Below are 144,179 nucleotides of genomic sequence, written 5' to 3'. Positions count from 1 at the left end.
CCGGATCCAGCATTCCGGCACTAGTGAAGGTCACTGACGTACGACGTCCTCTGCCTTGTCCTGAGCCTCTGCCTGGCTGGTACCCCACTCCGAAGCGGTCCTTCTTCGCAGAGACATCCATCATCCTGCCCCAACCAGGAGCCTCTCCATTCTTCACCACCTCGGTGGCCTGTTTATATGAAGATATGGACGGTTTTTCCTCCTCCTTTGCAAACAGAGCATTCTCCACCTTAACGGTTTCAAACGCTTGACTCGGGGTCTCCCAGATTTCGCCGTCCATTTCCACATATTTGAATGAGGACAGGTGGCTGACAAAGATGTCCTCTTCTCCACACACAGTGACGACTTGGCCCTCCCAGATATATTTCAGCTTTTGGTGCAAAGTCGAAGTCACTGCCCCAGCAGCATGAATCCACGGCCTACCCAACAAGCAACTGTATGTCGGCTGAATATCCATGACGTAGAAAGTCGACTTGAACACCTTCGGGCCTATCTTCACTGGCAGCTCAACCTCTCCGAATACGGCCCGCTTCGATCCATCGAATGCCCGCACTATCAAATCAGTCGGAGTCAGGATCAGCCCGTCACAATTCAGCTTTGCCAGAGCCTTCTTCGGCAACACATTCAATGAGGAGCCGGTATCAACCAGCACATGCGAAAGCACGGCCCCTTTGCATTCCATTGCGATGTGTAATGCCCGATTGTGATTCCTCCCATCCACAGTCAGGTCCATGTCCGTAAAACCCAGCCCATGGCTGACATGCACATTAGACACGACAGTCTCCAACTGATTAATCGTAATCTCTTGAGGAACATAGGCTTTCTTCAGAATTTTCAACAAAGCCTCTCTATGCCCCTCAGAGCTTAACAGCAACGATAAAATCGAGATTTTAGAAGGTGTCTGCTGCAGATGGTCTACCAACTTGTACTCAGATTTCTTGATGATCCTCAAGAATTCCTCTGCATCATCATCAAGTTTTTCTTCCGACCCTACCGGCGCCGGTGTCACATCAGGAGTACTATTATCAACCACTGCTTTCCCTTTTGCCCTGGCTAAAGCCTCGGCCTTTTCTTTTTTCTCTTTTTCTCCTTCTCCTCCCCTCAAGGCATCAGGAGCAAATAATCTTCCACTGCGAGTGAAACCGCTAGGACCGGCATTATCCACCTTTGACACGGTGGTTTCACTTGCAGTCTGATCTTCTACTTTCTCACCATTACAGTACACTTCTCCCCCATAATGCCATGGTACGGCATCATCTTTGTCATATGGAATTGGTCCAGGTACCGTGATGGTAACTGGAGCCGCCTCAGCAAGAGTAGACAAATCCACCAGATCAAAATATATTGTTATGGTGGAGACTTCATCTTTTCCCACATCAACCTTCTCTATCAAGATACTTCCCTCGTCCATCAGACTCTGAACAGTCTTCCTCAACAATGAACACCCATTGACAGAAACAGTGCACTCAGCACAATCATCATTACAGCCCGGATAGACCCCATTCAACAACAACTGCCTCTTAACCTCAGCCAGAGGAGTCTTCAACTGATCAACAGTAGACAACCCAACCCTACTCTCTTCAGAAACAGCATTCACCCCCCTTTGACCATGCGCGGGCATGGGATTAGCATTGACGTTGGGAGATGGTGCGAAGTTGATAGCTTTCGAATCCACCAGGTCTTGAACTACGTGCTTAAAAGCTTTGCAGTTCTCTACGTTATGTCCGGGAGCACCCGAATGGAATTCACATTTTGCATTTTCATCATAATTGGCTGGCCTCTGATCAGGTCTCAAAGGGGCCAAAGTTCTGAGTAGTACCAACCCCAGATCCATCAACTTCTTTAGCAGAAAAGAGTAAGTCACCGGTGGCCGGTCAAACTGCCTGTCGTTCATTCGGCCCCTGACCTGGTAACCAACCCTCTGTGGCCTCTGTTGAAACAACTGTCTTTGTTGTTGAGGTTGTTGTTGTTGCTGTTGCGGTTGTTGATTCTCAGCAGGAATAGTTACCGCAGCAGTGTGCTGGAAGTAACGATCCCTACTGGGTCCTCTTTGTGCATAGACCGCACTGGTATCTCCCTCCTTCTTCCTCTGACCATTATTGAAGGGCTTTTTCGACCCTGAAGAAGAAGCATTACCCTAAATCTTTCCAAGCTTTAGCCAGCTCTCGATTCTCTCCCCGGCCACGACTATATCAGAAAAGTTGGTCACCGGACAACCAACCATCCTCTCAGCATATGCCCCCTGCAGGGTACCCATAAAGAGATCAGACATCTCTCTGTCCACAAGTGGAGGTTGCACTCTGGAAGCCAACTCCCTCCACCTTTGGGCATATTCTTTAAACCCCTCGCTGTTCTTCTGAGACATACCCTGCAACTGGGTACGACTCGGGGCCATATCAGCATTGAACTGATACTGTTTAAAGAATGCGTCCCCAAGATCTTGCCAACTCTTAATATCAGAGGACTTGAGCTTGGTATACCACTCCAGTGAGCCTCCAGACAGGCTGTCCTGGAAGAAATACATCCACAGCTTTTGGTCCATGGTGTATGCGGAGATCTTACGAACAAATGCCTGAAGATGTGTCTCGGGGCAGGAACTCCCATTATACCGATCAAACGCGGGCGCTTTAAATTTCTGCGGGATCACAATCCCCTCTACGAGCCCCATGTTCGACATATTGACCACCCCAGGAGTGGCATAACTCTCCAACGCTCTGATCTTTTCAGCCAACAGCTGAATCTCTTTGTTTTGTGGCGGGGCACCATATTGACCGAAAGGTTCGTTGTGCATCGAGAACTGATCCGCTTCTCGGTCTTCCTCTCTGTCGTCATCAACACCGAAGAAAGGAGGGAACAGACTGTCTTTCAAATTCTGCCCAGGTTGACCACCAGCAGGACCAAAACCGGCAGCATTATTCACCATACCCACAGTTGCTCTCTTGCCACCGCCTCGGGAACCACCCAGCCCCTGGTTGGAGACACCATCCAGGTTAACACCGTTGTTTGCCGCGGAAGCCCGCTCGAGCTTCTCAACTTTGTCAGCTAGAGCTTTCTGACCAACTGCAAAACCTTGCATGATGTTGATCAGCTCGCTCATTTTGTCTTTCAGCTCGAGGATATCTGTGTTTGGGAGATCCATCAATCTGGGAGTATTGCGCCTTGTGAAGTATCTGTGAGGACGGGTTGAGTGCAAAGGTACAGCTCTGCGAGCACGAGCAATGATTCCTGCAACAATCAAGCACGTTAGAACTGATACCTGCAAAATAAAGCACAAGTTATTATGATCATGCATGAATGCAGTGTTTATCCACATGAGGAACACTTTGTCTCTCGATCCTGGCTTCATTGAGACAAATAATAATCCGGCATCAATATTTTGACATTCAGCATTTGATTTCATCATACAGATCAGAGATATATGATTTAGCAAAATACCCCCAACCATGTGTGTGCTTGTGTGAGTGCATACGGTAAAGCAAATAAAGCTTGAAGATCAATCGCTGAATGAAAATAACCATCACATAACAAAATGCACAATAAGTGCCATAGTCATACATCAGATCAGATACAAATCTCCAGAATCGGGAAAGAAATACAAGCAAAATGAATTCCGTCAACAAGCCTAACGGTAATCCACACAAATGAAAGATCTAGCCTGATGAGGGTCCCACAGATGGCCCTATCTCAGCTTCCATCTTCGCGAACTCTATGGCGAACCTGAGCTCGGTATTCTCTTGCTGTAATCTCCCCACCTCCTTCTGGTGAATCTTCATCTGCCTGAAGTAATGATCTCTCTCAGCAATGTAATGATCCCTCTCGACGATACAGTGATCTCTCTCGGTGATGATCTTCACATTCTCTGATTCCTTAACCTTCAGCTTTGCCTCCCACTCAGCAATGAGGATTCGGACTCTGTCGTCTCTCTGATCCTTCACGAGAATCTGCCTCCTCTTCTGATCTTCGATGACTTTTGAAGCTCTAGCCAATCTCTCTTTGGTAATGTCGTGCTCCTTTGTTGAAGATGCCAAAGCCTGACTGACCTTCCCATAGTAGGCAGTATCCATCTCAAAGCGCTTCGCTTCTAGGGCATGCCGCTTGTCCTGATCCTCCATCTTCACTCTGATCTCCTGGTTAGCCATCTGAACCCGAGCAACACTCATCTCCAATTCCGCTTTCTCTGTAAGCAACTGATCTCTGGATCTCTTCATCTCAAGGAACTCTTCCATACTAACAGTGGAAGTCGGACCCTCAATCATAGGACACCAAGGATCACCTCCCGGAAATGGTAGATGTGTAATCTCAATTCTCTTCCGCAACCAATCATCAAATAGAGGAAAATACCCACTGTTGACCTTGCCATAAGGGACTTTACCCTTCCTCTGGATATCACGCCATTCATCCAATACTTGCCTTAGCTTGGCCTGATTGCCATCACTCGGGAAGTAAAAAGACTCCTGGATCTCCCGCCCGAGAGGAGGACCCTCTACAGCAAACCCCATCTGTCTCCTGAGAAGCACCGGGTTGTAATTGATGCAACCCTGAACTCCCACAAGAGGCACATTGGGAAGACTCCCACAACTGTATATGAAATTCCGTCCAGCCATACCATTATGAGTCCAAGCGATGTCAGCAGCCCGCAAACCCATCAACCTGAAGGACCACTTAACAGTAGGATCAAGATGAGCAAAAGCACCTCGGGAAGGCAAATACCCCATAAACCACCTGAATAGCAACTGAGCACAACATCTGATCAAACCACCACGTCTCTTCTCGTTCCTGTTATGAACCGAGTAATAGACATCTCCGATCAGAGTAGGAATAGGGTTTCTCTGCATGAACAATCTGATAGCATTATGGTCCACAAAGCTCTTCTGATTAGGAAACAAAATAATCCCATAAATGCTCACAGCAACCAAAGCACAAACAGTCTTCCAATTACCCACTGCAGCATGTTCCTTGGCATTAGCTTCCAAGAAACTCAAATGAAATCCAGGTAATTTTCCTTTCTCTTTCAAACCCTCCTTGACCATCTCCGGACTCAAATAAAGAGCACGGGAAAACCCAAGGACATCGGGCTCCACCCTAGTAACATGGAAAGGAATCTGATCCCGAATCTGCATACCCAGGATGCTGGCATAATCCTCCATCAGAGGCCCCAACAAATAATCTGGAAACACGAAACATCTCAGCCCCGGGTCATAGAACTGGAGAAGTGTATGAATGGCGCCCCTATCACTATCAGTGAGTCTGAAAACCATCTTCAGAATACTACCGTATGCCTCCCTGAACATCCCCACATGGTCGGGTGTAATCAATGCTATCATCTCCTTCAGCACACCAATCTCTGGGTCGAAGAAACTGTAGGCAACATCATGCTTCAAACCGGTCCTCATATCTGAACAGAAAGTCTCTCAACCAGGATCTTGATCAAAAATGTCCCTGCATATGGATAAACATGTGTTAGATGCAGATAAATGCAAGATGTAATGATGCTGATGAATGAATGCAATGCATTGCCATCCTCCAAGCCATCTGATCATCTGCACTCTGAGTTACAGCCCTGATTTCTGAACCGATCACAACCATCTGAAGGAATATGCAATCACAAATCCAACTCAAGGGTTCCGAAATAAACGGAAGACTGATACACCATCATCATCACCAAACAATCTCTGAGCAGATACCCAATAATCTTTGAATCGGCCCGGGGAATCCTGAAATAAACGGATCCCCACTAATAAGTAACACGGACAACACTCCGGCGTCTCGGCAATAAATGACCATAAATCCGACTCATAAATAGGACCCTGATCAACGGAACCAATAGTCACCATCTGAGTCACCAACAGAACATCTGAAAGAATCACCCTCCCCTCACAGGTAAATTCTAATCAGGTCATCCTAAGGCGGATAATAGTCTTGACAATCGGGCAAAGATACTCAATGGGTTTGCCCTTTCGGGTGTGCCATTGTAGCTCTCTTAAGATCGTCTAAACCAAAGATCCGGGAAATGATCGGTCACCAGAGTCAACAGCTCAAATGAAGTAACTCAACCAAAGTGGAGTACCCCACAGAGGAAAGCACTATCAAATGAACCTCGTCCGGCTTGTGGTACATCACGTTGCCAGGCACATGTTGACCTAACATGAAGGAGGCAACATGAGACCACACTAATCCTAGGTGTATACTCGGGCTTGGGTTTTAGTCCCACTCAGAACACCCACCCCAAAACAAAGGAAGCACCTGCACAGAGGACGGCAACATGACAGTATGATGCATGCAAATATTTATGCAAATATATACACAGTCAGAATAATAAATGCAATAAATAAAGCGGCACAAGCAACCTAAACTATCCTAGAACGCTAGGAGAGACTCGCTTAGGGAAGATGGACCAGCACAGGTCAACATCTATATAATCCCCAGCAGAGTCGCCAGCTGTCGCATCCGCGAAAAACAACCGGCGGGCTAAAACAAAAACAACACAGAGCCGCCACCGTGCATTATTTATCCCAAAAGAGGGAAAGGAAACGCTCAGAGTAAACCTGGAAAAAAGCATGGTCTCGCGACCAAAGAGAATGGGATCGGGAGTCGGTTACGCAAGGGGAAGGTATTAGCACCCCTCACGTCCGTCGTACTCGACGGGATCCACGCTCTAAAAGAAAGAAAAGGTTGCTAAAAACACCACACACACACACCGAAGACAACACAGGTGGGGAAAGAGGAAGAGGGCTCGCTAGGACATCGCGTCCTATGCCTACGTATCTCGTCTGGAACGAGAATCAGAGCTGCCGTAGTTCGGCTCACGCACGCCAAACAACACAAACACACAAACAGGCAAACATGGGACCCGAATGCCAATCGTTGGACTTACATCGGCTTCCGAACCAAACAAACACAATCAGGATACGGACAGCCAATCGCTGGGCTTACATCCATATCCTGGCACACAAGAGGGTTAACAAACAAACACACACAAAAAGGAAAAAAAGTGGAGCCCGAACGCCAATCACTAGACTTACATCGGCATCCGAACCAAACACACGCACACTGGAACCCGAATGCCATTTGATGGACTTACATCAGCTTCCAAGCACACAACAACCAAACAAGTTAATAGGGAGTCGGGAATTCGAGCCTATAACTGTCAAGCACACACGCAAAAAGAAAACAAAGTGCCCGGAGAGACCTCGCACAGTCTCCTGCCTACGTACCTCATCTGGTATGAGGATCAGGGCGACGTAGTTCCCCCCAACGGGGGAGAAAGACTAGCCAGACACAAAGGGAAGACACACTACCAGGGAGCTGTACTCGAGCCTAGTGTTATCATGCATCATTGCCCTATGTTATGGTTTCTACCTACTTGCACAACAGCAAGCTAATCCTATCCAGGAAGAAAGCAAGCATGCAATCATAAACAAAGCAAACATTCACATTTCAGATAGCACACACTATATCCGGTCAAGTGAGGCTCAAACAAGGGTGGACTGCCGAGGCAAGTCATCTGTACAGGGTAGTGTTCGCTCTTAACCCTGACATTGAGAGTCAGGGTGAAGCAGATGAAAGGTGAGTGAAGATTAGACTTCACAGCTCTTATCCCTGTCCAGGGAGAGCTTCAGACAAAGGAGTGTGGGTTCAGAAAGAGGGAACCCTTCTACACTCAAGACACTGACACAACTGTACAATGTACAAGATCTTGGGTTTGTGTCCCAATGCATCAACACAGTGGTGTGAGCAGAGGGACGACTCAACAGAATAGTGGGAGATAGACTGCATATCTCTATGATCCACCAATTGCCTTAATCAAGGTCTTTACCTGCTTGGGGACAAAGTTAAACAATCACAAACATCGCCTCTTAAGGAGGACTTCAGACAGTTGCCTGGCCAAGTAACAGGCCAGGTCTTCCAGACTACATGGAGACAAGAGAGTCTACCTCAATTGGTTTAAAAACCAAGCAACAGCAAGCAAGTTCCTAAAGAACTAAAGCGACTATGGTACCTCTTGGAGATGGCAGACGCGAATTCTTGTGTTTCCAAGTGTAAAAACCAAAAACAGATGAAGCTTGAGGCTATGGAAGGTGATTGCAATGCTTAGCTCGATCCAAAACAGCTCCAGATGCAAGAACTAGTAAAATGCCATTGATGAGCAAGCTTAGGACAGTCACGATTTGGCAAGGTTATGGCGCGGATCTTGTGAAACAGTTCCTCAACTCCACTTGTAGAATGCAGATCCAAGAAGAATGATGCAAATTGATGAAGATTTGGATGAGAAATGATCAAAAATGTGTGATGAAGTTTGAGAGAATTTGGAGGTTTTGGAGGGAAATTCTGTTATGATTCTTGGAGAATGAAATGTAATTTGCATTTCTGTTATGATTAACAATATATACCATCTCCTTAATCCATTTCCTTAATCTCAATTACCAAAAATCAAGTGATTAGCACAAATGCACTTTTAAGTGTTATGTCAAAAATGACCTTTGCCAATTAGCAATGCAACAGTAAAATGAATGTTCACACAAGTTCTAAATGATGTATGGAGTGTGTTAGAATGGTTCTCATGTGCAAAAACCAAGTAATTCTCAAAATCACATGTTCACACCAAAAATTCAAAAGAATCCACTTGAAAAATGCCTTTTTGCCATGAGTATTTTTGATGAATTTTGATTATGCACCATGAAAGTACATGTGAAATGGGGTTTGCTCACAAAAAGATCACTCAAATTGGCCATTCCATGTGAAAGTTATGCCACTTTGATTTTAGGCATTTTTGGAAAATGAATGGACCATAACTTGTCAACCATACATGGGAAATTCAAGTTCTTGGACCTTTTGGAAAGGTGAGAGCAAGATCTACAACTTTCATGTTGAACAAATTTTCATTTGAAGCTTTTTTTGGACATGTAATTTTGTGGTGAAAAACTTTCCATTTTTGGAAACTTCCATTACAAGTCACTTTCCATTTTTGGCAACTTTTCTCCTGATTTTATTTTCTTCATTCTTGATGTTTGAAATGTCAGATGAAACTTGTTTCAACATGAATGAAGTGTATCCAACTCTCTCCCACCTCCAAATCCATAAAATCAAGCACAGTTGACCACAGTTGACTTTTCAACTGATAGATGAATTTGGCAATGCACTGATCAAGTTGAGCCCCAATTCTCTGATGAAATGGCTCAAGGATGATACCCTAGCCTCCATAAGCTCAATACAATCACATGATGATCCCCATATCCATAGTAGACCCCATCTCCTTGCCATGCCCTGATTGGCCCAATGCAGATGATTAGGGTTGACCAGTGGTCAAAACCCTAATCTCAAGGTGTATGATCAAACTCTTGAACTTCTTGGATGATATCAGGATCATGATGATGATGATGTACCATTTCAACCAAGATGAATATCAACCTCCTTGAGAATCATGAAACCCTAATTTGAATCACCAACCCTCAGATAGTTAATGATCCAGTCCAATGAAACCCTAGGCTTGCACCTCCACCTCTTATTTCCTGATCAAGACTTGTGAGGATAATTTGCACAATGTAACCACATGATATGCAATATGCAAATGCCTAATGACCTACAAATGATATGCAATAAGTTAAGCTAGTCCCAAGAGAGGAGGGCAAATTTTGAGGTGTTTCAACTCCCTCGTATGTAAAACGAGTTTCTTTTATGTAATGCAATGTTATGAAGAAATAGAAGAATACAATATAAAAGGAGGACAACCTTGAAGATCTTGCTTGGAGAAGCTTAGATCGTTATTAGGTTAGCTTAGGTTCTCTCATTGGCTTGGGAGAACAATTGCGCTAGGGGCCATAACTGTTTCATTTTGTATTTATGTTGATGCATGTGAATATATGTTGATGCATGTGAGAGACGATTTATATGCTAAATAAGCCGGTGAGATCAGAATAATTGCAAATTCCCTTAAATTAAATATTAAGTTTATGTTTTCCAAGTTTTAGCACTCATCAAGGCTAGTATCGAATAATGTAGGTTTCGCCTATGTGAGGTGCATATTCTATATTAGTAAGGTGCGATGGGATAACTGTAATATCCATTTTCTAAAATAATGGGTCAAACTTAACTAAACAAATTATAATAAGACTATATATGTTTAGAAGCAATAGTTGGAAATGATCCATGTGATGGATTGGAATAAGGAGTTATTCACCCAACTAAAATATTCGAGAGTTGTATTAGATATAATTGGAAGGAGTTCCTACCTAAATAACCTAGTTTTGTGTAATCCACCTACGCGGACTTAAAACAAAGTGAAATGTGGATCTCGACCCACTAGAAAATCTTCCAATGGGATTTTCCGAATCAAATGGTGAAGGTCATTTGTTTTGAGTAAAATAGTGGGAGCACATTTAATTAAAGGCCTAATTAAATATGTTATTGATACTTATATTTTCATTATTTTCATGTAGATTACCATGACAACAAAGACCTCTAACAACATTTTGCGATCAATCCTTGATAAGGAAAAATTGTCTGGGACAAATTTTCTGGATTGGCACCAAAATCTGAGGATTGTCCTTAAACATGATAGAAAGCTGTATGTCTTGGAGAAACCTGTTCCTGAAGAGGAACCTCCTAGTTCTGCACCTAAGGCAGAAAGAGATGCTTATAAGAAGTATGTCGATGATGCCAATGAAACTTCTTGCCTCATGCTAGCTACCATGATCTCAGAGTTGAAAAGCAACATGAGAACATGGAAACATTCAATATGATCAAACACCTGAAGATGCTCTATCAAGAGCAGGCAATGCATGAAAGGTTTGAAGTTTCAAAAGCCCTTTTTCAAGGCAAGTTAGCTAAGGGAGCCCCTGTAGGGCCCCATGTGCTCAAGATGATTCAGTATGTGGAGAACCTTGAGAGGTTGGCTTTTCCACTCGAAAAGGAACTTGCGACAGATTTGATCTTGCAATTGTTGCCAGATAGATTCAGTCAATTTGTCCTTAATTTCAATATGAATGATATGGACAATTCTCTTCCTGGACTGCTAGCCATGTTAAGAACTACTTAGCAGAATCTAAAGTCAAAAGGGAAGTCCATTCTGATGATCGGAAATGGAAAAAGACAGAACAAAAGACCCACCAAGCAGGCTGATAAAGGGAAAGGCAAGGAAGTTGCCAAACCCAAATCCACTGCTCCCGCTTTAAAGCCTAGTGGAGGCATATCAAAGGAAGGCACCTGCTTCCATTGCGGTAAGACCAGACACTGGAAGAGAAACTGCCCAAAGTACCTGGAAGATAAGAAGAATGGAGTAGAGACTTTAACTTCAGGTATTTTTCTTATTGAAATTAATCTATCTACTTCTACATCATGGGTATTAGATAATGGATGTGGTTCTCACATTCGTACCAATGTGCATGGGCTAAAAAGGAGTAGAGATTTGGCAAAAGGTGAAGTTGACCTACGAGTTGGTAATGGAGAAAAGGTTGTTTCTTTAGCCGTGGGAACTTATGTATTGACTTTACCTAGTGGTTTAATAATTCAGTTAGAGAACTGTTATTATGTACTTGCAATTAGCGGGATTATTATTTTTGTTTCTTGTTTAGACAATTTTGGTTTTTCATTTATAATAAAGAACAATTGTTGCTCCATTTATTTGAATGATATATTCTATGCTACTGCATAAATGAACAATGGACTATATGTCCTTGATCTTGAAATTCCTATTTATAACATTAATACTAAAAGGATGAAACCTAATGAGTTAAATCCAACTTACCTTTGGCATTGTCGATTAGGCCACATAAATGAGAAATGCATTTCTAAACTCCATAAAGATGGACTCTTGGCCTCTTTTGATTATGAATCATATGAGACATGTAGATCTTGTTTAATTGGAAAGATGACAAAGTCTCCATTCACAGGAAAAGGTGAAAGAGCTAATGATCTTTAGGCCCTCATACATACTGATGTATGTGGACCATTGAACATACCAACCAGAGGAGGTTTTCAGTACTTTATCACATTTACTAATGATTTCAGTAGATATGGTTATGTATATTTAATGAAACCCGAATTAGAGTCCTTTGAAAAGTTCAAGGAATTCAAGAATGAAGTACAAAACCAAATAGGTAAGAATATTAAAACTCTTCGATCATATCGAGATGGTGAGTATTTAAGCCTAGAGTTTGATGTTCATCTAAAAGAGTGTGGGATCATATCCCAACTTACTCCTCCTGGAACACCCCAATGGAACGGTGTATCTGAGAGAAGAAATCGAACCTTGTTAGACATGGTCTGATCCATGATGAGTCACGCCGATCTTCCAAACTCCTTTTGGGGACATGCAATGTTGACAGAAGCTTACACACTTAACCGTGTTCCATCCAAAAAGGTTGAGAAGACACCATATGAGATATGGAGTGGTAAGAAACCACATATGTCTTACATGAAGATTCGGGGCTGCAAAGTTTATGTGAAACAAAAAATTTCAACTAAGCTTGAGCCCAAATCTGACAACTGCTTATTTGTGGGATATCCTAAAGAAACAAGAGGATATTACTTCTACAATCCTTCTGAGGGAAAAGTGTTTGTCGCTCGAACTAGAGTTTTCCTAGAAAAGGATTTTATTTCAAAAAGAATCAGTGGGAGGAAAGTAGAGCTTGAATAAATTCAAGAATCACAAAGCATTGATACACATATGGAGGAATTAGAGCAGGAAACACAAGTAGTTGTGGAAGAGCAACCTGCTCAAGTAGAACAAGACCAGCGTAGGTCAAGCAGGATACGTCACCTACCTGAGAGATATGGATATCTTATAACTGATCAAGGTGATGTATTACTCGTTGATCAAGATGAGCCTGTGACCTACCAAGAGGCCATAACTGGTCCCGAGTCTGAGACGTGGCTATAAGCCATGAAATCTGAAATGGATTCCATGTACACAAACCAGGTTTAGACCTTGGTAGAGCCTCCTGTAGGAGTTAACCCTATAGGATGAAAGTGGGTCTTCAAAAAGAAGACTGACATGGATGGTAAGGTACATACCTATAAGGCAATACTGGTTGCAAAAGGATATAAAAAAATTCATGGGGTTGACTATGATGAAACCTTTTCACCAGTTGCAATGCTTAAATCTGTTCGGATTTTACTGCATATCATGATTATGAAATATAGCAGATGGATGTCAAAATTTCTTTCCTTAATGGGAATCTTCTTGAGGATATGTACATGACATAACCTGAAGGATTTGACATACTAGAAGAAGCCCAAAAGATATGTAAGTTACAAAGATCAATCTATGGATTGAAGCAAGCTTCCAGAAGCTGGAATCTTCATTTTGATGAAACAGTAAATTAAGATGGATTCATCAAGAATGAAGATGAGCCTTGTGTCTACAAGAAGGTTAATGGGAGCATCATCATCTTCCTGGTATTATATGTAGATGACGTATTACTCATTGGAAACGATGTCCCTACCCTACAACAAGTAAAGTCTTGGTTGGGGAAATGCTTTTCTATGAAGGACCTAGGTGAAGCAGCCTATATATTAGGAATCAGGATCTATAGAGATAGATCACAAAAATTGCTTGGCCTAAGTCAGAGTACATACATAGACAAAGTGCTGAGACGCTTTAATATGCATGATTCCAAGAAAGGATGCATACCTATGCAACATGGCATGTGTCTATCAAAAACACAATCCCCTTCAACTAAGGAAGAAAGGGATTTCATGAATAAGATTCCATATGCATCTACAATAGGATTTGTCATGTATGCCATGTTATGTACTCGACCAGATGTCTCGTATGCTTTAAGTGCAACGAGTAGGTACTAATCTGATCCCGGTGATGCTCATTGGGGAGTTGTCAAGAATATCCTTAAGTATTTGAGAAGGACTAAGGACTCATTCTTGATATATGGAGGTCAGGAAGAGCTTGCTATAATTGGGCACACCGACGCTAGCTTCTAGACAAATAAGGATGACTTTAGATCACAATCTGGTTATGTGTTTTGCTTAAACAGTGGGGCTGTGAGCTGGAAAAGTTCAAAGCAAGATACAGTTGCTCATTCTACAACCGAGGCCGAGTATATTGTTGCCTCAAGTGCAGCAAAGGAAGTTGTTTGGATCAAAAAGTTCATTAGTGAACTTGGCATAGTTCCTAGCATTGTGGATCCCATTGTTATCTATTGTGATAACAATGGTGCTACCTCACAAGCTAAGAAGCCTAGATATCACCAACGATCCAAACACATACTTAGGTGTTATCACCTCATCCGAGAGATAATAGATATAGGAGATGTGAAAATATGCAGAGTACCTACACTTGATAATATTGCTGACCCACTGACAAAGCCTCTTGCGCAGCAGAAGCATGATGATCATACTAGATCTATGGGCATTAAGGGTAGGCCTGATTGGCTCTAGTGCTAGTGGGAGATTGTTGGTGTAAGTCCTAGAGGCCAATACTTTTGGTACTTGTATCGAATTATTTATTAATAATAAAAGGCTTTTTCTTTATTATGTTTGTTTAATAAAGTCCCTAGAATAGCTAGTTCGTTTAATGTATCAAGTGTGACTTGATCATGAGATCCCATTAAACATAAGGACATTATTCTTAAAGTATCCGTAGTCGAGCTTTGATATGAAGTGGGATAAAATTAAAGCATTAAGACTATTATGTATATAGACTGATGATCACATCTCATGGATCATGGATAAGGAGTTATCAAGTCTTAAACATAGGTATGAATATTAGGAGTAATATTTATACTGGATTGAATCGCTATGAGAATACCATATAGAATGTTATGTAAAGTGTCATAAGTTATTCTCATGGTGATAGTCGTGTATACCACCATTCGACCTGAAACCACTATGGACCCTAGATGTAGAGTCGAGTGCTTTATTGCTGATCAAACATTGCTTGTAACTGGATAACCATAAAGACAGTTGATGGGTACTCCAAGAAGCATGCTGAGGGACATGAGTGACCTAGATGGAATTTGCCCATCATGCGTAACAAGATAAATGTCTACGGGCCCAATATTGAACTGGACAAGGATGATACGGTCTATGCCTTGTGTTCAACATAGACATTGGGGCAAAAGGCTAATTATACACATAAGTATTATCACAAAAGTATTTGTCATATCACATGACATTTTCGTGTCTTGGGTAGCAGTGATGCATTGCTAGAGACCTCTCACTGTTTATTATGTTAAATACGTGATTTAATATAATTGCCAATACCGTGAAAACCTACAGGGTCACACACAAAAGGACAAATTAATGAGAGATAGAGTAAATAAGGAACACCATAAGGTATGGTGCACTTAAGTGAATTGTAGGACATCGTAAGGTACGATGCACTTAAGTAGAATACGAAATATGGTAAGGTACCACGCGCTTAAGTGATTTTGCTATATCATAAGATATGGGCCACATACACTTAAGTGGGCTTTTTAGCTTACAACCCACACAAGTGGTTCTATAAATAGAACCCTTGTGCAGAAACATTTGGGCAGATGAAAATTTTGTTTCTCTCTCTCTCACACTCAAAGCCTTCATTCATAGCAGCTAGCATCAAGACTGAAGGATTCCGTTCGTGTGGAATGAGTATAGGCGTTGTCATCATTCAACATTCGTGATCACCCCTTCGATTTGCATCAAGGGTTTCAATCGCCACAAGAGGTAACGATTCTATCACTGATCATGCCCATTCGTAAGGATCACTAAAGAAGCTTTTTTTTTTATTTCCGTTGTGTTTTGGATCTCTATTCTCCTTCATGTGTATCATCATAATTCATCTTTAGTGTTTGTGAACCAATTTAGCGTTAACGTGATCAAATTTCAAAAAGTGTAATTTTCATATTTTCGCATCAAACCTTCCACTCACATCTTTTGAAAACTCTATGATAAATAAGAGTTTATTCACCCCACCCCCTCTAGACCATTTTTCTACTTCCATATTCACATCTTATAGAAAGGACCACCACCAATATCTAAAATAAGGCAAACACTCAATCTGATATAGGTGCAAGTAGAGGATAGGATTCTGAAGCTAATTCGTGAATGTGCAAGAGTTCACCTCAGATTTTCCCAAAAATAATTTTCAAGCCAAAAAATACTCTTGTCATCCACCTCTTCCACTGAAATTGTAACTTCCTTAAAGATGACATCATTTCGGCCTTTCCAACTAAACTAGACTACATCATACCAAACCATAATATAGTCACCCGTGTACTTAGCCTTACCCCATAAATAAAGAAAAATACTAAAAAAGGACCTCAGGGTCATGAGAGATCGACCAGGTTAACCACTTAAAAATTATATACCACACTAACAAGGTTATCTTACATGTAACAAAAAGATGAAAGACCCACTCAACCAAGAGACCCACAAAAGGGATATGAAATCCTACTAAGATCACACATCACCCCTCTTTTAGACAAATTAACTATGGACGATAGTCTATCTTGCAAACGTTAACCAATATGTGTTACCTTCAATTTCTACCCCAAGAAGAGACACCTTTTTCTACCAAGAAGAAGAATAGCGCAAACCCTCAGCCTTACCCTTGTTAAGAGAGGAAATAAAGTAGATCTATATCTCTCTATAATAATATCCCTCCAAAGCTTTGTGTACTCTATAAGCAACTTCCATCTCCACTTCGCCAGAAGGGCGAGATCAACCAACTAAGGATTCCTCACTCATAACCCATCTCTGCTCTTAAGTTTTCAAACATCATCCCACTGAACCTATGGAATCTTAAAAACACATTTCACCCTCCCTCCAAAGGAACTTTCTTTTCAACTTAACAATCTTCTTCCAAACCATAACATGCATTTTGAAACAAGGAAACCAAAGGTTCCTAAGTAGTCTCAAGATGAGGGTTATCCTCCACTGGTAAACCAAGATACTTAAAAAGGAAAAGAATTAATCTCACATGAAGGGAACTCCAAAGCTGAGGAAAGAAAGGCAAAATCTATATTAACCCCATTAAGGTTACTCTTGAAGAAGTTCATTCAAAGAACCGAGTACATCTCAAAAACTCTAAGAATACCCTTAATATACCATAATTTCTCCAGAGAGGGTCCGACCACCAAGAGAGTATCATTAACATGCTAAATATGTGACAACACTAACCTAAAAGTACTAACTCCAAACCTATAGTAAAGATTAATCTCATCTTCCCTTGTGACTAGACAACTAAGCCCCTCGTCCACCATAAGAAAAAAGGAAGGTAGCTAGGGAATCTTCTTATTTCAAACCCCTTTGGATGATAACCTCTTAAGTAGGACACCCATTAACCAACACCGCAATATTACCAACAAAAACCAAGCTCTCGTTCAAAACTGTAATTTCTCACTTAACCTAAATCTGATTAGCATATAATCCATGAATTTCTGACTAACCGAATTATATGATTTCTCAAAATCCACCTTAAGAATAAGGCAATATCTTTTAGTTTTTTTAGAAAAATCGACCACCTCATTAATAGCCACCACTATATCAACCAACATTTTTCCCTTAAGGAAAGCCAATTAGTTAGTAAATATGAGCTTCTCCATCACTGACCCAAGTCTAATGGCCAGCATTTTAGCCACATAATTATATAAGGATCTAACAAGATAAATAAGTTAAAAATATCACAAGTGAGAAAGGGATTTAATCTTAATGATCAAAGTCACAAACTAAGATGCAGAGCTACGAGGTAGAGATGCAAAACAATGAAATTGATCAAATATAGTTTTTTATTACCATGACACTTGGACACTACACAATTAAGCTCCTAAAGTATAAAGGGGACTTATTAAAAAAGGGTATCATCATCTGAAAGAGACCGAAAGACTACATCATCCAGACAAGGTCTATCAACATTAGATTCTTTAAAATCTCAATGAAATAATTCACTACCTCTCGTCCAATACCAGACACCCCTGAAAGGACCACATGTTCGTAATCTCTTTGGATCTAGACTCAATCTCTCCAACTGATAAGACTATAAGATCGTTCAAAGAACCTACGTTGTTAACTTCCACTCTCAATCTATTTATCATGAAGTAAAGATCACTAAAAACCCATTTATCCCAAGACTTTAGAACCATTTTGAGTGCTTTAAACTTATTTAATAAAGCAAAAACTTTCCAACAAAGAATCTTAGTATCACGTTAGAAGGAAACCACTAGCTTAGGAAGACTAATATGGGATTATTAGTGATTGTTGAATCTAAAAGGTTTAGGGCCCCACAGTTGACTGTCATACATAACTCTTTTATCTTCCAATTTACACTTGGAGTACACATTTATAACAAAACACATAAAATTAAAAGAACCTCACTCCAAACAAACACTCAGGAACCCTAAACCAAAGAAGGAAAACAAAGATCTTCATTTCAAATTGCACAGATCGAGAGGCGACTAATGCTACTCCCAAAGAGTTTAGTATCTTGAATATATATAAAGTATAAAGAATTATACATAATAAAGATCACTTATTTTACTCTTTTTGATTCTCCCTCCAAACCTCTACAATTAAAAGAACAAACTAACATCGTCGAGAACCCCTAGTCGACCTAACTCGCTATTGTCAACTCATCATTATTCACCAAAGGACACCCTAATTGTTAGGTCAACCTAAGAATTATAGTTTCTAGCATTTTCTCTAAAGCATCATAAACCCCTACTAATGATGGAATCAAAGTCACGGAATAAGGAGGCAGCGGAGAAGAAGTACCTTGAAGGAAAATCGATAAAGAAAAGCCATATGAACTCAAGATACCTCTAGTACAAGCATATAAACACTATCCTGCATACAAAAACCAATACATGTACAAGGTTTGACAATAATTGTTTCAAGAGGAGGTGTGGATAAAGAGGATGTCGTTTAATCCAGAAGAGAATGTGAGGTTGAGTTAGACCCGAACTTCACAGGGAGAATCTAAAGTAATAAGGTTTGAATCCTGATGATCTACAAAAATCTGAGAAGGTTTATCAATGTGCACTTGATCCACGAGATGTGTTTTTGAGACCTCATAAATGAAAGAACTAGTGACAAGCCCTAGTTCTATACAAATTGCTCATGATGTTAAAAGATTTTACTATAAAGTTTGGTTGTTCAAAAGCATGAGGAAGTCAAATGGTACAGTAAGGTTTAAATCTCATTACTTTTGATGAAAGATACATGATATTGAAGGGAAATTGTGATACAATATGCAACATAAAAAAATTCCCTTATGTTGATATTTATGAATGAGTGTGATTAGCGATAAAAACGGTTACCTCTTGTGGTTATTAAAACCTTTGATGCATAATTGGATGAACGATTATGAGCATTGAATAAGGAACAGTTCCTCTACTCAATCCACACGAACATAATGTCTTCAATCTCAATGCTAGATGCTATAAATGAAGATCGATATATATATATATATATATATATATATATATATATATATATATATATATATATATATATATATATATATATATATATATATATATATATATATATATATATATATATATATATATATATATATATATATATATATATATATATATATAAAGAGAGAGAGAGAGAGAGAGAGTTCAAAAATGATTTTCATCAAGTGAGAAAGCTTTTTCACAAGGGTTCTATTTATAGAACCACTTGTGTAGAATACAAGCTAAGAAAGTACACTTAAGTGCATTGTACCTTACGATGTATTATATTTCACTTAAGTGCATGGTACCTTACAATATTCCATATTCCACTTAAGTGCATCATACCTTACATTGGTCTATAATTCACTTAAGTGCATCGAACCTTACAATGTTCCATACTTCTCTTAAGTATATCGTACCTTACGATGTTCCTTATTCATTCTATATCTCATCAATATGTTCTTATGTGTGTGACCCTGTAGGTTCTTGTGACGTTGACAATTATACTAAATTACACATTGAATATAATAAACAGTGAGAGGTGTCTAGCAAAACATCACTACTAGAAAAGTCATGAAAATGTCATGTGATTTGATAAAAACCTTTCAGTGATAATTCTTATGTGTACAATTACCCTTTGGCACTCATGTATATATCGAACACAAGGCATATATTGTGTCACCCTTGTCAATTTCAATATTGGGCCCTTAGACATTTATCCTGTTATACAAGATGGGTAAAATCCACCTAGTTCACTCATGTCCCTCAGCATGATTTGTGTAGTACCCATCAACTATCTTTATGGTCATCCAGTTATGAAAAAATGTTTGATCAACAATAAAGCACTTAACTTCACATCTAGGGTCCGTAGTGGTTTTAGGTAGAAGGATGGTAAATGTAACACCCCTTTTTCTACCCCAAAATACTTAACATATAATCAGAGTAAATAAGCACGCATATAAACAAAAGGACGTCACATCGACGTTTTCAAAACTAAAAGCTTTCAAAAACCAACATCATTCCTCATAAATACACAATACACCTGGTCATTTAAAATAACACCTTTCAATTATCATGAATATTCAAGAATATGCGTTCGTAGCGGAAAATAATGAATATTCATGATAATTGAAAGGTGTTATTTTAAATGACCAGGTGTATTGTGTATTGATGAGGAATGATGTTGGTTTTTGAAAGCTTTTAGTTTTGAAAACGTCGATGTGACGCCCTTTTGTTTATATGCGTGCTTATTTACTCTGATTATATGTTAAGTATTTTGGGGTAGAAAAAGGGGTGTTACATTAGTGGTATCAGAGCAGGTCGGTCCGTCCGGCCAGGTTGTTTAATTATGTTTGTTCCCTAGTATGCGACATGTGTGTAAGAACATTGTCGATGCTTCTTTTATTCTCCATTGCAGGTTGGGAATGAAATAAGTGGGGGGGAAGCGTCTGCTTATCTTGGATGTTCCAATTGTATCGATCTTGGATATTATGTTGTTGCATGCAAGAGTGCAGTGTTGGCTAGTTAACTGTTTTGAGAAGACGGTTATTTTTCCTGAAGTTGGTGCTAAGGAAGATTGGTTTGTGTCTGCTAAGCAAGTTGATGAATCGGTGCAAGATGGTGCCGAGTTGTTTATGTTGTTGGCAACTTTGGATATTCGTGAGAAGAGGACGATTGAAGAATTGCCAATAGTTTATGAGTTTGCAGAGGTATTTCCGGAAGATATAAGTGAATTACCGTCAGAATGTGAGGTCGAGTTTTCGATTGATTTAGTTCCTGGAACTAGTCCTGTATCGATGACTCCCTATAGGATGTCTGCTTCTGAGTTGAAAGAGTTGAAGAGTCAACTTGAAGACTTACTTGAGAAGAAGTTTATTCGTCCTAGTGTGTCGCCGTGGGGTGCACATGTTCTTGTAATAACAAAAATTATTCTACAACAGATTCCAAGATTTTGATGATAACAAAGGATGAAACCAAAAATGGCACTCTAACAAAAAGCTTCTAAGTGTGCAGGACCCTAAACAAAAGAAAGGAATCTGATTGCGTTATCAGATACAGAATCATATCAGATACAAATTACCAGAAGATCAGAAGCATCTGGAGCAGAAACACGCTCAAGAAGTTCTAACTCTGATCAAAACAGCAGAATATCAGAAGCATCTGAAGAAGGAGTACACTCTAGAAGTTCTGATCTGAACAACGGTATATCATTTCCAGAAGCTCTCAGCGTCATCTGAAGACATCATCAGAACTCTAAAAGATCAACATCAGAAGCTCCGAATCAACATAGCAAGATTCCAAGATTCCCAGAGTCACGTAGTCTGATAATGGATTTCCTAATTCAGAAAGAGTAACGTCTACTTTTAATTATATGGAAAGAATCTATTCGTGGAAAGAAGTTATTCAGGGAGACAAAGTTGTTTTGGCAAGAAACAACAGAAATTATGGCATTAATTCCTATTCAAGACAAATTATCTGCCATCAGTTTCAACGGTCCTTTCACTCCTATAAAAAGGACAGCAAACAACATTGAGAGGTGCGCAAGTACACACGGAAACATTCTCTTTCTCTCTCTCAATCTTTCACGAGTTTTTGCTCATACGTGAAACATTCTATTTGCTATCATCATTGTAATATTTGCTTTATCCTAGAAGCACTCTAGATTACAAACTTTGTTTTATCTAAGTTGTTTTATTTCCTCAAGTGACTCTGCGCAGTCTGTATACTTGAGAGGACTAAGAGATTACTCTCTTAGACGTTGGTTGTAAACTATCTTTCAAAATTAGTAGATTAAGTCCTTGTTGAAGGCGAAATCACCTTGGCCGGGTGGACTGGAGTAGCTTTGTGTTATAAGCGAACCAGTATAAATTCCTTGTGTGGTCTTTATTTTGAAAAAGCGCTTATTTTCCAAAACAATTCAAACCCCCCTTTCTTGTTTTTCTCACCTTCAATTGGTATCAGAGCTTCGGCTCTGTTATTGATTTTCTAATCAAACACTTAACAGTGTAGAGAGATCCAGAACGAGAAAAACTATGGCCCACACAAATGAAAGAGACAGTTACAATGCTAAGCCTCCTGTCTTTGATGGAGAGAAATTCGACTACTGGAAAGATAGAATTGAAAGTTTCTTTCTGGGTTATGATGCTGACCTCTGGGACATTGTCACAGATGGATACACACCTCCCGTCTTAGAAAATGGAGTTGAAGTTCCCAGAAGTAAGATGTCAGATGATCAGAAGCGAGTTTCCAAAAATCATCACAAGGCCAGAACCATACTTCTCAATGTTATATCTTACAACGAGTATGAAAAGATCACCAACAGAGAAACAGCAAAAGACATCCTTGACTCTCTGAGGATGACTCATGAAGGAAACTCTCAGGTCAAAGAGACAAAGGCTCTGGCGCTTATCCAGAAATATGAAGCTTTCAAAATGGAAGATGACGAAGCCATAGAGGTAATGTTCTCTAGATTCCAAACTCTAATTGCAGGTCTCAAAGTTCTAGACAAAGGATACACAACTGCAGACCACGTCAAAAAGATAGTCAGAAGTTTGCCAAAGAAGTGGAGACCCATGGTTACTGCCCTGAAGCTGTCAAAGGATCTGAACAATATCAGTCTTGAAGAACTTGTCAGTTCCCTCAGAAGCCATGAGATAGAACTAGAGGAAGATGAGCCTCAGAAAAAGAACAAGTCTGTAGCATTAAAGTCCAGATCTGAAAGACGCAAATCTGACAGAACCAAAGCTTTCCAGGCAGAAACCGAAGATGCTGATGACTCTGAACCAGAAGATTCTGATGATGAAGAAGAATTGTCCCTCCTGACCAGAAGAGTTAAACAACTCTGGAAAAAGAGGAACAACAACTTCAAAAGACCAAGACCCAGAGGGGATCGATCAGAATCAACCTCAAAAGGTAAAACTAACAAAGACATTACTTGTTATGAATGTAAAGAAACAGGTCACTACAGGAATGAATGCCCCAAGCTAAAGAAAGACAATCCCAGAAAAGAAAGTTTCAAGAAAAATACCTTCAGGACAAAGAAAGGACTAATGGCTACCTGGGATGATAGTGAATCTGGCTCATCAGAATCTGACTCTGATGAATAGGCCAATGTGGCATTTATGGCTACCACATCCAGGAGCAGCTCAGATGAAGAATCTGAAGAGGTATTTTCTGAACTCTCTCGATCTGATCTAGAATCATGCTTGTCAGAAACTCTTAGCTCATATCAGAAATTAAAACAAAAGTTTAAAAGTATAAAAGGCTGTCTTGAAGCAAAATTTGAAGAATGTGGCAAACTTGAGATGACAATTCTAAAACGAGAGGATGAAATCAGATCCTTAACATTACAAAGAGATGCAGCGAATAAAGATCGTTTAGAACTGGAAGAAGTGTTATCTCAAGCTCCACAGACTTCAAATACAATAATTTATAAATACGAAGAAGCCTTTCAAGAATTTCTGAAAAATGGGATAGGAAGGAGTGTCATGGCATCCATGATTTATGGAGTCAGTCAGAACAATAAAAAGGGAATTGGGTATGATCCTAAGGAAGATAAAACTTCTACTGGTGACCAACTTAAATCTCCGTTTTCATATCACTATACGCACACACAAGAACAAAAATTTGAAAATGCTAGAAAACCCAAAGTTATAAGAAACTCTGGGAAAACTAATCAGAAAGGACCCAAGAGACTCTGGGTACCAAAAGATAAGATTGTTTATGTTGCAGATATCCTATGCAGCAAAGTTCAGACACCAGTCATGGTACCTGGACTCTGGATGCTCGCGACACATGACGGGAAGAAAGTCTATGTTCCAAAGCCTGGAACTTAAAGACGCTGGATTCGTAGGCTTCGGAGGAGATCAGAAAGGAAGGATCAGAGGCTCCGGAACTATTGGTAATGGTACTCTTCCCTCTATATCTGATGTTCTTTACGTAGAAGGATTAATGCATAATTTGTTATCCATAAGTCAATTAAGTGATAACGGTTATGACGTGATCTTTAATCAAAAAACATGTAAAGCCATAAATCAAAACAATGGTTCAGTCCTATTCACAGGCAAGAGGAAAAACAATATTTATAAAATTAAGCGTTCTGATTTAAAAGAACAAAATGTTAAATGTCTGATGTCTGTTCACGAAGAGCAATGGGTATGGCATAGACGCTTGGGCCACATTAGCATGAGAAAAGTATCTCAGCTAAATAAACTCGAGTTAGTCAGAGGCCTACCTAAACTAAAGTTTTCTTCAGATGCTCTATGTGAAGCATGTCAGAAAGGCAAATTTTCAAAAACATCTTTCAAAAAGAAAACTATTGTTACTACCTCTAAGCCTCTGGAACTTCTCCATATTGACTTATTTGGTCCTGTGAAAACAGCATCAGTCAATGGAAAGAAGTATGGACTAGTCATTGTTGATGATTACAGTCGCTGGACATGGGTGAAATTCCTAAAGCACAAGAGTGAGTCTCACTCTGTATTCACTAGTTTCTACTCCAAAGTGCAAAAAGAATTTGACTCTAAGATTATTAGAGTCAGAAGTGATCATGGTGGGGAATTTGAAAATAAATCCTTTGAGGAATTATTTGACTCTAATGGAATATCCCATGATTTCTCCTGCCCTAGAACTCCACAACAAAATGGAGTTGTAGAGAGGAAGAATAGGACACTCCAAGAGATGGCCAGAACTATGATCAATGAAACTAATGTGGCAAAGCACTTTTGGGCAGAAGCTGTAAATACAGTGTGTTACATTCAGAATAGAATCTCCATAAGACCTATCCTGGATAAGACTCCCTATGAACTGTGTAAAGGAAGGAAACCAAACATTTCATATTTTCATCCATTTGGATGTTCTTGCTTTATTTTAAACACTAAAGAACATCTGAACAAGTTTGATTCCAAAGCACAGAAAGGTATTATGTTAGGATACTCAGAACGCTCTAAAGGCTACAGAGTATACAACACAGAAACCAAAATTGTGGAAGAATCAATTCATGTCAGATTTGACGATAAGCTTGACCCTGAGAAGTCAAAGCTAGTTGAAAATTTTGCAGATTTAGAAATCACTCTTGCAGGATCTGATAAAGCTCCAGAAGCAACTGCCACTCAGAACTCTGAGGAAATTATTTCCCCAGTAATCCCAAAGAAAGTTAAAAGTCGTATCAACGTATCTGAAGATTTGATTCTGGGCAACAAGGACGAACCTGTCAGAACCAGATCTACCTTCAGGACCTCTGAAGATACTCCTCTGGGACTAGTGTCTCTGATCGAGCCTACGTCCTGTGATGAAGCACTTCAAGATAACGACTGGGTGTCAGCCATGCAAGAAGAATTAGATCAAATTTCAAAGAATGATGTCTGGGATCTTGTTCCCAAGCCCAAAGGCACTCACGTTATTGGAACCAGATGGGTATTCAGAAACAAGCTGAATGAGAAAGGAGAAGTCGTCAGAAACAAAGCTCGACTGGTAGCTCAAGGTTACAGTCAACAAGAAGGTATTGACTACAATGAAACCTTTGCTCCAGTCGCAAGGTTAGAATCTATTCGTCTTCTTGTATCTTTTGCTATTAACCACTCTATCAAATTATATCAAATGGATGTCAAGAGCGCATTCCTTAATGGTTATATATCAGAAGAAGTGTATGTCAACCAACCTCCAGGTTTTGAAAATCCAAAATTTCCAGAACATGTCTTTAAACTTAAAAAATCTTTATATGGACTTAAACAAGCTCCCAGAGCTTGGTATGAACGGTTAAGTAATTTTCTTCTGGAACACAATTTTATCAGAGGGAAAGTTGACTCCACACTCTTCTGTAAGAACCTTAACAATGATCTCATGATATGCCAGATATACGTGGATGATATCATTTTTGGTTCAGCTAACGCCTCTGTTTGTCAAGAATTTTCTGAGTTAATGCAGGCAGAATTTGAAATGAGCTTAATGCAAGAACTAAAGTTCTTCTTAGGAATTCAAATTAATCAAACTTCAGAAGTCACGTACATTCATCAAAGCAAATACATAAAAGATGTTCTGAAGAAATTTGACATGGCTGAATGCAACTCTGCAAAAACTCCCATGCATCCAACATGCATTCTTGAAAAGGAAGAAGTAAGCAAAAAGGTTTGTCAGAAGCTCTATCGAGGTATGATAGGCTCTCTTCTCTATCTGACTGCTACTCGACCTGATATTCTCTTTAGTGTCTGTCTCTGTGCCAGATTCCAATCAGATCCTAGAGAAACTCACTTAACAGTAGTTAAGAGAATTCTCAAATATCTGAAAGGAACTCCTAACCTGGGCCTGATGTATGAGAAAACATCAGAGTATAGACTTTCGGGTTACTGTGATGCAGATTATGCAGGAGATAGACTGGAACGAAAAAGAACGTCTGGAAACTGCCAGCTCCTAGGAAATAATCTGATATCCTGGGCCAGCAAAAGACAGTCAACTATCGCTCTATCAACTGCAGAAGCAGAATACATCTCAGCATCACTGTGCACAACTCAGATGCTCTGGATGAAGAATCAGTTAGAAGATCTGCAAATCTTCGAGAGTAACATTCCTATCTTCTGTGATAATACTGCTGCCATTTGTCTAAGTAAGAATCCCATTCTACACTCCAGAGCTAAGCACATTGAAATAAAACATCATTTTATCAGAGACTATGTTCAGAAAGGGATAGTAACATTGAAGTTCATTGATACAGATCATCAATGGGCAGATATATTTACTAAATCTTTAGCTGAAGATAGATTTCTTTTTATCTTAGAAAATATGAACATTCAAAATTGCCCTGAATAAATTGTGCCTCTGAAGATGTAAAATGAGACTCTGACATAAACAAATGAGCTTCTGTCTCTGACTCTGATACTTCTACCAAGTTAAGAAGATATCTGAGTTAGAAATCTCCAGGAACCAATCCTTTGGTATTCCTGAAGATCAGATACATCAAACCACGTGGAGCACTTAGCGTCTAACCTTGGAACTTCTAGACAGCTGTCCAGAAGAAATTCAAAGGGCAGACGTTTGAGATCTCCTCGAGCAGTGTGCATACTGTTGGGATTAGACATTCATTTATGAGCCTTAATCATTTCTCCCTCTAAACGTGCTAACTTGGTTTTTGTGCTAACGCTGAATTGTGTGTCGTTTTGCATGCGTTTTGTTTAGGGTATTTAAACACTCTTCTCACACTCCACACACACTTCACTCTCACTCACTTTCTCAACCAGTTCTCTGAAGCATTTCTGCAAGCAGTTCATCTTCATCTCATTCTTCATCAACAATGGATGTTCAACAACAATCAGTTTTCAACTATTCTCAACAAATGGAATCCAGCAACACAGTCCAAAGCACAAGCATTCCCACTCCAACAGTTACAGGCGTATCTATTACACTAGTTTACAAGGAACCCCATGTTCTTGATCGTGAGCCTCACATAAATCTTGCAACTCCTTTTGATAAACTGGAAGTTTTGTGTGAATCTCTGGTGGATTTCAACAACATGAAGAGGAATGGAGTTGATCTTACTGAAGAACTTCGTCAACAAGGTTGGGAAAACTACTTTCAACGGCTCTATGGCCCTATTTACCCAAACCTCATCAAAGAATTCTGGAGATTTGCTGACGCTGACGACCATTTCATAGTCTCCTATGTATTGGGAGTCAAGATAGTGATTACTGAGAAGTCAATTGCCTCACTGCTGAACATGGAGAAAGCTGGAGGAAGAAGGATTTACAACATCAATCCTAGGGCAAAATACATTACTCAGGGAATCAATCCCACCATCTTCAAACTCAACACTGAAGGCAATCCATCAAAGAACAAAGAACTTCATCAGAACCTCAGGGTATGGCTCAAGATCATTCTGGGAACCATTCATCACCGCCCAGCATCCAACTCCTCAGATTACATCAATACAGATCAGAAATGCATTATGTACTGTATTCACAAGGGGTTGAAGCTCTGCCTCCCAGCACTACTATTCAAATACCTCAGAGACTCCATACGGGAGACCAGAAACAACATGAAACCCAGAACCTACATCCCTCTGGGGAGACTTCTCTCTGACGTACTAATAGAAAATGGTCTCGTGGACCATCTGGAGAAGAACAAACTCATGGAAGATTTGGCCATAGATACTGGAAAGCCTCTGAACTCCAGAAATCTGAAGAGCATGGGAATTCTGAAGAAGATTCAAGTCAAACCTACGCTGGACACCTCCTGGGACGCTTTAAAAGATCAGAGGAAGCTACCACATGGTCTTGCAAGGTTTTACAAGAATGAACCCAGAGAAGCAATCCTCCACTATATGCAGCGTCTGAAGGATGAAGGAGTAAACATCTCTGAATTCAGACTCGACGATATGCTAGATTCAGAATCAGACTTCGTCAAGTTCAAGAGAGGTCTCTCTGAAAAGAAGTCTTCAAAAGCAAAGAAAGCAAGGCTAGGAGAAACATCTGAATCAAGACCTTTAGCGCCTCTGCAAGAAACTTCTGGTATGTCTGCCCCTACTATTCCCTCTGAACCTCCTTTGGTTTCCTCTATTCCTCTCCAAACACCTATCTACACCTCCTCTGAAACCCCACCTTCCACAACCAGAACCTCACAACCTCGACCTAAATTTAATCTTGCCCACACATCCCTACCTCTATCCGAAGCTGAAGAACTCAATCAAACCACATCTTCATCTTCAGCCCCAGAATCACCTCCCTACCTTATCCTGTCTTCTGACCCAGAACCTTCTGACCCCGCTTCTCCCACTCTAGCCCACCTTTATTCTCTAAACCAAAACTCACAACAACCAACACAACCTCCACCTGAAGTAACTTCACCATCCACAGAACAACCAACCCTCATTCCATCTGAACTCCAACCCTCTGTCATTCATACCTCTGAAACTATCCCTCCAAACACTTTCGCTGAACCTGAACCTGAACCTGAACCTGAGCCTCAAACACTAAACTTAAGCCCTCCAAACTCTCCACCCCAAACATCTGAACCTGAACATTCCCTGCCTACCCTTGAGGAAGCCATAATGTTGTTCGCAGGGGCTTCAGTACAAAAGGTCAAGTCTCTGACCATTAACTCTGGCATCAGTGATGACCCTGACTCTGTAAGGACACACTGGAACAGAGTCATTGGCTGGATGACTTCTGAGGCCTTCAAGCTGAAGCACATCTCTGAGCAAGTCAGAAACGACTTCATCAGAGATGCTGAGGCAAGACTACATGAGAGACTTGCCAGAGAAGCTGAAGAAGAATCCAGGAGGCAAGAAGAAGAAAGAGCTAGATAAGCAGAAATCCAAAGGGCCAAGGAAGCTAAGGCTAAAGCTCTAGCTGATGCTGCTGCTGCTGCTGCTGAAGCTGAAGCAAAGGCAACTGCAGAAGCTGAAGCCAGAGCTGCTGAAGAACTTAGTGCACTGACTCAGGGGGAGTCCTCTTCTGTCATTCCCATGGTTCTCAAGACACTTGAAGAACTTCAGAAAGACCAGAAGGAACTCAGAGCCAGAATGGACAAACAGGACACCGTCAACGACAACATTCAGAACATGCTAGTTCAACTGCTTCAGAGAATGCCTCCTCCTCCCAACCCTTAGGCACTTAGGATCTTTTGTTTGTTGCTGTGTTTTCTTTGTTTCTGATGTTTGCCTGTTCTCTGGCAATTGTCTCTGGTGTTCTATTATCTGAATATACTGTTTTTTTGTTACTTCTTTAAGTCTTTTTGATTCTGACAAAAAGGGGGAGAAATCAAACATAGCTCTGATGAAATATTGCCTAATACCTTAAGCACTTTGCAACATTTTTTTCTTAAAAATAAATTCATCTAACACTGGACTTAAGAAATTGCAGAAGGTATCGAGAAACTTCATTGCTTGGAAGCTCTAGTAAGAACTTCTGAACTCCCTAACCTATCTCAGGGGGAGCCCTCTTCTATCTGATCTGATCTGATATTTTTTATGTTTCATCTGCTATTTGAGTTTATTTTGTCATCATCAAAAAGGGGGAGATTGTAAGAACAAAAATTGTTCTACAACAGATTCCAAGATTTTGATGATAACAAAGGATGAAACCAAAAATGGCACTCTAACAAAAAGCTTCTAAGTGTGCAGGACCCTAAACAAAAGAAAGGAATCTGATTGCGTTATCAAATACAGAATCATATTAGATACAAATTACCAGAAGATCAGAAGCATCTGGAGCAGAAACACGCTCAAGAAGTTCTAACTCTGATCAAAACAGCAGAATATCAGAAGCATCTGAAGAAGGAGTACACTCTAGAAGTTCTGACTCTGAACAACGGTATATCATTTCCAGAAGCTCTCAGCGTCATCTGAAGACATCATCAGAACTCTAAAAGATCAACATCAGAAGCTCCGAATCAACATAGCAAGATTCCAAGATTCCCAGAGTCACGTAGTCTGATAATGGATTTCCTAATTCAGAAAGAGTAATGTATACTTTTAATTATATGGAAAGAATCTATTCGTGGAAAGAAGTTATTCAGGGAGACAAAGTTGTTTTGGCAAGAAACAACAGAAATTATGGCATTAATTCCTATTCAAGACAAATTATCTGCCATCAGTTTCAACGGTCCTTTCACTCCTATAAAAAGGACAGCAAACAACATTGAGAGGTGCGCAAGTACACACGGAAACATTCTCTCTCTCTCTCTCTCTCTCAATCTTTCACGAGTTTTTGCTCATACGTGAAACATTCTATTTGCTATCATCATTGTAATATTTGCTTTATCCTAGAAGCACTCTAAATTACAAACTTTGTTTTATCTAAGTTGTTTTATTTCCTCAAGTGACTCTGCGCAGTCTGTATACTTGAGAGGACTAAGAGATTACTCTCTTAGACGTTGGTTGTAAACTATCTTTCAAGATTAGTGGATTAAGTCCTTGTTGAAGGCGAAATCACCTTGGCCGGGTGGACTGGAGTAGCTTTGTGTTATAAGCGAACCAATATAAATTCCTTGTGTGGTCTTTATTTTGAAAAAGCGCTTATTTTCCAAAACAATTCAAACCCCCCTTTCTTGTTTTTCTCACCTTCAGTTCTGTTGGTCAAGAAGAAAGAAGGTTCTATGAGATTATGTGTTGATTATAGACAACTGAATAAAGCGACGATTAAGAACAAGTATCCACTTCCGAGGATTGACGATCTGATGGATCAGCTGGTTGGAGCTTGTGTGTTTAGCAAGATTGATTTGAGGTCTGGGTATCATCAGATTCGTGTAAAGGCTGAGGATATTCAAAAGACTGCTTTTCGGACAATGTACGGTCATTACGAGTACTCTGTGATGCCTTTTGGTGTGACTAATACACCTGGTGTATTTATGGAGTATATGAATAGAATTTTTCATGATTATCTGGATAAGTTTGTTATTGTGTTCATCGACGATATATTGATTTATTCCAAGAGTAAAGAAGATCATGCCGAGCATTTAAAGGTTGTGTTATCGGTGTTGAAAGAGAGGAAGTTGTTTGCTAAACTCTCCAAATGTGAGTTTTGGTTGAGTGAAGTAAGTTTTCTTGGACATGTGATTTCGAGTGGTGGTATTTCTGTGGATCCTACGAAGATTGAAGTTGTATCTCAATGGGAAGCTCCTAAGTCTGTTGCTGAGATTCGAAGTTTCCTTGGTTTGGCTGGTTATTATAGGAAGTTCATTGAAGGATTTTCTAAGTTGTCATTACCATTGACGCAGTTGACTAGGAAAGGTCAAGCTTTCATTTGGACTTCGCAGTGTGAAGAGAATTTTTAAGAGCTTAAGAGAAGATTGACTACGGCTCCTATTTTGATTTTACCGGATCTGTTAGAACCTTTCGTTGTGTATTATGATGCTTCTTTGTTGGGTTTGGGAGGTGTTCTGATGCAAAAAAGGCAAGTGGTAGCTTATGCTTCAAGGCAACTTAAAGTTCATGATAGGAATTATCCGACGCATGATTTAGAGTTGGTCGCCGTTGTGTTTGTGTTAAAGCTTTGGAGACATTACTTGTTTGGATCGCAATTTGATGTGTTTAGTGATCACAAGAGTTTGAAGTACTTGTTCGATCAGAAGGAATTGAATATGAGGCAAAGGAGATGGTTGGAATTCTTGAAAGATTATGATTTTGGTTTGAATTATCATCCTGGAAAGGCGAATGTTGTAGCCGATGCATTGAGTAGGAAGTCATTACACATGTCTATGTTGATGATTCGAGAGTTTGAATTGTTGGAGCAATTTAGAGATTTGAGTTTGGTTTGTGAAGCGACGTCTTCGTGTGTTAAGCTTGGTATGTTAAAGCTTACGTGTGGCATTCTTGATGAGATTAGAGAAGGTCAGAAGTCAGATTTGAAATTCGTCGATGTTATGACATTGATTAGTCAAGGCAAAGGTGGTGACTTTCGGATTGATGGGAATGGTATCATGAGGTGTCGTGATCGAGTTTGTGTTCCGGACGTTGCGGATTTGAGAAAGAGGATTCTTGAGGAAGGGCATAGAAGTGGTCTGAGTATTCATCCTGGTGCTACTAAAATGTATCAAGACTTGAGAAAGATGTTTTGGTGGCAAGGTATGAAGAAGGATATAGCGGAATTTGTGTATTCATGTTTGACTTGTCAAAAGTCAAAGATTGAACATCAAAAGCCGTCTGGTTTGATGCAACCGTTATCTATTCCCGAGTGGAAGTGGGATAGTATCTCTATGGATTTTGTTTCGGGCTTGCCGAGAACATTGAGTAATTGTGAGGCGATTTGGGTCATTGTGGACAGGTTGACGAAATGTGCTCATTTTATTCCGATGAGGATGGACTATTCGATGGAGAGACTTGCTAAGTTGTACATCGAGAGGATTGTGTGTTTACATGGTATTCCGTCGAGCATTATTTCGGATAGAGATCTGAGGTTCACTTCGAGATTTTGGGAAGTTTGCAAGGTGCTTTGGGTACGAAGTTGCGTTTGAGTTCGGCATATCATCCGCAAACTGATGGTTAAACGAAGAGGACTATTCAGTCACTTGAAGATCTTTTGAGGTCTTGTGTTTTGGAATAAGGAGGAAATTGGGATAGTTTCTTGCCTTTGATCGAGTTTACGTATAACAACAGTTTCCATTCGAGTATTGGAATGGCACCTTTTGAGGCTCTTTATGGTAGAAGGTGTAGAACTCCTTTGTGTTGGTACGAATCGGGAGAGAGTGTTGTGGTTGGACCCGAGTTGATTCAAGAGACTACAGATAAGATTAAGATGATTCAAGAGAAGATGAAGGCTTCTCAAAGTCGTCAAAAGAGTTATCATGATAAGAGGAGGAAAGCTCTTGAGTTTGAGAAAGATGAGCATGTGTTTCTTCGAGTTACGCCAATAACGGGTGTTGGTAGAGCTTTGAAGTCGCGTAAGTTGACGCCGCGTTTCATTAGTCCTTATCAGATTTCCGAGAGGGTAGGTGAAGTAGCATATCGGATTGCATTACCACCGTCACTTTCTAATCTTCATGATATGTTCCATGTGTCTCAACTGAGGAGGTACATTGCGGATCCATCGCATGTTGTTCCATTAGATGATGTTCAAGTACGTGATAATTTAACGATTGATACATCACCTATGCGAATTGAAGATCGAGAAGTGAAGAAGCTTCGTGGTAAGGAGGTTGCTTTGGTGAAAGTGATATGGGTCGGAGCCGCCAATGGCAATATTACTTGGGAACTCGAGGATAAGATGAAGGAATCGTATCCGGAGTTGTTCGTTTGAGGTATTTTCGAGGCCGAAAATCTTTTAAGTGAGGGAGAGTTGTAACAACCCAGTTTTAGTAATTATTTCTTATATTATTATTATTATATTTTATTTTATTTTATTGGAGTGTTAATTAATTAATTGGTTGTTAGGTGGTGTAATAATTGATTATATTAATTAATTGGTGTGTTAACTAATTATTTAGTTAATATGAGATATAATTAAATAATTATATTAATTAACTTAGTGTGTATGTTGTGTTGGTTTAATTTATTGAATTAAATAGAGGTATTATAATACTAAGTCTTATTGGGCCTATTAATTAAATTAGAGGTATCACTCTTTAAGCCCCAATATAATACTAGTATATAAGAGGTAGGAGAGTGAGAAGTAGGATTCATTTGATTATTTGACGGCAATAGAGAAGGATAAGAGGGGAAGAACAAGAGAGAAGCTAGGGTTTCCAGAAAATTGAAGAGGTAAGGGGGGAATCCTTATTATTATGGGTTAGTATGATTGGGTCAATGGGTAGAAATATGTTTAGGTTAAAACCCTAATTTTCATAGTTTTGGAATTGTTAGGTTTTGATGAGTATTCTTGAATTGTGGTGATTGATTGTATTAAAACTGCAAATTAACGTTATATACTTAGAGTATTGTATGAGTTATAATTTTCTGAATGTTTGGCTGGTTACGGAATCGAAATCGGAGGTCCGGAAGTCCTCCAACGATGAAAAACGCAGAAAATTCTGCATTCTGTTTTGTGTTAACCGGTTACCCACCGAGCGTTAACCGGTTACTTGCTAAAAATCTGCGTAGAAATTGCAATTCTGTTTTGCGTTAACCGATTAACCAAGAGCGTTAACCGGTTAACACTGTTGAAAACCTGTTAGAAATTGTGTTCTGTTTTGCGTTAACCGATTAACCAAAAGCGTTAACCGGTTAACACTGTTGAAAATTGCCAGGAAATTACATTCTGTTTTGTGTTAACCGGTTACCCACCGAGCGTTAACCGGTTACTTGCTGTGAAAAATGAAAAATTGAGATTTTAAAAGTTGTATTCAATTTGGAATGAAATCTAGGTGTGCGTATTTGATAATTAGCATATATTTGTGAATGATATATTGTTATGAATGTGTATGTGTGCTATTGGTGGATAATTCATAGAGTTGAATTATGGTGATATGTGGAATGTAAGATAGTAGAGATGATCTTAATTGCATAATTGTGAATGATATATTGTTATGAATGTGTATGTGTACCATTGGTGGATAATTCATAGAGTTGAGTTATGGTGATATATGGAATGTTAAGATGGTAGAGATGATCTTAATTGCATATGTATTGGTATTTGTACATTCATTCATGGCATGGCCGGCTTCATAGTGGAAGCGGTGAAACTGTGGGTTCACATGGTATTAGACGTTGATCCTTGAATGGAAATAGGCGTAGCAGACGTTGATCCTTAATTGGAAATAGGCGTAGAGGCTTTGATCTTGTCCGGATCGGAAGCGTGGCTTGGATTCTAGATATTGAATCGAAAAGCGGTGAAACGTTGGGTTCACATTGAGGTACCACATGCATAGAGTCACATGTCTTGCATTGAGTCACATTAGAGTCATGTGATAATTGAGTGTATGCAGTGTTGTGATTGTGATGTGTGTACGAGATATGGTAATTGAATTTGGTGATGTTTGGATACATAACTTGACAAAGTATGTGATTATGTGATAATTGTAGTTATGTGTATAATTAGAAATATAGTATGGGATCTTAATATTATACTCCTTGAGTTTTGATGGATGTTGAAACATGTGAAATAAATGTTAGTTAATATTATTGACATGGTTATACAAGGTGTGATGAATTCCGTTAATTGTTGATTTAATCATTGTGCCTTATTATACTTCTTCATAATGATTTGAATTCTCACCCTTTCTGTTTGAATGTTGCCTTTACATGGGCATCGTGCAGATACTCCAGAGTAGTATTGCTGAAGTAAGTGGACGATAGCTCACTCGAGATTTAGCTGGAGAGTTTCCTTGTTTCAGTTTAGAGACTAAGTAGTGAGTCAATGCTCTGGTCATGTAACATTGGGTAGATTAGTAGTATTGAACTCATATCTTATTTGGATATGCATTATGCTATCACTTGTTTTATTTTATCTTGAAGAGATTATTGAGAGATGATCATGGTATGGGACATGGATCATTTTATGAAATGCATGAATATTCATTATTTTCCGCTACGAACGCATATTCTTGAATATTCAGGATAATTGAAATGTGTTATATTTTGAATGACCAGGTGTACTGTATATTGATGATGAATGATGTTTGGTTTTTTGAAAGCTTTTAGTTTTTGAAAACGTCGATGTGACGCCCTTTTGTTTATAGGCGTGCTTATTTACTCTGATTATATGTTAAGTATTTTGGGGTAGAAAAATGGGTGTTACAGTAAACACAACTGTGACCATGAGAATAACTTATGACACTTTGTATAACATTATATGTAGTATTCTCATTGTGGGTCAACCTAGTATAAATATTACTCCTAATATTTATACTTATGTGAAGACTTGATAACTCTTTATCCATGATTTATGGATGTGATCGTCAGTCTATCCATATAATAGTCTTAGTGCTTTAATGTTATCCCACTTCACAATAAAGCTCGACTACGGATACTTTAAGAATAATGTCCTTATATTTAACAAGATCTCGTGGTAAAGTCACACTTAGTATTCTATTAAATGGACTAGCTATTCTAGGGACTTTATTATTTTGGAAAAACAAATATAACAAAGAAATGCCTTTTACTATTAATAAATAATTCAACACATGTTTCAAAACTATTGGCCTCTAGAGCTTACACCAATAATCTCCCATTAAAACTAGAGCCAAACATGCATACACCTAATACCCATATATCTAGTATGGCCATCATGCTTTTGCTGCACAAGAGTCTTTGTTAGTGGGTTGATGATATTGTCAAGGGTTGTTACTCTGGATATCTTTGCATCTCCTCTATATATTATCTATAGAATGAGGTTATATCACTTAAGTATGGTTTGAATTGTTGGTGAGATTTAGGCTCCTTAGCTTGTGCAGCAGCACCATTGTTATCACAAGAGAGACCAATGGGATCCACAATGCTAGGGACTATGCCAAGTTCACTAATTAACTTTTTGATCCAAATAAATTCCTTTGCTGCATTTGAGGAAACAATATACTCAATCTCAATTGTAGGATCAACAATTGTATCCTACTTTGAACTTTTCCACCATACATTGCCATCAATTAAGCAAAACACATAACCAAGTTGCAATCTAAAGTCATCCTTATTTGTCTGGAAGCTAGCATCAGTGTATCCAGTTACCGTGAGGTCTTCCTGACATTCATATAACAAGAATGAGTATTAATTCTTAAGTACTTAAGGATATTCTTGACAATAATCCAATGAGCGTAACCGAGATCAGATTGGTATCTACTTGTTGCACTTAAAGCATACGAGACATCTCTTCGAGTACATGACATGGCATACAAGATAGATCCTATTGTAGATGCATATGGAATCTTATTCATGTGTGTCATACCCCAATTTTTGCCCCTCATTTAATAAATCAATACATTCATTATGGTTGTCGCATCACCTGCATAGTATAACATGCATTTCATCTTGCATAATGCTTAAATTGTCGGCCAGAATAAATTTTTGGATTTACAGACAGACTGATCAAACTGATCCTCTATTGTACATAAAATTAGCGGGAAAAAGATTTCAAAATCGAGCTTGCAAACGTCAATTTTATTAATCTATGGTTCGCGTAGTTTAATCTGGCGTGCTTATTTTAATTTTTCGACTACTTTTTCGACCGCATTTTGATCAGTTTGAGCATTTTAACCGATCATTTTTTATTTCAAAATTTGATCAAAACTTGTACATTTTCGAGAAGTTTATTTCGTGCTGGTCATTTTGGCGCATTCGATTTAATTTTGCGAGCATTTTTTTTATCCATTTTGAGTCCTTTTATTTTTATTTCTTTGTCAAAATGTATGAGATATTTAAATAGAATCATTGGTGTTTTTATTTCAATTTTATTTTAATTATTTTTAAGTGTGTGATTTTATTTTAGTTTTAGTTAGTTTATTTAATTTTATCTCTAAAAATCTCATTGAGTGTATTATTGGCAAGACAGTAATTTAGGTAACTCTAGTTATTCCATTATAGACCATCCGATCACTATTAGAAGTAAATTTGACTTTCTTGGTACATTTGACTGTCAATATATCTATATGGACTAGATACATTGACAATCAAATGTATCAAAAAAAGTCAAATTTGCTTATAATAATGATCAGAAGGTGTATATAATTTCATTAGATCATAAAAAAAAACAATCAATGACCAGAATTGCCTCAATAGATCCATTCGTCTCTCTCAATTTCAAACAACCTAGACCAATCACTAACACACATAGCCGCCCCCATTGCCTACTCTCAGATCCATAAAAGTCAAAAATGAAAAAAATGGAAGGAACAACTTTCATCTTCATCTTGGATTCTCACGAAACCCCACCTGTAACATTAACACATTTTTCTCTCTCATTTTGAAATTCATAAAGAAACAAAAGACAAAAAAAAAATTGGAAAGAAAAAGGAAGTTTTTTACATATAGTTGTAGAGTCACATGTCTACATATACACCACACAATATTTCTATCTTCTTTTTTTCATATAACCTGCATTAATCCACTTTTCATTTGGAAGATCTATAAAAAATAAATATGAAATGAAAAGAAATAAGGAGGAGGAGATTTTGCTTCTTTCTTCATCATCTCATATGTTCACATTTTTTTGCATGCCATTCTGTCGGGATCCGACGAAATCCCCCACTACAACGTGCTCCACGCAAATCTCTGTCACCGATGTTTATGATCATGATTGGTATTACCAATCTTTTGGTTTGTTTGTTGTTTTTCAATGGTGTTTGAGTTTTAATGTCATGAGGTTTGTCTTTTACTGAAAATGGTGATGAAAAAACTCTGTTTTCACATGAAATAAGGAAATGCTACATTTTTTTTATTATTAACTTCCATGCCACATGTCATTGCTTTAGTGGTTATGTTTGAATTTATAAAAAAAAAAAGAGGGAGCCATGATCAGTATCAGCGCCAAACTCCCCCACTTAAATTTTATTTCCTATTTTATTTTATTTTATTATTTACTTATTTATCATTATTATGGTAATTAGGTTTTTAGTGTCTTTTGGGTTAGGCCCAAGACAACTTCATATTTGCACCCTAACTCAATCATTTTTACACTCCCTTTTTATTTATTTATTTATTTTTATTCTATTTCTCTTTATTAATTCATTTTATCTAGATTATAATTATTTGATTTTTTAAAATAATAATTTGTTTAGTTGACTAGTTATCTTTTAATTGTTAAGTGTATTGTTTGATTATTTATTCGTTTACAATGTGTTTCATCGATTAATTAGAAAATTTTGTGATCCATGTTTATACCATTTCACATGTAAATAAGTCATATTGTCATTCTCGCACTACTCTCACTAACATTTCACTATTGACCACCAATTCAAATTCTTTTCGTAATCAGTTTGAGACACTTGATCAACATCAAGTTACATTTCAAAATCTCACCATTATCAAATCATTTTCACTAATGTATTAAACTTTTTTCTTAAACAAATACGAAGGAAGATGACTGTTGGGATCTAGCATTTCAGTAGAACCCTCGAATGGTCGGTCTCAAGGCACACTTTTTGGGGTAGCCGCTTATTCTTTCTTCCGCATCCAAAACACCTAATAAACTTGGACTAAAAAGGACCGTTGGAATCTAGCATTTTGATGTAACCCTTGAACAATCCATTCCGAGGCATTAGATCTTGTTCGTATTGAGTGTTCATTGTCCATCAAACAATTTTCTTAAATACCTTGAATGAAAAAGGACCGTTGGAATCTAGCATTTTGGTGGAACCCCGAATGTTTGATCCCGAGGCTTATGTCTCGTTCTCATCAAGGATATGTCATTCACATATAAAACACTCAACCAATCAAACTTCTTTTTCTTGCTGTCATGCGATCTTCAAACATTTTTTCAAAATGAAAGATATTTTGTCTCGAGACTATGCCAGACAATACTTCATCCACAATCGTGTGAGTTGAGATAAGTGGCATTTCCCCATGAATGTTGATTTGTAAATTCATTCAATGTGATGCAAATGTCCGCTCCTCACCTGTTTTGGGTAAGTAATGTTTTTCTTCGATTGACACAAAATAGCTTTCTCTAAAATCGACCAACAAATAAACATTTTCTACCCAGAACTACGTTTGCCTTGAGTTCTCTATCACACCCGGAGATACGTAGGAGCAAGACCCACAATCTTGTCAGGCACATTAATAAAAAACTTTTTGCAACCCCCTTTCTTTTTCTCTTTACACTTTTAATAATTCGAAGAAAACAAATAACATAAGTTGACATTATAAATCACAAATTAACTAAAAGGTTCTCGTTGAGTACAACGGACGTTAGATGTGCTAATACCTTCCCCTTGCTTAATCGACTCCCGAACCCAAACATGTTTGCGAAGACCATGTTCTTTTAAAAGGTTTTATCTATATTCTTTTATTCCTTCATTGGAATAAATAAAGTTCGGTGGCGATTATGTTCAAACATTTTTTCTGCGAGCGTGCGAAGCGCTTCACGAAGGATCATATTTTTTAAGGTACGATAATGTGATCCCTTTCTTCCTTAGTTGAAGGGGATTGTGTTTTTTATAGACACAATCCATATTGCATATGTATGAATCCTTTACCGGAATCATGCATATTAAAGTGTCTCAACACTTTGTCTATGTATGTATTATGTCTCAGGCCAAGCAGTTTTGTCATTTATCTCTATAGATCCTGATTCCTAATTATAGGTTGCTTCACCCAGGTCCTTCATAGAAAAGCATTTCCCTAGCCAAGTGTTCACTTGCTGCAAGGTAGGGACATCGTTTCCAATAAGTAATATTCCATCTACATATAATATCAGGAAAAATAATGCTCATACTAACCTTATTGTAGATACAAGGCTTGTCTTTATTTTTGACGAATCCATATTATTTTATACTTTCATCAAAACAAAGAATCTAGCTTTCGGAAGCTTATTTAAATCCATAAATTGATTGTTGTAACTTGCATATCTTTTGGGCTTCTTCTAGTATGTCAGGTCCTTTATGTTGTGTTATGTATACATCCTCAAGAAGATTTCCATTAAGGAAAACAATCTTGACATCCATCTACCATATTTCATAATCATGATATGCAATGATAGCAACTAAAATCCTAACAGATTTGAGCATTTCAACTGGTGAAAATGTTCATCATAGTCTACACCATGAATTTTCTTATAGCCCTTAGCACCCGGTCTTGCCTTATTGTTATGCACCTTACCATCCATGTCAATCTTCTTTTTTAAGACCCATTTTCATCCTATAGGATTGACTCCTACAGGAGGCTTAACCAAGGTTCAAACTTGGTTTGTGCACATGGAATCCATTTTAGATTTCATTTCCTCGAGCCACTTCTTATACCCATGACTAGTGATGGACTCTTGATAGGCCACATGGCCATCTTGATCTATGATTAATACATCGCCTTGATCAGTTATGAGATAACCATATCTCTCAGGTTAGTGACGTCTCATGTTTGACCTATGCTAGTCTTGTTCTACTTGAGCAGTTACTCTTCCATAACTACTTATGTTTCCCGCTCTAGTTCCTCCATAGGTGTATCAATTCTTTATGATTCTTTAATTTCTTCAAGCTTTACTTTCCTCCCACCGATTCCTATGGAAATAAAGTCCTTTTCCAAAAATACTCCAGTTCGAGCGACAAACACTTTGCCCTTAGAAGGATTGTAGAAGTAATACCCTTTTGTTTCTTTAGGATACCCCAGAACTAAGAATTTGTTAGATATGGGCTCAAGCTTACTTGAAACTTATTGTTTCACATAAACTTCACAACGCTGAATCTTCATGTAAGACATATGTGGTTTCTTACCACTCCATATCTCATATGGTGTTTTCTCAACCTTCTTGGATGGAACACGATTAAGATTGTAAGTTGTTGTCAATAGAGCATGTCCTCAAAAGAAGTTTAGAAGATCAGTGTGAGTTATCATGGATATAACCATGTCTAACAAGGTTCAGTTTCTTCTCTCGAATACACCATTCATCATGGTGTTCTATAAGAAGTTAGCTGAGATAGAATCTCACACTATTTCAGATTGTCATCAAACTCTAATCTTAAATATTCACCACCTCAATCTAATCAAAAGGTTTTAATATTCTTACCTAGTTGGTTTTGTACTTAATTTTTGAAATCCTCTAACTTTTCAAAGGATTCAGATTTGTGTTTCATTAAATACACATAACCATATATACACTAATCATTAGTAAATGTGATGAAGTATTGAAAACCGCATATAGATGGTGTGTTTAATTATCCACATGCATCAGTATGTATGAGGTCCAAAAGATCATTAACCTCCTCATCACGTTTCATATGATTCATAATCTAAGTATTCCAATAGTCCATCTTTATGGAGTTTGGAAATGTGTTTCTCATTTATGTGGCCTAAGCGACATTGCCAATGGTAAGTTAGATTTAACTCGCTATTGTTTCATCCTTTTAGTATTAATATTATAAATTGGCATTTCAAGATCGAGTACATACAATACATTGTTCATTTGTGTAGTAGCATATAATACATCATTCAAATAAATAGACCAATAATTGTTCTTTATTATGAATGAAAAACCAAACATTTCCAAATAAGAGAACATAAATAATATTCTTTCTAATTGTAGCTACATAATAGTAGTTCTCTAACTAAATTATCAAACCGCTAGGTTAAGTCAAGACATAAGTTCCTACAACTAAATCAACAACATTTGCTCCATTGCTAACTCGTAGATCAACCTTGCCTTTTGCCAGTTCTCTACTTCTTTTTAGTCCTTGCACATTAGTACATATGTGGAACTACATCCAGTATCCAATGCCCATGAAGCAGGAATAGATAAATTTATTTATATAACAAAAATACCTAAAGTTGAAGTCTTTACTTCATTCTTGTTATCTTTTAGGTATTTTAGGCAATTTCTCTTTCAGTGTCCGGTCTTACCGCAATAGAAGCAATTATCCTCCATTATTATACCTCCAATAGGCTTCAAAGCATTAGTAGTAGGTTTGAGTCTGGAAACTTCCTTACCTTTCCCCTTACTACCCTACTCATTGGGCCTTTTGTTCTGATTCTTTCCATTATTGACCATCAAAATGACCTTCCCTTTTGATTTCAGATTCTGTCCAACTGCTCCTAACATGGCTAGCAGCTCTGCAAGAGTTGTGCTGATATTATTCATATTAAGGACATACTAACTAAAGCTCGCTGACAGTGATTGCAGGATCAAATCAGTCACAAGCTCCTTTCTGAGGGGAAAACCCAACCTCTCAAGGTTCTCACATGCAAGTATACATGTATGCTTACAAGTAACAAGTGATAAAAGTAAGGATATCGTACCCACTAGGAGTGACTGTTACTCAAATTGATTTTGTAAGAAAATATCTTTTGAACTTAAGCATGAGCAAGGATAAAGATAATATATAAATGTCACAAATTTGATTTTTCTTCTTTAAACCATATCTAAACAGTGCACGATGAGATTGAAATGATATCAAGATAGTGCATGTTAAGCCAAGGTTCATTAATGTTAGTGAAGTAACTATGTGTTCATGATATGTAGTGTCGTGCCATGAAAGGTCAGAATGATCTATAGGTGTATTTCTATAATATCAAAGCATGCATTACTAGGGCAAGGGAACAAATCTCTAAGCCACACTTATAACCCTAGAATATGTCTATTAGTATTCTAAGGCCCTTTATAATTGTAGTTCCTTATATCTAAGTGAACTAATCAAGTGAATATCTTTATCCTACTCTTTTCAACTACTTTTATTATGAAATCCATTTGTTGTTGTAGCTCTCACAACAACAAGCTATTATCCTTTTCTAAGTTGATCACTCAAAGAATCAGATTTGTAAGCAAGTTAACACATAATAAAACAAGGCACTAAATAGAACATCACTTAACATAAAAATAACATAACATTAACCTCCCATTGCTCAACATACAAAAGGTTTAACTCATGATAAGTTGAGTACAAACTACATACATGGTTCTCAAAAGATGCATTCTTAAGCAAATACTAAAGAATAAATGTAAGCATAAGACTAACTTAAAGACTCCTTGAGATGGATAATTAACAAGAGAAGAAGAAAATTTATATTTTCTCTCCACTAGCCTCACACTATTATATTATGTATTGTATTGTTGTAATAATTGTTAAACTCCTTATCAATCTCCATCTGAGTCTATTCATAAGCCTTCACTAGGGTTTCTTTTGATGTCTTGGATCATGGGCCAAAAATGAGGAATAAAAATCAAGCCCATTACATGAATCAGTGCCTTCACATCATTCCTTCTACTTAGTGTGCAAGGAATCAGGTAAAAGGGAACAATTGTAGGAGACAGGGTGTCTTGTGATAGACTGGCACAATAAGGTGCAAGAGACGTTGTTCTTTTCTTGTAGAACATGCAAAGTAGTGGTTGTACTATTGTACCATCTTTTTTTTTCTAGCGCCCCTTGGTCTTATCCACTTGATTTAAATGAATTTCCTTCCATACAAAGCAAATATTCTCTCTAATACACCAACCCTTCCACAAAACTAAGCGATGTGGAACTTTAAAGAACTTATATCAGACAAAATTGCAACCATAGAGCATACTAAGAACACTTATCCATGGATCGAACCAAAAGATCTGATACCAATTTTTGGGGAAAAACAAATAAAGCATAGAGAAAAAGAGGAACACAATTACAACACCAGAACATAACGTAGAAACTCTAAAACTGGAGAAAAACCACGACCGTTGTCAATAGACAACTAGAGAATAACTGTAGCGGTAAATTCATGACCATCAAGCTATGGATAATCCTAGTGTCAATAAAACCAGAGTCGCCACCGCGCTTTTATTGTTTCCAAAGGAAAAGGGAAAAGTATGAACAAAACCCGGAGATCAGAAGTTTTCAAATCAAAACTAATAAAATGCCAGAGATTATAGGTAAAGAGGTTGGTTACACAGGGGGGTGTTAGCACCCAAAGTGTCATAGGTACTCCTAGGGAGCCCTTTATATGTGTGCATGTGTTTTTGGTATAAATGATGTTTGATGAAATAGAGTGTGGGGATGAGGAAAGAATTCATTGATTATATTTTTGTGTTTGACAAGACCTTCGGTTTTGTGCCTACATACCAACATAAAAATGAGGGATCAAAACCTCGTAGTTCGTGGTAAAAATTTCAAAGAAGTTGGTGAATTAATTTTAACAAAGGTTTAAATGAAAAGGCACAAAAAGGCCAAAGATTTGAATGGGGTTGTTAGTGATTTTTGTCTTTTGAAATTTAAGTCAATATGGTTAAGTTTATTTACAAATTTGATTTAAGAAAAGAAGTTTTAAAAATTCAATGGCATAAGGCCAAAGTTTCTAATCATTAAAACATGTTTTAGTTTGAAATCACAAGTAAAGAATGTTTTTGAAAAAGAGGGAGAGATTTTGAAATTAAAGAAGTGGGAGGAGATGAATAGTCTAACCTAAGCAAAAATTAAAAGTTAAGAGTTGAAAAGATCTGACCAATGGGACGCAATCCAACAGACAAGAATGTCATTTAGAAACCCATTTTCCTTTGGACTTTAATCAAACAATAATCAACAAGCAATGAGCAATATCCAGACATCATGAAGATCAAGGCATCAAATAAAGATAGCCACATCCAAGCAATCACTCCAATAGCTAACAGTCTTTATTGTCTTCCAATGTATCAGATGAAATATTCCTTGATCAATTCGGAACAAAACATCATACATAAGATCAGAATAACAATTAAGCACAAAGACAGAGTAGCAGATGAATCTAAATCACTCAAAGGTCTTGCATCATATGAAGGTAATGATTAAATATAGCTCAGTCTCAAAATGTTGGCATTGACCAAATCCTTTAGCATAGGGAATGTTGCTTAATCCTAACTCCAAAAGTTCAGATCAAGTTCAACAGTCCACCAAATGTTTTTTAGGGTTTTTTGTTATTATTAGGTGTTTTAAGGTCCTAAGACCACAAACAAAATCAAAAGCAAACAAATAATTTATACAATCACAAGATATGGCTCAAATGAGCAAAATGAAAATGGATTTAAACATAAACAAGTTATATGAAATGTAAATGGCAATGGATGATAAATGACTGGAATTTAAATTGCATAAAGTAAATGACTTGAAAGCAAAAGCATAATGAATAAGAGTTAGTCAATGGTTAGCCAAATGTTAGTATTGAGTTTTAACTGATTAAGTCATTCTTTGGAGAACACTCAACCATTCATTCACAAGTATGGATCCTTAAACCAATACACCTTCCATGAGAAGGGCTCCAACTTGGATAATTCAACAAGTATGCCACTAGCTCCTATGGAAGGAAAAAAGGTCAAGTTTCCATATAATGCCATGAAGAATGGGAGACTTACAATCTCATTTACTAGAATGTTATGCCTTGAGGGTCAAATTTAGCTTTATGTTAAGCAATTGTAATTGGACTTATGTAGAAGTCACAACTATCTGAGGTCGGGAAATATAAATATAGGTGTTAATGCATGTTAGAGATTTAGTACAAAGAACCAAACTCCTAAAACATACCACACACTAAAATAAAATGGGAGGGACGTATCTCAGTCATACTTGTATTGATTCATCTGACACAAGGTCATTGATGAATCAATTAGCCTTTTAACATTAGAGATTTCATTGTTAAAATGAGGGAATGGAGGAAGAATATGGATGAAGATGAAGAGGGGGAGGGGAGATGGAAACACAAATTGATCATGAGAGAAATTTCATCTGATCAAAATCATCCATTCATTTTGGGAGATGAAATGTATATTTCATCAATCCCCTAAATCTAATGGTTTTAATCTAACAAATGTCAAATCAACCATGACAAGGTCCAAACAAAAAGTCAAACATCACAAGACCATAAAAATTGCTCAACATAATTTTTAAATATTTAATCAATTAAAAATCAATTTAAAAATGAATTAAAATGCATTTTAATTTGCTTAAAACGTCAAATCCCTTCAAAACACCAAATAAATTGCCAAGGGATTTATCCTAGGTCATAGGACCTTAGACACAAAATTTCACAAATTTTAAAAAGTCAGAAGTATTTTTAAACAATTAAAAATATGCACAAAAACATTTAATTCATGAAAAATAACAAAATTAATCCAAAAAATTATTTTAATTCAGAATATGGAAGAGAATAATATTTAATTTTTTTTGGTGAAAGTCCCATATTTTTTGGATTAAAAATGGATTTATTATGAATTAAACAAAATAGCACAATTAAATGGAAAATCAGAAAATATGGAAAATCAGGGGCCATCATAACTCCCTCATTAATTGAGGTGGCAGATCTGATGACCAAGCGCGTGTGTTCCACAAACACCTCAGTCAACTGCGCTGCAAGAGTGGTAATCAAAAGCAATGGACGAGATTAAAACCTGGAGAGATGATCTGATGGATAGGACCTTGCCACCACACCACCGGAGTCAGGGCTCCGGTCATCTTCTCCGGTGGACCTCACCGGACTGGTCCACCACTAACTTTCACCAAAATGAAAAACAAGGACATGATTTTAAAGAAAAATGCTCAGGAGCTTGAATTTGGCATCAATTTTCTCAAATTCCAAGTATATTGAAAGATATATGGATTTGAATTTTGAGAATCATGAACTGAGTTGCTTCGATTTGACCTCAAAGCAACTCAACCTTGTTGCCTACATTGGTAGGACTTTATCAAAATAACAATCAATCAAAATGGGTGAGAAATGAGGGAGAATCGAAGAAGAAAAGTTTCTGAAATGTCACCTTCGGGGAGCTTCAAATCAACTTGATCTTGCTTTCAATTTGGATTGGCTTGACTCTAGAAGCTTGCAGGAAATGATATTTATGATTAAAAAGCTTGGACTCTTGGAGTTTCAATTTCAATACAGAATGAGAATTGAAACTCGATTTTTCAAGAAATCTTCAAAATAATCCTTTCAATAAGGTTTGGGGAAGAAGGGTGTCGAAGCTTGGGCAAGAGGATCCTTTTTCTGATCACCAAGGTCATGTATTTATAGTCATGTTCATTGCTTTTAACACACTTCCAAACTTTGGCCAAAAATAGAAATGTGAAGTGCATGCTTGCATGGGCGTATGATAGGCCCATGATATGATGTAATCAGGTCCAAAAATGATCATGAATGAAACTGAAAGTCTAACATGAGGCCATGCATTTGTAATTGAGAAATGATCATGTGATTCATCCAAATGGAACCATGAATAGTAACCATGTGAAAGTCATTCAAATCTTGTCCAAATCAGGTGATCTTGGACTTTTTGGAAAGGTGACATCAAGGGGAACAAATTTCATGTTGAACACTTTCCCATTTGAAGCTTGGATCATGATGAATTTCGAGGTGGCAGTTTGAGAAATCAAACATAATTGAAATTTTTATAAGTACCAAGTCAAATATCCACTTCTTCCACCTTGAATAACTTTTAATATGAGCTTCAAATGGAAATAATTCCTTCATCAAAGTTGTATCTATTTCAATCCTATTAAATTTGGTCACAAACTTGACCTCATTTGGATTTGTCATGAAGGAGTTATGCATTTTAGAAGTTGAGGAAAATTGCTTGTCCAATGGTAATGGCCCAAAATGACCTATAATGTTTCCTCTTGGAACATGCCCTAGCAAGTTGAATTTGAAGTTTCTAAAAGCATAAAAGTTGGAGAGTATATCTTTAAATGGATCATGAAACTTGGATGGCCTTAATCTCCTAAAAATTGAGCAAGTTATGGTCCTTAGAAGTTGACCTCCTAACTAGGGCACAGACAAAATGACCTATAATGTTTCACTATAAAAATTGAATTTCAAAGAAAAACTAGCTCTTGATGTCAACATGAAAGTTGTTTGGAATGTAAAAAACAGTAACATTTCTCTTGGAATCATTTTCATATGACAAAAATTGTAGGAGATAGGGTCTAGGGAACCCCAGTTTTGGCGAGTTGACTTTCTCTGGTCAACCACCTTGAACCTACTTGCAAACTTGAAGTTCTCTTGATCTTTGGGACTCATGTAGGATCATATATGTATAAGATGATGTAATATGAAGTATCCCTTGAAATATTTGATCAAATGATGAATAAACTTGCTGAGGAAGTCACACAAGATACCTAGATGAATTAGGGCTTCCAAGGCAAACAAACTTCAAACTCTTGATGATTTATAGATCAAAATGATAAGTGAATAGAATTGAGATCCATATATGATGTATAGACCCAATTTGAACCATATCTTGATTGATCGTCTTGCATTGAGGGTTTCAAACCCTAGATGTGAGTTTGATGAGGCATGGGTGGAAGCACACACTACCTACAAAAGAAACAAGACTATACATAGACATATTTTTGGTATTTTGGTTAGTAAACAAAGAAAACCAAAGTATGATACAATCAAAATGTGCTTGGTGATCTCTCCCAATGCAAAACCAATGAATGAGGGGTAAGGAGGATGCCAATGTGTGATCCCAAATCCAATGCATATGATGAGATATCGTGAGGGATCTTAGGGTCAAAATTGGGGTCTTACAGCTTCCCCTATTTAAGGACATTCTGGCTGAGGATGTGAAGGTTAAAATCTTTGTATCAACTCAGTAGATTAGACTTAAATAACAATATCTAAAAATAAATTTTGGTCCCTAAGAGGCCTCGTGATGCATATGATATGAATGTTAAAAGTAATCTTTATGGGGAATATATTACCGTAAAGGAAAATAATTTGGAGAGACTGAAAGTCCACAGGAGCTTAATGCATTCCATAAGGAAAACTTCCTGAGGAGATAAAGACTCTAGGGGGTAAAATTTGTGTGTAGGCCAGGCCACGACTTAAAAACTGTTGGAGACACGAGGGGGGATTTCCATGAAAATAAATAAATGGAAAGACTCGGTCGAGGAAGCAGGAAAAAAATTGCAGGGGGAAATGGGTAGATCAGAAAAAATCTGAAATACTCAATCCAAACAAGGGATGGCGATCTTATTGAGGAAATACTCACTCGAACTCAACTGGGGAAGAATGAACTTCATCATAGAAGTAAAATAGATATATCATTTATTACCGGTTACTAGGTAGGAAGATAATACACTCTGACAGAGGGACATCCGTTACCGGTTAGGGTAAACATATCAAGGATGACTCACTTAGGAGAAAGAGATGTATCCATTGCCAGATACTGGATAAGGATAACCTACTGGGGAGAAAAGATCAAATGAGATTTACAACTACCTGTTACTGGACAGAAGACCAAAAAGAGGGTATCCATCACTGGTTAAAGTGAACATATCAAGGATAAACTCAAAGGAAGAATATTCGTCATCGGTTAGGATAAACATATCAAGGATAGACTACCTGGGGAATGAGGAATAATATTTGTTACCGGTTAGGGTAAACATATCATGTATAAACTGCCTCGGAAAAATAGGAATTATATCTACCAGTTACTGGGTAGAATACCAAAGAGAGAATATTCATCACCGGATAAGATGAATATATCAAGGATAGACTCAGCAGGGGAAATGAGATTTATAACTACAGGTTAATGGGTAAAATACCACAAAGAAGAGAAAATCTGTCACCGGTTAAAGTGAACATATCAAGGATAGACTCTCTGGGGAATAAAATAGGGATTACAATTACCTTTTTACTGGGTAGAAAACCAAAAAGGAAGAATATCCGTCATCGGTTAGGATAAACATATCAAGGATAAACTTATCGAGGAAATGTGAAAACGAAACCGCTGGGGAAAACAAAGGAAGTGGATTACCTTTTACTGGGTATTGGCCAAAAGTAATGTACTCAACATGAAGACAAATATTACCAATTACTGGGTAACAGACTCTCGGAGACCAAAAGATCTATCCAGGTAAAAACTAGAAAGAAACGGTCAAACAAGGACTCGACACAATGTGGATACACTCAAGGGGAGTGGTTCCGTCCAGATAATTAACTGGGGAGGAAACTGAAATAAAAATCATCCACGAGGAAATAACTCAATGGGGAACGAGAAAAGTTAAACTTTTTCTGCTTAAGGGGATGACACTCTACAATTGAAGGAGGACAGACACACCAAATTTGCATGGGAAAATAATATCACCAAAGCAGGGGAACAGAAGAAAAATCAATGCGATAGAATGCATAATGAAACATCTGATGCTGAGTTTTATGCATGAATATGCATGTGTATGATTATGATCATGTTGACAAAACAACACAAAGGATACAAATAATAAAGATTTGAATCATCGCTACAACACTCGGTTAATCTCAACAAGATGGAAACACCAATTGGAGAAAATGCTAGGGATGAAAATAAATCATCTAGCTCTGAATAAATCAATTATGGTTGGGGAAAGACATGGAGAACATGCTTCCAATCAATCACGGCAAACTCTGAGGGCAGAAAGCGCTGCTGAAGGATAATCGACCAATCATGTCGAGGATAGGGAAGGCTTTGCTGAGGATCCAAACAAATTAACGCTGCGGGGAATTTCAAGTCAACACCATGTTGAATGGGAGACAACCTTGCAGGGGACAAAATCAAAATACCGCTCAGAATCAAACATTGTCGGGAAAGAGGGAATTTCTATCTGAAGATGAACTTCGCTGGGGAATAAGAGATAAAACCCTGAATGAGGAAATAAGCCAATTGTTGGTGATGATGTGACAAAGACCGTCACATTCCTCAAAAATCATCAAATTATTCTTAGAAATTACGAAATAAACCAATTCCATGGCAAAGATAACCGGATCTAACTCACACAAAGGAGAAACTGTCGAAGTTATGCAACACAATAAGATGCAATTGGGGATTTGAAAACCAAATAAAGGTTCCTGAGTACCCAGGGTACGGTCATACAAATCACAAACTGGGGGGATACAAAGCATGAGCGCCTCAATTGGGGAAGATGAATTTGCAAAGGGGACCAATCATCAGCTCAACTGGAGATGAGACCCATCAACTCTACTGGGGATGATGAAATATTCGGGGAGAAACCCATCAACCAAGCTGGGGATAAATGACGAACTGTTGGAGAAGAAAACTTTTTGAATCGACTGCTTAAGGAAAACCAACAATGCTTCACAACTCAAGACTTATCTGTTCTCAGATTGTTGTTGACATTCTTTATTAAAATCGGTTATTCTTCAAGTGACTGCTTTTATTATTTTAAGAAAAATAATTATTCATTAATTTATTTCAAAATTATCATCATAAAAATTCAATTTTACTTAACAGAAGTAAATAATAATAGAAATAATTGGATGAAAAGCTCAACTTTGTTTAATAGAATGGTAGTCCGTGAATGACGGGACTCCATGGATCTTTACAAAGTTTGAAAATGGTAATTTACATGGAAAATGGTTACATTAAGTACAATGATAATTACTCTCTCTACCAACTTTTGAAATCCATTGTGCTCTTGTCTTTGGTTGAGAATGCTGAACCATAACCAAATGACTTGCTCCAAACTGTTTCAAAGATCAGGACCAGTCAGATGTAGTTACTTGCCATAATCCCTAATTTTTGCCTAGATTTCCCCAAGGTGGAGTACTCAATCTACCAGGGTAAATTTCTGTTTTATGTCTCTAATTTTTTCCTGGATCGACCTTTCGGGTTTTTAATCCACCGAGACGCTCATTTTTGCCAAAGCCGCCCTTTCGGGTTTTTGACTTAGCGAGCTGTTCTTTTCTTTTTAGGCGGAGTATTTCTTGACTTCATTGGCATTCACAGGACGTGTGAAATCTTCACCATCCATAGTTGTAAGAATCAAAGCACCGCCTGAGAAGGCTCTCTTAACAACATATGGGCCTTCATAGTTAGGAGTCAATTTGCCCGTAGCATCAGGTTTGAAAGATAGAATCTTCTTAAGCACGAGGTCACCTTCTCTGAACACACAAGGCTTGACCTTCTTATCAAAAGCTTTCTTCATTCTTTATTGATATAATTGACCATGACACATGGAAGTCAATCTCTTCTCTTTAATTAAATTCAACTGATCATACTTGGTCTAACACCATTCAGCTTATGTCAACTTAGCTTCCATCAAAATATGCAATGATGGGATCTCAACCTCCACGGAGAGCATAACTTCCATGCCATAAACAAGAGAGAATGGGGTTGCCCCTATTGAAGTGAGGATGGACGTACGATACCCATGCAAAACAAATGGGAGCATCTCATGCCAATGTTTGTACGTCACAACCATCTTCTGAATGATCTTCTTAATGTTTTTATCTATAGCTTCAACGTCCCCATTCATCGTGGGTCTGTAGGGAGAAGAATTATGGTGTGCAATCTTGAAGTCTTTGCAAAGAGCTTCCACCATATTATTGTTCAAGTTAGATCCATTATCAGTAATGATCTTACTCGACACACCATAACGACATATAATCTGATTCTTGATAAACCTTATAACAACTTTCTTGGTTACATTTTCATATGATTCAGCTTCAACCCACTTTGTGAAGTAATCAATAGCCACCAGAATAAAACAATATACGTTCGAAGCTTGGGGCTCAATCATTCCAATTATATAAATTCCCCACATGGAGAAGGGCCATGGAAAGGAAATGACATTCAACAATGTCGGAGGAACATGAATCTTATCTGCATAAATTTCACACTTGTAGCATTTATTCACAAACTTGTAACAGTCAGATTCCATTGTCAGTCAATAGTAACCTGCTCTCAACATCTTCTTTGCCATAACATGTCCATTAGAATGAGTACCAAAGAAACCTTCATGGACTTCAGTCATCAACAGGTATGCTTCGTGTCTATCCATGCATCTGAGCAGAACCATATTGAAGTTTCTCTTGTAAAGCACATCACCATTCAGGTAGAAGTTGCAAGCTAATCTTCTCAAAGTTTTCTTATCTTTCAAAGATGCCCTAGATGGGTAAATTTGACTTTTGAGGGAACATTTGATATCATAATACCATGGCTTTTCATCTTTGGCTTCTTCAACAGCAAATACATGAGTTGGCCTATCAAGACACATCACAGTCAAATTGGGAACTTCATTCCAAAATTTCACCACAATTATTAAAGCCAATGTTGCAAGAGCATCTGCCATCCGGTTTTCATCTCGAGGGATATGATGAAACTCAACCTTTGTAAAGAAATTTGAAATCCTCCTCGCATAGTCTCTATATGGTATTAAACCGGGTTGATTTGTCTCCCAGTCACCTTTGATCTGATTCACAACCAAAGTTGAACCTCCATAGACATCGAGATATTTAATTCTGAGATCAATGGCCTCTTCAAGCCCCATAATGCAAGCTTCATACTCAGCCATATTGTTTGTACACTTGAAGGTCAATCTAGCCGTAAGTGGAAAATGAGTTCCTTTAGGAGTAATAATCACGGGCCCAATGCCATTACCATACGAATTAACAGCTCCATCTAATACCATGCCCCAACGGGAACCATGTTCTGGCCCTTCTTCAAGCAATGGTTCATCATAATCTTTCATCTTCAAGTACAAAATCTCTTCATCATGAAAATCATACTACACTGACTGATAATCTTCAATTGGTTGGTGAGCCAAATGGTCAGCCAAGACACTACCTTTAATAGCCTTATGAGAATGGTATTCAATATCATACTCAGATAACAACATCTGTCAACGGGCAATCCTCCCAGTTAGAGCAGGCTTCTAAAAAACGTACTTGATTTGATCCATTTTGTATATCAACCAAGTAGTATGATTCAACATATACTGACGCAGACGCTTAGCAGCCTAAGTCAATGCATAACATGTCTTTTCAAGCATAGAATATCGAGTCTCATAGTCGGTGAACTTCTTACTGAGGTAGTAAATTGCACACTCTTTATTTCCAGATTCATCTTGCTAACCAAGAACACAACCCATACTTTCTTCAAGCACAATCAAATACATGATCAAAGGTCTTCCTTCAACAGGAGGAGACATAATCGGAGGTTCAAGTAGATATTCTTTTATACTATCAAAAGCCTTCTGGAAATCTTTAATCCAATCACAAGACTGATCTTTCCGAAGGAGCTTGAATATAGGCGCATATGTGGCAGTCATATGCGAAATAAATCTTGAGATATAGTTCAATCGACCGAGAAAACCTCTGACTTACTTCTCAGTTTTGGGCACATGCATCTCTTGTATTGCTTTTACCTTGGCAGGATCAACTTCAATACCCTTCTTGCTGACAATGAAGCCCAACAACTTACCAGAACGAACACCAAAAGTACACTTATTAGGATTCAAGTGGGGTTTATACTTTCTCAAATGCTGGAATAACTTCAACAAATGCTTAAGATGTTCTTCTTCATCACTTGATTTGGCAATCATGTCATCAATATAAACGTCAATCTCTTTATGCATCATATCATGAAAAAGAGTGGTCATAGCTCTCTGGTACGTTGCACCAGCATTCTTTAAAGTGAAAGGCATCACTCTATAACAGAATGTTCACCGGGGTGTAAAGAATGTGGTCTTCTCCATATCTTCAGGTGCCATCTTGATTTGATTATAACCGGAAAATCCGTCCTTAAACGAAAAGATTTTGAATTTAGATGTATTATCTACCAACCTATCAATATGTGGCCAAGGAAAATCGTCTTTAAGACCGGCTTTATTCAAACCTCTATAATCAACACACATATGGACTTTTCCATCTTTCTTTGGAACAGGCACAATATTGGCCACCCACTGCAGATACTCGGTGTAACACCTCAAAATTTGCCCTCCTCTCTTGGGACTAGCTTAACATATGGCATATCATTTTTAGGTCATTAGGCATTGCATATTGCATATCATGTGGTTACATTGTGCAAGTCATCCTCACCAGTCTTGATCAGAAGATGGAGAGGTTATGTGCAAGCTAGGGTTTCATTGGACTGGATCATTAATCATCTGAGGATGGAAGTCCAAATTAGGGTTTTGGGGTCTCAAGGAGATGGAGCTTGGTCTTGGTTGCAATGATACATCATCATCATCATGGTCTTGATATCATCCAAGAGGTTCAAGTGATTGATCATATTCCTTGGGATTAGGGTTTTGACCATTGGTCAACCCTAATTAGTCTAATCATCTGCATTGGGCCAATCAGGGCATAGCAAGGAGATGGGGTCTACAGTGAATATGGGGATCATTTCATGATTGTATTGATCTTATGGAGGCTAGGGTTTCATCTTTGAGCCATTTCATCAGAAGATTGGGGCTCAGATTGATCAGTGCATTGCCAAATTCATCTATCAGTTGAAAAAAGTCAACTGTGGTCAACTGTGCTTGATTTTATGGATTTGGAGGTGGGAGAGAGTTGGATACACTTCATTCATGTTGAAACAAGTTTCATTTGACATGTCAAAGCTCAAGAATGAAGAAAATAAGATCAGACAAAAAGTTGCCAAAAATGGAAAGTGACTTGTAATGGAAGTTTCCCAAAATGGAAAGTTTTTCACCATAAAATTACATGTCCAAAAAAGCTTCAAATGGAAATTTGTTCAACATGAAAGTTGTAGATCTTGGTCTCACCTTTCCAAAAAGTCCAAGAACTTGAAATTCCCATGTATGATTGACAAGTTATGGTCCATTCATTTTCAAAAAAGGCCTATAATCAAGGTGGCATAACTTTCACATGGAATGTCCAAAATGGATGATCTTTTTATGAGCAAACCCCATTTCACATGTGCTTTCATGGTGTATGGTCCAAATTCATCAAAATTGGTCAATGCAAAAAGTCAAATTTCAAGTGGACTTAAGTGTATTTTTGGTGTGAACATGTGATTTTGAGATTTACAAGGCCAATTGACATGAGACCAATGCCAACACACTCCAAATTCCATTTAGAAGTTGTTTGAGCTGTCATCTTGCTGTCACATAGCCAATTTGGAAAGGTCACTTTTGCCCTTGCATTAAGAAATCACATTATGCTAATCTTCCAAGTTTTTGCTAATTGAGATTAAGAAGTGATTAAAGCATCGGTATAAATGGCTAATTGTAACAGAAATGTTAATCACAATTGCACATTCCAAGAAATCTAACAAACTTTCCCTCCATTTTCTCACAATTCTCTCAAGAACTTCATCAACATTTTTCATCAAAACTTCACCAATTCTTCATCAAATTGCATAATTCTTTTTGATTCGTTCTTCACAAGCCTTGATCTCCATCTGTTTTGGCAAGCTCGTGGCAATAGCATCAAGAATCTCAACTGTTGTAAGCAAGCTCAACAATGGCATTTTGATAATTCTTCCAATTGAAGCAACCTCGAGCCAAGGATCTTTCTCCATTCACCTTCCTATACCTTGATGTACATCTGTTTTTGGTTTTGGCTCGAAGATACATCAAGATTCATCACTGCCATTGACATAAGGTGCAAAATTCGAATCTCACCATTGCTTAAATTATTACATGCGTTTTGTAGTTCATTCATCATAGATCAACATGCAACTCGTAGTTTTGGATTTGGTTAATTATTGAGAGAGATATCATGCTTTGAATGTTTGGATGTGAAACTTTAATCGCTCGATCCCGAGGCTGTGTTAGGAATTAGGAGAAAATAGTTACGTATCTTTGATCCTTGATGAAGGACGGTTCTTTTGGTTATAAATTTGTTGATTTTGATTAAGGTTCGTGAATTATGATTTCTGGAAATTCTTGAGGTGTTCTCGTGAAGAACACGATGAAATATGTTGTTTGATCTTCAAATGCCTTTGCCTAAGTTTGAAATGGTGTTTGGCGCCAGCTCTGGCCAATCAGAGCGCGCCTCGTAATCTAATCCAAACGGCGTCGTTTTGGATTGTGGCATTAGTATTACAAAATTGCCACTGGCTCATTTAATTAATTATATTATTTCATTTCTTTTTTCATTTTTATTTTCATTTGATGCCATGAACTTAGAAAAATCATAGAGACTTCATTTCTTGTCCAAAATTGGTGAGGTTTTTTTCATGATGATCATTGAGATGTGTAGAATTTAATGGTTATTTTTGTGGATTTTTTGCATGTGTAGAAAAATAATTGGCCTAGGGTTTGTTTCAATGTATGCATTTTGTACATGTTTTGCCAAAACCTTCATGAAATGATGATGCTTGCAAATAAATTCATGAAAATTTTTGTGCTTATTCTGGACATCTTGATGGTGATTTTCATGTAGAGTTTGTGATTTTTGAGTACTTGGTGAATGAGTTATGAATTTTTGAATTAAGGTGTGACAATTTGTGTCACACCAAGCTAGGTCAACTTCTTGATTTTATTTAAAATGCTTAGGGATGTTGATTTGAGCTGAAATTTTGTGTGGATGAGCTTATATATGTTGAGATCACATGTGATTTTTGCTGGAATTTTTGATGGAGTTTTCTATTTGATTGATAATTTTCTTCTCTGTTGGCTCATTTGGTGACATTGTGTGACACATGTTGGTAATTCGTTTGTGAAATTCTCATAGTGTATTGGATGAAGATGAAATTTAACATGTGCATTCTAGACACATTATAGGACATAATGGTTTTGATCCCATTCATTTCTTAAATGTTGTCACTGTTTTATGATTTATTGAAGTGAATGCTTGTGTTGATGCCTTGAATTGGCTTGTATAATTTTGTCTGGACTTCTTGATTTTCATTGACCTACTTTATTTTGTCCAATTGAGCTGAAAATTGACATGCTAGGCCTTGAATATGTCCTGTTTAGGTGTGAATTTTTGTGGAATTAATTGAAATGTTTTGGTATGCTTTTGATTGAGATAGTTCTGTTTGGTCATTTGAAGTTGCAAATTGCATGATTGATGTTAAATTGTGCATGAAATGATAATGGTGAATGATATGAGCATGGGACCAATTGCATTTGCTTTTAATTTGGTTGAATGTGATTTTGGATAATTTTCACTTGCTGTTTAGAATTTTTTTATCTCCTTTGGACCCTAGGCTTGGCCTAGTGGTCTAGTTTCTCATGTTTGGTGTGGATTTTCAGGATGAAATGCACAATGCTTAAGGAGATTGCTTCAAGTCAATTTAAGTTGACTTATGAATTGTTTTTGACTAATATTGACTTTGTGTTGTAGGGTTTGGTGCTTGAGTTTGAGCTCATGGCTTGCATTTATGTGCACTAACTTGTGTTGCTTGTACAGATTAACTGATTAACATTTGTTGTTTACTGTTGGTTTGTCTGAGTACTGATGATACTTGATTGATTTCAGGTACATTTAGTTGCTTACAGTTCCTTGAGAACTTGCTTGCTGGTGCTTGGTTTTTAAACCAATTGAGGTAGAATTTCTATTCTCCATGTAGTCTGGAAGACCTGGCCTGTTACTTGGCCAGGCAACTGTCTGAAGTCCTCCTTAAGAGGCGATGTTTGTGATTGTTTAACTTTGTCCCCAAGCAGGTAAAGACCTTGATTAAGGCAATTGGTGGATCATAGAGATATGCAGTCTATCTCCCACTATTCTGTTGAGTCGTCCCTCTGCTCACACCACTGTGTTGATGCATTGGGACACAAACCCAAGATCTTGTACATTGTACAGTTGTGTCTGAGTCTTGAGTGTAGAAGGGTTCCTCCTTTCTGAACCCACACTCCTTTGTCTGAAGCTCTCCCTGGACAGGGATAAGAGCTGTGAAGTCTAATCTTCACTCACCTTTCATCTGGCTTCACCTTAGCCCCTCAATGGCAAGGTTAAGAGCTAACACTACCTTGGTACAGATGACTTGCCTCGGCAGTCAAACCCATTGTTTGAGCCTCACTTGACTGGGTATAGTGTGTGCTTTGTGAATATTTGCTTGAAATGCTTGTTTTGTTTATTGATGCTTGCATGCTTGCTTTCTTCCTGGATAGGATTAGCTTACTGTTGTGCAAGTAGGTAGAAACCATAACATAGGGCAATGATGCATGATAACACTAGGCTCGAGTACAACTCCCTGGTAGTGTGTCTTCCCTTTGTGTCTGGCTAGTCTTTCTCCCCCGTTGGGGGGAACTACATCGCCCTGATCCTTGTTCCAGACGAGGTATGTAGGCAGGAGACCGTGCGAGGTCTCTCCGGGCACTTTTTTTTCCTTTTTGTGTGTGTTTGTCTGACAATTGCTAGGCTCGAGTTCCCGACTCCTTAGTAACTTGTTGTTTGTTTGTACTCGTTGTGTGCTTAGAAGTCGGTGTAAGTCCATCAAGTGGCATCTGGGTTCCAGTGTGCGTGTGTTTGGTTCGGATGCTGATGTAAGCCCAATGATTGGCATTCAGGCTCCACGTTTGCCTGTTTGTGTGCGTGTGTTGTTTGGCGTGCGTGAGCCGAACTACAATAGCTCTGATTCTCGTTCCAGACGAGATATGTAGGCATAGGATGCGATGTCCTAGCGAGCTCCCTTCCTCTTAACCCACCTGCGTTCCTTGTGTGTGTGTGTGATGTTTTAGCAACCTTTTCTTTCTTTTAGAACGTGGATCCCGTCGAGTACGACGGACGTGAGGGGTGCTAATACCTTCCCCTTGCGTAACCGACTCCCTTACCCTTTCTCTTTGGTCGCGAGACCATGCTTTCTCCAGGTTTTTCTGAGCGTTTCCTTTCCCTATTTTGGGATAAATAACGCGCAGTGGCGACTCTGTTTGTTTTTTTGTTTTAGCCCGCCGGTTGTTTTTCGCGGATGCGACACTCGGAGGTAACAAGAAAACCATCATCAATCTGCTTGTGTATTTCCTCTTTGAACTTTACTTCCATATCAGGATGAGTTCTTCTTAATTTCTGCTTGACCGACGGGCATTCTGGCTTCAACGACAATCCATGCTCCACAATCTCTGAATCTAAACCAGGCATACCTTGATAGGACCAGGAAAACACATCAGAATAATCTCGAAGAAGATAAATCAACCCCTTCTTAGCTTCTGGAACAATTGAAACCCAATCTTGACTTCCTTCACATCATCCTCGGAACCCAAGTTGACTAATTCAATCTGCTCCTCAAATGGCTGAATGGATTTTTTCCTGTGCTCAAGTAAACGGAATAACTCATCAAATACTTCTTCATCATCATTCTCTTCCTCAGCTTCACACACAGGGAAATCAAAGTATGGAGAGAGAGTATGATCATTGTATTCAATGGGTTTGAAAACCAACCTGCATAATGATTTGATATTTTGATTTTAGAGAAGTGGAGTGCAAACAAATATTATGCAGATGGAAAGATTATTATTTATTTATGTTTTTTGTGATTACCATTTTCAGAAAAAGTAAAAATTAAAAATAAAACATCATAGATGTGAATGAATAAAATTGTATTTCATTGATGATAATAAAGAAAATGCCCAACAATGTTCATTTCTCCCTTACGCATAAGAGAATGATTTTTCTTTAAAAATAATAAAAACAAATTACTTAGAATGGTGAATGACAATAGGAACATCAACAGCAACCCAATTGTTGTAAATCTGGCCATGTGTCACAAAGTTGGCGTAAGCTTCGTCTTCATCACCGTTGTCTTGAATAATGGCAGCTGAGTGTTGATCATTCCCATGAATGAACCCTCCACTGCGGAAAATTGGTTGCATAACTTTGGCTTTGGCCCTGGTTGAAATCCTAGTCCGACTCTATTCTTGTTCTCGACAATCTCCATAACACGACCCCACTTGTCAATACTGCCAGCCTGAATAGCCTCGTGTGCATCTTTCAGAGAAGACATGTGTACCTTAGTTTTCTTTAATTCATCAGTAATAGATAAGGTTTGGAACAACGTTCCAACCTCTTCCTCAGCATCAACATACGTGAAAGATGACAAATGGCTCACCAATAATGCCTTCTCTCCACCAACAACGACAAGCTTTATGTTCTTCACAAATTTCAGTTTCTGGTGTAGAGTATGCGTCACAACTCCAGCGTCATAAATCCATGGCCTTCCCAACAAGCATCTATAGGTGGGGTGGATATCCATCACTTGGAAAGTAATTTGGAAATCACTCGGACCTATCTTCACTGAAAGGTCCATTTCACTAATGATGGTGTTACGAGAATCGTCGAACCCTTTGACAATTATGCCGATATACCTCATTGGGGCGCCTTAGTAAGAGAGTCTTGACATAGTTGATTTTGGTAACATATTCAACGATGCACCAGTGTCAACTAACACATTGGACAAAGCGTCCTCCTTGCAATCCATTGAAATATGCAACTCCAATTTGTGATTTCTGCCTTTCTCGAGAAGCTCTTCATCACAGAAACTCAGATTGTTACAAGAAGTGATGTTGGTGACAATATGGTCAAACTGATCCACCGTAACATCATGCTTAACATAAGCTTGTTCCAACACTTTCTGTAATGCTTCTTTGTGCGCTTCAGAATTCATTAGCAACGATAGCACAAATATTTTTTACGGAGTCTGAAGTAGCTGCTCTACAACATTGAATTCACTTCTCTTGATTAACCTTAACACCTCATCATCATCGTTAGTCTTCAATTTGCTGGATTCACCAGACTGACACATTGGAGCACTAACCAGATTCGCTACGGGAATCTCTTCCTTCTTACTTACTGAAAAATCTTCTACCACTTTAGGGAAAACTGGACTGAAAACATGACCGCTACGGGTCACCTTCGTGATATCTGCAATATTCACCACTGAATATACAACTGGTAGAGAAACCTCTTGACCATTTTCAATCATAGTGGCATTATATTGGTATGGCATAACTTTATCGGATGCATAAGGGACAGGGCCCGCTAACCGTATAACCAACGACAATACCGATCTATTGACATTATTATTGCTGCTACCATCAAATTGAATGACTACTCGCTCAGAGGTATTGAACACCGGTACAATAACATTCACATCATCTCCCATATCCCTAGATTATTGAATATGGATTACATTCTCATCCATCAACTTCTGGATATCTCTCTTGACAACCATACACCCACGGGGGTTCACACTGCAAATGACACAACCATCATGGTCATGTTCACAATCACTGATTAAACATATAGTTCTATGCATTTCCACCAAAGATCTTCGGATACGTCGTACATCAAAAACTCTAAAATTCCCTGGACAATCGTCCACCATATTGACAGAAGCGTTACCATGAGCAGGCAACAGATTGACTTTTACATTAGGCGCTATATCTTCAAAGGACACCATACAACTTTTCACGAGCTTTTGAACTTCATATTTCAAAGGATAACAGTTTTCTATATCATGACCAGGGGCTCCCTGGTGAAAAGCACAATGAAGATCAGGTTTGAACTACCAAGGTAGTGGCTCAGGAATTTGCGGAGGGTTTCTTGGCTGAATGAGATTCTTGAGGACCAATGACGAGTACAATTTTGTGTATGTCATATGAATAGGTTCAAAGGAGACCTTCTTCCTCTCAAAATTTTGTTGGTGATTATTGTTGTTGTTGTAGTTGGTTCTTTATTGCGGTTGTTGTTGATATTGTTATTGTTGAATTGGAACTGATTGATTGTTAGGGTTGTTGGAAAAAACCGGAAATACTGAAGAAACTTGGTGTTGATGTTGACGGGGTTGAGAACTCTTTCTGACATGAGGCCTCCTCTGCCTCCCCACTGATACTGAGTTAGCTTCTCTTTATTTCCTCTTAGAGAAAGTGCCACTGTATTTCTTGCTAGCCGACGCCTCTTCTTTGGACAAACGTCCTTCGCAGACTTCTTCTTCTAGCGTCATCCCCATGTTTACCATTTCGGTAAAATCATTGGGGGCACTTGCAATCATACGTTCGTAGTAAAATGAACTCAGTGTTTTCAAGAAGATCTTAGTCATCTCCTTCTCTACAAGAGGCGGACTTATCTGAGCAGCTAATTCCCTCCCTCTATGGGCATATTCTTTAAATGTCTCTTTGTCCTTCTGAGACATAGACCTCAATTGGTCTCTATCATGCGCCATATCCACGTTGTACTTATACTGCTTGACAAAAGCTTCACCTAAATCATTGAAAGTACAGATGCTTGCACTGTCTAGACCCATGTACCATCTCAGGGTTGCTCCAGTTAAACTATATTATAAATAGTGAATCAATAGCTGATCGTTATCAATTTAAGTAGACATTTTCCTGGCATACATAACAAGATGGCTCAATGGACAGGTATTCCCTTTGTACTTTTCAAAGTCTGTGACCTTGAATTTCACCGGAATCTTGACATTAGGGACTAAGCAGAGTTCAACAACACTCTTCCCAAACAAATCTTTCCCTCTCAGAGTCTTCAACTCTTTGTGCAACTCGAGGAATTGATCTTTCATTTCATCCATCTTTTTATACACATCCAGACCTTCATACGGCTCAGAGTGGTAGATAGTGTCTTTAACACGAGGAAGAGTGTGAACAACAGGAGGTGGCACTGACATGATCGGGCTAAATGCTAGAAGAGAAACAAATGTAGGTGCATACCCTTCAGGCATAAAATTTGGTGGCATTCCCCAAGGGAATCCAGCAGGCATAGCAGGAATGGGTTGACTGGTAGCAACAACAAGAACGGTTGAGGAAGCGATCTCAAAAATGGTGGTCCTCTGAGGAGGAGGAAGAGTTGCAGGAGATGGTGATGACTGATTCTGGGCAGCAATGACAGACTCCATTAGCGCCATAAGTCTGGTGATATCATCCTTCAGCTCTTTATTCTCTTTCTCTAGATGATCCATTCTCTTAGGTTGATTAGAGCGGGTATTATAGCGGTGAGTCAGCTTGGCTTATGCACAGAAGAAGAACCGATAAGACATCTGGAAGAAGAAACCTGTTATGCAAATGATGCATGAAATGCAATGTTTTAATTGTTTTCAATTTCAAGGAATATATGAAGTCTCATTTGCAAATATATATACATTCAATCAATAATTAACAATTCGTTTGACCATAAAATTTCTTTTTATATAAAAAAATTGGAAGGATTACACTGAGTACAATTTCAGAAACCAAAATACAAATACAAGAGAAAAGGAAACTATCATCCTAAGGATCCTTAGCAATTGCATTAGAAGATCTGGCTATGGGTGCATACTTCCTTCGGATGCGTCGAATCTCAGACTCAAAGGATGTCTTCATCTGAGTCTTCTCAAGAACTATCTGATCAACAATCTTCTTCCAAGAACCGGAAGGTTGAGGCATACTAGAGGAAGATAAACCCTCTGGCTCTCTCTGTCTCTTCATTGCACGGTCTTCAAGAATCTCAATAAGTGCATCCTTGTCCTTAGACTCAAGTTGTAACTCTTTATGCTTTCGGCTCAAATCATGGAACCGCTCTTCCCACATATCTCTCTCTTGCTTCATCTTGGCAAGTGCATCTTCCAACTCCTCTACATCTTGGTTAGGGAGAGTTGATGGCTCAGCCACAACCACAAACATAAGTCTCTCACAAGCGTACAGTATCTTGAACTCTAAAGCTCTCTTCTTCACCCAAATGGTGTAAGCTTCCAAAGCTACACAGTTGCATGGACCAAGCTCGGATCTTCCTTTCCTATGCATATTATGCCAAGCATGTATCATCCTTTTCTTCAAATGTTGGGGATCTTTACCCTCTTTATAGAATAGACCCTCTAGCTTAATATTATTAGGCTTATATCTCAAGGGGAACCCAAGTTGACGATGAGCCAAAGCAGGGTTGTAGTTTATTCCTCCTTGCATACCAATGAGAGGCACATTAGAGAACTCACCACAACTATCAATAATATCCACACTACTTAATGCAAAATCATACTAAATGATATCATCATTAATGAGAGACATAAGTCTATGGGACCACCGTAGACATTGTCGGTTCTTCACGAAAGCTGGCATCTGACACAAGTGCGAAATAAACCACTTGTACAGAAGAGGAACACAACACACAATATTCCCACCACCTTTAGAGTTCCTCAAATGCAAAGAGAAATACATGTCACCCAACAGAGTCGGAACATGATTTCCAATCATGAAGATTCTAATGGAGTTAACATCAATAAAACCGTCAATGTTAGGGAACAAAGCTAAACCATAGATGAGCAATACAAAAATGGCTTCAAAATCATCCAAGAATGAGGAACTCAGAAGTCAATCCAAGAATACCTCCTTTCTTCACCAGATGAGCATCAATCTCAAATTTCTTCAGATGAAGAGCTTCAGCTATGACATGAGATCTGGGAATCTCTTCTAATCCACTAAAAGGTACCTTGTTAGATATGGGAATACCCGAGAGATAGGCATACTCCTCTAACGTAGGCACGGGCTGTTAATCAGGAAAAGTGAAGCTTAGGTAGGGAGGATCATAGAACTGAACAAAAACACCCAGAAGTCCTTCAACCACATCAGCATATAATGCAGACAAGAGCTTCCCATGACATTGCTTGAAGTCCAAAGGATCTGATACAAAGGATGACAACTTCCTTAGCTCTTTCAAATCAGGACATCTGAAAATGTACTTCTTAGTATTCCTTCGTCCATAATCCATGGTCTGAAAATATTTGCAAATAAGACCTTAGTTTCCTTGAAATTTATTTTTCTGTGATGAATGTTATGATGTGTATGTATGCATGAATGCAACAATCACAAACAAGGGATCACACACAAGACAAACACAAACAAAGGTCAAGGGATGGATCAAGTCATCATCAAGATCAATCATCCATTTTAGTAGATTATGTTTTTCACCTTATCAACACCCAAGTTCCATTGATATTGATGAGACTTGATCGAATCAACCAAGAATCAAAGGGTTTGTTACGAGTCACAAGCATGAAGTCAGTTTAAGAACCATCCCAAAGGAGTGTACTAAGGATAAAAACCTGCATATCATGTTCTAAAAAGTTCTCAGAGTCTTGATCCCATCTATCGGATATTATAGGTTAGGATGATTGACTCATCAACCCATAATATTCTTAAGAGAAACTCGTCTGAGTGTAGTATCGTGTAATAACTGTTATCAAGTCTACACCTGAACAGTCTCTGCATTACGTCCTAAATAAGCCAAGTTAGGTTAAATGTTCTACGGTCTTCAGCTTCTCAGACCCCAAGTCAGAGAGAGTAATTGATATCCACAAATAACTTGTGTGATATCAGTAATTCTAAAGAGGTCTCCACTGAGTAGATGGGTCTCAAGCCAACTTATTAAGTATTATTCCACACAAGTTGAACATGACTATACCATCCTCCTATATTAATTGCACTCAAGTTCGGGTTAGAACTTATCTCACCACACATAGATCACCAAGCACAACAGACAGATTATATCACACAAACAAATATATACAAATATCAAATATACAAATATATACACACATAAAAAGGTAGGCTAAACCCACTGAGGACTACTCCCCAACAGAGTCACCACTTAATTTCTGTAGCGTTAATTCATGACCATCAAGCTATGGATAAACTTAGCGTCAATAAAACCGGAGTCACCGCCGCGCTTTTATTGTTTCCAAAGGAAAAGGGAAAAGTACGAACAAAACCCAAAGATAAGTAGTTTTCAAATCAAAACTAATAAAATGCCAGAGATTACAGGTAAGGGGGTTGGTTACACAGAGGGAAGGTGCTAGCACCCAAAGTGTCCTAGGTACTCCTAGGGAGCTCTTTTTTATGTGTGCATGTGTTTTTGGTATAAATGATGTTCGATGAAATAGAGTGTGGGGATGATAAAAGAATTCATTGATTATATTTTTGTGTTTGACAAGACCTTCGGTCTTGTGCCTACATACCAACATAAAAATGAGGGATCAAAACCTCGTAGTTCGGGGTAAAAATTTCAAAGAAGTTAGTGATTTAATTTTAACAAAGGTTTAAATGAAAAGGCACAAAAAGGCCAAAGATTTGAATGTGGTTATTAGTTCTTTTTGTCTTTTTAAATTTAAGTCAATATGGTTAAGTTTATTTACAAATTTGATTTAAGAAAAGAATTTTTAAAAATTCAATGGCATAAGGCCAAAGTTTCTAATCATTAAAACATGTTTTAGTTTGAAATCACAAGCAAAGAAAGTTTTTGAAAAAGAGGGAGATATTTTGAAATTAAAGAAGTGGGAGAAGATGAAGAGGCTAACCTAAGCAAAAATTAAAAGTTAAGAGTTGAAAAGATCTGACCAATGGGATGCAATCCAACAGACAAGAATGTCATTTAGAAACCCATTTTCTTTTGTACTTTAATCAAACAATAATCAACAAGCAATGAGCAATATCCAGACGTCATGAAGATCAAGGCATCAAATAAAGATAGCCACATACAAGCAAGCACTCCAATAGCTAGTAGTTTTCATTGTCTTCTAATGTATCCGATGAAATATTCCTTAATCAACTCAAAACAAAACATCAGACATAAGATCAAAATAACAATTAAGCACAAAGACAGAGTAGCAGATGAATCCAAAGCATTCAAAGGTCTTGCATCAGATGAAGCCAATGGTCAAAGATAGCTCAGCCTCAAAATGTTGGCATTGGCCAAGTCCTTTAGCATATAGAATGTTGCCTAATCCTAAGTCCAAAAGTTCAGATCAAGTTTAATAGTTCATCAAATGTTTTTTAGGGTTTTGTTGTTATTAGGTGTTTTAAGGTCCTAAGACCACAAATAAAACCAAAAGCAAACAAACAATATATACAATCATAAGATATGGCTCAAATGAGCAAAATGAAAATGGACTTAAACATAAACAAGTTATATGAAATGTAAATGGCAATGGATGATAAATGACTGAAATTTAAATTGCATAAAGTAAATGACTTGAAAGTAAAAGCATAATGAATAAGAGTTAGTCAATGGTTAGTCAAATGTTAGTATTGAGTTTTAATTGATTAAGTCGTTCTTTGGAGAACACTCAACCATTCATTCAAAAGTATGGATCCTCAAACTAAGACATCTTCCATGAGAAGGGCTCCAACTTGGATAATTCAACAAGTATGCCACTAGCTCCCATGAAAGGAAAAAAGGTCAACTTTCCATACAATTCCATGAAGAATGGGAGACTTACAATCTCACTTACTAGAATGTTATTCCTTGAGGGTCAAATTTAGCTCTAAGTTAAGCATTCGTAATTGGACTTATGTAGAAGTCACAACTATCTAAGGACGAGAAATAAAAATATAGGTGTTAATGCATGTTAGAGATTTGGTACAAAGATCCAAACTCCTAAAATATACCACACACTAAAATAAAATGGGAGGGACTTATCCCAGTCATACTTGTATTGATTCATCTGACACAAGGTCATCGATGAATCAATTAGCCTTTTGACATTAAAGATTTCATTGGTCAAATGAGGGAATGAGGGAAGAATAGGGATGAATGTGAAGAGGGAAGGGGGAGATAGAAATACAAATTGATCATGAGAAGAATTTCATCTGATCAAAATCATTCATTCATTTTGGGAGATGAAATGTACATTTCATCAATCCCCTAAATTCAATTGTTTTGATCCAACAAAAGTCTAATCAACCATGACAAGGCCCAAACAGAGAGTCAAACATCACAAGACCATAAAAATGGCTCAACATAATTTTCAAACATTTAATCAATTTAAAAATGAATAAAAATGCATTTTAATTTGCTCAAAACCTCAAATCCCTTCAAAACACCAAATAAATGGCCAAGGAATTTATCCTAGGTCAAACAAGGTCAAAGGACCTTAGACAAAATTGTTCACAATTTTTAAGAAGTCAGAAGTATTTTTAAACAATTAAAAATATGCACAAAAACATTTAATTCATGAAAAATAACAAAATTAATCCAAAAAATAATTTTAATTTTGAATATCAAAGATAAAAATATTTGATTTTTTTGGTGAAAGTCTCATATTTTTTGGATTAAAAATGGATTTATCATGAATTAAACAAAATAACACAATTAAATGGAAAATAAGAAAATATGAAAAATCAGGGGCCATCAGATCTCCCTCATTAATTGAGGTGGCAGATCTGATGGCCAAGTGCGCGCGTTCCACAAACACCTCAGTAAACTGCGTTGCAGGAGTGGTAATCAAAAGCAAGGGACGAGATTAAAATGTGGAGAGATGATCTGATGGATAGGACCTTGTCACCACACCACCGGAGCCAGGGCTCCGGTCATCTTCTCCGGTGGACCTCACCTAACTGGTCCACCACTAACTTTCACCAAAATGAAAAACAAAGACATGATTTTAAAGAAAAAATGCTCAGGAGCTCGAATCTGGCCCCAATTTTTTCCAATTCCAAGTATATTAAAAGAAACAGGGATTTGAATTTTGAGGATCATGAACTGAGTTATTTCGATTTGACCTCAAAGCAACTCAATCTTGTTGCCTACATTGGTAGGACTTCAGCAAACCAACAATCAATCAAAATGGATGAGAAATGAGGGAGAATCGAAGAAGAGAAGTTTCTGAATTCTCACGTTTGGGGAGCTTCAAATCAATTTGATCTTGCTTCCAATTTGGCTTGGCTTGACTCTAGAAGCTTGCAGGATATGATATTGATTATTAAAAAGCTTGGACTCTTGGAGTTTCAATTCCAACACAGAATGAGAATTGAAACTCGATTTCTCAAAAAAAAATAAAGATTATCCTTTCAATGAGTTTTTGGGAAGAAGGGGGTCGAAGCTTGGGCAAGAGGATCCTTTTTTTGATCACCAAGGTCATGTATTTATAGTCATGTTCATTGCTTTTAACACACTTCCAAACTTTGGCCAAAAATAGAAATGTGAAGTGCATGCTTGCATGGGCGTGTAATAGGCCCATGAGATGATGTAATCAGGTCCAAAAATGATCATGAATGAAGCTGAAAGTCTAACATGAGGCCATGCATTTGTAATTGAGAAAGGATCATGTGATTCATCCAAATGGAACCATGAAGAGTAACCATGTGCAAGTCATTCAAATATTGTCTAAATTAGGTGATCTTGGACTTTTTGGAAAGGTGACATCAAGGGGAACAACTTTCATGTTGAACCCGTTTCCATTTGAAGCTTGAATCATGATGAATTTTGAGGTGTAAGTTTGAGAAATCAAACATAATTGAAATTTTTCTAAGTACCAAGTCAAATATCCACTTCTTCCACCTTGAATAACTTTTGTTATGAGCTTCAAATGGAAATAGTTCCTTCATAAAAAGTGTAGCTCTTTCAACCCTATTAAATTTGGTCATAAATTTGACCTCATTTGGATTTTTCATAAAGGATTTATTCATTCTAGAAGTTGAAGAAAATTGGTTGTTAAATGGTAATGGCCCAAAATGACCTATAATGTTTCTTCTTGGCACATGCCCTTGCAAGTTGAATTTGAAGTTTCTCAAAGAATAAAAGTTGGAGAGGACATATTTAAATGGATCATGAAACTTGGATGGTCTTCATCTCATAAAAATTGAGCAAGTTATGGTCCTTGGAAGTTGACCTCCTAACTAGGACACAAACAAAATAACCTATAATGTTTCACCATAAAAAATTACTTTCAAAGAAAAACTAGCTCTTGATGTCAACATGAAAGTTGTTTTGAATGTAAAAAACGTTTCTCTTGGAATCATTTTCATTTGACAAAATTATAGGAGATAGGGTCTAGGGAACCCCAGTTTTGACCAATTGACTTTCTCTGGCCAACCACCTTGAACCTACTTGCAAACTTGAAGTTCTCTTGATCTTTGGGACTCATGGAAGATCATATATGTATAATATGATATAATATGAAGTATCCCTTGAAATATTTGATCAAATGATGAAGAAACTTGTTGAGAAAGTTGTAAGACCCCAATTTTGACCCTAAGATCCCTCGTGCAATTTCATCATATGCATTAGCATTGGGATCATACCTCGGCATCCTCCTTACCCCTCTTTCATAGGGTTTGTTTTGGGAGAGATCACCAAGCACCATGTGATTGTATCATACTTGTATATTATCATTTTTTTTACTAACCAAAATACCAAAAATATGTCTTTGTATTTGCCTAACTCTTTTGTAGGTAGGGCATGATCACCATTGATCTATCATGTTCACATCTAGGGTTTGAGACCATCATTGCTAAGAGAACAACCAAGGAATTATCCATATTGTCTCTAAGCATAATGTGTGAGTCTCAATGATATTTACATGTTATCTTGATCAAGATTTCTTCAAGAGTTTGGAGTTGGTTTGCCTTGGAAACCCTAGTTTGTTTGGGTATTTTGAGTAACTTCTTCAACAAGATTCCTCACCAATTAATCAAATTTCTCAAGGTAAACTTCAAAACTCATCATATTATACATATATTATCTACCATGATCCTAAGAAGTCAAGAGATTTGCAAGTTAGCAAGTTGGTTGATGGTGGTTGGCCAGATGAATTCATCTGATCAAAACTGGGTCTCCCTAGACCCTATCTCTTACACTTTTCATCATATGAAAATTATTCCAAGAGAAAAGTTACTCAAAATGACATTCCAAACAACTTTTATGTTGAGGTCTAGAGCTAATTTTTCTTGGAAATCCATTTCCTATGTTGAAACATTATAGGTCATTTTGTCTAAACCCTAACTTGAAAGTCAACTTCCCAAAGCCATAAATTGCTCATTTTTTATGATATGAAAGATTTACAAGATGCAAAATAATATTCAAGGTGTATACTTCAACTTTTATGTTTGGAGTGAAAGCTAATTCAACTTTTATGAGCATGTGATATGAGGATACAATATAGGTCATTTTGGACCAATACCATTGAACAAGTGATTTTCTTGAACTTCAAAAATGCATAACTCACTCATTCTAAATCTAAATTATGTCAAATTTGTGACCATTCTTAAGGTCTTTGAAAGAGATACAACTTTAATGAATACATTTTTTTCATTTGGAGCTCACATAAAAAGTTAAGCAAGGTGGAATAATGAAGTATGTGACTTGACACTTAGAAAAATTTTCAACATGTTGAAATTACCAAAATTCCACCTCAAAATTCACCATGATACAAGTTCCAAATGGAAAGTGTTCAACATAAGAGTTGTTACTCTTGATCTAAGCTTTCCAAAGAGTCCTAATTCATTCATTTTGGATGAAGTTTGAGGGGTCCGCGCATGGTGTAAACAGGGTTGTATCAGTTGGCAAGATTTAAGCTTCAAATGATCAAATAACTTTGCCTTGCCATTCAAGCTTCATTCAGACTTCATTTGATTGGATTTTGGATCTAATTGAGATGCTTCATGGGCATGTACATTCCCATACAGTGTTCCATTCACATTGCCAAATTTGGACAAAATTTCAAGTGTGCAAATAACACTTCATTTTGCTATAAATAGAGACCCTATGTGCTCATTTCAAAGGACCCTTGCGCGCCAGCTTTTCCTCCATACTTGAAACCCTCACATTTGAAAGGAAAACATGATAATTTTAATTTGAAAATTCAGTTTGAATCTCACTGTTTGGAGATTCAAAAACTCCAGGATCCAAAGCTTTGTTCCAATCCTAAGCCACTTCTACGAGCTACCTGAGCAAGATCAAACACGAATTGAAGCAAGAGAGATCAAGTTTTGCACAACATTGAAGGTATTTTCCAGATTTTTTTCTTCTTTTCAATTCTCACCCAATTCTCTTAGATCTTTGGTTGTCTTAAGTCCTACCAATGTAGGCAAGAAGATTGAGTTGCTTTGAGGTTAAATCGAAGCAACTCAGTTGACACACCTCAAAATTCAACTCCACGTATCTCTCTATATATTTGGAGTTAGTTAAAATTGAGGTGATATTCGTGATCTACGCCATTTTATCTTTCAGATCATGTCCTCCTTTTTCATTTACATTATGGTGATGATTGAACCAGTCCAACCAGGGTCATCGGAGAAGATGATCGGCCTTTGGCTCCGGCAAAGATGTGGCACAGTTCAGAACCATTGATTCATTTTAAAATGTTTTAATCTGAGGCGTCCAAAGTAATTACCAGGCGTGTGGAATATTTGACTTGGTGTATGATGGAACGCGCGCTCAGATCCACTTGATCCGCGACCTCAATTAATGAGGGAGATCAAGTGGTCCACGTTTTTTTGATTTTTTGATTTTAATTTTTATTTCTTTGATTTTCATTAATTCATATTAATTTTATTATTGATCCAAAAAATATGAGAGTTTCACCAAAAAGTTTAAAATAAAATCCTCTTTCATATTTTGAATTAAAATTATTTTTTGGATCATTATTAATACTTTTCATGATTTAATTGATTTTATGAATATTTTTAATTGTTTAAAAATACTTTTAAGTTTCCAAAAATTCTGAAATTTTTTCTCCAAGGTCCTTTCACCTTGTTTGACCCATGATAAATTTCATGACCATTTATTTGGTGTCTTGATGAGGTCTTAGGAAATTGACCAACCATATTTCATTTAATGTATTATTTTTAGTATTTTTAATTGAATAAATGCCAAATAAATTATGTAGAGCCATTTTGATTGACTTTAGAAGTTTGACTTGTGTTGTTGGGCCTTGGTCAAGGTTGATTGAATTTTGTTAAGTTAAGATCATTGAATTTAGGGGATTGATGGAATGTACATTTCATCTCCCAAAATGAATGAATGATCTTAATTTGGTAAAAGTCCTCCTTTGTCCAATTTGAGTTTGATCCATTTCCCCTCCCTCTTCATCTCATTCCTCTTCTTTATGCATTCATGTCATGGACCTATGATATCTCTATATCCTAAGGCTAGTTGATTGCAAAATCAACATAAGTATGGATGAGATTAGGCCCCCACTTTTGCATATTCTTTTTGTGTGTGGTATGTTTCATGAGCATAGTTCATTATACTATGTATGTAACATACATTAACACCAAAATTCTATTGCCCGATCTCAAATAGTTCTGACTTCTACATAAGTTCAATTACAATTGCTTAACATAGCGCTAAATTTTTGACACAAAAGGCATAGCATTCTAGTTAGTGATATTGTAAGTATCCCCTCTTTCATGGTATTATATGGAAACTTGGCTTTTTTTCCTTCCTTTGGAAGATGTCTTGGTTCAAGGATCCATGCTTGTGATAAGTGGGTTGAGTGTTCTCCAAAGAATGACTTAAAGCAAAAGCAAAAGCAAAAGAAATACTAACTTCTAACTCATTAACAACTAACATTTAATTCCAAGTCATTTACTTTTTATGCACTTTATTTTTTAAGCCTTATTCATTTGCCATTATTCATACCATTCTAATTGTTTATGTTAATATCATTTTCACTTTGTCCACTTGGACCATATTTTGAGATATATTTTGTTTGTGAATATTGTGTTTGTTTGTGTGGTCTTTTACCATTAATGTACATAATAAGAACAAAAAACCTAAAAAATATCTTGTGTGGACTGTTGGTTTGATCTGAGACTATTGGACTTAGAATTTAGGCAACACTCCCTATGCAAAGGACTTGGCCAGTGCCAACTTTCATGTAACCAAGTGCTTGTAGCTTAAAACTTCATATGATACATCATTGAAGATCCCATTGAGTTCATCTACAACATGATCATTGTGAAGCTGTTACTTTGAACCTGTGACTTATGGCATCTTGAAATTCATCTGCTACTTGGGCAAATTTGAAGAAGATCATGGAATTGCTAAGCTTGGATGTGGATATCTTTATTTGATGCCTTGCTCTTCAAGTTTATATATTATGCATTGTTTGTTGCTTGATTCTAATGTCCAAGGGAATTTGGGTTTCTATATGACATTCTTTTCTATTGGATTGCAACCCATTGGTCAGATCTTTTCAACTCTTAACTTTTAAATTTATGCTTAGGATTAGTCTCTTCATCTCTTCCCCATTTCTTTAATTTCAAAATCTCTCCCTCCTTTTAAAAACTTCTTTGCTTGTGCTTGCTTTTTTCTAAATTTAGACCATATTGCAAACTAGAAACTTTGGCCTTATACCATTGCACTTTCAAACTTCTTTTCTTAATCAAACATGTAAATATACTTAACTATACTTGACTTAAAATTTTCAAAAGCCAAAAAGAATTAACTCATTCAAACCATTTTTAGGACTTTGTGCCTTTCAAACCTAACCTTTGTTAAAAAGCAATACATCCACTTTGAAATTTATACCACGAACTATGAGGTTTTGATCCCTCATTTTTATGTTGGTACGTAGGCACAAGTCCGAAGGTCTTGTCAAACACAAAAATATAATTAATGAATTCTTTTCTCATCCCCCTATTCTATTTGCTTGCAAACATCATTTGTACAAAAATATATATGCACACAAGAAAGGGCTCCCTAGGAGTACCTAGGACACTTTGAGTGCTAACACCTTCCCTCTGTGTAACCAACCCCCTTACCTGTAATCTCTGGCATTTTATTAGTTTTGATTTGAAAACTTCTTATTTGTGGATTTTTTTCGTACTTTACCCTTTTCCCTTGGAAACAATAAAAGTGCGGTGGCGACTCTTGTTATTTGATGTATAGCTTATCCATAGCTTGATTATCACGAATTTACCGCTACAGAAATTAAGTGGCGACTCTGCTGGGGAGTAGTCTCCAGTGGGTTTAGCCTTCTTTTTTTGTGTGTATATAATTGTATATTTGATGTATGTATATTTGTTTGTATGATATAATATGCTTGTTATGCTTGGTGATCTCTGAGTGGTGAGATAAGTTCTAACCCAAACTTGAGTGCAATTAAGATAGGAGGATGGCATAGTCATGTTCGACTTGTGTGGAGTAGTCCTTAACAAGTTGGCTTGAGATCCATCTACTCAGTGGAGACCCTTTTGGATTTGGAAATGTCACATAAGTATTTATGGTTAGGCGTTACTATCTCTAATTTGGGGTCCGAGAAGCTGAGGACCGTAGAACATTTAACCCCTCTTGGCCTATTTAGGACATAGTGCGGAGACTGTCCAAGTGTAGACTTGATCACAGTTGTTACACGATACTACACTCAGACGAGTTTCTCTTGAGAATATTATGGGTTGATGAGTCAGTCATCCTAACCTTTAATATCCGATAAATGGAATTAAGACTCTGGGAACTTTTTAGAACATGATCTACAGGTTAATATCCTTAGTTCACTCCTTTGGGATGGTTCTTACCCAGACTCCATGCTCGTGACTCACAACAAACCCTTGATTCTTGGTTGATCCAATCAAGTCTTGTCAATATCAATGGAACTTGGATGTTGATAAGGTGAAAACCATTATCCACCAAAATAGATGATTGATTTTGACAATGACTTGATTCATCCCTTGACCTTTGTTTGTTTTCCTTGTGTGTGATCCCTTATTTGTGATTGTTGCATCCATGCACTCATGCGCATCATAACATTCATCACACAAAAATTTCAAGGAGCTGAGGTATTATTTACAAATAGTTTCAGACCATGGATTGTGGACGAAGGAACACTAAGAAGTACAGTTTCAGATGCCCAGATTTGAAAGAGTTAACGAAGTTATCATCTTTTGTATTAGATCTCTTGGACTTCAAGCAACATCATGAGAAGCTTCTATCTATCTTATATGTTGATATGGTTGAAGGACTCTTGAGTGTGTTGGTTCAGTTTTATGATCCTCTCTATCGTTGCTTCACTTTTCCTGATTATCAGCTTGTGCCTATGTTGGAGGAGTATGCCCATCTCTTGGGAATACCCGTTTCTGACAAAATTTCGTTTAGTGGATTGGAAGAGGTTCCCATATCTCATCTTATTGTTGAATCTCTTCACTTGAAGAAGTCTGAGATAGAGGCTCATTGGGTGAAGAAAGGAGGATTGTTTGGGTTTCCATCTAATTTCCTCATAAAGGAAGCTACTACCTTTGCTCAAGCCGGTAGTGTGGACGCTTTTGAAGCTATCTTTGTGTTGCTCATCTATGGTTTAGCTTTGTTCCCTAATATTGACGGTTTTGTTGATGTTAACGCCATTAGAGTTTTCTTGATTGGGAATCTTGTGCCTACGTTGTTGGGTGATATGTACTTCTCTTTGCATCTAAGGAATTCTAAGGGTGGTGGAACTATTGTTTGTTGCATTCCTCTTCTGTACAAGTGGTTTATTTCGCACTTGCCTCAGACACCTTCTTTTGTGGAGAACAAACAATGTCTACGGTGGTCTCAGAGACTTATGTCTCTCACTAATGATGATATAGTTTGGTATGATCCTTCTTTGAGCAGTTTGGAGATTATTGACTGTTGTGGTGAATTCTCTAATGTGCCTCTCATTAGTACACAAGGAGGAATTAACTACAACCCTGCTTTGGCTCGTCGTCAACTTGGGTTCCCCTTGAGAGACAAACCTAATAACACTTTGTTAGAAGGTCTTTTCTATCAAGAGGGTAAAGATCCCCAACATTTGAAGCAGAAGATTGTGCATGCTTGGCATAATGTGCATAGGAAAGGAAGATCTGAGCTTGGTCCGTGCAATTGTGTAGCTTTGGAAGCTTACACTCTTTGGGTGAAGAAGAGAGCTTTTGAGTTGAAGATGCCTTATCCTTGTGAGAGACATATGTCTATGGTTGTGGCTGAGCCATTAACTCTCCCTAACCAAGATGTAGAGGAGTTAGAAGACGTGCTCACCAAGATGAAACGAGAGAAGGATATGTGGGAAAAGCGTTTCCATGCTTTGAGTAAAAAGCATGAGGAGTTGCAGCTTGAGTCTAAGGACAAAGATGCACTTATTGAGCTACTTGAAGATCGAGTGACAAAGAGACAGAGAGAGTCAGAGGTTTCATCTTCCTCTAGCATGCCTCAGCCTTCCGTTTCTTGGAAAAAGATTGTTGACCAGCTTGTCCTCGAGAAGACTCAGATGAATGCTTCTTTTGAGACCGAGATCCGACGCATTCGAAGGAAGTATGCGCCTACAACCAGATCTTTTAACGTTGTTGTTAGGGGTCCTTAGGATGACTAGTCTCCTTTTCTCTTGTATTTTTCATTTTGTTTCTGAAATTGTAGTGCAATCCTTCCAATTATATAAATAAAAGAGATTTTTATAGTCATATCAAAGTATTACAATTATTGTTAAATATAAATTTGCAAATAACATAGGAAGTTCCTTGAAAATAAAAATAATCAAGCATTGCATTTCATGCATCATTTGCATAAGCAGGTTTCTCTTTCGCCAGATGTCTCATTGGTGTTTCTTCTGTGCTTCAGCCAAGATGACTCATCAGTACAATACTCGCGCCAATCACTCCAGAATTATTTAACATCTTGAGCAAGAGAATAGAGACTTGAAAGAGGAGATCGCCCGCCCGACTACCATGATGGAGTTGGTTTTAGTTGCACAGAGCTAGTCTTCTCCAATGCCTGCAACTCCTCCTCCTTAAAGGACTGTTATTTCAGAGGTGGCTACCTCTACTGTTCCTATAACTGCTGCTCATTTTGCACCCAACATGCCTGCCAGATTCCCGTGGGGAATGCCGCCAAATTTCGTGCCTGAAATCTTTGCGCCTACATTTGCTTCTATGTTGGCATCTAGCCTAGTCATGTTAGTGCCACCTCCTGTTGTGCATACCTTGCCTCGTATGGAAGACAACATCTATCATTCTGAGCCATCTGAATGCCCAGATGTGTATGAGAAGATGGATGAAATGAAAGATCAATTTCTTGAGCTGCGCAAGGAGTTGAAAACTTTGAGAGGTAAGGACCTATTTGGGAAGAGTGTTGCTGAGTTGTGTCTAGTGCCGGATGTTAAGATTCCAGTGAAGTTCAAAGTGCCTGACTTTGTAAAATACAAAGGGAACACATGTCCACTCAGGCATTTGGTGATGTAAGCCCGCAAAATGTCTATGCAAACAGATAATAATCAGCTGTTGATCCACTACTTTCAAGACAGTCTGATTGGCGCTGCATTGAGATGGTATATGGGGTTGGATAGTGCGAGCATCCGCACTTTCAATGATTTGGGTGAAGCATTTGTAAAGCAGTACAAGTATAATGTCAATATGGCTCCCGACCGAGATCAGTTGAGATCACTATCTCAGAAAGACAAAGAGACGTTTAAGGAGTATGCTCAGAGGTGGAGAGAACTCACTGCTCAAATTACCCCTCCTTTAGAGGAAAAGGAGATGACCAAGATTTTTCTGAAGACCCTGAGCTCATTTTATTATGAGAGGATGATTGCCAGTGCCCCTAGTGATTTTACCGATATGGTAAACATGGGGATGAGGCTAGAAGAAGGTGTCCGAGAAGGACGGTTATATAGAGAGGAGGTGTCGTCCAACAAGAGGTACGGCAACAGTTTTGGTAAGAAGAAGGACAGTGAAGCTAATGCAATTTCAAGTGGGAGGCAAAAGAGGCCTCAGATCAGAAGAAGTCAACCACCCCGTCAACATCATCATCAAGTATCTTCCGTAATTCCTGTATTTTCAGCAAGTCAAACAACACCAATTCGACAATAACAACGTCAACAACAACAACCACCGCAACGTACTAACACCTACAACAACAACAATACCAACAATCATCAGCAACAAAATTTTGAGAGGAAGAAGGTCTCTTTCGACCCTATTCCTATGACATATGCAGAACTATATCCATCATTGGTTCTCAAGAACCTGCTACAACCAATAAATCCTCCACAAATCCCCAAACCACTTCCATGGTGGTACAAACCGGAACTCCATTGTGCTTTTCATCAAGGATCCCCGGGACACGACATCGAGAAATGCTACCCTCTCAAATATGAAGTTCAGAAGCTAGTAAAAAGTGGAATGGTGTCCTTTGAGGACCGTGCACCCAACGTGAAAGCTAACCCACTACCTGTCCGTGGAAATTCATCTATTAATATGGAGGACGGTTATCCAGGGGAGTTCAAGGTATTCGATGTACTCTTCATTAGAAGGTCCTTGGTGACGATGCACAAGAATATTTGCTTGGTTAGTGATTATGAGCATGACCATGATGGTTGTGTTATCTGCAATGTTAACCCTAGAGGTTGTATGATTGTGAAGAGGGACATCCAGCGGTTGATGGATGAAGGCTTGATACAGATTGTTCAATCCGTCACATAGATAATGATGTTAATGTAATAGTTCCAGTATTCAAGACACCAGAGAGGGTGGTGATTCAGTTTGATAACAGTAGTAGTAACAATATCAGCAAGATATCGGTATCACTGTTGGTTATACGGTTGGCGGGTCCAGTCCCGTACGCATCCGATAAAGTGGTTCCGCATCAGTACAATGCAACTATGTTGAAAGATGGTCAAGAGGTTCCATTACCTACGACCAGTTCTATCGTAAGCATTGCTGATGTTACTAAGGTGACCCACAATGGTCGAGTGTTTGGACCGGTGTTCCCAAAGGATGTAGAAGATTGTTCAGTTGGTAAGAAAGTGGAAGTGCATGCAGTAGATCTAGTTAGTGCTCCAAAGCGTCAGTCTGGTGAATCCAGCAATTTGAAGACTAACGATGATGAGGTACTTCGGTTGATAAAGAAGAGTGAATTCAACTGGTGGAGCAGTTGCTCCAAACCCCCTCAAAGATTTCAGTACTGTCTCTGCTTATGAATTCCGGAGCACACAGAGAAGCACTGCAAAGAGTTCTTGAGCAAGCTTTTGTGGAACATGATGTTACGGTGGATCAGTTTGATCATATTGTGGCTAACATCACTTCCTGTAATAATCTCAGTTTTTGTGATGAGGAACTCCCTGAGGAGGGTAGGAATCATAACTTGGCTTTTCATATCTCCATGAACTGCAAAGATGACGCTTTATCCAATGTGTTAGTTGACACCGGATCTTCGTTGAATGTGTTGCCGAAGTCAACATTGTCAAAGTTGTCATACCAAGGAGCGCCTATGAGATATAGTGGTGTAATCGTCAAAGCTTTTGACAATTCGCGCATGACGGTGATTGGTGAAGTGGACCTTCTAGTGAAGATAGGTCCGAGTGAATTCCAGATTACTTTTCAAGTAATGGATATCCACCCGGCCTACAGTTGTCTGTTGGGAAGGCCATGGATCCACGAGGAAGGAGTTGTTACCTCCACATTGCATCAGAAGCTCAAATTTGTCAAGAACGGGAAGTTAGTCATTGTTGGCGGAGAGAAGGCACTGTTGGTTAGCCACCTGTCATCTTTCTCTTATGTTGAAGCTGAGGATAAGGTTGGAACTCCGTTCCAAGCCTTGTCTATTGCTGCTGAAAAGAGAGTTGAGGCACTTATGTCCTCGTTGAAAGATGCAAGGAAGATTGTTGAAGAAGGAATTGTTGATCAATGGGGACGAGTGGTAGAGGTCTCCAATAACAAGAATAGAACAGGTATGGGTTTTCAGCATGGTTCGTCAGCTGCTAGATCAGAGGATATGCAACTCAGCTTCTGTAGCGGAGGGTTCATTCATGGCAAGAAACAACACTTAGTTGTTGTGCTAGAGGATGATGAAGAGGAAGACTGTACCAATTTTGTGACGCATGGAAAGGCTTGCAACAATTGGATTGACGTTAATATTCCTATTATTATGCATCGATCTAAGTAATTGCTTTTATGTGTTTTAAAAAATCCTTCTCATATGCCTAAGGGAGAAGTGAACATTGTTTGGGCATTTCAAATTGATCATTAATAAAATATAAATCTATTCATCCACATCTATGATGTTTTGTTTTTACTTTTTGCTTTATTCTGAAAATGGTAATCACAAAAAACATAAATAAATAATATAATTCTACATCTGCATAATATTTGGTCACAAATTCACTTCTCTAAAATCAAAATATCAAATTATTATGCAGGTTGGTTTCTAACCCCATTGAATACAATGATCCTTCTCCTTCTCCAAATTTTGAATTCCTTGTGTTTGAGGCTGAGGAGGAAGGTGATGAAGAAGTGAGTGGTGAATTGTCCCGTCTTCTTGAGCATGAAGGAAAAACCATTCAGTCATTCGAAGAGCAGATTGAGGTAGTCAACTTGGGTTCCGAGGATGATGTGAAGGAAGTCAAGATTGGGTCTCAATTGTGTCCAGATGTAAAGAAGGGGTTGATTGATCTTCCTCGAGAGTATTCAGATGTGTTTGCTTGGTCCTATCAAGACATGCCTGGTTTGGATTCTGAGATAATGGAGCATAGATTATTGTTGAAGACAGAATGCCCGCCAGACAAGCAGAAGTTAAGGAGAACGCATCCTGATATGGCCGTAAAGATCAAAGAAGAAGTGCATAAGTAGATTGACGCTAGTTTCCTCGTGACTGCTGAGTATCCGCAATAGGTGACCAATATTGTACTTGTTCCGAAGAAGGATGGAAAAGTCTGTATGTGCGTTGATTATAGAGAATTGAATAAAGCTAGTCCGAAAGATGATTTCCCTCTGCCACACATTGATATGTTGATAGACAATACAGCTAAATTCAAAGTCTTTTCATTTACGGACGCATTTTCCGGTTATAATCAGATTAAGGTGGCACCCAAAGATATGGAGAAGACCATATTCATTACACCTTGGGGAACATTCTGTTATAGAGTGATGCCTTTCGTTTAAAGAATGTTGGTGCAACTTACCAAAGAGCAATGACTACTCTTTTTCATGATATGATGCATAAAGAGATTGAAGTCTATGTCGATGACATGATTGCTAAATCTATTAATGAAGAGGAATATGTTGAGCACTTGTTGAAGCTATTCCAGCGTTTAAGGAAGTATAAACTCCGCTTGAATCCCAATAAGTGTACTTTTGGTGTCCGTTCTGGTAAGTTGTTGGGCTTTATTGTCAGCGAGAAGGGTATTGAGGTTAATCCTGACAAGGTCAAAGTAATACAAGAGATGCATGCGCCCAAAACTGAGAAGCAAGTCAGAGGTTTTCTCGGCCGCTTGAATTATATCTCAAGATTCATTTCACACATGACTGCCACATGTGTGCCTATATTCAATCTTCTTCGAAAAGATCAATCTTGTGATTGGACCGAAGATTGCCAGAAAGCTTTTGACAGTATCAAAGAGTATTTGCTTGAGCCTCCGATTTTGTCTTCACCTGTTGAAGGAAGACCGTTGATCATGTATTTGATTGTGCTTGAAGATAGTATGGGTTGTGTTCTTGGTCAGCAAGATGAGACTGGAAAGAAAGAATTTGCAATTTACTACCTCAATAAGAAGTTCACCGACTGTGAGACTCGGTATTCTATGCTAGAGAAGACTTGTTACGCATTGGCTTGGGCTGCTAAGCGTCTGCGTCAATACATGTTGAATCATACCACTTGGTTGATATCCAAAATGGATCCAATCAAGTATATATTTGAGAAGCCTACTTTAACTGGGAGGATTTCCCATTGGCAGATGTTATTATCAGAGTATGATATCGAATATCGATCTCAGAAGGCAATTAAAGGTAGTGTCTTGGCTGACCATTTGGCTCACCAACCGATTGAAGATTACCAGTCAGTGCAGTATGACTTTCCTGACGAATAGATCTTGTACTTGAAAATGAAAGATTGTGATGAACCATTACTTGAAGAAGGGCCAGAACCTGGTTCCCGTTGGGGCATGGTATTTGGTGGAGTTGTTAATCAATATGGTAATGGCATTGGGGAAGTAATCATTACTCCTCAAGGCACACATTTTCCATTTACAACTAGATTGACTTTCAAGTGTACAAACAATATGGTAGAATATGAAGCTTGCATTATGGGGCTTGAAGAGGCCATTGATCTCAGAATCAAGCATTTAGACGTCTATGGAGATTCAACTTTGGTTGTGAATCAAATCAAAGGTGAATGGGAGATGAATCAACCCGGTTTGATACCATATAGAGATTATGCGAGGAGGATTTCAACTTTCTTTACGAAGGTTGAGTTTCATCATATCCCTCGAGATGAAAACCGGATGGCAGATGCTCTTGAAACGTTGGCATCAATGATAGTTATGAAATATTGGAATGAGGTTCCCAATTTGACTGTGATGCGTCTTGATAGGCCAGCTCATGTGTTTGATGTTGAAGAGATCAAATACGAGAAGCCATGGTATTATGATATCAAGTGTTTCCTCCAAAGTCAGATTTACCCGTATGGGGCATCTTTGAAAGATAAGAAGACTTTGAGAAGGTTAGCTGGCAATTTCTACCTGAATGGTGATGTATTGTATAAGAGAAATTTCGATATGGTTTTGCTCAGATGCGTGGATAGACATGAAGCAGACCTGTTGATGACTGAAGTCCATGAAGGTTCCTTTGGTACTCATTCCAATAGACATGCAATGGAAAAGAAGATGTTGTGAGCAGGTTACTATTGGCTGACAATGGAATTTGACTGTTGCAATTTTGTGAAGCAATGCCACAAGTTCAAATATATGCAGATAAGATTCATGTTCCTCCAACACTGTTGAATGTCATTTCCTCCCCATGGCCCTTCTCCATGTGAGGAATCAATATGATTGGCATGATTGAGCCTAAAGCCTCGAACAGACATTGTTTCATTTTGGTGGAGATTGACTACTTCACGAAATGGATTGAAGTGGCATCGTATGCGAATGTAACCAAGCAAGTTGTTGTAAGGTTTACCAAGAATCAAATTATATGCCATTATGGTGTGCCAAGCAAGATCATTACTGATAATGGATCGAACTTGAATAATAATATGGTTGAAGCTCTTTGCAGAGACTTTAAGATTGCACATCATAATTCTGTTGGTGTAAGCCCTAGAGGCCAATACTATTTGGTACTTGTATCGAATTATTTATTAATAATAAAAGGCATTTTCTTTATTATGGTTGATTAATAAAGTCCCTGGAATAGATAGTCCGTTTAATGTATTAAGTGTGACTTAATCATGAGAGCACATTAAACATAAGGACAGTATTTTTAAAGTATCCGTAGTCGAGCTTTAGTGTGAAGTGGGATAACATTAAAGCATTAAGACTATTATGTTTGTAGACTGATGATCACATCTCATGGATCATGGATAAAGAGTTATCAAGTCTTAAACATAGGTATGAATATTAGGAGTAATATTTATACCGGATTGACCCGCTATGAGAATACTATATAGAAAGTTATGCAAAGTGTCATAAGTTATTCTCATGGTGATAATGGTGTATACCACTCTTCGACCTGAAACCACTATGGACCCTAGATGTAGAGTCGAGTGCTTTATTGCTGATCCAACGTTATCCGTAACTGGATAACCATAAAGACAGTTGATGGGTACTCCACGAAGCATGTTGAGGGACATGAGTGACCTAGATGGAATTTTCCCATCCTGCATAACAGGATAAATGTCTATGGGCCCAATATTGAACTGGACAAGGATGACACGGTCTATGCCTTGTGTTCAATATAGACATAAGGGCAAAAGGGTAATTATACACATAAGTATTATCACAGAAGGAATTGTCAGATCACATGACATTTTCGTGTCTTGGGTAGCAGTGATGTGTTGCTAGATACCGCTCACTGTTTATTATGTTAAATGCGTGATTTAATATAATTGCCAACGTCACGAAAACCTACAGGGTCACACACAAAGGACGGATTGATGAGAGATAGAGTAACTAAGGAACACCGTAAGATACGGTGCCCTTAAGTGAATTGTAGAACATCGTAAGGTACGGTGTACTTGAGTAGAATACGAAATATGGTAAGGTACCATGAGCTTAAGTGATTTTGGGAATATTATAAGATATGGGCCAAAATACACTTAAGTGGGCTTTTTAGCTTGAAGCCCACACAAGTGGTTCTATAAATAGAACCTTTGTGCAGAAGCATTTTTATTGCGGTTGCATTATTTCCGTTTTCTCTCTCTCTCTCACACACTCAAAGCCTTCATTCGTACCAGCTAGCACTGAGATTGAAGGAATCTGTTCGTGTGGACTGAGTAGAGACGTTGTCATCGTTCAACGTTCGTGATCACTCCGTGGATCTGCATCAAAGGTTTTGATCGTCACAAGAGATCTGCACCAAAGGTTTCAATCGTCACAAGAGGTAAATATTCTATCACTGATCATGACCATTCGTAAGGATCTCTAAAGGAGAAAATTTTAATTTCTGCTGCGTTTTGGATCGCAATTCTCCTTCAAATTCTTCTCCCTACAGACCTAAGATGAATGGGGTTGTTGAAGCTGCAAACAAGAACATCAAGAAAATTATTCAGAAGATGGTTGTGACGTATAAGGATTGGCATGAGATGCTCCCATTTGCTTTGCATGGGTAGCGTACATCCATCCGCACTTCAACATAGGCAACCCCTTTCTCTCTTGTTTACGGCATGGAAGCAGTGCTCCCCGTAGAGGTTGAGGTTCCTTCATTGTGTATGCTGATGGAAGCCAAGTTGACTGAGGCTGAATGGTGTCAGACTAGGTTTGATCAGCTAAATTTAATTGAAGAGAAGATGTTGATTGCCATGTGTTATGATCAGTTATATCAGCAAAGGATGAATAAAGCTTTTGATAAGAAGTTCAGACCTCGCATGTTCAGAGAAGGTGACCTTGTGCTCAAGAAGATTTTGTCTTTTAAACCAGATTCTATGGGCAAATGGACTCCTAATTATGAAGGCCCATATGTTGTTAAGAGAGCCTTTTCAGGCGGTGCATTGATTCTTACAACTATGGATGGTGAAGAGTTCACTCGTCCTGTGAACGCAGATGCAATCAAGAAATACTTCGCCTAAAGAAAAGAACAGCTCGCTAAGTTGAAAACCCGAAAGGGCGGCTTAGGAAAAAATGAGTGTATCGGTGGATTGAAAACCTGAAACGGCGATCCAGGCAAAAGTTAGAGACATAAAATAGAAAAGAATTATCCCGATAAATTGAATACCCCACCTTGGGTCAATTTATGCAAAAATTGGGGATTGTGGCAAGTAACTGCATCCTGCTGATCTTCAGTGTTGAAGACGTTTTTGAGCATAACGGTCAATGTTGATTCATGATGCCCAGCAGCAGCCAAGAGCACAGTGGATATCAAGAGTTGGTAGAAGGATTAGTGATCATTGTATTCAATGTAACCATTTTCCATGTAAGTTACCATTTTCAACTTTGTAAAGATCTATGGAGTCTTGTCATTTACAGACTACCATTCTATTAAATAAAGTTGAACTTTTATCCAATTGTTTCTACTCTTATTTATTTTCAGCCAAATAGATTTAAATTTTATTATGATCATTTTTTAAATTAAAGTTTTTTAATCAAAATCATTTTTTTTCTTAAACATATAAAAGCATGAATCTTAAGCAACCAATTTCATTTAAAAGGAATATCAACAGTGGTCTGAAAGCAGTAAGCCCTAAGTGTGGAACATTATTGGTTTTCCCCAAGCAGTAGGCGCATTTCTCTTTCATCCCTGATAGTGTTGATTCAACGCTCGGTAGTTGTTAATCTCTCCGAATGATTTTTGCTCGTCGTTTCCCTAGTAAAGTAGCCAGCTGAGTCGGTTGATCAGCTCCCTGCAGAGTGTAGTGTTTATTCCCCATCCGATTTTGGTCTCTAGCAGAGTAAGAACAGGTTTCCTCAGCAGTTCGCGTAGGTGTGGCAGAACTTCAGTTTCCTCACCAATCGCCATCAGATTCGCTCTTAGTCAGAGTTTCCTCCAGGTTTCTGAGCAGCTATTTATGTTTATCCACTGCATGATTGTCTCCCATTTGATATGTTGTTGACCTAAAATTCCCCGTAGACGCGATAAAGTTTTTCTCAGCAAATCTCCTCTTTCCCTAGCTAGGGTTGAGCCTTTGAGATGCTGATCTCTTTTCTCCAGCAGTTGTCTCCTTCTTTGCGACGCCTTTGTATCCTTTACGATCGTTTTGTCAGCATAATCATCATATATACATATGCATATACATATATACACTCATATAATTTCATTATTGCATCATCACACTTGTTGATTTATTCCTGTAATCTTAATTCGCTGTTATGGTGGTACTTTATCCCTATACAAGCTGGTTGTCTGTCCTCCCTCAATTGTATAGTGTCATCCCCTTAAGCAGAAAGACTTTAACCTTTCTTCCTTCCCCACTGAGTTATTTCCTCGTGGATGATTATTATTTCAGTTTCCTTCCCAGTTGTTTATCTGGATGGAACCACTCCCCTTGAGTTATACCCTTATTGGGTGGAGTCTTGATTGACCATTTCTTTCTAGATCTTACCTAGATAGATGCTTTGTGTCCCCTAAGAGTCTATTACCCAGTAACTGGTAATATTCTTCTTAGTTTGCAGTTTGTTACTTCTTGCCCAATACCCGACAAAAGTAACCATTTTCTCCCCAGCGGATTCATTTGTATGTTTCCCTAGGAAGTATATCCTTGATATGTTCATCCTAACCGATGACAGATATTTTCTTCCCCTGTTTGAGTTTATCCTTGATATGTTCATCCTAACCGATGACGGATACTCTCATCTTTGGTATTCTACCCAGTAAAAAGGTGGTTGTAATCCCTATTTTGCTGCCCAGAGAATTAATCCTTGATATGTTCATCCTAACCGATGACGGGTCTTCTTCTCTTCACGGTCTTCTGTCCAGTAGCCGGTAGTAGTAAATCCTGCTTTTCTCCCTAGAGTCTATCTTTGATATGTTCATCCTAACCAATGACGGATATTCTCTTTGATGGTATTCTATCTAGCATTCGATAGATGTTATTCCTATTTTTTTGTTCAGGTGGTTTATCCTTAATATGTTCATCTTAACCGATGACGGGTATCCTCCTTAACATCCCCAGGCAAGTCTATCCTTGATATGTTCATCTTAACTGATGACAGGTTTTCTTTCCTTTGAGTCTATCCTTGATATGTTCACCTTAACCGGTGACGGATATTCTCATCTTTGGTCTTCTGCCCAGTAACCGGTAGTTATAAATCCTATTTATGCAGTTTTCCCCAGCAAGGTTATTCTTACCCAGTAATTGGTAATGAATACACCTTCATGGCGGTTCTCAGTAAGTCATCCTTGATATGTTCATCTTAACCGATGACGGGTGTCTTCTCTGTCAGATCTTTATTATTTCTGTACCCAGTAACTGGTAGTGGATAATAGATTTCTGCTCCTCCTGTGTTGAGGTTCATTTCTTCTCCAGTTAAGTTGAGTGTGTATTTCCTTAGTGAAATCACTTTTCCTGCATGATCCAAGTATGCCAGTTTTATCCTGATCTACTTGTTTCCTCTGCAGATGTTTTTATTTCCCCCGCTGAATCTTTCCATTTTTTATGGAATTCCTCTAGTCTCCCAGCAGTTTTTTAGTCGTAGCCTGGCCTACGCAGAACCTCTTTTATCCTCTCAGAGTCTCTGTCTCCCTAGTGAGTTTTCCTTACGGAATGCATTATACTCCTGCGGACCTCCGGTCTCTCTTATTCATTTTCCTTTGTGGCAATATCTCCCCACAAAGAGTTTATTTTACATTCATATCATATACATCATGAGGTCTCTTAGGGACCAAAATTTGTTTATATATGTTGTTATTTAAGCCCATTCTACTGAGTCGATATGAAGATTTTAACCTTCACCTCCTCAGTTAGAATGTCCTTAAATAGGGGCAGCTGTAAGACCCCAATTTTGACCCTAAGATCCCTCATGCAATTTTATCATATGCATTAGCATTGGGATCATACCTTGGCATCCTCCTTACCCATCTTTCATAGGGTTTGTTTTGGGAGAGATCACCAAGCACCATATGATTGTATCATACGTGTATATTATCATTTTTTACTAACCAAAATACCAAAAATATGTCTTTGTATTTTCCTAACTCTTTTGTAGGTAGGGCATGATCACCATTGATCTATCATGTTCACATCTAGGGTTTGAGACCCTCATTGCTAAGAGCACAACCAAGGAATGATACACAATGTCTCTAAGCATCATGTGTGAGTCCCAATGATCTTTACATGTTATCTTGATCAAGATTTCTTCAAGAGTTTGGAGTTGGTTTGCCTTGGAAACCCTAGTTTATCTGGGTATTTTGAGTAACTTCTTCAACAAGATTCCTCACCAATTGATCAAATTTCTCAAGGGACACTTCAAAACTAATCATCTTATACATACATGATCTACCATGAGCCTAAGAAGTCAAAAGATTTGCAAGTTAGCAAGTTGGTTGATGGTGGTTGGCCAGATGAATTCATCTTATCAAAACTGGGTCTACCTAGACCCTATCTCCTACAATTTTCATCATATGAAAAATATTCCAAGATCAAAGTTACTATAAATGATATTCCAAACAACTTTCATGTTGAGGTCTAGATCTAATTTTGCTTGGAAATCCATTTCCTATGTTGAAACATTATAGGTCATTTTGTCTAAACCCTAATTTGAAAGTCAACTTCCCAAAGCCATAACATGCTCATTTTTTATGAGATGAAATATCTACAAGTTTCACAATCAAATTCAATGTGTCTACTTCAAATTTGATGTTTTGAGTTAAAGCTAATTCAACTTTTATGAGCATGTGGTATGAGGATACATTATAGGTCATTTTAGACCAATACCATTGAACAAGTGATTATCCTCAACTTCAAAAATGCATAACTCACTCATTATAAATCCAAATGATGTCAAATTGGCGACTATTTTGAAGGTCTTTGAAATAAATACAACTTTGATAAATACATTTTTCTCATTTGGAGCTCACATAAAAAGTTAAGCAAGGTGGAATAATGAAGTATGTGACTTGAAGACATTTCCAAAGTGTCCTAATTCATTCATTTTGGATTAAGTTTGAGGGGTCTGTGCATGGTGTAAACAGGGTTGTATCAGTTGGCAAGATTCAAGCTTCAAATGATCAAATAACTTTGCCTTGCCATTCAAGCTTCATTCAGACTTCATTTCATTGGATTTTGGATCCAATTGAGATGCTTCATGGGCATGTACATGCCCATGCACGCGTGCCATTCACATTGCCAAATTTGGACAAAATTTCAAGTGTGCAAATAACACTTCATTTTGCTATAAATAGAGACCCTATGTGCTCATTTCAAAGGAACCTTGCGCGCCAACTTTGCCTCCATACTTGAAACCCTCACATTTGAAAGGAAAACCTAATAATTTTCATTTGAAAATTGAGTTTGAATCTCACTGTTTGGAGATTCAAAAACTCTAGGATCCAAAGTTTTGTACCAATCCTAAGCCACTTCTGCAAGCTACCTGAGCAAGATCAAACACGAATTGAAGCAAGAGAGATCAAGTTCTGAAAAGCATTGAAGGTATTTTCCAGGTTTTTTTCTTCTTTTCGATTCTCACTCAATTATCGTCAATTCTCTTGGATCTTTGGTTGTCTGAAGTCCTACCAATGTAGGCAATAAGATTGAGTTGCTTTTAGGTCAAATCGAAGCAACTCAATTGACACACCTCAAAATTCAACTCCACATATCTCTCTATATATTTGGAGTTAGTTAAAATTGAGGTGATATTTGTGATCTAAGCCATTTTATCTTTCAGATCATGTCCTCCTTTTTCATTTACGTTATGGTGATGATTGAACCAGTCCGGCCAGGGTCATCGGAGAAGATGACCGGCCTTTGGCTCCGGCAGTGATGTGGTACGGTTCAGAACCATTGATTCATTTTAAAATGTTTTAATCTGATGCGTCCAAAGTGATTACCATGCGTGTGGAACATTTGACTGGGTGTATGATTGAACGCACGCTCAGATCCACTTGATTTGCCACCTCAATTAATGAGGGAGATCAAGTGGTCCACGTTTTTTTGATTTATTGATTTTAATTTTTATTTCTTTGATTTTCATTAATTCATATTAATTTTAATATTGATTCAAAAAATATGGGAGTTTCACCAAAAAAATTTAAATAAAATGCTCTTTCATATTTTGAATTAAAATTATTTTTTATATCATTATTAATATTTTTCATAATTTAATTGATTTTGTGAATATTTTTAATTGTTTAAAAATACTTTTAAGTTTCCAAAAATTCTGATTTTTTTTCTCCAAGGTTCTTTGACCTTGTTTGACCTATGATAAATCTCATGGCCATTTCTTTGGTGTCTTGATGAGGTTTTAGGAAATTGACCAACCATATTTAATTTAATGTATTATTTTTAGTATTTTTAATTGAATAAATGCCAAATAAATCGTGTAGAGCCATTTTGATTGGCTTTGGAAGTTTGACTTGTGTTGTTGGGCCTTGATCAAGGTTGATTGGACTTTGTTAAGTTAAGATCATTAGATTTAGGGGATTGATGGAATGTACATTCCATCTCCCAAAATGAATGAATGATCTTAATTTGGTAAAAGTTCTCCTTTGTCCAATTTGAGTTTGATCCATTCCCCACCCTCTTCATCTCATTCCCCTTCTTTATGCATTCATGTCATGGACCTATGATATCTCTATATCCTAAGGCTAGTTGATTGCAAAATCAACATAAGTATGGATGAGATTAGGCCCCCACTTTTGCATATTCTTTTTGTGTGTGGTATGTTTCATGAGCATAGTTCATTATACTATGTCTCTAACATGCATTAACACCAAAATTCTATTGCCCGACCTCAAATAGTTGTGACTTCTACATAAGTCCAATTACAATTGCTTAACATAGCGCTAAATGTTTGACACAAACGGCATAGCATTCTAGTTAGTGAGATTGTAAGTCTCCCCTCTTTTATGGTATTGTGTGGAAACTTAGCCTTTTTTCCTTCCTTTGGAAGATGTCTTGGTTCAAGGATCCATGCTTGTGATAAGTGGGTTGAGTGTTCTCCAAAGAATGACTTAAAGCAAAAGCAAAAGCAAAAGCAATACTAACTTCTAACTCATTAACAACTAATATTTAATTCCAAGTCATTTACTTTTAATTCACTTTATTTTTTAAGCATTATTCATTTGCCTTTATTCATACCATTCTAATTGTTTATGTTAATGTCATTTTCACTTTGTCCACTTGGACCATATTTTGTGATATATTTTGTTTGTGAATATTGTGTTTGTTTGTGTGGTCTTTGACCATTAATGTACATGATAAAAACAAAAACCCTATAAAACATCTTGTGTGGACTGTTGGTTTGATCTGAGACTATTGGACTTAGAATTTAGGTAACACTCCCTATGCAAAGGACTTGGTCAATGCCAACTTTCATGTAACCAAGTGCTTGTAGCTTGAAAATTCATTTGATACATCATTGAAGATCCCTTTGCGTTCATCTATAATATGATCATTGTGAAGTTGTTACTTTGAACCTGTGACTTATGGCAACTTGAAATTCATCTGTTACTTGGGCAAATTTGAAGAAGATCATGGAATTGCTAAGCTTGGATGTGGCTATCTTTATTTGATGCCTTGCTCTTCAAGTTGATATATTGTGAATTGTTTGTTGCTTGATTCTAATGTCTAAGGGAATTTGGGTTTCTATGTGACATTCTTGTCTATTGGATTGCAGCCCATTGGTCAGATCTTTTCAACTCTTAACTTTTAAATTTATGCTTAGGATTAATCTCTTCATATCTTCCCCATTTATTTAATTTTAAAATCTCTCCTTCCTTTTAAAAACTTCTTTGCTTGTGCTTGTTTTTTTCTAAACTTAGACCATATTGCAAACTAGAAACTTTGGCCTTATGCCATTGCACTTTCAAACTTCTTTTCTTAATCAAACCTATAAATATACTTAACTATACTTGACTTAAAATTTTCAAAAGCCAAAAAGAATTAACTCATTCAAACCATTTTTAGGCCTTTGTGCCTTTCAAACCTAACCTTTTTTAAAAAGCAATGCATCCACTTTGAAATTTATACCACGAACTATGAGGTTTTGATCCCTCATTTTTATATTGGTACGTAGGCACAAGTTTGAAGGTCTTGTCAAACCCAAAAATATAATTAATTAATTCTTTTCTCATCCCCCCATTCTATTTGCTTGCAAACATCATTTGTACAAAAGCACATATGCACACAAGAAAGGTCTCCCTAGGAGTACCTAGGATACTTTGGGTGCTAACACCTTCCTTCTGTGTAACCAACCCCCTTACCTGTAATCTTTGGCATTTTATTAGTTTTGATTTGAAAACTTCTTATCTGTGGGCTTTGTTCATACTTTTCCCTTTTCCCTTGGAAAGAATAAAGGCATGATGGCGACTCTTGTTATTTGATGTCTAGCTTATCCATAACTTGATGATCATGAATTTACCGCTACAGAAGTCACACAAGATACCTAGATGAAATAGGGCTTCCAAGGCAAACAAGCTTCAAACTCTTGATAATTTCTTGATCAAAATGATAAGTGAAGAGAATTGAGATCCATATATGATGTCTATACCTAATGTGAACCATCTCTTGATTGATCTTCTTGCATTAAGGGTCTCAAATCCTAGATGTGAGTTTGATGAGGCATGGGTGGAAGAACACACTACCTACAAAAGAAACAAGACTATACATAGACATATTTTTGTTATTTTGGTTAGTAAAAAAAGAAAAACACAAAGTATGATACAATCAAAATGTGCTTGGTGATCTCTCCCAATGCAAATCGAATGAATGAGGGGTAAGGAGGATGCCAAGGTGTGATCCCAAAGCAAATGCATATATGAGATAACATGAGGGATCTTAGGGTCAAAATTGGGGTCTTACAATAACACTATGTGAAAAAATTTACAATACATAATATACCCTTAACTAACCCATGCCCTCAGTACACCCACACCCTCCAAAATAAATAGTTAACTACATCTCACAACACTCTAATAGAAATGTATAACAGAACAACGAAAGTTAAATACAAGCTTAAAGTGTTTTTTGATTGGTGCATCTTTGAAGAAGAACTTGAATCCTTTATATAGCCTTGGACTCCATCTTCCTTCACAAAACTAAGCGATGTGGGACTTCAAAGAACTTGTATTCTATATATGTTTCCATGAACTCTCTTTTCATTCATAAAACTAAGTGATGTGGGACTTCTTCAACATGTATATTTTTAATCAACCCCAACAATGTTTTTCTATATGACCCCTTATGGTTCAAAGTGCATATTTTTAATAATGACAAAGGAGGAGAATATATATGTTATATGTATTTTTCTATGTCTCTAGTATTTTGCATAAAAAGTTAAGTCTCCAAAATTGCCATATCCATCAATCAATGGGCAGATAACTTAGATATGGGGAGAAAATTGATCAAGCATCAAAGAAATTTCGACATGTATTCTATATATAGCCTTGGACTCCCTCTTCCTTCACAAAACTAAGCGATGTGGGACTTCAAAGAACTTGTATTCTATATATATTACCTTGGACTTTCTCTTCATTCACAAAACTAAGCGATGTGGGACTTATTCAACATGTATATTTTTAATCAACCCCAATAATGTTTTTCTATATGACCCCTTTATGGTTCAAAGTGCATATTCATCTCTTTACCTTTTTTCTTCTTTTTGATAATGACAAAGGGGGGAGTATATATGTTGTATGTATTTTGCTATGTATATAATATTTTTTAGAAAAAGTTAAGTCTCCAAAATTGCCCTGTGCATCAATCAATGGGGAGATAACTTAGATAGGGGGAGAAAATTGATCAAGCATCAAAGAAATTTCAACATATCAAGTAGCATTAGTTGTTATCATAAAAATAGGGAGATTGTGAACATAATTTTCTACAATATTGTTTTGTGTTTTGATGAAGACAATGCCTCAAGATCAGTTGAATTATCAAGAAGGAAAAAGATAGATCATCAGATTTCAAGTATGTTTCAAGTTTCTCTTGATACATGCCTTGGAATTCAAGTTATCAACAAGAGACAAATGTACCTTGGAGGATTTGGTCGAGCATAAAGTATATGTTATAATAATGCATAGAATAATACATTAACTGCTATTTTTTTTTATTACATATTTTATCTCTAAACATTCTAAAGTGTTTTTGAACCTTAATCAAATTATTAACATTGGTTACAAACTAATTTTCACAATTTCTATCAGTTGTAACTAGATACACATATGTGTTAACCGATTACACACAAGAGAATTTAAAATTTTGGAAAATTTGTTCAGCTGTAACCGGTTAACCAAACCCTATAACCGATTACAAGCATAAAAAAATTCAAAATTTGATTTGGCTTCAGCTATAACCGGTTACTACAATCTGTTAACCGGTTACCACTGAAGGAGTGGCATTTTTTCATGAAAAAATACATTCTAAAGTTTTTCATACTTGGTCATTGAATCATGGCAATAGTTGATGATTTTATACTGATTCAAAAGAGTGTTTCCCACAATATAAATAGCCAATGTTTATGGACTTCAATTTTCACTCCTTCAAATTATTTCAAATTTCACTCATTCATTTCTGATCGCTTAAGTATTAATCTTGTATATTATATACATTTAAGGAAAGATTAATTCTCAAGAATTTATACATATTCAAATCTTCATCTTTACAACATTTCTGTTTTTGTGGATCACTAAGTGTTAAGTGATATTGGTTTATGATAAAAACTGATGTGTTTTTTATTTAAAGTGTAAGAGAAAATGTTGTGCTTTCTAGTATGTTAGACAAGTGTATGAGTGACCTTGGTGTGAGTATTGTACAAGTTCTAACATAGTGAAATATCTCATAGGGTGTGATGGGACTAGATATACCATTGTTTGGAAAGGGGAACTAGTATACATCGTGGTGTCTTTTATTTTTCCAACACTTACTTTCTGCATTTTTATCATTCTTTTCGTTTCTGGAAAAATTAAGAACACTTGCCATCGTTCTAAAACAGAAAATTTTCAGAAAGTCTAATAAATCTAATTTACCCCCCCCCCCCCCCCTCTTAGGCTACTTTCAATACTTACATCCTTTCGATTTGGTTAAATCCTTTGGATACAAGGTGATATTTGTAGTGCTCAATGTTATCATTACATAGAATTTGAGCTTAAAAACCCAATTAAAACTTATAGATTTATTATTTGGTAAGGTAAGTTAAAGTTCATTTATTGGTTTTAATTAGAGAGTGGACTTTGTTAGAAACTGCTTGATGCCAGTTAGGGTCAGAAATGGCAGCAGTGTAAGAGCTGGGTTCAACTATAGAAGGGACTTTTAAGTTACAAAAATTATGATAGTGGGATGAATTAGTATAAGATATATAGAGTTAGATAGAGGATAAAGTAATATACCTGAATTGGCTGAGAAATGATGATGATTACCTTGTATTAGGGAACAATGATAGTCTTGAAGATATATGGGTGGCCGATGAATTATGTTGGATTTTCTAATAATATGAATGGTATTAGGTATGGATGGAATGGTGGAGGTATGTATTATGTTATGGGGAGGGGTTATGGGGATGTTTGTTGAGTTGGGTGAGTCGGTGGAACAGTTGGAGGTAGGGTCTTTAGTGTGATAAGTAATGGTGTTTGGGGTAGAGTTGTTGTTGGGATTGTGGTTTTTCGGTTGGTATATGATATGTTGGGTAGGAATAGTGGTATAGGTGGTGTTAGGAGTATGAAGGTAATTTTAAAAAAATATCAGTGTAAACAGGTTGGGGGAAATTGGATGTATGGGTATTTGAGGTTTGAATAGTGTGGTAAGGGTGTATATTCTCAAAGAAAATAGTGTCCCTAGAAATAAATATTTGTTTATTTTGAATATCATATAGAATATGAACTTTAACACCAGAATAAAGGCCTAGGTAAACGCATTTCTAGACCTAGAATCAAATTTGGATCTATTTCTTTTAGGGTTACAAGTAAAAACAAAACAACTGAAAGCTTTCATCATAGTGTAATCGGGTTGTTTATTGTGAAGCAAGTAAAATGGAGAATGGAAATGTAATAATTTAAACGGTAAACTATTTATAATAAAAACAATATGGGAAGGAACATGGCTCCAAAAGAATTGGGGAAGTTTCGATTGAAAGAGAAGAGCACGGGTCGCACCTAAGAGATGTTGGTGTTTTATATCAACCAACCCATTTTGTTGAGGGCTATTAGTACATGAGGTTTGATGATAGATCCCATTAATCATGTAAAATATGTAAGGGTGAATTCAGGTCCATTATCAGATCTGATGCAATTGATAGTCTTTTGAAATTCAGTTTGTATGTAAGAAATGAATGTTTTAATAAAAAAAGAGGTTTCAGATTTAAGTTTTATTAGGAATATCCAATAAAACCTACTAAAATCATCTACAACAGTCAGAAAATATTTATGCCCTTTCATAGAGGGAATAAGGAAAGGTCCCAAAATATCCATATGGATTAAATCAAAAGGGGAAAGGGATTTAGAAGTGTTGTTAGGAAATGGTAAACATTTATGCTTAGCAAAAAGACAAGTATCATAAGGTAATTTTGATTTATTAGAATCGCATAAAGGAAAGATTTTGTTAACAAAAATAATAGTATCATGTGAAGGGTGGCCTAATAGACTATGCCACAAGTTACAAATGTTAAATATTAGTTTACAATCAAGAGGGTTACAAGCATGTGAATATGGTAGAGTAACAATAAGGAAGGTTGGGAAATGTAATCCATGGAACAACTTAGTTGCACCAATTATCATATGGGTATGGCCCCCCTATATTATACAACCAGAGGAAGTAAATGTTATAGTGCATTCGAGGCTAGTGGTAAGTATAGGAATAGATATTAAGTGAGTTGAAAAACTAGGTATATAAAACACATTGTAAAGATAATAAACAAAATTAAAGTGAATGGTTTCAGAATATTTGGAAATGATGGGGGATCCATTGGGGAGTCGGATATTAGTAGGTTTCATTTTAAGAATGTTGGAAAAGAGGGACAGGATGGGGCACACATGGTCTGTGGATCCGATGTTTAATGTCTAAGTATGGGGATGGGAAATACATAATGAATGGATAGAAACAGAAGTACTTGGTGTGTTGTCATGGGCACAATGAAGATGATGATGAATGGTGAATGTAAAGGCTTATTGATTTTGTTGAAGCGGGTCTAAGAAAGCCTTTTGTTGACCCGAGGTGAAGCCAATATTCTCTTATAATGATGTGTTATCCTCAGTGTTAGATTGATGTGTGTCAGTTTGATCATTATCAATGTTTGCGACGTGGGCTACAACTTGTTTCTTCAGGTACAGAGGTAGTTCATGCTTTTTGAAGCAAACTTCTTTAGTATGACCAATTTTATTGCAATATGAGAAGAATTTGTGACCTCTGCCATGATCTGTGGAGATGTATTTGGGAGTTTGATTAGAAAAATTGTCACATAAGAGTTATGTGTGGAAGTTAGCAACGAGTTCGGTGTCTTCGTTGTTGAGTTATTGTTGTCGTTCTTGTTGGATAAGTAACAAGAAGACTTTGTTGATGGAAGGTAAAGGGTGCATTAGCATTATCTTAGATCTTACTGGGGAATATGTTTCATTAAAACCTTTGAGGAAATGTATGACGTAGTCACCTTCTCTGTAAGCTTTAATTGTAGGAAGGAGTTGGCAATTGTAAGGTGTAGAACATGTTCATTGGGGACGAGGGCGGAAATTATCGTATTCTTGCCACAATTTTTTCAGTGTAATAAAGTATTGAGTAATGGTGGTTTCACCTTGTCCGAGGGAGTAAATTTCCTCCTGAATGTCCGATATGCGAAAGACGCCCTTCTGATGGTACCTTTCATGAAGGTCTTCCCATATTTCCAATGTCATATTCATCCAAAGAACAATTTTGGAGATTTCTCTAGATAAATATGACATTGGAAATATGGGAGATTTGATTGGTGATGGAGTTTTTTCCTTGGTTTAATTGGCACCCATGAGTGAAGAACGTGGAAGATGGATGAAGAAACAGAAAGAGGATTGGAATTTTGGGTTTGTTTTTGAAAGGGAAAAGATGAATATTGTTGGTTGTTAATGAAAGATTTGGGTAAATAGTTAGGGTTTTGAAGTTATGATGAATAATTTCTGGAAAATCGATGAAGGTCGTTGAAGATTGTTGAATCGGTTGCAGATATTTCTAGAGAGATTTGGAAGGTTTATGAGGGTGGATGAACATTTTCGTGTTTAGGAATGAAATGTGGGAGAAACTGTGTAATAATCGTTGAATATGGTGAAGGAAAGTGAGGTTGTTCTGGATAACGTTTAAAGATTTATAAAGGTCATTGAATGTGTTCTTGGTTTTCTGGAAAAATGTATGGAGGAGGTTGAAGATGAAGGAGTTTTTGTATGAAGTTGGTGGCGATTTCAAAATTTGATGAGGTTTTTCTTGAGAAAAAATAGAATATTGATGGTGATTTGTATGAATCTTTGAGTGATATGAGGATTGATCGTTGGAGATTTGGAAGAAACGTGAGGAGGTGAAGAGAGGGATATAGGGAAGATGAGAGAGGAAGAACATGAAAAAATCGATAGTTTTTCTGAATGTATGGTAGATAAGATTGAAAGGGATAAGGATAATATTGATATAGTAATATGATGGAGACACAAGGAAGGGAAATAGTACTTGATCTTGGGATGAACAAAAATACCGAGATAAAATCTTGATGAAAATTTGGATGAAGATCTTACAATGAGACACGTGCAAAATAAGAGAGATAATGATGTTGATAGTCCAATGAGGGACGAGATAAGGGGGAAACATATGGAAAATCAGAGTAATTTCTTCTTATATCATTTTAATATCACACAATGAAAGTGTGTATTTCCCATAAAGAAAAAAAAATTGGAAAAATTATATTATTTTGAATCAATCCTACAAGTATCTTGGGATTCTCAACATATAACCCAACCATTAAAAGTTAGTTAGAGAAATGTGGGATTTAACCTCTTGAATCAAAAATAGAAAAATAAAGTACTAAAGAGTCCCCAAAAAATTTACATTATAGTTTAACAATCTCCTCTTCTTCATCACACGATCTAAAAAGGGTACAAAGAGAAGGAGGAGAAGAAAGAAAAGAACCCACGTCAGATTTACTAGAGGAATGAGCATAAATTGAACCAAGAAATTATGGGGTTCTTTTCCTTACTAAGAAAAGTTCTAAAAGAGTCATTTTTTCTTCATGTGTTATTGGATCTTGTAGCTTTGTGGGTGAAGGGTGATGATTATCGTCGTTTTTGTGTGAAAGGTGGTGGATGAGAAATGATGTAGATTTTGAATTGTGTTTTCTACGAATGGGTTGATTTTGTTCGTTTGGGTTTTAGCAATTGACGATAATGTTAGGTTTTGAGTTCTTTAAGGAATGAATAGAGGAACGAGGAATGTAAAGAGTATGATTTTGACATGAAAGAGGCATTTTTTAAAGTGAAAATAGTGATAGGTATTAATAATGGATAAGAGTTAACACTTTTGGTTACGTTTAAGAAGAAGAGGAACTCGAATATCTCCGAGGAGAAACATATTTTCAAAGATAAATACTAGTTTGTTTAAATAAATTAATGTTAAAATATAAACAATAACAAGGTTCCATGGTCTAGTGGTTAGGACATTAGACTCTAAATCTAGTAAACTGAGTTCAATTCTCAGCAGGACCTTTCACAATTTATTTTTTGAACACCATAAATACAATGTTATAGATGTAAGATAAATAAGCATGTCTCTGAACTTTGAAATATTCTCTTTTATTTAAGTTTAAAATATCTTTTTTGTACAATTAATTTTGTACACAATCGAGAGATATAGAGAAACAAAGTTTATTTTAAGAATATCATATTCCACATTAACCTTAGTAGTTTCATTTTCAACTTAATATTTTACTTTATTTAAAACATGATTTTAAAATTTTATTTTAACAAATAATTTACTTTCTTTTACAAATAGTATATCAAAAAATTATACACGGGTCAACTTATAGAGTGAAATAGTTTGTGAAAAGAGAGGTGTTTCAACCTATAGAGAGGAATAATATTGTGTGTGAGAGAAATTATAATCAATTGTGCATAATTGTTTAATAGTTTCTTATAAAAATATTTTGTCCTTTTTATTAAATGAAATCAAAATTAAAAAAAAAATACTTCTTAACAAGTTTCCTATTACAACCACCTTTTTGTTTGATTTTATGGATTGTTACAATGACTTGGATAAAAACTATAGATGCCATATACATGAGATTATTAGAGGATATCATCTCACTATTTGTTCATTTTTTAAGCTCGTTTAATTTTTTAAAAAGTGGAAAACAATTGATATTCTTTAGGTTGATATCATTTGTTTTTTCAAGAAGCGAAAGACCATGATGTGGAATTTGGATTTTCTGTTGTAGTAAAGACTTCATCATCACTTTTATTCATAGAATGTATCAACATATCACATCAAATGATGTGGCTTATTGATAATGTTGTGCTATTTATGCTTCTTTTACTTATATGATTAGGCTTTGACTTTAAGAGCATTTGATACAATTATGTAAGTCAATCACTGGTCTTTGAATTATGATTTATGACTTAAATGAGGTCAATAGTTGTAAAGAGGTTTTAGGAAGATATTACATTGTATCATAATATAATTTGTTGTTTTATATGGTGGATGTGTGCAGTATCATGGACATTGACATAATTGAAAGGATTTTTACTTGGAGGATAAGTGTCTATTATGACAGACATGTTTGTAAAAATTTGGATATATGTCTATCTAATATGCATTTAAGGATAGATTTTCTTTGTTCTCTAGTTGAGATTTTACCTATGTGTGACTCACATCACAATCCCATTTTTTGTAATGGAAAATAGAATATATTACCAAGGGAGATAAACTCCAAAATATATGATAAAAATCCATAAAGCACTAGAAGTGTTTGAAGACATCTAAAGATAAACAAGATACAACAAATAATTGTAAATAAGACAATCGTCCAAATAACTCTATTGCGAAGGGGACCACAAAAAATGACCACACCTAGCTATCATACCATCAAATTTCCCCCACCCCATATCACTTTCTTAAACCATAAACCTTAAGCATGCATCCCACACATGTCATCTCATATGCATCAATCCACAATAATCCACAAGTTCAAGGCATGGGATTCATCTATGAAAAATCAAGTTCCTTAGGCCATGTTGAGGTGTGACCAAACCATCTTAACCCTAATCTCATCATCAAGCACCCCATAAAGCTTATGGGATCACTCAATGCATCTCACTCACTCCCCAAACCCAATTTGGGTGGTGAGTCCCTTTTGAAGAAGCTTAAAGATTCATCTGGTCACCCAAGGACCAAACCTCAGTTCTTGACCCTCTTTTGGCTTGTAAAAGTCATGATTTACCATGGATCTTGACCATGCCATTGAGAACCCCTCAAATCCAAAGTTTGTTCATGCCCATACATTTTAAACATCTCAACTTGACCCTTGCATATCAAACCCTAATTCATTTGGCTTTGGTTCTTGATGAAACTTGTAGCTCAAGAAACCCTAATATGAGGATCCCTTGATCATTGACCTTGCTCATTTTTTATCATCCATTCACCCTACCATTCATTCAAAATCATTTTATGTCCATTACAACCAAAATTCACCATTTAAACATCTATTCAATCCATGTTACAAGTAGTTGGTTTTTTCATGATTTTTCAACTTTCGATGTTTTGATCCATCCATCAACTTGACCTAAAATCATCCCACAAAGGTCCAAATCTTATTTCCCATCATTGTATGATCATATGAACTCAAAACATTCACCATTGTGCCTTGGAAATCAAGAAATCACAAAATCCCATGTTTAGGTCATGTTGGTTGGTCACATTTTGGCAAGAATGGCCTATGGGAAGTTCCAAAGACCATAACTTTCTCATTTTTCAAGATTTTTAAATTCCAATTCAATCCAAATGTCTTAAATAACTTCCTCTCCAACTTTGTTTCAAGGTCTAAGACCTGATTCATTGAGGAAGAGGTTCACGTTTGCTATTGGCCAAGTTGGTCCAACATATCCACCATGCCCTAAAATCATATCACGACCACTACTTTGACACATTTCCATTTCCAAACCACAAACCCTTTTGACCTAGTTCTTTTTTCATTCAATAAAGATCATGTCAAGTAACAAATGGCACAAAATTGAGACAAAATGCATGAGCCAATTTCATTTGGCCTTGATTCAAAGTTGTTGACTTGCCATGATGCATAAACCAGACACACCTCGGCCAAATTTTGCAAATTGGTTCACCAAGGTTTTAATCCACTTAAATATGATTCCTTTTGACTTGTAACATGTTATCTAACATACCAAGGCCCAAATGGAAGTCAACTTTGGTGTGGAAACCTCCCAAATCATGAAACTCGATGCCATGTGATTTTTCAGAAATTTCCCAAATTGGATAAACTCCAAAATGCTTAGCAGAACATTTCAATGCCTTTGGTTGTTCCTGTTTGGTGCTAAGGTTCAAAAATAAGCAGTTGGTGAAGGAAACAAACTCAGAATGTACCATTCCATGTCTCCTCAAAGCCGGTTTCGAGCATGTTGCAAGTCACATGTGCTTTCTGAGGAAACCACCTTTTTTATCCCTCCAAACCACTCCATCACCTTCCCTATAAATAAGGGAAGGTTATCCATTTCAGAACCAAGCTTGAAAGCCCCTCAAACATCTGCTTAACATACGAGTTGAACCATCCAAAATAGAGATCGTGTTTTTGAGTTTCAAAGTATTTTAACTTTAAACAATCATCCAGAAACTTTCACTAACCTCCATTCAAACTTTTCAAACTCCTAACCCACCTTCCCCGAGCTTTATATGAGATAAGCCAAGTCATCAAAAAACCTCCTTGAGTTGTTTTTGATCAGGTAGTTCCCTTCACCCCCACCATCCAAACAAGTTATCATTCCCCTCGAAATGATCTTCTGAACATTTCCCCTAAGTTTCCAACTTTGATTACTAGATGTTTAGGATTTAATTTTTAGATTAGGTCAAGTTATTTCTTCTAGTTCATGGTAGAATACTCCACACTCAGATCCAATCAATGGCTTATGAGTGTGTAGGACAGTTTGTTTTTTATCATACAATGTGATTCCACACAAAAATCTGGTTGAAAGTGTGTATTTCCAAGTTTCGATTTTCAAGAATTCCAAGGTTGAAGACAACATCGAGTTCGTTGCTTCGCGTGAGATTTGAATTTAAAACCAAGATGTGTCGTATTCTTGGACATTCGGCGCACACATCCCATTTCCACTTTGTTTTTATTATTTATTCACTTTGGTATGTTTATTGACACTACCAAGCTATTGGCCCAGTGGGAGAGGGGGTTGGTTCCCCAATTACCCCAAGGTCAGGGGTTCAACCCCCGCCGTGTACAAACCTTTTGTTTTTTTATCACTTGTTTATTTTATTTCACCATTTATATCCATTTTATTTTTATTTTTTATGTCACTTATTTTATTTATTCTGAAAGTATGTCCAACATAGACCCCCATTATTTTTGCCTCTAGTATTTAATTTTGTTTTATTTCAAGTCATTTGGATATTTTTTGAGGGACTTATGGAGTCTTAAACTTATGGACTAATGAAATCCACCTAGGTCATGATTTGTTTGGTTTAGGGTTGGTTAAAACCTTCCATACTTTAAACCTGCCATTGGATGATCAAGGGTTCATCCATGGTACTTTGGAGCATGGATAGGTTTCCCCTATTTCAAATAACCTGGGTCATTTGACTTGTGGATGAAGTCTTACTTGTTAACTTGTGGATTCATCTGATACATTGTTGTTTCTCTTGATTATACTAACCCACTAACATTATACTCACTTCTTTATACCATACACTAACTCTTATTACCCTTGTTAATATTATACCTTGATCTTACAACTTGCTAACTTAATAAATTAATCAATCATTAAGCTTTCAACCTTGAGTTTTGCATAGTCTTCCTTTTGTCAATCTATTGATAGATGGACTTGGGGTTGAATAACTTTCATTGTTACAAAACTATGGTAAGTTGATCCATTGATCATCTTCCGTACTTTGCATCAGTGATAAGTTATCCCCTGATACGTCATATTTTGAATCTATTGACCTAAGGATATATAATCCTCAAGTGTTGGTTCATTGTTCATAATCCTAACTTAACCTAACTCTACTAACTTTTGATTACAACTAACCTTTTATTATTGTTATTATCATTGTTATATTCATTGATATTTACTTTTATGTTATTTACATTCAAGTACCCATCATTACCATATTCATTGTATAAACTTCGTCGTGCATGTTTATTTATTTGTCTTTACTTTATTATTATCATTACATTTGAAAACAACAAAAACATGATAAAATTATAGGACCAAAAATAATCCATTTCGCTTAATCCGCTTGGACTTAGAGGATCTCATTCCTAGAACCTTTGCTTGGAGTATTTTTTCATTACCTTTGTGACACTTTGTAAACTTTGGGTTTCATCTGTACTTATATACCTGTTGTAAGAATGGAATCATGGCACCACCTTAAGGGGACATGTTTGTAAGACCATTATTCTTTTTTTAGCTTAGGTCACTTTTTGCACACACAAGGCTTTCTTTTGGGATACCTTACAATGATACCCTTTATTTTCTTGTTGGTTACTTTGCATTCATGTTTCATAAGCCAAATTTCTTAATCAAATAAACAAACCATTGATTCAACGTCAAGCGGCTTTTTCATAATCAAATGCAATACACTTAATGACTACGATTAGTATTGTACGCCATGAGCCTGAAGTGGTGGAGAATAAGTGAGAATGGAGCATTCCTACCCTCACTCTGATTATTTTGGTTGCAAGACGCTTGGCTTGTTGTCTAGAATATTCACCTCTGCCCCTAGACTTTAGTTCAATCTAATCACAAAAATTCTTTTCATAAATTATTGTTCAAGGTAAAATCAACACAACCCATCAAACCTAATTTTGTGTGCCTTAGGGCACCTATCCCGAAAACCCTTTTCTCAAAGGTAAAATCAATCAACACATAAACATTTTCTACTCTAAACTACGGAGCTCTGATTCCTCATCCCCGATGAGTCATACGTATGCACAAAGGCCACAATCCTTGGAGGGCACAATAATAAAAAACCCAAAACCCCTCTCTTTCACACACATTCTTTTGAAAATAAAATAATAATGAGATCAATCCCCGCATACGTAAAATAACCCAAATGGCTCCCATGGAGTACCATGGATGTGAGGGGTGTTACTACCTTCCCCATGTGTAACCGGATTCCGAATCCAAATCTCGGTTGTGAGACCGATTCCTTATCCCTTCTAGCGCTTCCCGTGTGCGTATCTTTTCTGAAGGTTTTATCGACTATTTCCCCTCGCCTCTCTAATAGAGACACACAAATAAAATTCGGTGGCGACTCTTCTGTTTTTCCTTCTCCCATCGAGGGGGCATCCTTTAGTTAATATTTTGGTTCCTTGTTATTCGCGTTTGACCCCGGTAGCAACACTAATAAAAATACACCTCACTACTCATAGGCTAGATCTCAAACCAACCAGATCCATCATTAACATATCACATTACATCAACATATAACCAAAATGTAGTTGTATGTATTGGAACAAAATTGTTTGTATCCCTATGGTTTTTATGATAACACAGTACTTAAAGAACCATTGGATATACTAACATATGTTCACGTGTGCAGGATCATAAGCCTAATATCTAACTCATAATTAACCCTGATGAGAGCATATGTAGAGAAACTGAATGTTTCAAGTTCAGATGGATCAAAATCGGATGACTCTGATAGTGGTGTTTCAACTTCTAAAGGATCGGACTCTGAATGTGGTGTTTTAGCTTCTAAAGGTTCAGACTCTGAAGACCTTAGCTTAAGGTTCTCAACTTCTGGTATATACTATGTCTCTATAGCATACCTATCTTGTCAACTCCCCCTTCTTATGTATTTTTCTCAACTTCAGTTGGCATCAGAGCATGGTCTGTCCGAAACACTTTACAATGGTACAATAAAAGATCCTGAGAAAAATACTCGTTCCTTCATGTGAGGTGCATCTGGAACGGCCGATAATGGTGGTATATTTTATGACTATAATACTGCAGAGAAAATTCATTACTTAGCTAAACCACCTACATTCAGTGGTGACTCCGCATAGTTTGAATGGTGGAAAAGTAAAATGTATACTTATATCATTGGTATTGATGATGAATTATGGGATATCCTTGAAGAAGGCATTAACATTGAAGTTAATGATGTTGGAATGGTAAAGGATAGGAAAACTCCCACGCCTATTCAAAAGAAAATTTACAGAAAAAATCACAAAGTTATAAGCATTCTGATAAAAGCTCTACCTCATTCTAAATATATCAAGATCATTGATAAATCAACCACTAAGACTATCTTTAAGTCTTTGTTTTCCATTTATGAAGGGAACCAACAAGTCAAAGAGACTAAGGCCAACCTTCTCGTACAACATTATGAGTTATTTAGAATGAAGGATGGTGAAGATATTGAATCCATGTTTTCTAGGTTTCAAGTTCTTGTATCAGGCCTTTAGGTTCTGAGTAAAAGTTACACTACATCTGACCATGTAAATAAGATTTTGAGAAGTCTTCCTGCTAGATACAGACCCAAGGTCACAACTATTCAGGAGGCTAAAGATCTGAATACGTCGAGCCTTGAAAGTATGATTAGCAACCTTTAGAGACATGAGATGGAATTGAATGGTAATGAGCATGTGACAAAATCTAAAACATTGGAATTGAAGTAAGTTTCAGAAAAAAATGGTGGTAAAACCGTCAAATCCTTAAAAGTATGGAAATCAAGAGAAGCTTCTGATGAAGAACTTTTTGACCATTACTATGATAATGAGGAGATGGCCTTTATCATCAGGAGGTTTTAACAATTCACAAAAAGGAACAAAGTATTCTATGGTAAAAGCAGTGGCTTCAGAGGATCTAGTTCCAAATACAAAGTAGATAATTAGAAGAATTGCTTCAATTGCAAGAAGCCTGGTCATTTCAAAGTTGACTGCCCTGATATGCAGAATGACAAACCAAATAAAGGAAGCTTCCAAAAGGATAGATTCAGAAGTAAATACAAGAAGAGTCCCATGGCAACATGGGATGAACTTGATAATGAAGACATTTCATACAAAGATGAAGGAGAAGAAAATCTAGCACTGATGGCTCTCATATCCTCTGACACAGAATTTGAATCAACTTCTGATTTAGAGGCTGATGAAAAAGATTAGGTATTTTCTAATATATCTCGTTCTGATCTAATATCTTTTATTCAAGACCTCATGAGTTGTTTCCAAGACAAGGCAAAAGAAATGAAAACTTTAAGAAATAAAAATGATCTTATGAAATAAGAACTAAACTCTTCTCAAGATAAAATTGAATCTTTAGAAAAAGATCATATTTCTCAAATGAAGGAAATGTCTGATAAATCTCTAAGTGAGCATGAAATGGCTCTTCAAGATTTTATCATAATAGGTCTTAAGAGAACAAAACTTGCTTCCATAATATATGAAGTGAGTAAGAGCAAAGGAGATGGTATGGGTTACAGTGAAAGATGTTCTAATCAAGAAGCTCAACTCTTAAAAAAACCTCAGACCCTTCTTCTCCAAGCAGTGCTCAAACAAAGTTGAAAATGTATTTTATGTTTGCTTCTGATAAAGGCAAAACTTTGATCCCATAAGAACCTGAGACAACAGAATCAAAGGTCCTGAACAAATCAGTACTGAGACTTCAAAGTCAAAGGTCACAAAGAAATTAGAACCTAACATTTATAAGTCAAAGGTTCTAAAGATATCAGAACCCAAGACTTGTGAATCAAAGGTTTTAAAGGGGTTAGAAGCCAAAGTCAACACTTATCATAGACAAAAATTTAATAAGCAAAAAGTATGGAAAAAACCTAGACCTTTCTATCAAGAAAAGGCTCAAAATAAAAGGAAGCATGTTATAACTAACAATAGAGGACCCATAAGATTATGGGTACCTAAATCTGAAATTGTGTTTGTTGTAGGTATGCCTAAAGGGAGAAACAAAATAATAAGCATGGTACCTAGACAGTGGCTGCTCACTTCATATGATGAGAGAAAAGCATATATTCCAAACCCTGACTCTGAAAGAGGAAGGAAGTGTGGGGTTTTAGGGAGGAAGGAAAGGGAAAATCATTGGTAGGGTACTATTGGTAATTCCTTAATCTCTGTCAATAATGTTTGGTTAGTAAGTATACTCAAACATAACCTATTGAGCGTTAGTCAATTTTGTGACAATGCTTATAAAGTCTTGTTTAATAAGAACTTATGTTCAGTTATCAATGAGTCTAACAAATCCATCTTATTCAAAGGTAGGATGAAGGGAAATTTTTATAAAATTAATCTTTCTAGATTGATTGATTAGAAGGTAGTTTGAGTCCACTTCATATTGATTAGTCATTGTTCAGACTACTTCATATTGATTTATTTGGTCTTGTTCAGACTACTTCAATCAATGGGAAGTATCGATTAGTCATTGCTGATGACTATACCAGATGGACTTGGGTGGAATTCCTAAGATCTAAAGATGAATTATATAAGGTATTTAGCATATCCTTCACACAAGTTCAATCTAAAAAGGAATCAAATATTTTGAAAGTCAAAAGTGACCATAGTGGTGAGTTTGAAAATGAGCCATTTGAGAATTTATTTAAAAAATATGGAATCATCCATGAGTTATCTTCTTCTAGAACTCCTCAGCAAAATGGAGTTGTAGAAAGAAAAAATGGGTCCTTACAATAGATGGCCAAAACAATTATCCATGAAAATCATCTTCCAAAATACTTGTGGGAAGAAGTTGGTAATACATCTTGTTATGTTTAGAGCAAGATCTATATCAGACCAATTCTGAACAAAACATCGTATGAATTGTTTGCAGGAAGAAAGCCAAGCATATCTTATTTTCATCAGTTTGGTTGTACATGTTACATTCTGAACAACAAAGTCTACTAAAGAAATTTGATGCTAAAGCTCAAAAAGGTATTTGTTTAGGATACCCTGAATGCTCTAAAGCATGAAAGGTGTATAACTCTAAAACCAAAATGGTTGAAGAGTCTATACATGTCAAATTTAATGACAAAGAGCCTGACTATCATATGTCATAGCATGTTGAAAGTTTTGCAAATATTCAGGTTTCTGAAGATCATAGAGCCCGAACCTTCAGAAATCAGGAGCTTAAAAGATGGTGGCTCAGATGATGGTTTACCAGAATTTGGCCCTATTTCTGTAGCTCACCCAGAAGCTGAAGATTATGAAGAAACTCCAGATGCTTCATAAATATGAACCCAACTTAAGAAGTCTTTCAAGTATAAAGCTTCTCATATAAAAGAGCTAATCATTGGGAATAAAGATGATCCCTTAAGAACTAGATCAACATTCAGAGAAGATAATACATTACGATTAATTTCCTTGATATAGCCAACTTCTGTTGGAGAAGATTTATCAGATGATGGATGGACTATTGCTATGCAAGAAGAGCTGAACCAGTTCCAGAGAAATAATTTTTGGGATCTGGTTCCCAGACCAAGTCAGAAGAACATTATTGGAACAAAATGGGTGTACAAAAACAAACTGAATGAGCGAGGAGAAGTGGTAAGAAATAAGGCTAGACTTGTAGCTCAAGGTTACAGTCAGCAGGAAGGTGTATATTCCTCTGAAACCTTTGCTCACATGGCAAGGTTAAAGGCAATCAAACTTCTTCTCTCCTATGCTATTAATCGTGATATTGTTTTATATCAAATGGATGTCAAGATTGCTTTCTTAAATGGAGTCATTTCTGAAGAGGTGTATGTCAAACAACCTTCCTGGTTTGAGGACTCTATCCACCCGAATTTTATTTTTAAACTCAATAAATCACTTAATGGACTCAAACAAGCTCCAAGAGCTTGGTATGAGAGACTAAGCAATTTCTTTCTAGAAAAAGGTTTTCAAAAATGTCAGGTTGACACTACACTGCTCAGAAAGACTCTAAATAAGAAAATCTAGATTGTCCAAGTTTATGTTAATGACATAATTTTTTATTCTACTGATGCCTCTATTTGCAAATAATTTTCTGAGACTATGCAGACTGAGTTTGAGATGAGCATGACAGGAGAGTTTAAGTTCTTCTTAGGAATTCAAATCAAGCAAAGTAAAAATAGAACTCATGTTCACCAGCCAAAGTACACAAAGGAGCTTCTGAAGAAGTTTTATCTTGAAGATTGCAAGATTATGTCAACTCATATGCATCCAACCTATTGTCTAAACAAAGAAGAAAGTAACACAAAGGTGGATCAGAAGCTACACAGAGGTATGATCAGTTCTTTGCTTTACCTCACAGCATCTAGGACTGATATGTTGTTTAGTTTTTGTATGTGTTCAAGGTTTCAATATGATCCCAGAGAATCCCATTTAACTTATGTTAAGAGAATATTTAGGTATCTGAAAGGAACAACAAATCTAGGACTTCTATATAAAAAATCCCTAGATTATAAGCTAGTTGGATTATATGATGCTGACTATGCTAGGGATAAAATTGAAAGAAAATCCACTAGTGGAAATTGTCAATTCATAGGTGAAAACCTAATATCTTGGCCTACTAAGAGGAAAGCAACTATTGCTCTATCTACAGTAGAAGCAGAATACATCTCAACTGCAAAATGTTGTACACAGCTACTCTAGATGAAATATTAGCTAGAGGATTATCATATTTGTGGAAACAATATCCCTATCTTTTATGATAATATTGTTGTTATTTATCTAACAAAGAATCCAATTCAACATTCTAGAACCAAGCATATTGAAATAAGACATCACTTTGTAAGAGATTATGTTTAGAAGGGTGTAATATATATTCAATTCATTAATAGTGATCATCAACGGGTTGACATATTTACAAAATCTTTAGCTATTGAAAGATTTGATTTTATTAAAAAGAATTTGAACATGGTCTTTATTGAAGAATAATGTTTTCTTTTGGATAAAGTATCAAAGTCTGAAGTTGATCAAAAGTAGATTCAATCAGAGTTTTGGAAACAATCTCTAATCAAGAGTGGCTTATGAAAAACCTCAGACTCTGAGACTCTGGAGTGGATTATTTGCTTTAGATGACATTTACATATCTGACAATTATCATGCATAGTGGATGTATGGGTAAAGACTGATGAGTAATGATGTGAAACCTCTTTGATTTATGTGAATATTCACCTTTGTCATCTCTTTAAGTTTTCCTATTTGTTTATTGTTTATTTTGTTTTACTGTTTTGTTTCTCATAAATATCATCTTTGAATGGTCTTAAAGCAAAGACGGTTGTCTTGCATCTTTCTAAAAATTCATTATCTATATCTTTGAAAACGTCTTTAAGTTTATTTTATTATGTTTTTATGTTCTCTCTTTTGAGTTATTTCTTTTATGATATGGCATCCATATCTAATCTTGATATGGAAAACTAGTTGGTAGTTATCATTGAAGGACTTGTTGATTTTTAAGAAATTATGGCTCATGGCTTTGATCTTTAAGGTATTGTCTCCTAAAATGGTTTGGATGATTTCTTTGATGTGTTATATCGTCCTAACTACCCTAATATGATCAAGGAATTATGTGTGAATGCATTTGTCCAAGAACTTAATCTAGAGTATGCCATTCTTTATGTTGTATCTGGTGTTCCTATCACCATCACCCCCCGTCTCTATTGCTAATGCAATAAAAAGTAAGGATGAAGGTGTTATTCCAGATACTCTTTTGGGAATATTCTCTTCCTACTCACCTTATCTTTGATAATTTGTTTGTCTTATCTAAGGTCTCTAATCTTAATTCCATGGCATCAGTCTGGTATCAAATTTTGATCTCAAACTTTGTGCCAAATAACAAAGATCTAGACTCTTTAGATATTGATAAAAAGGCTTCTGTGTTTTTTCTCAACTCAGGTATGAAGATTAACCTTCCTCATGCTATGTTTGAATATCTAAATATAACTCTCATATCCTTTCACAAGGGAAAGTAAATGTTTCATTTCTTATGGGCAAGTTCTTTCTGAACTCTTCATTCATCAAGAAGTAGAGAAAACTATGAGTGAGATTACTTCGCAAATCTGGGGTGATAAGTTGAAGATTCCGTAAGCTTTGAAAGTTGTTGATCCTTTTGTGGTCAAGGTGGTCTTTTTGGATGGATCGTCCTCTTATGTTTAAATTTCTCTTGTTGTTTTCTTTTGTTACTTTTGTTGTTTATGTACTTTATCTTTCTCTTTTAATGAAATGTTTTCTATATTTTCTTTTTGGTTTGTTACTTCTTATTTATTTCTCTCTAGTCTTTCTTAATGATTGATTGATAAGCATTTATATAAACTTTATATATATGGCAAAGAAAGTTTCTTGGCTAAAATAGTTGCAGAATTTCATTAATGTTTAAAGGAGACATTACATAATCTGGACCTAAAGACTATTACATTCATTTTACTTCAAAGACATTTGAAATTCACATACTTGATCATTTCTACTTCCTTGTGCCTCTAAATAATCCTTTTAGTCATCGTCCCACTCCTTCTTCTTGTAAGTTATCAGATATGTTTCTGAAGTCTTTCCCTCTTTGGAGACTTCAATAGATTAGCCTTCATCTACTACAACCCTAGATCTTTGAGCCACTACTAGTTCCTTAGATTTCTGTTTTTCCTTCCATGCCTGCTTATTTATCAGGTTGCATATCTCCTTTGCAAAATCTCTCTTTTTCATCCTTGCATGATTTTGTTTTGCTTATTCTTTTGCTGCATAGAAAACCTCCAGAGAAATGTGATCAAGGTCTTATATTCAACATCTGCTTTTATAGATGTGTTTCTGAGTCAAACGCTTTCTTGAGTCTTGCTTCATATACTATGCTGTTAGAACCTAGCTTTAACCATCTTAGAACTTGTGGAATCAATGCTTATTTATCAACAATTTTTTCAGGTTTTCTCTTTTTATTTTTTATTTAGTATCTTTGCTCTATCTATGTTGGCTTGTTTACTTAATAAGTTTTTGTTTATGGCAAAAGGGGGAGAAATTTGTGGGAGTATTTAAGAGGATAAAATTATTTTTGAAATGATTTTATTTACCTGAACCCTCATCAGAACTCATTTTAAGCTTAAATCTGAACATTATTTTCTTTTGTTATCAAGATAAGTTTAATTAACTTGGATAGGACTTATAGGGGCTTACAAAACTCAACTTTTGAACTATTAAACTTTGGGGGGGGGGGGGGGGGGGGGGCTTACAAACCTCAAACTCTGATGTTGTCAAGTTATTTTCTTATGATATGAGGATTGATCGTTGGAGCTTTAGAAGAAACGTGAGGAGGTGAAGAGAGGGATATAAGGAAGATGAGAGAGGAATAAGGTGAAAAGTGGATACTTTTTCTGAATGTAGGGCAGATGATATTGAAGGATATAAGGAGAGTATTGATAGGCTAATATAGCGGACACACGGGGAAGGGAAATAGTACGTGATCTTGGGATGAAGAAATATACCAAGATAAAATCTTGTTGAAAATCTAGATGAAGATCTTGCAGCGAGACACATACAAGATGAGAGAGATAATGATGTTGGCAATCCAAGGAGGGAAAAGATAAGTGGAAAACATATGAAAATGAGAGTAATTTTTCTGATACCATATTAACATCACACAATGGAAGCATGTATTTCCCTTAAAGAAAAAAGAAAAAGTGGAAAACTTATACTATTTTGAGTAAATCCTACAAGTAACTTGGGTTTCTCAATATATAACCCAACCAGAGTTATTTAGAGATTTATGGGCTTTAACTTCTTGGATCAAAAATATAAAAAAATAAAAGGATAGAAGACGCCCGAAATAAATTTACATTATACTTTAATAACATCGTCTTGATCACACGATCTAAAAAGGGTAGAAGAGGAGAAAGAGAAGAACCCACATCAGAGTCACAACAAGATTGAGCATAAATTGAACCACAAAATTAAAGAGTTCTTTTCCTTACTAAGAAAGTTCTAAAAGTGTCATTTTTTTTCATGCGGTGTTGGGCGTTGTAGCTCGGTGGGTTAAGGGTGATGATCGTCGCCATTTTTATGTGAAAGATGGTGGATGAGAAATGATGTAGATTTTGAATTGTGTCTTCTATGAATGGGTTGATTTTTTTCGTTTGGGTTTTGGCAATTGATGATAATGTTGGGTTTTGAGTTCTTTGAGGAATGAGTATAAGAACAAGGAAGGTAAATAGTATGATTTTGACATCAAAGAATCATTTTTTTAAAGTGAAAATGGTGATAGGTATTAAAATGGATAGGAGTTAACACTTTTGGTTACATTTAAGAAGAGAAAATCGAATATCTTCGGGGAGAAACATACTTTTAAAGATAAATATTAGTTTGTTTAAATACATTAATTTCTAGTAACTTGAGTTCAATTCTCGGTGGGACCTTTCCTAATTTCTTTTTCTTTTTCATTCTCAATAAAATGATTTGGTCTTTTGTTCTATGAATTAGGTTTTTCCTTTCTCTATAAAATAATTTTGTCTTTTATTCTATACAAATATATTAGCACTCTACAATATCTAACTAATCTATAATTATTTATAAAGGGGATACAAGTTTTTGGGCTGCCTTATTTTTAAGACTAATTTACCTTCTAACTCCTTTTTTTTTGTTTTAGAAGTTTATGATAAAAAAATTAATACTCCTAATTTCTCACCCCCTACTGCATGATAAAAATTGAGTTTGCTTTCAATTTTGTTTAAATTACGACGAAAACTTCTTTCAATTATGATGAATTAATCGATGCAAAAGTTGTTCTTCATCTTGCTCGATCCCTCAAAAAAATTATTTTCAATCATTCATTCACATACTTAGATTCAATCATTCACCACTTAGACTCTCTCTCAATAGCTTGGTGACATGAAAATCCGAGAAAAATTTAAAACTTGAAAATCATTTAGTTTATTATCTTTATATGAGTAAATATGGATCAATTTTTTTCCGCTTTCAGCCGTTGATTTTGCAAACATAAGATGTTTGGAGAAAGACACACTGTAACATAAAAAAATGTTTTATCTCTCTATTTTCTACTTTCTCCCTTTTTGAACTTTTATTTTTTTCTCATTTGGAAAATACAAGGTCAAGTAATAACATTTATGTTTTATTTTTGTTTCACGCTGATTTACTTTGGAGAAGATAGAAGTGATGCTACATGTGGATATCAAAATTAAATACTATAATTTTCTCTCATTTTCCACTCTTTTCATATCTATGTATTTAACTATTTTTATTGTCTCATATTTCACCATCATGGAAGTTAATTCATACACAATTAAGTTTATGATCTTTTGATACATAAAATAAAAGTGGAAAAATAAAATACAAAAAAATAAATTTACAAATTAACATTGAAATATGAGACATGAGGGTTGGAGGCGTGAGCCTTAACCACTCCCCCATGGTTCTCTACATGTCATCAATGGACATTGAAATATATATAATAAAATAAAAATGCACAAAAAGACAAAACGAAAATAAGTATAAACTCAAACCACTATTCATCTTCTTCTACCTTTTGAAAACAAAAATCAAGATCTAAACCAACACAAATAATTCGAGTTATAAACATAAAACTCAAAATAATGAAGCAATCTCGATAATATCATTACCGAGCTGTGGATTTGCGGTGAGAGTTGTTGTTGTTGTTTAGCTTGGAGAGTTGTTGTTGTTGCTTAGAGGGTGATCGGAGCTTGTCAGAGGAGGAGGAAACACACGGTGGTTTGATGGTGGAATACAAGGTTGTTGAAGGGTTTCATTTCAGTGGCTTGAGTGGTCATGGCTGTTTCGCATGAGATTATTAACGTGAAGGAGAAATCAGGAGGTATGGAAGTCGAGCTTAAAGAAGATGGTGGAGGAAGGTGTTTTGAATGAGAGGTTTTGCTATGGCGGTGTGGAGCTTAAGGGTGATATAAGAGTGGTTTGAAAGGGTGAAGGTGGGGAAGTGACACACGATGGAGGTATGAATGGGTAGTGAGTGGGCTGTCAAAGGGAGTGAAGTTGCGGTTTTGCGGTGTTCGAAGGAAATGGTTGGAGCCGAAGGGAGCGGTGTTTTTTTTCTATTTGGTTTAGTTTCGATGACCAACATAGAAGAACAAAATCGAATCACCCTTCCTCCGTTCTTCCAAGTCTGGTCTTTCTTTTGTGTTTGTGAAAAACAAAATAAAAAACCTCTAGCCTAGCACCGCGTGGAAGGTCATTGAAAATGGTTCTTTCTTTCCGCAATCCTCCTCATATGTATAGTAAACTAGGGGTTGCTTTATTATTTATTTTTTAAAGAATTCCACAAATACCCATTTTTTAAGATTTTAGTGAAAATTTAATTTAAAATAAATAATCTAAATAAAAATCAAACTTTTACATGAGCATAATAAAATTGAAACGAAAACATCACCAATCCTATTTAATTATTCTAGACATTTTGACAAAAGAATAAAAATAAAATGACTGAAAACGAATAAAAATCGGATATGAAAGTGCCCAAAAAATTAAAATTGATGCACCATAATGATCAATGTTTAATAAACTTCTCGAAAACATACAATTTTTTGTCAAATTTTGAAATAGAAAACGTCCGGTTAAAATGCTCAGACGGATCAAAATGTGACCGAAAAAGTAGCTGAAAAATAAATAGAACACACCAAGTTAAACTACGCAAAACGTATATTTATAAAACTGATATCTCGAAGCTTGATTTGGAAATTTTTTGCCTGTTGATTTGACGCACATTTTAAAATTGATTCAATCGAGTTTCCCGTGGATCCAAAAATTTATTTCGATTAACATTCTAGACATTATGCAATATGGAATGCATGTTATGCTATGCAGAGATGCAAAAGCTATGATGTATGTATTTATTCGGCGATTCAGGGTCAAAATTGGAATATGACAATATTCCCATTATTTTACTTAAACCAAATGATCCTCACCATTTGATTCAAAAAAAATTGTTAGAAGATTTTCTAGTGAATCGAGATCCATATTTCACTTTTCTTTAAGTCAACATTAGACTAATTACACAAAACTCGATTATTTAGGTAGGATTGTCTTCCAATTGTATCTAATACAATTCTCCAATATTATCAGTTGGGCGAATAACCCCTTATTCTAATCCATCATATGAATTATTCACAACTCTTGCTTCTAAGCGTGTATAATCTTATTATAATTAGTTTAGTTAAGTTTGAACCAATATTTTAGCAATTGGATATTACATTTATCCTATCGCACCTTACTAATATAACATGAACATCGCGTTAGGTAAAACCTACATTATTCGACACTAGTCTTGATGAGTGTTAAATTTTGGAAATCTTAAATTAAATATTTATTTTGAGGAAATTTAAAATTAGTTTGATTTCACCGACTTATTTATCATATAAATCGTCTCTCACATGCATCAACTTACATTCATATGCATCAAATACATATAAAAGGATACAACTATGACCTCTAGCCCAATTGTTTCCTTAAACCAATGAGAGAACTTAAACTAAACAATAACGAGGGAGTTAATGTTGGTTTGGGTATATTGTGGTAAGTTGGTGTGATATGAAACATTGGACTGGCGTTAGACCCAAAATTTCGAGTTTTATTAAAAATTGTTGGGTTGTTAGTGGTATTTTCTCCCGTTGATAGAACATTTTGTTAATAAAGTTGATTATACATTTCTCAAATGCAAGGTCTTATGGTCTAACGGTTAGGACATTAGAGTTTGAATCTAATAATAATTTGAGTTTGATTCTTGGTGGGACCTCTATGTGCTTTTTTTACTTCACTTTTCGATTGATTATGACACTAAATCAGAAAAGTTAGTTGCATTTCATCTTCTTCTTTTTTATAATTATTTTTAAGAATAAAGAAATATTTGGATCCAATAATTGCTCTAAAATAATTATACACAAAATATATTTTAACGATTATTATTTGAAGAAAAAAATTCAATTACTTAAAATAAAAATAATATATAATTATAGAGATTATAAACTTATTTTTATAAAGCATTTCAATCTTTAGTTTAGTTTTGTGAAAGAGGGATATTTATACTAATTTTCAACGAATTATCAATTTTGCAATAAATTTTAATTCAACTTTTAGTCAAACTAAAAGAGAAGATATTAAGTGGAAGTCTTGATCTCATTTTTTTCCCACTCTATTTCACGCACATTCAATAAATTTGAGGATTGTTTGAAAAGAATGAAGTCAACATTAAAAAAAAGACTCTCGTTAATTATTTTTACTCTATGACTTGTTACAAAAAACTATGAGATTCATTAGGTTATCATCCTTTGTTTATCCTTATTTATTCAATAGTTCGATCATTTTCAATCTTCTGATCTTATTAGTATTGAGAGACATAAGAAAATTGAGTACAATAAGGTTCTAGTTGAAGAGAATATATTATTGTATTAAAAAATTGAGAGAAAATTAGGTGAAACACGAAAAGAAATACACTAAGTTCTTTTATGTCCACATTATAATTTCACAAAAGAGAAACAAGATTGTTGGGTTGAATATTAATGGTATTTGATTCTTAAATGAATAGTCTTTAAGGAAGGCAACAAAATTTGGTTTCAAAAATTGCAATGTGAAATTGATGATTTCTTCATAATTTTTCTTTTCTTCAATTTTTGTGTGTGCAAGTCTTGCACCATTTTTGTCACTATAACTTCCACCATATTAACATCTTAGAATTTATCTAGTTAGAGTTATTTTAAATCAAATTGAATTTTTTCATAATGTCTTGAATTTTGTCATGCTTTTCTCTGTTTCATGTACTATTAACTAAAAATGTAATTAAAATAGTAGGAAAATTTCTATAAAACAATATATGTTATGTGACTAGATGTCATCAACTATAGAAGAATATGTGCATGTTACTGTCGCATTACGCAAAAAACCAGCGGGAAAACAAGAACAACAGAGCTGCCACCGTGCGTTATTTATCCCAAAAGAGGGAAAGGAAACGCTCAGAGTAAACCTGGAAAAAACATGGTCTCGCGACCAAAGAGAATGGGATCGGGAGTCGGTTATGCGAAGGGAAGGTATTAGCACCCCTACGCATCCGTCGTACTCGACGGGATCCACGCACAAAAGGAAGGAAAATGGTTGCTAAAATCACTGCTCAAACACACACACACACTGGCTGAAAGAGACACAAGAAAACAAACAAGACTGAACTCGGCAGGATATCGCATCCTGGGCCTACTTAGTCTATTAGGCATAGACATCAGAGTCAAAGTAGTTCGGACTGGGGAAACGACACATGCTCGCTAGGATATCGCATCCTATGCATACGTATCTCCTTTGGACGAAGGAGAATCAGAGCATCCATAGCTCGGCTAACACGCACACAAACAAACACAGGCAAAGGCAAACATGGAGCCCGAATGTCAATCACTGGACTTACATCAGCATCCGAACCAACAAAACCCACACTAGAACCCGAATGCCACTCGATGGACTTACATCAGCTTCCAAGCACACAACAACACAAAACAAAGACACAGGCGCCCGGAGAGATCTGCTCATCTCCTGCCTACGTACCTCATCTGGTATGAGGATCAGGGCGACGTAGTTCTCCTACGGAGGGACACAGGACTAGCCTAACCAGATAACAGAGGGAGACACAACTAGGGAGACTACGACTCGAGCCTAGATGTTATCATGCAAATTCATCCCTAAGTTACGGTTTCTAGCTAACTTGCACAGGAAGCAAGCCTATCCTAAACATGACTTGCACAGGAAGCAAGCCAAACTAAACCTAACTTGCGCAGGAAGCAAGCTAAAGCAAACACACAAGCACAAATAGCACACACTATATGCAATCAATGGGCTCAATCAAGATTAGGTTTTAGTCGAGGGGTCGTATCAACCTCAACAAACAAACCACTGTAACAGGGTAATGTTAGCTCTTAACCCTAACATTGAGAGTTAGGGTGAAGCTGATGAAAGGTGAGTGAAGATGAGACTTCACAGCTCTTATCCCTGGCCTGGGAGAGCTTAAGACAAGAATGTGTGGGTTCAGGAAGTGGGAACCCTTCTACACATTTGACACTGACTCAACTGTACAACTGTACAAGATCTTGGGTTAGTATCTGCAATGCATCAACACAGTGGTGTGAGCAAAGCAGATGACACACAGAATAGCAGAGGATGGATTGCACATCCCTTATATCTGCCAATGCCTCTTCACTCAGAAGGTCTTTGAATATGTACAAGGACAAAATGTAAACAAACACAAACATTGCCTCTTAAGGAGGACTTCAGACAGGTGCCTGGCCAAGTAACAGGCCAGGTCTTCCAGACTACATGGAGTAAGGAAATTATACCTCAATGCAAATTGCTATCAAGCAAAGCAAAGCAAAGTTCACAAAGAACTACTAGCAACTAATGTACCTGAAATCAGTCAAACACAATTAGTATACCAGACACAAAGTTAAAACAAACAGCATAAGCCAACAGACAACACAGTCAAGCATATGTGCAAAGCACAAGCTCATAAAAAGTGAGCTAAGCAACCTACAAAACAAACAAGTTAGTTCATGATAAACAATCAAACTCATTCAACTTGCATTGATCTCTTTGAAGCATTTGTTGCTTAACCTGAAAAACCAAGCTTAAACATGAGCAACAAGACCACTAGGACAAGCCTAGGGTCAAAAGGGGATAAAAAATTCAAAACAGCAAGTGACAAGTGTCCAAAGTCAGGACAAATCAATCAAGAAGCAAACTCAAGTGGTTTCACGTTCATATCATTCACCATTATCATTTCACAAACAAATTAGGTCAAAACATGTCATATAGAACCTCAAAGAAGTCAACAGAATGACTCAACTCAAATCCAATTACAAACATTTCAAAAAATCTTCAAATAATTCATGATCAATCATCATCCATAACATGATAAGCATATCAAATTTCAGCTCATTTGGATCAAAGGAAGTAAGTCAATGAAAATCAGAAAGGCAAGGCATGCAAATACAAGTTCAAACTAGGTCATAAATGCTGCATCAACTTCAACCAATCATAAAACAGTGATAAAGCATGATAAATGAATGGGACTAAAACCATGACAAACTTTAAGATGTCTACAATTCACATATCAAATTTCAAGTCCATCCAATTAAGCATTAGAATTTCACAAATCATATGGCATCATGTGTCACAAAAGTCAACAATTTGGTCAAACAGGGGAGAAATTTTCAATCAAATAGGAAATGCATTCAAAAATTCACACACATTCTCAACATGCACAAATGTATTAATGCAAAAATCTAGACCATTTGGAGTTCAATAAGCATGGTAATTAAAATCATGAAGTTGGACATGCATGGTGTGACACAAATTGTCACACCCCTATTCAAAAAATCATATCTCCACAACCAGCAATGATAAAATTACAAACTCTATACCAAAATCACCATGAACATGTCTAGTTTGAGCACAAAAAATTTGAGAGGCATTGGATCATGTATCATCATTTCACAAGCAAATTGGTAAAGCATACACAAAATGGACACACATGAACAAACCCTAGGCATTTTTAAAATCTACACGTGCAAAAAATCTGGAAAAAACACCATAATAAACTAGAGGTCAAGAGAAGCATTTCACAAAAAATCCCATCAAATTTGGATTAAAAATGAGTGACTTATGAATTTTCTAAGTTGCCATGCCAAAATGAAATAAATAATGAAATAAGAAAATGATTTAATTAAAAATTAAAACCGACAATGGCAAACTTGTAATATTGGGACTCACTAAGTGAAACGCCGCGTTTCACTTAGTGAGGTGGCGTCCAGGGATTGGTTTCATGGCCAGGCAAACGCGTAAACACATGCAGACGCGGGTTCAACGGATCAAATGGAATTCTGGGTTCACATTTTTAGGGTTTATGAGCAACAGTTCATCTTGTTCACTATCGAATTTTCCAGCAAAAGCATTTCGCAACCAAAATCAATAAGCAACATACCAATCAACTCATCTTGCAGTGTACATTACAAATCCAACTTTGATTTTCGCTAATTCAAGCTAACAAGAAAGAAATAAGCAAGAACACATTTGACAACCAAACTTTAAATCGATGTTTCTCTCTCAATAATCAACCATTTCTCACGATTTAAAGCTCATTGTATTCAGCATTGCAAGATCTTTAATAAGCATAGCACGATTTCAACAATGGTGTGATTCGAATTTTACCTGATTTTGAAGAGCAGTGATGATTTGTGGTTATTTGGTCGTGTTTAGTTGAAACAGCAATGCCTTGATACTCCAGGAGGTGAATGGATGAGTATTGAAAGCTCACTCTTGCTCAATCATGCTCAAAAATCCGACTGCCATGGAAATGATTCAATGCAACAGTGCTGGAAAATGGTGCAACAGCTGCGAAATGATGTTTGCAAAGGCTTCAAGGATGATGGTGAGTGAGGAATCAATGCACAAGAGCAAGGGTTCTTTGAAGATTTTTCCAGAAAAATGAAGAATAATGTTGAGAGAACTTTTTTCTTTTAGATCTAGATCTGGATGGAAATGAATGCTAATCCGTTTTTCTGTTAGAATTACCTACTTATATCATCTGTTAATGCAATTTGTTAATTGAACTTAAGCCAAACTTTGCCAATTAGTGGAAATGCATTTTTGGACAATTTGCTAAAAACCAATCATTATGCATGGGGGTGCATGCTAATGCACGAAAATGGGCTTAGGCATACCCCAAATGCAGTTTCTGAACATTGTCAATTGATAGAATGTATTGGAAATGATTAAATTGAAAGTTCATTTTTCACCTCTCCTTTTTTAATTCAATGCACTTGAAAAAAGGCCATTTTGATTGGATGATTTTTGGTGAATTGTGATGAAGGATTTGGATAGAGCATATCAAATGTGACTTGTAGCAAAAAACCTCACTCAATTTGGCCAAATGGTTTGGAAGATATGCCACTTTGAAGTTCAAAAATTTCTGAAAATGATTTGATAATAACTTGCCAACCACAAATGAGAAATGAGTGTTCTTGGACTTTTTGGAAAGGTGAGAACAAGATCTTAAACTTTCATGTTGGACAAAATTTCATTTGAAGCTTGTATGATGATGTAAATTTGAGGAGAAAAACTTTCTATTTTTGGCAGTTTCCAATTACAGGTCACCTGCCATTTTTGGAAACTTTTTGTCTGACCTCAAATTCTTCAATCTTGATCTTTGAAATGTCAAATGAGACTTGTATGGACATGAATGAAGCCTTTCAAACCATCTCCCACCTTGAAATCCTTGAATTCAAGCACAGTTGACCACAGTTGACCATAACTGACTTTCTAGGGTTTCTGATGGACTGAACAATGACTGATGACTTCTGAGCACCCAATCCTTGACCAAAACACTTCAAAAGGACCCCTAGGTCATGTGAACATGTTGGACCAACCCTAAGGCCTTGTCTCAATGGAAATTGCACTTGCTTGATTGATTGACTGATCTCCTGACCAGTTTGACCTAATTTTGTCTGATGGACCTGCACTTGGGCAAAGGACAATGCAATGCTATGCAGTGGACTATGTTATGTTAATGACCTAATATGAGAATGTATGTACAAAGGGTAGGTGCAAATTTGAGGTGCTACAGCTGCCCCTATTCAATCAGCTGGGAACCTGAACGGATGAGAGCAACGGCTGTCAGACTTTTAGGGTAAACAGGGATTGAATACCAAAGAACCGTAGAATTTGCACACTGCCGGGAATAATACAAGAAAAGCCAAGTCATTTACCGATGACGGCTGCACGACAACTTCAGAAAAGCGAAACCATTTACCGATGGCTAGATACTGGAAACTTGATATTTACCGATATCAAGTTCAGCAAAAACATTTACCGATGGCTGCTGGGAAACAACTTGAGGTTAAAAGGAAGCAAGACCATTTATCGATGGTGGCTTCAAAGCAACTTGACATTTACCGATATCAACTTCAACAAAACCATTTACCGATGGCTGTTCCAACTGGGGACTCGATATTTACCGATATCGAAGAAAGCGGGGGCCATTTACCGATGGCGGCTAAAACTGGGCATTCGATATTTACCGATATCGAAGCAAACGGGGCCATTTACCGATGGCGTCCACTTGGGGGACAAAGAGATATTTGTAATGGAATCAGACAAGACGTTTACTGACGACTCTTGGGGATCTCGATTTTATCAACAAGAAAATAAAGCACGACCAGACATTTACCGATGACTGGGATGAGACTTGATGTTTACCGACATTGAAAGATGATGTTTACCGACATCCAAAAAATGACCAGACATTTACCGATGACTGGGGGGGAAGACTATATTTATCGATACCAACAGAGAGGCGAACACTTTACCGGGGAAGTAAAAACAAATACTTGTAACAGGAAACCAGACAGGACGTTTACCGACGACTATACTGGGGATCTCTAGTTGGGGAATTACCAGACATTTATTGATGACTGGAAAAACTCGACGTTTACCGACATCGAAAGATGATGTTTACCGACATCAAACAAAGGCGACCAGACATTTACCGATGACTGGGATGAGACTCGATGTTTACCGACATCGAAAGATGATGTTTACCGACATCCGAAAAACGACCAGACATTTACCGATGACTGGGGTGAGACTCGATGTTTACCGACACCGAAACAATGGTGTTTACCGACACCGAACAAAGAACACACGCGGGTGCTGACATGACACTTACTGGTATCACAAGAATGACATCTTAAGTACGTCAAGGCAAGGCTGACCACTTGCTGAGGTCTCACTGGGGAGAAACAAGCTTTCCGTTTGCGGATAGGTGAGGAAATAAACCTCTGTGGGGAAATATCAATCCTGAATGCTGTCAGGAGTAAATGTAGCAGACGATGTACCGATGTTGAACAAAATGATCCACCTCTGCCGGGGATACAGTCTGGTTGGGTTAACACATGAATGCATATGTTTGAAATTTTCTATGGCGTAATGCTCCATATGGAATGGGAATGCTACGCAGTTTGAGGATGCAATGATTACTATATGCAAAATGCAAAATGATGAAGACTCCGCCGGGGGATACGCAGGACGACTGCGCTGAGAAACCATCAATACAAATCCACTGGGGGAAAACAAGGCAACTCGCCGGGGAGTAATAAAGTGACTTGCTAGGGACAAACAGGCGACTTCACTGGGGAGAGCCCAACCAATCCACAAGTAAGATAAACTCTGCTTTGGGACATAAAACACTCCGCTGGGGATGACCCAAACAATCTACAGCTAGGATAATAGCTGGAGATAAACTTCATTGAACATGCTCCGCTCGGGGAGGAAAACGGCAAATACAGTCCTGCTGGGGATAGGCAACCCTTAGATCTGTTGGGGAATAGAAGGCACTATCCACAGACACCTCTGCGTGGGAACATAGCTCTGATAGCTTCCATACTGGCTTGGGGGAATAACTGCTGGGGAATGCTTACAGATGACGACCTGTAAAACAGCATAACAAATGCCCCAAGGGGATACATGGACAAGATACGCCCAAGTGTACTCAACATTCAAAATGATTTTCAAATGTTTTGATCTTTTGCAAGTTATTGTAAAGCCTTCATGTTTTTATATGCAATGTTTATCAAAAATTCGGACGTTTTTGCAAACAAAACAGTAAAATAAAAACAGGAGAGCAATTTATCTGAATAACGACTTTTATTGATTGAAAATGTGCCTGAAAAGGCGAATACATTGGGAAGCAATTCCTAGGAAGAGGTAATTGCGCACAAAAGGAAAATAAACTATCCTAATGGCAATGTGAACACGGCATCCACTATTTCCCAATTCTGTTATAACTCATAGATCCTCAATTTCCTCCCAACTTCCTTGCTTTCTGAGAAGAATGACTGGACCGATCACATCTTTCGAGATGGCAGCTGACGAAGCGTGATGAAGTACAGATGACTCAGACTGTAGCCTTCGCTTTAATCCCTCTTTTGGCTGGATCGCCCTTTCGGGTTTTCAATCCACCGGGATACCCATTTTTGCCTAAGCCGCCCTTGCGGGTTTTCGACTTACCGGGTGTACAAATTCTTTTCATTTTATCCCTAATTTTTGCCCGAACCTTTTCTTTCTGTTTTTTGGTTTGCCGGGATGCCCTTTTTTTGCCTGGACTCTTTTATTCTTTTTGTCCAGCGGGTCAATCTATGCGAAGTATTTTTTGACTACATCTGAGTTAACAGGGGACGGAAAATCTTCACCATCCATAGTTGTAAGCATCAAGGCTCCCCCGGAGAAGACCTTTTTCACAACATATGGGCCTTCATAATTAGGAGTCCACTTGCCCCTGTTATCTGTACCGGGAGGAAGGATCCTCTTCAGAACTAGATCACCAATCTGATAGCTCCGAGGATGCACTTTCTGATCAAAGGCTCTTTTCATCCTTCTCTGATATAACTGCCCATGGCACACAGCTGCTAGTCGCCTCTCTTTGATAAGGCTTAACTCATTAAACCTTGTCTGAATCCACTCGGCTTCGTCCAGCTTGACGTCCAACAATACCCTCAGAGAAGGGATCTCCACTTCAACTGGTAGGACTGCTTCCATACCATACACAAGGGAGTACGGGGTTGCCCCGGTCGACGTACGTACTGAGGTACGGTACCCATGCAAAGCGAAAGGCAGCATCTCATGCCAATCTTTGTACGTAACGACCATCTTCTGCACAATCTTCTTGATATTCTTGTTAGCCGCCTCTACAGCACCATTCATCTTTGGCCTGTAAGGAGAAGAATTGTGATGTTCAATCTTGAAATCTCTGCAAAGCTCTTTCATCATCTTGTTATTGAGATTCGAACCATTGTCAGTGATGATTCTCTCAGGAACTCCATAACGACAGATGATTTCTTTCTTGATGAACCGGGCAACCACTTGTTTGGTAACATTAGCATAGGAAGCTGCTTCCACCCATTTGGTGAAGTAATCAATCGCAACCAAGATGAAGCGATGTCCATTAGAAGCAGTAGGCTCAATCTTCCCAATCATGTCGATGCCCCACATGGAGAACGGCCAAGGCGAGTTCATGACATTCAACGGGCTTGGTGGTACATGCACCTTATCAGCATAGATCTGGCATTTATGGCACTTCCGAGCATATTTGAAGCAATCGGATTCCATGGTCATCCAGTAATAACCGGCTCTCAGCAGTTTCTTCGACATTGCATGACCACCAGCATGTGTACCAAACGAACCTTCGTGCACTTCTTGCATCAACATGTCTGCTTCGTGTCTATCCACGCATCTGAGCAGGACCATGTCAAAGTTCCTCTTGTACAATACGTCATCCTGATTCAGATAAAAACTTCCAGCTAGCCTTCTCAGGGTCTTCTTATCATTCTTTGACGCGCCTTCAGGATACTCCTGAGTCTTGAGGAAGTTCTTGATATCATAGTACCACGGCTTCTCATCAATCACAACGGTCTCGGCTGCAAACACATACGCAGGCCTCTCGAGTCGATTCACCGCAACATGTGGTACATGATTCCACCAATGAACTTTTATCATGGAAGATAAAGTAGCCAAAGCATCAGCCATCTGATTCTCGTCCCGGGGGACATGATACAGCTTAACCTTCTTGAAGAACGTTAGTATTCTTCTGGTGTAATCTCTATACGGAATCAAATGCGGCTGGTTCGTATTCCAATCTCCATTGACCTGATTGATCACTAGAGCGGAATCTCCATAAATGTCAAGCATCTTGATTCTCAGGTCGATGGCTTCTTCTATCCCCATGATACAAGCCTCATACTCAGCTTCATTGTTGGTGACATCAAACGTCAATCTGGCAGAAAAAGGTATATGAGCACCTTTGGGATTAATGAGTACTGCCCCAACACCATTACCGTTCATATTCACAGCCCCATCAAACATCAGTGTCCACTTGTCATCAGGATCCGGTCCTTCCTCGACAAGCGGCTCTTCGCAATCTTTTATCTTCAGATACATGATGTCCTCATCAGGGAATTCAAACATCATCGGCTGATAATCATTGATTGGTTGCTCGGCAAGGTAGTCTGACAGAATACTACCTTTGATGGCCTTCTGTGACGTGTACTGAATGTCATATTCTGTTAAAATCATCTGCCATCGAGAAACGCGCCCGGTGAGAGCCGGCTTCTCAAAGATGTACTTTACTGGATCCATCTTAGAAATCAATAAGGTAGTATGGTTCAACATATATTGCCTCAGTCGGCGAGCAGCCCAGGCCAAAGCACAGCAAGTTTTCTCGAGCAGTGAACATCTTGTTTCACAGTCGGTAAACTTTTTGCTAAGGTAGTATACGGCGTGCTCTGTTCGACCAGACTCGTCATGCTGTCCCAATACACACCCCATCGAGTTCTCGGTTACTGATAGGTACATTATCAGAGGTCTCCCTGGAACTGGAGGTATAAGGATTGGAGGTTTCTGTAAATACTCTTTAATCTTGTCAAAAGCCTTCTGACAATCATCATTCCACTTGATTGCCTGATTCTTTCTCAACAATTTGAAAATTGGTTCACACGTGGCAGTTAGGTGAGATATGAACCTTGCAATGTAGTTCAACCTCCCTAAAAACCCACAGACTTGCTTTTCCGTTTTCGGTTCAGGCATCTCTTGAATAGCTTTGACTTTTGCTGGATCAACCTCAATCCCTTTCTCACTGACAATGAAGCCTAAAAGCTTCCCTGATCTCACCCCAAACGTACACTTGTTCGGATTCAGCCTTAGTTTGAACTTGACCAATCTGTCAAACAACTTCTGCAAATTAACCGGGTGCTCCTCTTCCGTCTGTGACTTCGCAATCATATCATCCACGTACACTTCAATCTCTTTGTGCATCATGTCATGAAAGAGAGTCGTCATTGCCCTTTGATAGGTAGCACCGACATTCTTCAGCCCAAATGGCATCACTTTATAGCAGAATATGCCCCAAGGTGTAATGAATGTCGTCTTTTCCATGTCCTCTGGCGCCATCTTGATCTGATTATAGCCCGAGAAACCGTCCATGAAAGAGAATACCGAGGATTGAGCCGTATTATCAACCAATACATCGATGTGAGGTAATGGGAAATCATCTTTCGGACTTGCTCTGTTTAAATCCCGGTAATCGACACACATTCTGACTTTGCCATCCTTCTTCGGCACAGGAACGATGTTGGCTACCCACGGTGGATAACTGGTAACAGCCAGAAAACCCGCATCCACTGCTTTTGAACCTCTTCCTTGATCTTGACAGCCATATCAGGACTAGTTCTGCGAAGCTTCTGCTTGACCGACGGACACTCTTCTCAGAGGGGTAGCCGATGCACCACAATGTCTGTATCCAAACCAGGCATATCTTGATATGACCAGGGGAATATCTCCACATATTCTCTCAGCATCTCAATCAGCCTCCTCTTGACAGAGTCCTCTAAAGCAGCTCAATCTTGATCTCTCTTCTGGCGTCCTCAGTACCCAGATTAACGACCTCCAACTCCTCCTGATGAGGTTGGATGACCCTTTCCTCCTGCTTCAGCAATCTGACCAATTCTGCAGGGAGTTCACAGTCTTCCTCACTCTCCTCTTCAGCTTGGTAGATGGGATTATCAAAATCATACTGAGCCATAACAGGATTGTTCATAGTGGATGCCATAAGGTCACTTCTGCATGTTTTAATGTTTTGTTTTAGAAAAAGAGTTCAATAAAGTCACAAAAAACAAAAACATTGCCATTTTTATTGTTTTTTTTTTTTAGAAAAAGTGAAAACAAAAAATAGACAGACAGAGATCACAAAATTTGATTGCAAAACGTCCTTTATTTATGATAATCATTAAACATGATGAGGCCCTACAATGAACCACTACGCCTTGGGCAGAACGTAGGGTTTTCATGCAAAATGACAAAACAAAGGAAAATTACTCTGTCTGAAGAGTAACTTGGACCACTTCTTCAGCCGTCCAGTTGTTGATAGACTCCCCTGGGGCACACGGGCAAACCCAGTTGTCTAGATCACAGTCGTTATCACAGTCTTCACCACCAGTTGCAAAGACATCGCCGTGATTCATCAGCCCGGCGCTGGTGAAGGTACTTGGACCCGCTTGACCACTCTGCTCTGCTTGGAGAGGCTCATAACCAATGCCAAATTTGTCTTCCTTGACAGGCAAGTCTACCATCTTGCCCCAACCCTCAGCCTTGCCGGAATCAACCACCTCCTTGGCTTGCTTGTATGAAGCAATCGAAGCACCCGGCTTCCTCTGATCAGCGTAGGCCACTTTCTCAAGAGCCACCGTCTCAAACGCCTGGCACAAAGTTTCATGGATCTCGCCATCTACCTCGACATACTTGAACGAGGATAGGTGACTCACCAGAATCTCTTCTTCGCCACACACGGTCACAATTTGGCCGTTCCAGACATACTTGAGTTTTTGGTGGAGAGTTGACGAGACTGCTCCTGCTGCGTGAATCCACGGACGCCCCAACAGACAGCTGTAGGCGGGTTGAATGTCCATAACATAAAAAACGATGTTGAAAACCTCGGGACCTATCTTCACCGACAATGTAACTTCACCAAACACAGAACGTTTTGATCCATCAAATGCGTGCACAATAAGGTCACTAGGAGTGAGCACAACTCCTTCAACATCAATCTTCTTCAGAATCTGCTTCGGTAAGACATTCAGTGACGACCCGGTGTCTACCAACACGTGAGACAGCACCGCCCCCTTACATTCCATAGTAATATGTAAGGCTTTGTTATGATTGCGACCCTCAGGCGTTAAGTCTAGGTCAGTGAATCCTACACCATGCTTGGTGCTCACGTTGGCCAACACACCCTCTAGCTGGTTGACGGAAATCTCTTGAGGTACGTAAGCCATGTTCAGCATCTTCAACAAGGCATCACGATGTGCCTCAGAGCACAGCAGCAAGGAGAGAATAGAGATCTTGGACGGAGTCTGATTGAGCTGATCTACGATCTTGTAGTCACTCTTCTTTATGATCTTCATAAATTCCTCCACGTCCTTTTCAAATGAACCCTCAGCCTCCTTCTGAGCCGGTTCTTCGTCAACAACAACCTGTTTGCCTTTCGCCCTAGCAGATGCCTCAGCATTGGCATCCCTCAACGGTTGAGGCGCAAACAGTCGTCCGCTTCTAGTAAAGCCACTCGGACCACCAACATTGTCCACAACTGGACTCACAACGGCCGAAGTTCTACTAGGTGCCACAATAGTTACCGGAGGTTGACTTGCTGGCCTCGTCTGATTATCAGCCCTTCTGTTGCTGCGGTAGGCATTATTATAACTCCAGGGAATAGCCCGACTATCAACTCTTCTGACTGGGGCAACTATTGTAGTAGGAGGACTGGCGGGAACGGGTGCAGAGATGGTAACCGGAGTACCACTCGCTGCAGGTGCACTAACAACTCTCTGGCCTCGTCCCTCAGACGGTTTAAAATAGATGGTGACAGTTGACACTGACCCATTATCTCTGACAGCCCGACTGAACTGAACACAACCCTCATCAATCAGCTTTTGAATACCAGCCCTCAACTGGTCACAACTATTATCAGCTTCAACACAACCACTACAACCCTCATCACAACCTGGGTAGACACCCCCTTTCAGCAGACGGCCCTTCACAACTAGCAGAGAAGTCTGAACATTATCAACACTATCAACTAGATCTTCAGCTTCCCCTTCAATATTGTTCACTCTATGCCCACCATGCTGAGGCATAGGGTTGTTCACGATGTTTGGCACTGGAGCGAAATTGATCGCCTTGGAATCGATCAAATCTTGGACTTTGTGCTGGAAAGCCCGGCACTTTTCAGTGTGGTGCCCTGGTGCCCCAGAGTGAAAATCACAGCGGACGTTGGCGTCGTATCCAGGAGGCAATACTGTTGGTGGAGCCATTGTACGCAACTCTACAAACCCCAACCTGAGTAGTTCGGGCAGTAGTTCAGCGTACGACATTGGTAGCGGATCAAAACATCGATCAGGCATTCTCTGTCTGGGCTGATACGGACATTGTTGTTGTTGTTGTTGTTGTTGTTGCGGTTGTTGAACTCTTTGTTGTTGTTGACGAGGTTGAGGTGCAGGAATGGTCACTGCAGCAACCGGGCGATACTGATCTCTATTCACATTTCCTCTGTACACACTCCCTCGGTGTTGTACAGCATTGGTTTCACCTTCTCTACGGCGAGGTGCCCCAGAGAAAGGTTTCTTTGATGACGAAGAAGAACCCACATCTTGAATTTTGCCGGCCTTAATCAGACTTTCAGTTCTCTCGCCACAGATGACGACATCAGAAAAACTACCGAATGGGCAGCTTCCCATCCGGTCCATAAATACACCTTGAAGAGTGCCGATAAACATGTCTGTCAACTCCCTTTCCAGCATAGGGGGTTGAACTCTTGCAGCAAGTTCACGCCACCTCTGGGCGTACTCTTTAAAGCTCTCGTTGTTTTTCTGGCACAGACTCTGCAGCTGGGTCCGGCTCGGTGCCATATCCATGTTATGTTTGTATTGTCTGAGGAAAGCTTCTCCCAAATCCCTCCAGCATCTGATCGAATCTCTTTTTAACTCCATATACCAGTCCAAAGATGCCCCAGACAGGCTATCTTGGAAAAAGTACATCCACATCTTCTCGTCGTCAGTATACGCCGAGATCTTTCGATAGTATGCCTGCACATGAGTGCGAGGGCAAGAAGTGCCGTTGTATTTGTCGAAGGACGGTGCTTTGAACTTATACGGGATTCTCAAGCCTTCCACTAACCCCATATTAGTTACGTCAAAACCGAGAGAATTTTGACACTCCATAGCCCGGATCTTCTCAGCAAGGGCCTTAACTTTGCGATCTCTCTCATCAACCCTTCCCAAAATGTCTTCGTCTTTGCTGAGCAGGGTGAACATATTGTCTGTCAACAATCGGAGCTTGGTTACGGGCCGGAGCACGGACTACTCTGGCATTGGCGGTCTCTGGAGCAATCGGTTGACCGTTGACTCGAATACCTCTTAATTCATCACCTACAGCATAGTTGTTGACGGGCACAGCTGTAGTAGCGTTGTCATTGGTCGGGCCTCCCTCTTGCAGAGCTTGGTTGGCCGGTGGAATTACAGCTTCTTGCCTCTGAACTAGAGCTCGGAGTTCTTCTTGTCCTTGTTCAACCCCTTGCATCATATGCATGAACTGGGCCATGTTAGCCCTCATCTCAGCTAACTCAGCTTGTACTTGATCCATATTCCTTTGATGGTTGAGTCTCGTTGAGTAGCGATGCGGTCTCTGATCAGCTATCCTGCCTGAACACAGGAACCAAAGTGAGAAGTCGCGAACAAGAACACCTGTTATGCAAAAATGGCATGAGTATGATGTTTAATGATGCGTATGATGCACATGATATGCTCATTTCTCAGGCACTCAAAGAGCCTGACTCATCCTCAAAAAATGGCAACCTGCAGCAATAGGAGAACAACAAATACAAGGTAAATGAAAACAACAGGAAACACCAACAACCTTATCTATAAATAAGAACAAAAAAGATCATACAACCAAGTCAACAAATATTCGAATAAACGGAGTATAACAACGAATCCCATCCAACAAGCCTGGAGGTGATTCTCAACGTAGACATCAAAGAACACAAGCTAAGACAAACGGTCTTCCGGAATGAGGGTCTTCAGGTACTGGCACTGGTCTATCAACAGGGTGCATTCTGAACATTCTGGTAGAGGGGTGATCTTCTCCTTCAATTGTCTTCTAAGCTCCATAACTTCTCCTCCCAGGTATTCCTCTGATGTCTGCCTTAAATCTACCTCTTTCTTCAACTGGATGTCTTTGTCTCTGAGTTGCTTCTCCAAGTCTCTGATCTTCTTTTGGTAGCTGGCTTCAGCTCTCTGCAGCTTCAAGCACTCCCGGTGTTCTGCATCTAACATGGATTCCATCTCTTCGTAGGATCTCTTCTTGCTTCTCACTCTACTAGCATCCTCTCCTTGCACTTCCCTGAGTTGATGGGCCAAGTTCAACCTATCAGCCTTGGCTTTGTAGAGCTCCATCTGGGTATCTTGCTCCTTCTCTCTCAACCGGCGATTCTCCATCAGGGCTTGCTTATAGTGTTCAGCAGGCACACTCTCAGCAAGGACCAAAGGTGGTTGCTTTTGCAACGGCTCCATCCTATCGTAGGGTAGCAACAAAGTTTCCACTCTCTTCTTTACCCAATCAGTGTAATCAGGCATGGCAATGGCAAACTTCTTCCCTAAGACAGATCCATCCTTCACACCAATAGTCTTCCAAGCTCTTCCTATCTGCTCCAATCTAGCCGGGTCACTCTGCTTCTCAAAATACACACTTTCAGCTACCTCAGCTTCAAGTGGTTTTCCCTTCATTACAAACCCTAACTGACGAAGAGAAAGAACTGGATTATAATTTATGCAACCTCTGGTCCCCATGAGTGGCACATTCCGGAATTCTCCACAGCTCATAATAACATCCCGCACGTCCATCCGGTATGATTGCCATCTGATGTCATAGGAGGTAAGCGACATGACCCTCTGAGTCCACTTATGAGTGCTCTGAGCATCCGCAAAGGATCCACTGACTGGCAGAAGAGACATGAACCATCTGAGCAAGAGAGGTAGACAGCATCTGATAGCTCCACCCTTACCATGCCTACTGTGAATAGCATAGTAAGTGTCAGCTAATAGAGTGGGAACTGGATTCCCTCCAATGAAGATACAGATCGCAGCATAGTCAACAAAATTGGGCATGCTCGGGAATAGGACGATCCCATAGGTCATAACAGCAAGTTGGGCATGAAAAGCTTCCCAATTACCCTTTTCTGCTTCTCCTCTGGCAACTCTCAGCAGAAACTTCAACGGCAGACCCACAACATCCCCATTGGGCTTCCAGTTATCACAGACTTCTTTGACACTCAACCGGAGAGCTCTGGCAACAACTCTGAAATCAACTTCCTTCGGTACGTCCAGGAAAGGAACCTGATGCTGAATCGGGACACTCAACAGAATAGAATACTCCTCAAGAGTGGGCGCCAACTGATAATCTTGAAAGGTGAAACATCTAAGCTCCGGGTCGTAGAACTGAAGGAGGGTCTGCAACGGCACTGGATCGACTACCATCTTCAATAGCGTCAGAATATCCTCATACTGGTCAATAAACCCCTTCTGGTTACCACTGATCATCAGGCTACTCAACTCGATCAATGAAGTCAATGGCTCACGATGAAAGCTGTAGGAACAGGTCTTCCGCTTCGGCTCTGGGACTGTTGCCATCTCTATCAGTGGACAAGCTCTGGAATGTACCTGAGAAATGATATGTATGCAGAGATTAGTTTTTTTTTCTCTTTTTTTTTTTTTGCGTATCTTTTGAAAATAAATATGCTATGATGCACATGATGCTGACACAACTGGCTGGCCGTGCATCTCTGAACACAAGGTCGAAGCTTCGGTTTAAACTCAGAACCCCAAATCCATTTGAAACCCAAAGTCAACTGAGAACTGTCATCTGAACCCAAAGTCACCAACAGAACCACAAGTCACCAACGGTACCTGTAATAATGATCAAACCCTTCCCCACTCACGGGTGTCGTCTAGGCCAGGGTAAGGTCGAGAGAAATGCAGCATAAATAACCTTTCGCAGAATATTATCATATACACACCCGAAGTATGCAACGACAATATCCAACCAGGGTCTGAACTGCTCGTGATGTCAATGTTCCGCTAAGTGGCGCAATACCACCCGCTTCCCATGAATCACTCTATTCCTAAGCATCCTAGATTTCACTCATGGCCTGGGTATTGGGCCTTTTACCTCAAGTAACTCCCACCCCAACAGAGAGAAACAGACAACCAGCCAGCCAGATAAACAATGAATGTGAATGAATGCAAACATAAGTGCAAACATAAATGCAAACAACAAAAAAATGAATGCAAACAATAAATAATGAATGCAATAACAAAACAGCAAACAGCAACCAAAGCCCTAACCTAGAGAGCGCTAGGGGAGACTCACTTAGGGAAGACGGACCAGCACAGGTCAACTTCTCTATGTCCCCAGCAGAGTCGCCAGCTGTCGCATTACGCGAAAAACCGGCGGGAAAACAAGAACAACAGAGCCTCCACCGTGCGTTATTTATCCCAAAAGAGGGAAAGGAAACGCTCAGAGTAAACCTGGAAAAAACATGGTCTCGCGACCAAAGAGAATGGGATCGGGAGTCGCTTATGCGAAGGGAAGGTATTAGCATCCCTACGCATCCGTCGTACTCGACGGGATCCACGCACAAAAAGAAGGAGAATGGTTGCTAAAATCACTGCTCAAACACACACACACACTGGCTGAAAGAGACACAAGAAAACAAACAAGACTGAACTCGGCAGGATATCGCATCCTGGGCCTACTTAGTCTATTAGGCATAGACATCAGAGTCAAAGTAGTTCGGACTGGGGAAACGACACATGCTCGCTAGGATATCGCATCCTATGCATACATATCTCCTTTGGACGAAGGAGAATCAGAGCATCCATAGCTCGGCTAACACGCACACAAACAAACACAGGCAAAGGCAAACATGGAGCCCGAATGCCAATCACTGGACTTACATCAGCATCCGAACCAACAAAACCCACACTAGAACCCGAATGCCACTCGATGGGCTTACATCAGCTTCCAAGCACACAACAACACAAAACAAAGACACAGGCGCCCAGAGAGATCTGCTCATCTCCTGCCTACGTACCTCATCTGGTATGAGGATCAGGGCGACGTAGTTCCCCTACGGAGGGACACAGGACTAGCCTAACCAGATAACAGAGGGAGACACAACTAGGGAGACTACGACTCGAGCCTAGATGTTATCATGCAAATTCATCCCTAAGTTACGGTTTCTAGCTAACTTGCACAGGAAGCAAGCCTATCCTAAACATGACTTGCACAGGAAGCAAGCCAAACTAAACCTAACTTGCACAGGAAGCAAGCTAAAGCAAACACACAAGCACAAATAGCACACACTATATGCAATCAATGGGCTCAATCAAGGTTAGGTTTTAGTCGAGGGGTCATATCAACCTCAACAAACAAACCACTGTAACAGGGTAATGTTAGATCTTAACCCTAACATTGAGAGTTAGGGTGAAGCTGATGAAAGGTGAGTGAAGATGAGACTTCACAGCTCTTATCCCTGGCCTGGGAGAGCTTAAGACAAGAATGTGTGGGTTCAGGAAGTGGGAACCCTTCTACACATTTGACACTGACTCAACTGTACAACTGTACAAGATCTTGGGTTAGTATCTGCAATGCATCAACACAGTGGTGTGAGCAAAGCAGATGACACACAGAATAGCAGGGGATGGATTGCACATCCCTTATATCTGCCAATGCCTCTTCACTCAGGAGGTCTTTGAATATGTACAAGGACAAAATGTAAACAAACACAAACATTGCCTCTTAAGGAGGACTTCAGACAGGTGCCTGGCCAAGTAACAGGCCAGGTCTTCCAGACTACATGGAGTAAGGAAATTATACCTCAATGCAAATTGCTATCAAGCAAAGCAAAGCAAAGTTCACAAAGAACTACTAGCAACTAATGTACCTGAAATCAGTCAAACACAATTAGTATACCAGACACAAAGTTAAAACAAACAGCATAAGCCAACAGACAACACAGTCAAGCATATGTGCAAAGCACAAGCTCATAACAAGTGAGCTAAGCAACCTACAAAACAAACAAGTTAGTTCATGATAAACAATCAAACTCATTCAACTTGCATTGATCTCTTTGAAGCATTTGTTGCTTAACCTGAAAAACCAAGCTTAAACATGAGCAACAAGACCACTAGGACAAGCCTAGGGTCAAAAGGGGATAAAAAATTCAAAACAGCAAGTGACAAGTGTCCAAAGTCAGGACAAATCAATCAAGAAGCAAACTCAAGTGGTTTCACGTTCATATCATTCACCATTATCATTTCACAAACAAATTAGGTCAAAACATGTCATATAGAACCTCAAAGAAGTCAACAGAATGACTCAACTCAAATCCAATTACAAACATTTCAAAAAATCTTCAAATAATTCATGATCAATCATCATCCATAACATGGTAAGCATATCAATTTTCAGCTCATTTGGATCAAAGGAAGTAAGTCAATGAAAATCAGAAAGGCAAGGCATGCAAATACAAGTTCAAACTAGGTCATAAATGCTGCATTAACTTCAACCAATCATAAAACAGTGATAAAGCATGATAAATGAATGGGACTAAAACCATGACAAACTTTAAGATGTCTACAATTCACATATCAAATTTCAAGTCCATCCAATTAAGCATTAGAATTTCACAAATCATATGGCATCATGTGTCACAAAAGTCAACAATTTGGTCAAACAGGGGAGAAATTTTCAATCAAATAGGAAATGCATTCAAAAATTCCAGAAAACTTCACACACATTCTCAACATGCACAAGTGTATTCATGCAAAAATCCAGACCATTTGGAGTTCAAGAAGCATGGTAATTAAAATCATGAAGTTGGACATGCATGGTGTGACACAAATTGTCACACCCTATTCAAAAAATCATATCTCCACAACCAGCAATGATAAAATTACAAACTCTATACCAAAATCACCATGAACATGTCTAGTTTGAGCACAAAAAATTTGAGAAGCATTGGATCATGTATCATCATTTCACAAGCAAATTGGTAAAGCATACACAAAATGGACACACATGAACAAACCCTAGGCATTTTTAAAATCTACACGTGCAAAAAATCTGGAAAAAACACCATAATAAACTAGAGGTCAAGAGAAGCATTTCACAAAAAATCCCATCAAATTTGGATTAAAAATGAGTGACTTATGAATTTTCTAAGTTGCCATGCCAAAATGAAATAAATAATGAAATAAGAAAATGATTTAATTAAAAATTAAAACCGGCAATGGCAAACTTGTAATATTGGGACTCACTAAGTGAAACGCCGCGTTTCACTTAGTGAGGTGGCGTCCAGGGATTGGTTTCATGGCCAGGCAAACGCGTAAACACATGCAGACGCGGGTTCAACGGATCAAATGGAATTCTGGGTTCACATTTTTAGGGTTTATGAGCAACAGTTCATCTTGTTCACTATCGAATTTTCCAGCAAAAGCATTTCGCAACCAAAATCAATAAGCAACATACCAATCAACTCATCTTGCAGTGTACATTACAAATCCAACTTTGATTTTCGCTAATTCAAGCTAACAAGAAAGAAATAAGCAAGAACACATTTGACAACCAAACTTTAAATCGATGTTTCTCTCTCAATAATCAACCATTTCTCACGATTTAAAGCTCATTGTATTCAGCATGGCAAGATCTTTAATAAGCATAGCACGATTTCAACAATGGTGTGATTCGAATTTTACCTGATTTTGAAGAGCAGTGATTATTTGTGGTTATTTGGTCGTGTTTAGTTGAAACAGCAATGCCTTGATACTCCAAGAGGTGAATGGATGAGTATTGGAAGCTCACTCTTGCTCAATCATGCTCAAAAATCCGACTGCCATGGAAATGATTCAATGCAACAGTGCTGGAAAATGGTGCAACAGCTGCGAAATGATGTTTGCAAAGGCTTCAAGGATGATGGTGAGTGAGGAATCAATGCACAAGAGCAAGGGTTCTTTGAAGATTTTTCCAGAAAAATGAAGAATAATGTTGAGAGAACTTTTTTCTTTTAGATCTATATCTGGATGGAAATGAATGCTAATCCGTTTTTCTGTTAGAATTACCTACTTATATCATCTGTTAATGTAATTTGTTAATTGAACTTAAGCCAAACTTTGCCAATTAGTGGAAATGCATTTTTGGACAATTTGCTAAAAACCAATCATTATGCATGGGGGTGCATGCTAATGCACGAAAATGGGCTTAGGCATACCCCAAATGCAGTTTCTGAACATTGTCAATTGATAGAATGTATTGGAAATGATTAAATTGAAAGTTCATTTTTCACCTCTCCTTTTTTAATTCAATGCACTTGAAAAAAGGCCATTTTGATTGGATGATTTTTGGTGAATTGTGATGAAGGATTTGGATAGAGCATATCAAATGTGACTTGTAGCAAAAAACCTCACTCAATTTGGCCAAATGGTTTGGAAGATATGCCACTTTGAAGTTCAAAAATTTCTGAAAATGATTTGATCATAACTTGCCAACCACAAATGAGAAATGAGTGTTCTTGGACTTTTTGGAAAGGTGAGAACAAGATCTTCAACTTTCATGTTAGACAAAATTTCATTTGAAGCTTGTATTATGATGTAAATTTGAGGAGAAAAACTTTCTATTTTTGGCAGTTTCCAATTACAGGTCACCTGCCATTTTTGGAAACTTTTTGTCTGACCTCAAATTCTTCAATCTTGATCTTTGAAATGTCAAATGAGACTTGTATGGACATGAATGAAGCCTTTCAAACCATCTCCCACCTTGAAATCCTTGAATTCAAGCACAGTTGACCACAGTTGACCATAGCTGACTTTCTAGGGTTTCTGATGGACTGAACAATGACTGATGACTTCTGAGCACCCAATCCTTGAACAAAAGACTTCAAAAGGACCCCTAGGTCATGTGAACATGTTGGACCAACCCTAAGGCCTTGCCTCAATGGAAATTGCACTTGCTTGCTTGATTGACTGATCTCCTGACCAGTTTGACCTAATTTTGTCTGATGGACCTGCACTTGGGCAAAGGACAATGCAATGCTATGCAGTGGATTATGTTATGTTAATGACCTAATATGAGAATGTATGTACAAAGGGTAGGTGCAAATTTGAGGTGCTACAGCTACCTCTCATAAAATTAACCCCATAATTGTTATTAAGAAATATGTTGATGATTTTACATAAATTCTCAGAAAAATAGCCCACTAAAAGAAAAATATAAGGAAGATCAACCACTTTGTCAATATCTACCTAAAGAATGAAGAACCTCAAAGGACCATCCTCTTAAAAAAGGCATAGGAGATATCTCAAAAGGCATAAGAACTTGAAATTCTCTAAACTAGGTATGTTGTCATAAGTATTTTGTTTCGCAAGTTGAACTCAATGAAATTGTTCTGTGTCGACCAAAAGCCCAAGAACACATTGCTTCATGCTGGCCAAAGGCCTAATAACACGAGACCCACTTATCTAACATGTTCCATGATGCAAAATTTAAGTCTAAATTGATTTTATTTAAAAGATATATAACTTTGATGTTGAATATTTTGTCATTTGAGGCTTTCTTC

This window comes from Lathyrus oleraceus, chromosome 7 (genome assembly GCF_024323335.1).
Source record: "Lathyrus oleraceus cultivar Zhongwan6 chromosome 7, CAAS_Psat_ZW6_1.0, whole genome shotgun sequence".
In the NCBI taxonomy this organism is placed as follows: domain Eukaryota; kingdom Viridiplantae; phylum Streptophyta; class Magnoliopsida; order Fabales; family Fabaceae; genus Lathyrus; species Lathyrus oleraceus.
The sequence above is the reverse complement of the archived record's forward strand: the minus strand, read 5'-3'. Positions refer to the sequence as shown.